At 41.9% G+C, this 120,791-nt stretch overlaps 5 protein-coding genes, 1 non-coding gene and 1 pseudogene across 14 annotated transcripts; 2 read left to right on the top strand and 5 right to left on the bottom strand.

The window, feature by feature from the left end:
- Window positions 1-10,003: 10,003 nt before the first annotated feature.
- Tep1 (telomerase associated protein 1) lies at window positions 10,004-49,027 on the bottom strand. Of its 2 annotated transcripts, none has more exons than XM_021720878.3 (55): window positions 48,764-49,027; window positions 43,590-44,108; window positions 42,293-42,472; window positions 41,915-42,049; window positions 41,047-41,208; window positions 40,458-40,619; window positions 40,099-40,176; window positions 38,847-38,971; window positions 38,483-38,640; window positions 35,007-35,116; window positions 34,388-34,478; window positions 33,992-34,178; window positions 31,205-31,373; window positions 30,554-30,712; window positions 29,861-29,938; window positions 28,845-28,975; window positions 28,458-28,517; window positions 27,604-27,762; window positions 26,737-26,913; window positions 26,170-26,290; window positions 25,219-25,343; window positions 24,831-24,944; window positions 24,620-24,737; window positions 24,258-24,452; window positions 23,966-24,141; window positions 23,732-23,888; window positions 23,416-23,595; window positions 22,880-22,972; window positions 22,486-22,618; window positions 22,177-22,327; window positions 21,843-21,976; window positions 21,575-21,663; window positions 21,195-21,309; window positions 20,497-20,737; window positions 20,191-20,314; window positions 19,339-19,463; window positions 19,120-19,219; window positions 18,788-18,943; window positions 18,434-18,646; window positions 18,033-18,186; window positions 17,720-17,932; window positions 16,886-17,046; window positions 16,540-16,653; window positions 15,530-15,637; window positions 15,022-15,154; window positions 14,854-14,930; window positions 14,601-14,733; window positions 14,326-14,462; window positions 14,040-14,164; window positions 12,737-12,883; window positions 12,493-12,589; window positions 11,242-11,347; window positions 10,930-11,147; window positions 10,712-10,816; window positions 10,004-10,445 (listed from the first exon to the last, which is right to left on the bottom strand). In XM_021720878.3, the coding sequence occupies exons 2-55, from the start codon at window positions 44,082-44,084 to the stop codon at window positions 10,323-10,325; spliced, it is 7,827 nt and encodes a 2,608-aa protein (XP_021576553.2). In that variant the 5' UTR covers window positions 44,085-44,108; window positions 48,764-49,027; the 3' UTR covers window positions 10,004-10,322. The 2 variants fall into 2 exon arrangements, with proteins under 2 accessions (XP_021576553.2, XP_013221194.2); XM_013365740.4 differs by having other exon boundaries at window positions 48,770-49,027.
- Window positions 49,028-52,525: 3,498 nt separating this feature from the next.
- On the top strand, window positions 52,526-53,275 carry LOC101969558 (ribosome maturation protein SBDS pseudogene; annotated as a pseudogene).
- A 1,894-nt stretch (window positions 53,276-55,169) lies between these two features.
- Window positions 55,170-55,276, bottom strand: LOC120886937 (U6 spliceosomal RNA). Its single transcript, XR_005730121.2, has one exon. It is a non-coding gene; the product is annotated as a U6 spliceosomal RNA (small nuclear RNA).
- A 9,619-nt stretch (window positions 55,277-64,895) lies between these two features.
- Window positions 64,896-93,250, bottom strand: Klhl33 (kelch like family member 33). 4 transcript variants are annotated; one of them, XM_078049902.1, is made up of 5 exons: window positions 86,207-93,250; window positions 73,059-78,181; window positions 68,666-69,590; window positions 68,372-68,539; window positions 64,896-68,274 (listed from the first exon to the last, which is right to left on the bottom strand). In XM_078049902.1, the coding sequence occupies exons 2-5, from the start codon at window positions 73,801-73,803 to the stop codon at window positions 67,722-67,724; spliced, it is 2,391 nt and encodes a 796-aa protein (XP_077906028.1). In that variant the 5' UTR covers window positions 73,804-78,181; window positions 86,207-93,250; the 3' UTR covers window positions 64,896-67,721. The 4 variants fall into 4 exon arrangements, with proteins under 4 accessions (XP_077906028.1, XP_077906027.1, XP_040130775.1 ...); XM_078049901.1 differs by lacking the exon at window positions 86,207-93,250 and having other exon boundaries at window positions 73,059-77,421; window positions 78,093-78,994; XM_040274841.2 differs by lacking the exon at window positions 86,207-93,250 and having other exon boundaries at window positions 73,459-73,564.
- Window positions 93,251-93,379: 129 nt separating this feature from the next.
- Window positions 93,380-100,721, bottom strand: Osgep (O-sialoglycoprotein endopeptidase). Its single transcript, XM_078049904.1, has 11 exons — window positions 100,102-100,721; window positions 98,924-99,043; window positions 98,580-98,755; window positions 97,095-97,190; window positions 96,586-96,635; window positions 96,353-96,431; window positions 94,825-94,890; window positions 94,240-94,330; window positions 93,936-94,011; window positions 93,744-93,842; window positions 93,380-93,611 (listed from the first exon to the last, which is right to left on the bottom strand). Exons 1-11 carry the CDS (start codon window positions 100,214-100,216, stop codon window positions 93,572-93,574), a joined length of 1,008 nt encoding a protein of 335 aa, XP_077906030.1. The 5' UTR covers window positions 100,217-100,721; the 3' UTR covers window positions 93,380-93,571.
- Window positions 100,684-103,514, top strand: Apex1 (apurinic/apyrimidinic endodeoxyribonuclease 1). Of its 2 annotated transcripts, none has more exons than XM_013365744.4 (5): window positions 100,684-100,780; window positions 101,092-101,217; window positions 101,428-101,615; window positions 102,438-102,630; window positions 102,755-103,514. In XM_013365744.4, exons 2-5 carry the CDS (start codon window positions 101,160-101,162, stop codon window positions 103,270-103,272), a joined length of 957 nt encoding a protein of 318 aa, XP_013221198.1. In that variant the 5' UTR covers window positions 100,684-100,780; window positions 101,092-101,159; the 3' UTR covers window positions 103,273-103,514. The 2 variants fall into 2 exon arrangements, with proteins under 2 accessions (XP_013221198.1, XP_005341462.2); XM_005341405.5 differs by having other exon boundaries at window positions 100,695-100,811.
- Window positions 103,515-103,594: 80 nt separating this feature from the next.
- On the bottom strand, window positions 103,595-107,221 carry Pip4p1 (phosphatidylinositol-4,5-bisphosphate 4-phosphatase 1). Of its 4 annotated transcripts, none has more exons than XM_005341406.5 (7): window positions 106,919-107,218; window positions 106,413-106,603; window positions 105,969-106,075; window positions 105,280-105,385; window positions 105,069-105,121; window positions 104,889-104,979; window positions 103,595-104,440 (listed from the first exon to the last, which is right to left on the bottom strand). In XM_005341406.5, the coding sequence occupies exons 1-7, from the start codon at window positions 107,079-107,081 to the stop codon at window positions 104,297-104,299; spliced, it is 855 nt and encodes a 284-aa protein (XP_005341463.1). In that variant the 5' UTR covers window positions 107,082-107,218; the 3' UTR covers window positions 103,595-104,296. The 4 variants fall into 4 exon arrangements, with proteins under 4 accessions (XP_005341463.1, XP_005341464.1, XP_021576554.1 ...); XM_005341407.5 differs by having other exon boundaries at window positions 106,940-107,218; XM_021720879.3 differs by lacking the exon at window positions 105,280-105,385 and having other exon boundaries at window positions 106,919-107,221.
- Window positions 107,222-120,791: the final 13,570 nt, after the last annotated feature.

Raw genomic sequence — 120,791 nt, 5'->3', positions numbered from 1 at the left:
CAATTTTTCTGCAATCTGGAGTTTGTTTAGAATTAGTGAAAGAAGAGTAGAGGTCCGAAAGGTTGAATTATTCCCCTTTTTCCCATCCATTTCTTCTTGATTACCTTTTTCTGTTCAGCAACTGCAGAACAGGCCTCCTATCATTTAACATCATAATCCATATCAGACGTCCAAATATTTGAGAAGCCCTGGGAGGACTGTCACTAAGCCATACATCTTGGGGAGAAAAGAGAGAATTAGGATGAGTTTACATAAACTGTTCCATCAAAGAAGTCCTGACAATCAGGTCAGACCAAGAACTTTCTGATAATTTTTAAACACATGCAACAGACATCTTAAATAATAATGAAGATTTTTTTATTTTTATTTCTTTGGTGCAAGAGATTGAACCCAAAGCCTTGAATTACACCCTCACTCTCTAATAAGGATTTAAATGAAGTCAATAACCTATAACTTTTTAGAAACTAGATTACCAGTATTGATCAAAATGTTAAGTTTTATTCTAAAACTTAACAGATGTTTTGTATAGATGATGTTATTGCAACATTTATGTACACGAAAAGATCCATAGTTAAGGAAGTTAGTTAAATATATCCATTCATTGAACTATTATGCCACTACTAAAACTGAAGTGAACGTTAGTTCGATGGTTAAGCACCCCTGGGTTCCATCCTTGGTATCAAAAAAAAGCAACATCTTTTCATGAACATCAAACTAGGAATGAGAGTTCCCTCAGCCTGATAAAGGGACATCTCTTGAGAAACTCACAGCTAACAAACATCGTACTTAATGGTGAAAGAAAGGAATAAGACTAGGATGTCTACTCTTACCACTTCCATTCAGCATTTTACTGGAGGTACTAGCCATGGTAGTTAGTCAAAGAAAAAAAAATTTTAAAGGTATACAGATTGAAAAGGAGGTAAGACTATAACTGAAATATACATGACCTTATATATAGAAATTTCTCAAGAATTTACACAAAATATTAGAGCAAAGTTCAACAACACTACCAGAGACAAGATCAACATATGAAATCACTTACATTTCTATATACTAATAATAATCTGAAAAGAAAATTAAGAATTCCATTAAACATCACAAAAATAATATGGGGGCCAGGCATGTAGCTTATTGGTAGTATGCTTGCCTAACATAGCAAGGCCTTGGTTTGATCCTCAGCTCCACAAAACAACAACAACAAAATTTTAATATACATAGGAATAGATTTAATGAAGAAAACACAAATCTTGTATACTGGATACTATAAAACATTTTTATAATATTTCAATGCAATAGTTTTTGTTTTCTGTTTTGGTACCAGGCATTGAACCTAGGGGCACTTAACCACTGAGCCACATGCCTAGTCCTTTTTTTATTTATTTTTTATTTCAAGACAGGGTCTCACTAAGCTGCTGAGGCTGGCCTTGAATTTACAATCCTGCCTCAGCCTCCTGAGTCACTGGGATTACAGGCATGCACCACCAGGCCTGGCGCAAAACTTTGTTGAAAGAAACTCAGACCTACACATAAATGGGAAGTCATCCTGTGTCCATCGATTGAAAGATTAATATTTTTTGTACAAGGGACAAGAAAACTTTACCTATAAATGGAATTGCAAAAGGATCCTGAATGGCCAAAACAGTCTTAAAGAGTAAATATAGAGGGCTTACACATTCTGATTTCAAAATTTATTGTGAAGCTATATAATAATCAAGACAATGTGGTGTTGGCATAGGGAAGACGGAGATCAATGGAACAGAACTGAGAATCCCAAAATAAATCCACTTGGTTTTCAATAATGGTGCCAAGACCATTCAATGAGAAAATAATACTATACTTCACTGCACAATTGTCACCACCACATAATAATCACCCTGTTTTTTTCAGTCCAAAAAATTAGTTTATAGCCCTTCATTATATAATTGTTGTATTGTATAATTCTGTTCATCACACCACTTAAAAAGTAAACGGCAGCAATGTATTCAGTGGCATATGGATGTGCATTTGTCTTCTCACATACTGCAAGCCATGAGCCTAGAATTCTCAGTGCACACAATGTCAGCATATTTCCAAAAGCTGACTTGTATGGTTTGTTAAAAGTGCTCCAGTATTAATGGTAAACACATCTTTCAGGAGTGGCACTGAGGACAATGTGTCAGAAAACAAGACCAATGAAAGCAGCATAGAATCTTTGGAAACAAAAAATTAAGTTTTTAAGTTCATACTTCACAAGACTGTAGTAAAAGTTCCCAAGTGTGATACCTCCACTTTGGTACACAAATCAATGACAACTAATGTGTTAACATTTTCCTTCAGACCAAAAAATGTTCTCAAAACTGTTATCAAAGGAAAACTATGTGTCAATTTGGACTACACAATTTTAATGGATATTCACAAGTATCCAGTGATGCATCCTAACCTTGCACCAAAGACAGCTTAGTAAAAAAATGATTTTAAAGTAATACCAGCAACAATTTTTTAGAAATTTATGCCGGGCACTGTGGTGCACACCTGTAATCACAGCAGCTCCAGAGGCTGAGGCAGGAGGATGGCAAGTTCAAAGCCAGCCTCAGCAATGACGAGGCGTTAAGCAACTCAGTGAGACCTGTCTCTAAATAAAACACAAAATAGGGCTGGAGATGTGGATCAGTGGTTGAGTGCCCTGAGTTTAATTCCTGGTACAAAAAAAAAACACTTTATATAGTAGTTGCACCTCACTCTAGCGCACACACACACACACACACCCAAAAAAAAACTTGGCATAAAATCTGCACCAATTATGTGGTGAAAAATGGTATTCTTTTCAACAATGGTGCTAAGACAACTTGAATTTCCGCCCATAAAATAATGAATTTGGAATGCTACCAAATTTTTCACAATATATGTAAAAATTAAGTCAAATATATCAAAATTAACTCTCAGAAAACATGGGGAAAATCTTTATGACCTTGGATTAAGTGACAGTTTCTTAGACAATACCAATAGCACAAGCAAACAAAAAATAAATTTCAAACTTGGCCCATCAAATGACACTATTAAGAAAGTGAAAAGAAGAGAAAATATTTGCAAATCATCTGATAAAGGCCTGTTTTCCAGAATGTATAAAGAACTCTTAAAATTTAATAGTGAAAAGACAACCCAACTAAAAACAAAGGATTTGAACAGACATTTGCCAAAGAAAAATCCAAATAACCACATAAAAAGATGCTTAGTATCATTATGCATTAAAGAAATCAAACTACAGTGAGATACTACTTTATACCAACCAGCACGACCATAATTAGACCAACAATTAACAAATGTTTGCAAAGATGTAGACAAATTACAACCCGTAAACACCTTGCTGGTGGGACTATAAAGTAGAGCTGCTGCTTTGAAAAACAGGCCATCCTTCAAATAGTTAAACAGAGTTAGCGTGAAACTACCAATTCCACTCCTACCTATATAACTAAGAGAATGGAAAAATGTTCACACAAAACTTATAAATGTTGGTAACAATATGAAGACTAACCAAGAAGCAGCAACAATTCAGTGATGAATAAATAGATGGAGAAGTAATAAGGTTCTTTGTAGATGAATTTCAATTAATAAATGTAGAAAGCTTAACAGAAATAGAAGATCACTATTAGAAAACCACAGTGGTAATTGTTGCAGTCATGATACATAGACAGGACATGGTGGCATACACCTGTAATCTCAGGTACTCAGGAGGTTTAGGCAGTACTATTGTAAGTTAGAGGCCAAGATAAAAAAAAAAAAAAGATTCATAGACAGGGCTGAGGTGTAGTGCAGTGATAGATAAGCACTTGCCCAGCATGTAAGAGGCCTTCTGACTCAATCCCCAGCACTATACACACACAAAGATTCATAAACAAATGGTAAAATTAGTTGGCAAAATAAGATGTTTGCACAAACTCAAAAAACCTATCTTGCCAACTATGGTGGCCCCTGCCAGCCTGTAATCTCAGCAACTTAACGGACAAGAAATTTTCAGGTAAACATTGGCTATTTAGTGAAAAACTGTCTCAAAACATTTTTAAAAAAACTTTTATTTATTTAAAAGTCTGGGATGTAGTTCAGTGTTACAGGACCACTGGTTGAATCTCCAGTACCTACAAAAAAAGAAAAAAACATATCTCAAAATTTATTATTATGATTTTTTAACATGTGACCACAAATTCTTTGTAATTTCTCCCTCTTAGAGGTTTAATTTGCTTCTTCTTGTGTGGAATAGACTTGGTCATTTGCTTCTAATAGAGTATAGTAAAGGTACAGTTTTTAAAAATAATGTTGGCTGAGGGTTTAGCTCAGTAGTAAAACACTTGGCTAGCATGGGCAAGACCCTGGGCTCAATCCCTAACACCATCAACCTCTCCCTGACCCCCCACCCCCCCCAAAAAAAAAGAAACAAAAAAAAACTGGCAACCACCTTAATCCAAGAAATGATCAAGGTTAACATCACCAGTAATAAGTGAAGTTGTTATTACTTGTCACCTGACAGGATGCAACAAAAACACGTAATCACTTGGATTCTCCCCTTAAATCCATAATCTCGTTAGTCTATTTGTGAGAAAACAGCAGAGAAAAATTAATTGAGGGACATTCTACAAAACACCCAATCGGTACTCTTCAAAAGTGCTGAAAATACAGAAAGAAAACCCATCACAATTGGAGGAAACTAAGGAGTCATGAAATAAATGAAATACGGTATCCAGGAACAAAATAAGGATATTAGTGAAAAATTGAAGAAGTCCCAAGTGACCGTATTTTAGTTAATATCGTAGACTTGGGCACAGTGGCACATGCCTTATAATCCCAGAAACTTGGGAGACTGAGGCAGGAGGATCATACATTCAAGGCCAGCCTGGGCAACTTAGCAAGACCCTGCCTCTAAATTAAAAATAAAAAGGAGTGGGGATGTAGGCAAAGCACCTCTGGATTCATCCGTAGTACCAAATTATAATACAATAGAAGTGTTTTAAATTTTGATAAATGTAGCATGGTTATGTAAGATGTTAACATTAGAGGAAGTGAGGTAAAGGGTATCCACAAACCATCTGTACCATCGTTGCAACTTTTTGATAAATGATTAAAGAGGAAAAACAAAGTGGAGATATAGTTCAGTGGTAAAGCACTTGTCTGATATACATAAGGCCCTGGGTTCAATCCCCCACACCACAAAAGATAATTTTTTTAAAAAAATTAAGAATCATCTAGTGAAAAAGTACCAATACAGATAAGTTCTGTAGGGGTATATTGTAGTTTGAATTTGGAATGTTCCAAATTCCAAATTTGGAACAGGTTTGGTTCCCTTTGCAGCAATATTCAGAGGTGGTACTTTTAAGGAAGTGATTGGATCATAAGAACTCTGATCATATCAACAGGTTAATATAAAGATGGATTAATAATTTAATGGACTATTGGGAGGTGATGGAATCTGAAGGAGGTAACACCTAGAGGAATTGGGTCACTGGGGACATATCCAAGGGTATATCTGGCCCCTCCTTCCTGTTTGCTGGCCACCATGAATAGCTCTGCTCCATCACATGTTCCCTGCCATGATGTTCTGTCTCACCACAAGCTCACAGTGATGGGGCCAAGTGATTATGCACTGAGCAAAAACAAATCTTTCCTCCTCTAGGTTGATCTTCCTGGGTTATTTTGTGATAGCAATGAAAAGGTGACTAACACGGGGTATATCTGTATTTGGTTCCTGGTTCTCTTTACAGATACATGGCTGAATTAAATTTCCCTTCCCCCTTGACATTAGTATAGCCATGAGACTTCTCTGTTAACATTTATGAAATCTGAGTGGGAGTGGTGTGTTTTATTTCCAGGTGGAAGATCTAAGTGCCAGCAGTTACTTGCTGCATGAAGCAAAGTCCCTAGTGTGGATTAGAGCCCCCTCACTGGACATATACCATGAATAAGAAATCAATCTTTACTATTTCAAGCTGTTGAGATTTGGGGGTTGTTACCACAGTATAACCTCAATACTTAACTGATATAGAGACACCCATCATCCGGATGGAAATATTAGATATTTGAAAGAATGTCAGTTTCACATGTATATTTTCTAAAAACTGAAAAATTGAATCCAGGTTTCATCTGATTGATTAAATACAAACTAGTAGCCATTTTTGTGAAAGAATAATGAGGTGATACTTGTACCACTGGAAAATAAAAAGAATAGTCAAGTTAGCACTTATTAAATACTTAACTTAGACCAAGTCAGTTTTTCACTACTCAGTTCCTTTAAAACTATTAAGAGCCCCATGAAGTAGATACCATTATTATGACCATTTTTTAGGTGGGGAAAGGGAGGCATGGAGATTGGAACTCAGTTTTGTTCCAGGTCCATGCATTTAGCCACTGTTACTCAGTCTCTCTAAGGAAGTATTTTTTAAGCCTTCTGTGATGAAGGACCAGTTGTTTGTTTTTTTGTTTTAATCTGACTTATCATGAAATAATACTTCAGTAAAATATAATTACTAGTAAAATGAAATAAAAAACAAAATGCAAGGCTATGTTTTTATTATTAAATTTGTCAGCTCTAAGATTACTTTTCAAATGTCTATATAGTTCTAAATGCTTATTCTCAACCTCTATATTTATCAAACTATTAATAACTTATGGGCTAGCACTAGTCTGTGAACCAAACTTTGAGGGTCTTTGCTCAAGATTTCCAAAACAGATATATATACCCAGTGCAGTGATGCATGCCTGTAATCCCAGCAGCTCAAGAGGCTGAGGCAGGAAGATTGCAAGTGCAAAGCCAGCCTCAGAAACTTAGTGAGGTCCTAAGCATCTTAGCAAGATGCTGTCTCAAAATAAAATATAACAAATGGGGGGGGGGGCTGGGGCTGGGGCTCAGAGGTAGAGCGCTCCCCTACAATGCATGAGGCACTGGGTTCGATCCTTAGCACCCCATAAAAATAAAATAAAGATATTGCATCCACCTATAGCTAAAAAAATAAATATTTAAAAAAATATATGTAATAAATGGCTGGGGATGTGGCTCAGTGGTTATGCACCCTCGGGTTCAATCCCTGGTGCCAAAAATAAATAAAAATAAAAACAGTTGGGGCTGGGGATGAGGCTCAAGCGGTAGTGCGCTCACCTGGCATGCGCAGGGCACTGGGTTCAATCTTAACACCACATAAAAATAAAATAAAGATATTGTGTCCACCTAAAACTAAAAAAAATATTTTAAAAAATAGTTGTATAAAAATTTAGTATATGAGAAAGATGCTTTTGTGGATGGGTAGGAGAGGATATGTCTTATGATCCCACAGTCTAGAGACTACAACTCTAGAACTTACCCAGGCACTGGGAGACACTCAAATTTTTCACTTAATAAGAAGAACCTAAAGGATAATTATGTTAAACATAACTGGATCTTCTCTTCAACTCCTCAGGTACATCCAGTGGTCCCTGTAATGCATGGGGGACATGTTCCAAGACTGCTAGTGGAAACATGATAACACAGATGATGATATTGTGCCCTATATATACTATGCCCTGTTTTCTTTTCTTTCTTTTTGGGAGGATACCAGGGATTGAACTCAGGGGCACTCAACCACTGAGCCACATCCCCAGCCTTATTTTGTATTTTATTTAGAGACAGGGTCTCACTGAGTTGCCTAATGCCTCATTTTGCTGAGACTGGTTTTAAACTATTGATCCTCCTGCCTTAGCATCTGGAGCTGCTGGGATTACAGGCACACACCACCAAGCTCAGTGTCTATGCCCTGTTTTGTTCAGACACATCTAGGATAATTTTATTTATAAATGGGACACCATAAAAGATTAGCCACAAGACTAATTGGATAATTATAACACTATACTGTAGCAAAAGTGAGGTGTTTGGTCTCTCTCTCTCTTTCAAACTATCTTGTGGTGTACTCAGCCTTCTTGCAGTGCCATGAGATAATACAAATCCTTTGAGATGAAATGAAGGGAGGCAAATGCTGTAGGGCATTGTAATGTGGTGTTGGGTCACTATGCGAGGGCTACCTGAACACGAGCCCTGTAATATCATTACAGTTGATCTAAGTAAATAAATGGGAAAAGAGATGATTTGTGTTCTGTGTGGGCTGGGTAGGACGGAGCAAGACATCATCATGCTACTCAGAATTGCATGCAATTTAAAACTAATGAATTGCTTATTTCTGCAATTTCCCATTTAATATTTTCAAGCTATGGTGGAAAATAGGTAACTGAAATCACAAAAAGTGAAACCATGGATAGGGTGAACAACTGCATTCATTCTTACTAAAGTCTGTTCTTGTCTTCTCACAGCAAATGTAATATGATCCCACAAATATACTATGACCTGGGTGTATATCTCCAAGATAAGAAGTGATCTATTGAACATATAAGCCTACGTTATTATCCATCTGATACTGCTAGCCTTAACAAGGGTGTTTTTGTAAAATTTTCAGGGAAATGGAAGACAGACAACTAGAGCTTCCTTCTGCCTATAACCCATAATTTTAGGAGAGAAAAAAATAAAATTAAAATTAGTCTCCCCCATTTTTTTTCCTAGGCAGTGTTGGGGGTTGCACCCAGGGCCTGGTGTATGCTAGGCAACCACTCAGCTACACTCCCAGCCCTTTAGTAACTTTTAGAATAATGCATAGTTCTCTGCAGGATTTCTGGGTAGGATTATAAATCATAAATTTCAAATTAACCTCAAGTAGATCTTCCAGTCACAAGGTAAATATGTAAGTTGTGATCCAAAAGGTATATTTAGAGCCTTTGCATGAGGCAAATATGAAAAGATAGAAGCATGACCTATAAAAACATCAGATGATATTCTTATCCTCTGGCTGAGAGGTCTTAGGACACTGGGTATAAAAGGTAAAGTCCCTCAGGTGACTTCTCCATGTAAAATCTGGAATTTGGGCAAAGTGACAGCAAATTACAGTACACCTAAACTCCCCAAATTCTTAAAATCCATTTGTATCCCACAGTTCAGTGGTATATCTATGAGAGAATCCTATTGACCAGAACAAAATCCCTGTCATATAGTCCTGGCTTGTATTATACATAAGTCCTTGAATTCTTGAAGAGTTTCCTTCTTCCTTAAGCTTTAGAAGGAGCCTAAAGGAATTACCTCATCCATAAGATAGAATTTTGGGAAAAAAAAAGGTTCTAGAGGGCTGGGGTTGTAGCTCAGTGGTAGAATGCTTGCCTCCCAGTGCTAGGTTCAATCCTCAGCACCACATAAAAATAAATAAATAAAATAAAGGTATTGTGTCCATCCATAACTGAAAAAAAAATATGTATTGAAGTAAGTATTTAAAAAGTTCTTGTTTTCCTATAGTAAGACCATATAAGTCCACAGTAAGTCCATGAATAAGAATATTTCACCTTCCAACATGTTTGAGGCTTTGTAAACCTCAATTTGAAAGAGACACAATTTTGTGATTTTTTTTTTCCAAGAATGTCAATTACTCTGGTGACTAATGTTTTCAAGTCATGTGGCAAGCCAAAGGAGACTGGGTCTGGTTTTAGTGCCTTGGCTTCTCACCTTTCATCTGGGCAGTTGGTTCTGAGAAGAGGGCTGTTTCTACGTGAGAAACCTAATGTTGTCCTACTTACATTCCAGTTTTGTTTTGTTTTGTTTTTCTTTTGCAGTGCTGGGGATTAAACCCATCGCCTCAGACAAATGAGGTGAGCACTGTGCTTCTCAACTACATTCCCAGCCCTATGCTAGTTCTTTCTAAATGCCCTGATGCTGTACTGACTCAGCCTTCCTTCCCTCACTAACTTTATCTTCCATCAAATGAGAGTTCTTTAGCTCTCTATTCAAACCAAGTGTTGGTAAACATTACTCTTTTGTTCCTCCTCCAGGAATCTAAAGCAGTTTCAAAGAGTACAGATGTGGCTCACTTTCTTGCAGTTCTAATAATACTTAATGTGAAATCAAAATAGAAACATATCAGAATATCCATATTCTTGATCTAAATGCACATGAGAACAAAAGCAGGACTGTACATAAGAGTTTCTGACACTTTATTTTTATAATCTTACTAAAAAAATAGCCCCTGGGAGCCAGAGACTGGAGAGGCTGAGGCAGGAGAATTACAAGTTCAAAGACAGCCTTAAGAACTTAGGGAGCACCTGTCTCAAAAATTAAAAAAGGGCTGAGAAAGTGGCTTAGTGGTTAAGTGTGCCTGAGTGCAATCCCCAATACCAAAAAGAAAAAGAAACAGAAAAAAAAAAAAAAGAAAGAAAGAAAGAAAATAGCCACTGGTATCTTCAGGCTTTGCATCTGTAGCACAAGTGGTATCATCCTTCCCATGAGTAGTGCACTTTCATTCCCAGCACAGAAAGTACACGTTGCCTTGTGTGTCTCCCACAGCAAGGTGCAAGGTAGAGTTGGGTCCCAGCCAAGGTTCCAAGCAGCTCACTGCTCCTTCACATCGGAACAGGCCCAGCTAAAAAAGGAATGAAAACAAGAGTAGGTGAGGGCTATAAGACTAGGATCTCCTTCCTAACTTATTTTTCACTCATGTCAGTGTCTTTTATTTAGAAACAGGTAAGTCAGCACAAGAGGGATTTAAGAAACAGATTTCTAAAAATCTTTTGCCCTTACCCTAAATTTGTTCTCTTGCAATATTCCATTAGCCCCTATTGGACATGTATACACACACACACACACACACACATACACACACACACACACACACACACACACACTTACCAGTTTCATACTGGGTCTCTCCCATAGCTTAACATCTCTATCCTTTGAAGCTGTCACCAGCAACTCAGGCAGCACATGAAGGGCTGTGACAGAGCCTGAGTGAATCTGAAGGGAATGGGACAGTGGCAAGGTGAGTCCTCAGTTAAGGAAGCATAGAAGCCTGCTATGTAGACCTAGAGCCTCCTCTACTACGTTTGTGACCCCTCCCTCAAACTCACCTTTCTATGCTGCCGTGTCTTTAGATGTGTGGTTGTCTGCCAGGATTCCATGTTGGTATCTAATTCACAGCACATAGATGAGTCTGTTTCTGGAGTCTGGGTTTTAGGCATTTTTACTTTTTTCTGCCAGAGATGACCTGTGGTCCATTCTCCTTCAGGGGTGCATGCAGCCAGGTTCCACAGCATCCCATCAGAGCTGGCACACAAAAATGAGGACTCTGCCATTTTAAAGGGATAGTTAGAGCCAGATCTCAGGCCCTAAAGGGACTGCGAGGTCCCCTAAACCATCTTAGGGATCCTATTCCCACTCACCAGATTCAGGTTTGGCCTGAGTTATTGTTATCTGGGTCCTACTAGGATTATCTAAATTCAAGTCAAAATCTGGGCTTTCTTCAAACTCTCCTGATTCCTTTTGTTTCTGTGAAAAGACAGGTAACTTTGTTTAGCTATCCATATCTGTTGGATGAAGCAAGAGTTTTCTGCTCTAGGATAGTCAGGATGCTTTTTTAAAAGTATAGTATAGGGCTGGGAATATTGCTCAGTTGATAAAGCACTTAACTAGCCTGTATAAGGACCTAGGTTGAATCCCTAGCACCACATGAAAAAAGATAAATATTGTAATGTAGATACAGAGAAGTACACAAATCTTAAATGTATATTGCAAGGAATTTTTATACATGCATCCATGCCACTACCCCCAGTTACCCTCTTGTCCCTTCCTAGTCAATTCCAGGCTATCCCCAGAGCCAACAACATTCTGACTTCTGTCACCACAAGTAATTTGCTTGTTCTGGAACTTCAACTAAGTGCAATTGTGTAGTACAGACTCCTCTGAGTCCAGCTTCCTTTGCCTAGAAAAATGCTTATGATATAAGTCTGTATTGTTTCATTCATCAACATTCAATATAACATTCTTTTTTATTGCCATGTAGCATTCCAATGTATAAATATTTGACAAATTATTTATCTTTTTCCTATAAATAAACTTTTAGGTTGTTTTGGTTATGAAAAATAAAGCTGCTATCATCATTCTTATACTTATCTTTTGAGAGAAGGTGCACTCATTTCTTTTAGGGATATGCTTAGAAGTGGAATCACTGGCTCATGGATAGGCTTTAATATGTAGCAGGTCAGGATTTAATAAACTTTCTGGAGACAAGGGGCTCATCCTTGAAGTAAACATCTAAGAAGTATCAGATGCCTACAAGGTAACTATCTGCTAAGCATGATGAGAGAGACAAGATGCAGTCCTTGCCTGCAAGATGCTAACATTCACAGCAGCAAGACAAGAGATGTGGGGTAAAAAATGCATTGAGAAAGCTCCTAGGTTTATAATTTCCCACAATGTTTAAGAAAGTAGAACTCTTTTTTGTACCAATGAAATATCACATGGAAACCCAATATCTAAAGCTCTAAAATAGTGTTGCTCCAGCTGAAGGAGGATAAGGAGATTGGAAGCCAAATGCATTTCCCTTCCCCATATCCTGCATGATGGGCCTCGTGGTTTAAAAACACTGGTCCTAGACAAATGTCAGTTTTAACACATACCCAGATAGGACTTACCCAGAAAGAAAGAAATCCAGGGTCTCCTGGCTGCAGGAAAAACACACCATACTCCTTGTGGGTGGACAATATCACAGGATGTTGTGCATACTTTTTCCTGGTTTATAAGAAAGTGAGAGGCTGAGCTAGGACCACTTTTCTTAAAGACCTCAGCGTTTGTTCTAAGTTGTACTCTACTTCAGGGTAACCACTATCCCACTTTTTCTTTCTCCAGCTTAGGAGAGAATAGCATTTCAGATCTTACCCTATTACAGAGGGAGCATCCCCTGGCTTCATGTGTAGTAATTCCAAATCTGCTTTGGCCAAGATGAGGGAACATCCATCAGGGGCCAGGCCCAGCCCTATCAGCACCCCCACATCTTGCAGAACTTGTTTCAGGTGAAGACTATAGCTAGAAAAATGTACATGGACAGACAAAGATCCTACTTTAGTTGACCTCCCTTAGTTCCCCATGAATTCTTCATGATTAAAGCACAAAGCAAAAGACACTAGTGCCCCCTCCAAACCCTGCTCCTCATTTTTCTGTTTGTTTTTGCAGGACTAGGGATCAAACCCAGGACCTTGAGCATGCGAGACAAATTCTCTACAACTGACTGATGTTCTCAGCCCATATTTTTCTTATATTCACCATCACTGTTCCTTTGCTTGCTCAAACTAGGAATTGCTAACATTTTTATTTTTCCCTCATATTCCTACCTGCAACTGATCAATAAGTCCTGTGGATTCTATCCACGACACATACTTAAATCTGTATCTTTTCTTCTCATCTCTACTGCCCATATCAGAGCTCACACTGTGTCTTCTCTTAGTATTTCTCCATCACGGTCCACCCTGTAGATTATCACTAGAGTTCTCTCTCTAAAGTTCAGATCATGGGGAATAGGGGTGTAGTTCAGTGGAACAGTGTGTGCTTAGTGTGTGTGTGCAACCTTGGGCTTGATCCTCAGCACCAAGAATATAAATAAGTAAATAAATGATAAATAAAATTCATATCATTATTCTACTCAAAATACTCAGCACTGTACTCTCTACAACCTAGCCCCAGTTTACCTTTTCAATCTAATCCTCCACCTACCCAGCTGCCTCTCCCTGCAAGAACCCAAGATCTTGGCTACACTCAGAACATTATGTACCCTCATGCCCTCAGAACTTCATTAATGCTATTTCTTTTTCCGGAAACACTAAAAGAAGGGAACTTCTTTTACTAGTCCAGAAAAGTCCTTTCCATTCTTTATGCCCAACCTCAAATGTCAACTCTTTCCTACAATTTCTCAAATTCTGCAGTCCCAGGAACAACTATAGGCTTCCTTAGTTAATAAAATTAATTTGTATCTGGTTCACACTGCCTAGCCCAGAGCTTGTCATCAAGTGGGCATTTGAGAATTATTCATTTAAATTGTCATGACCGGAAGCAGAAAACAATTGCCTGCACAACAACTAACAACCTATTGACCTTGTTCAGAAGCAGGAGTGGAGTTATTTGAATAAAATCCCTAGTACAGGGAAATGACCATTCCTACTACATTCGCCCAGCTGCTTTGTTTCACCTGAAATTTCTGGATGTTGAATCCTTCTGTAGTTCCACTTGCCACTCACTGATCTTTTCATCAGCACTGAGGACAAAGAAGGTGTGTGCTGAGTACCAGATCAGAGCACTGACACGGCCTGGAGCCTGGTGTATAAGACAAGTTTCATTCATTATTTCTGAGGACACAGGATTAACTTTCTTTCCCCTCCCAGACATATAAGCAACCTCTAGCCCTATCAAATACCAGGAAATACACAATCAGGGCAGAATTCACGTGGACAGAGAAATGAATTGCCTCAACTCACCTGTGCTGTGGCCACAGACTTAGCTTCCTGCCACAGAGTTAATTCCCCAACTTGATTGCCAGACACTGCCACAGAACCATCTGGTGCCCAAGCCACAGCAGTGATGGCTGCAGAACTCTTAGGTCTGTATGTTTCATCTGCAAAAGGCAGGAAGTGATTTGTTAGGAGCTAAGCTACTGCTGGGCTACAAGAAATGACAGCAGTTACCCTTGACCTTCTCTGTGTTGGTAACACAACCCTTTCTCATGCCTTGCCTCTGTCCATACTTCACTTACCTGTTTCTTTAGGTACCTGCCAGAGCCGCACAGAACCATCCTCTGAGGAGGTGAGCAGGAGGCCTGAGGTCTCTGAAACAGCAGCTGCACTGACTGGGCCACTGTGTCCCAGGAGGGTATATTTTTGGCACACCTAGGAGGAAGGGTTGCACATGGGCCATTGAGGGGTCTGACCCTACAGATGATTATCCCACGTACCTTCTACACCTTCCTCCACCTCATTTTTTTTTTTTTTTTTTTGCAGGGAACTCACCAAGAGAGGATGCCACAAACGTGTGGCCCCATCCAGTCCAACAGTCACCACTAGAAGCTCTGATCCAGGCTGTCCAGCTGATAAGAGACAGACCAGGTCAGAAGAAGGAGAGAAGCAAAGGAGCAGAAAAGAGGCAGGGAGGAAGGGAGATGGGTGACATGTCACTACCTGGGCAGGGTTCCAGGGCAGCTGCACAGTGGCTGATGGGTCCTGAGTGAGCAGGGATGCTGGTCAGCTCCACGCCCTGATGGTCCCACACCTTCAAGGCCCCATCCCGGCCCACAGACACCACATGTTCCTCCTGCCCCCAAGAGCACAGAATCAGAACAGGGTCATACTGAGAAGGTCATGAGAAGTAGGACTCCCTCTAAGAGCATCAGGGACTGGGAAGATGTCAAAGAATGAGGAGAACTCAGGAACAGTGGAGTTGGGTGGCTCAGGCCTACAATCCTGCCATAAAGTCATGATACTAGGATGCCATATTTTCATGTTTCCATCTCAATATATATTTTCCTCGCCTTCTCTCTTTCCTCATATCAACCCTCAGCCTCAACCCTATAATCCAGTCCCAAGTATCTCATTCTTTTCACTCCTAGATTAGGTACTCAATGCGTCCAGCCTCCCAAAGCCCCCTATCATTTCCAGAAACACCCAGAAAACTCTATTGCATTCTCACCACAGCCACTACAGCGCTCACGGCACTCTGATGGCCCCGGAACTGGCCAAGCTGCTGTCCCGAATCTGGGTCCCAGAGCCCCACAGAGCCATCCGTGGAGCAGGAGAGCTGCAGAAGCAGAAGTCAGAGGAGTGGGACTATTGGCATCTCTTCAGCATCTCTGTATGTTCACAATGTGGACTGGAGGGTAATAAGCCTTGTAATCAAGAGCATAGGCTATCCCGGGCTCAATCCCAGCTCGACTATTCACTGCTTTGTGATCTGGGGCAAGTTTATCTCTCTGAGCCTTGGGCTGCTCAACTATTCAAGAAACATAATGATAGTGCATCTCTTTTGAGACAGTGATTTGGGGGCCGGGTGCCTCTATATAAAGGACTTCACACTCTGCCTAGTACACAGAGCATAAAAATTATTATTCTTATGATTAATATTACGTCAATCAACAAATCCAGATAAAGGTGAAAAATCCACAATGCTAAGGAGAGCTCTGTCTGTCTAGAAGGCAGGGATAGGATAAACTATTCAACTGATATTCCCTCCTTTCTAATCTCTTCTCTACAGTGGGAAACTAGGCTTTACCAACACTGAGTGCAAAATTTGAGACTCAAGTTGTGCCTTAGAACCAAAGAAGTCATAGCAGTACCTTCAAGCTGCAGAACCAGGGCATCCCAAGCTCTAAAGAGACAGTATTGTCTTATTGTTAAGAACATGGGCTTTTCTATCAGAATGTTTATTGGCTTAGCTTTATAATTGACATGACTTTGGAAAATGTTCTTTATTCTATCTGAATCTGTAAAACAAAGATAAACAAGTAGGTACTTTACAGGGTACTATAAAGATTAAGTGTAACAATTTTATTCAAAGAGCTTCGAATGAGCCTGGCACTCAGTAAATGGCACTAAGTACTTTGTAAATGTTAGATATGATTATTATTAATAAGTGCTAAAAAAGGAGTGTTGTCTTTCCCCAGGAATACTGCTGGACTCTGCTGCCCCTATTCTGGCACTCACCAGAAGGTTGTCTTTGGTCCAGGAGCATCCAGTGACCCAGTCACGATGACAGGCAGGGAAAGAGCGAATCAGAAGAGGGGTTTGGGGCATCCTCACGTCCCAGCAGAGAAGATTCTGGATAGGTTCCAGGACAGCAGACAATCAGGATCATAGGAGGGAGATAGGAACACAAGGGCCATTTCAGGTAAAAAGTTTTCAGGAGAGAGAGCACAAGAGATGATAGAAAGATTTGCAGGAGACTTGGCAGAGCAAAAAGCAGGAGGAAGTGCTGGGAAATGGGCTGTTTAAGAAATCCCGGAACCCGAAGGGCTGCAGGGCCCTGGGGATATGTCCCTGTTCAGCTTACCCGATCCCTGCCCCCAGTGGCCAGTCTGCCTCCATCAGAGCTGAAGCTGCAGCAGTTTACAGGGCCCTGGTGTCCCAGGAGCTCAGTGTCACAGGGAAAGTCTTCTGCCTTAAGCGGCTGCATCAGCAACTGCCTCGACCACAGCCGCACCGTGAAATCCTCTGCATTGGAAACAGAATAGAAGGATTTCTGAAGGAAGGAGCAACATGGTCCTGGGAGGCCAGAGACAAAGGCAACCACGTGGGCTAAGGGTGATGTCTAAAGCTACAGCTTCAAGGGCGGGAGGCAGTGAGTCACTTGATGTGGAGAGGCCCTGGGCAAGGGTCACACAGAAATGCTCGGCAACTCCCAGCTCCAGCTCTGCAGCTTAGGCAAGGAGCGTGGCTCCACACCTCTCTCTAACTTCACAGGGCAGCTGCTCCAGGGCCCTCCCCTTCTCAAGGTTGCAGTGTCACTTTCAGCTTACTATCCGTGAACATCAAGCCTCTAACCACAGAGAGCCAAGCCCATTCTGCATTTTCACCTCACATCTCTCTCTCCTCCTGAAGGAAACCCACATGTTCACACTGTTATGTGTTTCTCTCACTGGGCAGAAACTCAAAGCATTACTAGGAGTTTAGAGTTCCCAAAATGAGGGTAGGGGAACAAGAAGAAACAGTCTACAATGATTATAGAAAGACAAATGCATTCAAAGTACCATGAAAGTTGTAAGCAAACAGACATTGCCCATGTGTATGTGTTCTCATACATACATGTATATAATTATAACTTGAAGGCAGGTATTAGCATATTTAAAGGAATGATTTGGTAATCCTGCCCACTGCTCAGTAGTACCTGAGGCAGCAGCCAAGAGTTCCTGGGAGGTGGCCAGTCCCAGCACAGGCTTCTGGGATCTGGACAGGAGCCAGAGGGACTGGAGGGAGTGTTCCTTGAGCACCCAGCCCTGCAGGGATCCGTCTTCTGCACCACTCACCAACACCCTGGAGCTTAGCCAGGCCAGTGCAGATACTGCTACATCTAGCACCTGACACTGAGCTCCCTGGGAACCTATGGAATGAGAGAAGAGAGTAAGACATTTGAAAAGGGGTGGAGCAAGACATATGCTCTTTCCAAAGGTACAAAAACCCATCCACTTTCCCTTTGGTACCTGGAGAGATTTTGTAGATCCTAATGCCATCTGCTCTGTACCCAACAGCCACCCGGTCACCATCTGGGCTGAGAGCCACAGAAAGGGCAGGAGAGACAGGAAGAGAGCCCAGGCATCCCCGGGGCTGTCCCAGAGACCCTGACCACACTTGAACCTGGGAACAGGGAAAAATGACTTAAGGATACTCCATCTCTACCACCCGGTACTTCCCACTAAAGGTACAGTCACCCCAGTAAAATCCTTCCATGAGAACTGCCCATGCATATACCACACCACTCTCCCTGTAGCTGCCACCATCTGTGACTCCAATCGCCTTGACAAAGCCCTCTGCCCTCACTCAAGTATTCCCTGTCTTTACTACTCCCTCCTAGAAACCCACCATGTGCCCTCTGTAACCTGACCTTGCCATCCTCTCCAGCTGTCAGCAACTGACACCTGGCATTCAGGAAAAGCACAGCAGCAACAAAGCCACAGTGGGCAGAGAAGGCAGCCAGTCGTGCTCCATCTTGCCAGGCCCATAGCTCCACTGTCCTGTCCAGCCGGCCGACAGCCACAACCCTTCCAGGAACATTGAAGGCCAATGTCCGGACAGAAGCTCCTGGGGCGCCCAATTCCTACACCAGGAGGCCAAATGGAAATGTCAGGGCCTACTCTTTGCATAAGCCCTAAATGATACAGAATGCAAATGTTCATCATTCCTTCCTTCCACTCCTGTCCTCAAGTGCTTCCTCCCCAGGGATTACACAGGACCTTACCTTGATGACTTGGAGGCCATCCACCCGGAAGAAGCTGACACTGCCACCCCAGCTGCCTGTGGCTACTACCTGCCCTTCAGGGTGGAAGGCAATGCAGTTCAGGGACTTAGGACAGGTGTGTTGAAAGGCCAGTTGCCCACGAACTGTGTCCCACAGCTAAAGAGAGAGAGAAGAAGCTTCAGGGTATGAATACAGATGCCAGAGTTTCTTAGTCCCAAAGCTCCAGAGGCTGCCTTGTCTAGTCCCCTACCTCAGCAGGTAGGACCTCCCTGCCATGTGGAGAGAACAAACTCACAAGGCTCACTCACAATTTAGGACCACTTTGTCATTACCTTTAGGCATCCTCCAAGGCACACAGTAGCCAGCAGCCTGCGGTCTGGGCTCAGGCAGCAGCCGGTGATTTGGTACTGGTGAGCCTTGGTCTGAAGCACCCTGTCCCAGGAAGACAAAGGTCTCTGGGGCTGCCTAGCCATAGGCTCCCTCCTCATTCCTTTTTCCCAAGGAAAGTAAAGGGAGTCCTCACTAGGAGACATGGGGAAAGAAACCCTTACCGACAACCATGCTGCAGGTCCCAGAGCTCCAGTAGCCCATCGAAGGCAGTAAGGAAAAGGGCACTCTCTGAGAGGAATGCACAAGAGGAGATTCCATCACAGCCACTCACCACAGACTTCTCCTCCTATGAGAGCAAGCAGGGAGGCATGGCTCGGCCACTCCCTCCACCCTCCATGTCCAACCACTCTAGGCCCCAACCAAAAATGAGACTAAGGCAAGAAGGGCTTAAGCCCTGAGCTCTCTGCATTCCCAGCTTTTACACAGCTTCTAGTGGGGCTCATGATCCAAGTATGGAGAAATCTTCACTCCAAACCTTATTCCTGTCCCCCAAGTCATGGGTTTTCATGGGTCTGAGGGAGTTATATAGGAGTTACAACAAGTGGTAGGAAGAGAAGAGGGAAGCTGTGGCTATGGGACTCCCCTCCCCAGCCTAATCTGCCATTACCTTCTGCTGAAATTGTTCCCAGAAATTTATAAGAAACATTTCCTGTGTGTTTTCTGAGGCACCTCACTCAACCCAGAAGGCCTGCCCTTCTCTATTCTGTGTCCCTCTTTCTATACAACTCACACAGCTCTTAATTATGGCAATAGCTGTTCTGGTTCCTTTCTAACCTTGTCTGTGTCACCTCCCAATATGGCTGATCACTTAGTAGACACAGACAATGTACCAAGACCAAGCTCCCTGCAATACTTAGTATTGACTTTCTGACCAAGTCCTTTGACCCAATGTGAAGGCAGTCAAGTTGCTAATCAAACAGGATGATAATGGGTGTGTCTGGCTTCTCCAGGGCTTCAGGGAAATCTATGAAGGTTTTCTGAAGGTAACTTCTGGCCTGCCTTGAGTGTCACACCTGCCAAGTTCTCAGGTCCAATAGGTAAACTGTCCCATTGGCAGTTCCCACAGCCGCTCTTTGCTCACTGGGGGAGAAGGCCACAGCAGTAGGAGATGAGGAAACTGCCAAAGACAAACTGGAGCTGGAGGAAAAATAGGAATAAAGAAAGAAACTGAATGGAAGAAAGCAAATGGGAATATATTTCATTTCTGTGCCTGAAATTCCCCTCCATGGTGATTCTGGTCTGTCCTTTCTTCTCCAGTTTCAAAAAGGGCTATAGCTGTTCTCTGTGGGCTTAGCAGGACTTGGCATCAAGGGTCTTACTTTTGCTGATCCCCCATGGTCTGGGGTTTATTAAGCCAATGTAGTGTACGCTGGAGGTGCCAGCGCTGGGACAGCAAAGGAGCCTGGCAGCAAAGAGGTGAGTCCAGAGGCTGGTTGGCTGCCTGCTGGTACAGGAGTAGTGGGTATTGGCTGAGGATTGGAGCCTGCTGCTGCAGGAAGGTGCGGAATACAGCAACATTAGCCTCAGGGACCATTTGTTCCTCTTCAGAGACTGAAGAAGCTATAAAAAAAAAAAAGTGAAGTGAGATAGAGTGCCACTGGGGAGCCAGGCTAGACCCCACTAACCTCAGTACCAAATAAAAACATACGGTGTGCCTCAAACAGTAAGTCTCAAAGTGTGGCCTTCCAGCCTCAGATCAGAAACACCTGTTCAAAGGATAAAGCTTTGGGCCCCACTCCAGAGCTAGAAAAGCAGTATCTGGACATCTCAGGAGCTGCAGTTCAAGCATGTTTCCTGGATAATTTTTTGTGCACTAAATAAAAGTCTGAGAACCCCTAATCTAAGAGATTTAAGCAAAAAATCTCCTGAGGCTCATTCACTCACCCTCTTGGTATTTTCAACTTGGAATGGAAATTTGGCTCTTTTTCCCATTATACCTCCCTCTGCACAGATACCTCATGATCACACTCAGGAGTCCCATGCCTTAGAGAAAAAAAGTCGCAGTGATACATCTTACCATAGAGAGCATGAGCCTCCAAGAGCCGAGGGATCAGACCTAATTCCAGGTGTGCGGCCACCACATGGAGACTAGTGAGGAACTCTGCAAGGAGGCCACGGTTCCCACTATGGAGCTGGGGAGGTCAGATTGAATTCATTAGGAATGTGAGAGGTCTCTAAGAAGGGACAATCTGCTCTTAGCCCTGCCTGTGCTGCCAAGACCTACACCCAGGTCAAAGGACCTGAAGAAGGAGGGCAGGAAAACTAAAAGGAGAGAGGCAAATGGAATGTGGAGGGCAGTAATGGCAGTGGTGATAGTAGTAGTGGTCAAGGGGAAGGGTCTAAGAATAGCCAAAGACATTATTTGGGAAAAGGTGACTATGGGGTCTGGGGACTAACCAGGTGGTAAGGCAGGTCTCCCAGAGCCTCAGGAGGGCAACTTTGGAAGGTGCTTAAGGCATCAGGACCACAGGTTTTCCAGAGCTGAGCTGTAACAGACATAAAAAAGGGCTCACTCAGCCCTGCAGTATCCCCAAGATCATATCTCCCATGCTACAGCAGAGTTATCTGCCTGCTAGAGTAGCAAGTCCAGCAGATAGGGAGTGCCAGCCAGTAGGTGGGCCTGGCCTCCAGGTCCAGTACCCAAGCTGATGCGGGTTACAGTCACCTGCAATGAGGATGTGTGCTGTGTTCTCCAGCCCTGGCCTCTTCCCATAGCGATGTTTAGCTGCTGTCCTCAGGGGCCCATCAGGAAGGCAAAGGCGGGCACCAGGGCGCTCCAGAGGGCCCTCTCCCAGCAAACTGTCCTCAAGAGAAGAGAGGAGAGGAGCAGAGGGGAATAAGGAGGAGATCTGTCATTGAGCAACCTGGCAGAGCAATGGGCTCCTGTTCTCACCCCAAACCATGGTAACTAGAGCAGCAGCTCCCTAAAGGCTTGGAAAGGAGGCATTGGGGCTATAGGAAAGGAAGTGTAGGATGAAGAAAGCTGGGGACACCTGTACCTGCGCAAACTCTGGATGAGGTAAGCGAAGGGGCCCATGGGATAGGGGTCTCCATTGTTAACAGCATCCACTGCTTCTTCCCAGCTCTGAGTCCTGCTGGGAAGAATCTGCCACGCACTCAGCACTGCATGCAGCTGGTCCATAGTCAGACCTGAAAACCCAAGTTCTCTGAGGCCCAAACCTAACCACACAGTGTACCCACCCCTATAGCACTTGATCCCTCCTTCACTACTGGCAGAGATCCCACCAGAACCAAATTTATCTGACCCCTAAACCCTCAGCCTTTCCGAGTCTTCCCCAACCACTAACCATTACGTGTGACTTCGAGAGTGGCCAAGGCTTGGGGGAGGACATCATGGCCATGCTCTTGCTCCAGAGTGCTCAGAATGAACTGCAGCAGCAGGGGGAGAGTTGCAGGCAGGGTCCGCAATCTCTCAGACACCTGGGAGAGGAAGGAGACTAGACTTTGTCATTGCAGGAGGCAGAAAGGTAACTTTTGTGGCAGAGTAAGAGAGAAGCAACAGAAAGAAGAGTGGGAAGGAATGAAAAAGTAAAAAGAAAAGTAAAAAGGTGGGAAAGAAGTGGTGGTAGGGTAAGGTGAGGATGGGAGTGGGTGATTACAGATGGCAAAGGATGACAGATTGGAGGTGAGATAAGAAGAATGTGAAGTGGGTCAAGACTTAGAGATTACGGAGCAACCAACCTGTTCATAGACTGTAAAGAGCCTCAGGTGATCAGTGACCAGGCGCAGGTAGAGTGGCAAACCCGACCCCCTCTTCACCAGCAGCAACCGCATCTGATGAGAACTCAGAAGATTCAGTGTAGGAACCAGGAAGCCGACCACAGCCTGCCTCTGCCCCCAGCACCAAGCTAAATGCAAGACAACTCCTCTTCTGAGAGTCCCATCAGGGGACAGGTCCATGGCATCACCTCAGGATACAATCATCCCTCCTACTTCCCAGCCAGCCTCTCTGTCAGGGAAACTTCCTTGGCTCAGCCTACCCTCCAGAACTACAGCTTTACTCAACCCTCACTCCAATAGACCACTCACCAGGGGAAAACATCTGGGTGATTTTACAAGGAATCATGTGTTATCATATTAACAACTTCCCCTGGTAGGGAGTTCTTGAGAAAACAAAACAGCTGTCTCTGTGAGGCAGCTGGCAGCCTCAGTACACTACAGCTTCATCACTTCCAGATCCACCCCACATACCCAGTCAACCCTGGCCTGGGTCCAACCTGGTTGTTAAAAGGTGACTCTTCCAGCCGCTTTCCGTACAGTACCAGCTCCTCTCTCACCAGCTGGGCCCGGGCAGATGGCTCCAGAGGCCCCAGGGCCACGACATGAGCACCTTGGCTCTGCTCAAGGGTCTCCCCAAGGCCTGAGTCACTAGACATGCTCAGCACAAGGTGTACCCACTGGGATAATCAGGCAAAGGACCAAAGAAGTAGGAAAAAGATGGGGAGAACAACATTAGCGAGGCCCCTCTCCTCCCAATACCATCCCTCCTTCTTTCCAACCTGTCTCCCACCCCCACTTCCATTTCATACTCACCCGGGGAAGGGACTTTGGGATCCAGTCTGAGATCTGATGCCCATTCTGGTCCACCAACCTGTCGGCCCCATCAATGATCATGACCAGGGACTGGTCAGGTTGCAGGCACTGAGCAGCCTTGGGCAGCAGCCTCTGATGCAGCTCCCACACTAGGCCTCTGCATGCAGAGGGGAAGCCAGGGTTAGTGGGAGACAGAGATATAGCAATGAGGCTGGGTGACCAGGGGATACGTACCGGTAAGTGCTGGGCAGGGCACTGGACTCTTGCAGTTTTCTGTGTAGATATGTACAGAGGCGTCTGAGCAAATTGAGGGCAAGACCCTGGTCAGGGCGGGCCCCTGAGAAATGGAAGAAGACTAAAGGGGCCACCTTGGCCCCATCAGGAGCCTGCATGGCTGACACAAGGGATGCCTGCATGGGAAAGGAACAGAAACACAATCACATTTTATTACATGCCCAAGCGCACCATGCCCCACCTCCTTAGCCCATACAGCTATCCCCCCTGCTTGGGCCTTTGAGACTCATACCAGGAAGGTCGTCTTTCCTTGTCCTGACTGCCCAGTCACCAGGCTCAGCCTCCCATGGGGCTGCATCAGCTGCCGCACTGTGTCTTGAAGGAGGCGCAGTCGGGCAGGACTTGGTGGGTTCCGCTGCTGCTGAAAGGTGGTCTGGACCAAGTCATCATCAGGGATGGGGACTGGCTGCTCCATCTGGGCCCCAGGCTGAAGGTATATGGGGTACAGGTATATAAGGCATATAGGTTCCATGTTTTCATGCTCCTCAAGACCCCCAGGCCTAAACAGAGCCCCTACCCTGATACTTCCCATGCAGGACTACCCAGACCACTTATACCCTCTCCTTTGCTCTGGCTATCAGCCCTCATGCTGACCTGTAGGTAAAGCTTCTGGATCATATTCCACACATCCTGGAGAACCAACTGCCCAAACTCCTCCAGTCCCCCAACATAGGGCCGGCCAGCTGCTATGCCCTCCCATTCACAGGAATATCTGCAGGGAAAACAAGCACAACCACAGTCAGAGTGGTCCTGGCTCCCCCACTATATCTCTATGTACAGGTGCTCTCTACCTCCCTCAGCTCACCTGCGGCAGGTAATCTCTTTCTGTCTGCTCAGGTAGTTCTTCAGTTCTGAGATGCGATGTGCAGCCTCTTTCGACTCAGAAATAAAGTCAGGTCTCCAGGCATCTGGCACAGAGCTGAGCATCAAAGACAACCCAAGAATAAGGCTAGACTCAGATCCTAGTCTTCCACCTCTAGCCATCAGATATGGGTGTGACTCCCTGAAACTCCTCAAATAGAGGTCTCCTGACTTCAGCTCCAAGGCTAATTTGGGGTCAAAAGCATGCTCTCGGAGTATTGTTTCTCCCTGAGTACTGTTTCAGAGAGTACCCCTGAATGTTGGGGAGAGAAGACTGAGCCTGTTTGGCCTCCTGGGGATGAAAAATTGGCACTGGAGGAAACAGAAGATACCTGAGGAAACTGGAATCCCGAAAGTAGATGAGAGCTTGGGCAGAGGGCTGCAAGCGTTGGTTCCGATTCAGAAACTGCATCACCTCCATCTCTGTCACAGAGCGCCCTGAAGGGTACTGTTGCACCTGCAGAGAGAGGGCATAGACACAGATTCAGTCTAAGGTCATACAAATCTCTCCCTTGAACTGCAAAGGCCCTAGGGCTCTCTTGTTATAGTAAAGACCTCCCTCCCTTCAGACACATTCAAGAAAAGATAGCTAACAGCTAAGATTATTGAATACTTGACATGCATTAAGCATTTTTAAGATGGATTTTTATACTGGGTGTGGTGTTGCATGCCTTTAATTCCAGCGACTCAGAAAGCTGAGGCAGGAAGATGGCAAGTTCAAGGCCAGCCTCAGCAACTTTGCAAAACCCTCAGCAACTTAGCAAGACCCTGTTCAAAATAAAAAATAAAATAAACACAATAAATAAATAAATAAATTAAATAATAAGAGAGCTGGGATGTAACTTAGTAGTAAAACACCCCTGAGTTCAACCCTCAATCCTAAAATATGTATATTTTTTTTAATTCTCATAATAACCCTACAATGTAGAAGTTGTAGTATCTCTTTAACAGGTAGGGAAACTGAAGATGAGTTAGAATACATTGCTTCCAACAAGGCTGCAACACCTATGCATGACAAATCGGAGATCAAAATCCAGATTTCTCTAATGGCAAAACCTAAACAGACCTCTTGCCTCTCACATCTCTTGGCCAATTCTAGAGAGATTTCTCAAAGGAATTTCTTCATGTAGGATCTGGTCAATCACAGGATCATCTGCCTGTGTTTCACCTCAAGCCTCAAGGACTTGCCTGTATACAGTCCCTGTATACAGGGTTCCTGACAAACTGTGACTTTTTCCCACCTGTTTCCTCCCCAACCCCTCTTCCAACCTTGTCTGCCTTACCCAGGAGAAGTGAGGATGATCAGGGAGGTTGTAGTTGGGGGGGATGTAGCCATAGCGAGAGCCCAGGATCCCCACAAACAGCTGCGAGTTCTCCACTTCTCCGAGGCACACTTCCAGTTGTCTGTGGGCATGGTTATAGGAACATGCAGGAGTCACGGGGCACAGTGTCAGGGAATAAATACAGCACAAGTACAGGGAAGATGGGGACCTAGCTCACACTGAGCAAAGTGAAGGCAGGCTACTCTTTTTTTAAAAAAATTTTTTTATTCTAATTTGTTATATATGACCAGGCTACTCTTGACGGCATCCAAAAGGCAACTAAGTCCCTGCCTTCAAGCTCATCCATTTTTTTCAAAAAATATATTTTTAGACGTTGATGGGACTTTATTTATATGCACTGCTGAGAATCAAATCCAGTGCCTCACACACGCTAGGCAAGTGCTCTACCACTGAGCCACAACCCCAGATCCGGCCTCATCCATTCTTGCAGCCCCCAGACTGCCCACTACTTAAGTTCCCACTCAAGCCCCTGGCTCTGATCAAGCCCCTTTCTCTTTGCCCCGGCACCTGTTCCTGTGGCTCTCCTCCTCGGTGATGCCCCAGCGCAGGTCTATGCCATGAAGGCTGATGCGGTGGGGGGCTGCTCGGGCCTGTAGTGCTGGCAGTACAGACCTCAAGAGCAGGTCACGCTCTCCATGCATGTCCCGGAAAGTGGATGAAATGAACAGCCGGATGCTGCGCCACCTGGAGGTAAGCAGAGGGCTGGGCTCAGTCTAGGGATCAGCCACCTCTCAAATCCATACAACACTGCTCCAATCACCCTTCAACACTGAGCAACAGCAAGGTATGACAGACAGCAGTAGGGTGCCCTACAGGCCTCCAAAATGCAGAGCCCTGGAAGTTAAGCTCCACGTGCCATTTTTCCTGCACCCCTCCTTTTCCAGCTAATGATTATTATGTACTTACTATATGCTCATGACAACACTGTGAAGTAAACATTGTCTATTTTACCAATCAAAAAGCCATAGCTTTAAGAAATTAAGCAACTAACCCAAAGTTCAAACTACCATTTGGCAAAGCCATGTTCCTAAGTCCTCTGCCTAAACCCTGGCTATATGGCTATAAGGCCTCCCAATAGAGAAAGGTACAAGTTCACAATCTGACAATTTCTGTTTTTAGAGAAGACAATAACATGCTTCCTCTTTCTCTATAGTGAGATGCAGCAGTTGTGGAGGAAGATGTGGGAGAGGGGAGAGTTTCACAGGGACTGAGCAGTACTCACAGAGACCCTCTGGACAGCCAAAGACAGTAGGTACTTTAGTGAATAAAACAAGTGCCATTCCCAAAAGCCAGAATGTAAGTCATGGAATTTCTCAAGGTCTTGACTGCAGCCCTCCCAGTTCACAAAGATTGTTCACGGAAAAACAGCCTGACCTATGCTGGGAAATAGGAGCCAAGGGACGCAGGGTATCCTCTTCTAGTGGCCGGAGGGTCAGGACCTGGCTCTTCCCTGGGGGTGGTGGAATCTTGAATATTTTGTCCATTTGGCCCACATGCTCCAGAAGACGGGAGGCCCCATGCTCTGCAATGAACCTAACAAATAGCAATAAAATAAATGAGAGTAGAATATTAGAATCTTAGAAAGTCTTCTAAGAATGAGAACAAAAATATGGCCAAGTTAGGCCACCCAGGTTAACTTGAGCTCCTTAAGAAAATGACCAGAAGCAATGAAGGCAAAAAAGAGGCAAACAGACTAGAAACCACTGATGATCTTGTGGTACTGGGGATTGAACCCAGGGTCACTCTACCAATGAGCTTTTCTTTTTTCTTTTTCTTTTTTTTTTTAATGTTTTTGTTAGTATATTTTATATGCTATTTTGACATAATCACACATGGATGGAATATAATTTGTTCTATTTTGGTCCCCACTGCCTCCCCCTCTCTCCCCTTCTCCCTGCCACATGGTTTTCCTCCTCCACTCCACTGGCCTTCCCCCTATTTATTTATTCTTTTATAAATTGGTACTTTATAGTATACAAAATTATACTATATGTAAAGTTGGAACTCACTGTGATACATTCACATATGCACACAGCATAATTTGGTCAATCTCATTCTGCTTTTTATTTTGAGATAGGGTCTCACTAAGTTGGCCAGGCTGGCCTTAAAAACGTCAATCCTCTTGGCTCCATCTCTCAAGTAGCTGGAATTACAGACATGCACCACCACACCTGGTGTCAGACAACCTCTTAAAGACATTTTAACTGCAGTGTCCAACTAGTACTCACTTTAGTATCCCATCAGTACAGCCTGCGAGTGTCACATCATTGGGATTCAAACTTGGTAATCTGGCAAAGGAAGAAGCAGTCATTAAGCATCAGAAACTGTGCCTGGGACACAGAGTCACTGTCACAATACCCTCAGATGTACATCCCACCTCTGCATTTTTAATAGGATTATGTGTCTAGAGGATGTGGATCAGTGCTAGAACACTTTCCTGGTATGTGTGAGGCCTGGGACTGAACCCCCCCGCCCCCCCCCACACACACACAGGGTTAGGTGCTAGGCTAGATAGAAGGTGCCAGACAAATGAAAGCTTCCAAGCTTTGGCAGGAGTAGAGTGGAAATATGGATCATTATCTTCTGACACTGGTAGGAAGTATAGGCAATCTTACATGTATTGTGTTTTTCTTAGGCAGACACCAACAAAGAGACACTTGGAATTCACATGCTCCCAGAAAAGCTGTTTGGCTGCATTTAACATTTCCTCATCCATCCTTTGGCCAAAGAGGATGACCCTGTCCACCTGTAAGATGAAAGGGAACAATTGAAGAGAAACATCAAGAAAAGAGAACTGCAAGGATTGGGGGATTAGGAGAACTCTGAAAAGGATGTTAATTGCCTCTTCTAAGAGTACTTAGTATGAGGGAAGTCGCTATCTCCAGAACTTGGGCACATTACAATGGAGATTGGGGTGTAGGCAGTGATGTGATGTGGCTAGCTCATTTCAGCTCATGAGAGCTAACTGATTAATTTCTAGGCATTTTTGAGCTAGTTATTAAATACTGACATTTTATCTTATTTTTTGATGCTATGGATTGAAACTTGGGCCTTGTGCATGCTAGGCTTGGACTCTACTGCTGAGCTACACCCTCAACCAATATGGCCATTTTAAACATTAAATTATATAAACTTGAAATTAAATTAATTAAGGGTTGGGGATGTATCTCAGTGACAGAGTGCTTGCCTAGTATGCACAAGGCCCTGAGTTCCACACTCAGCACTGCCAAAAAAATGAAAGAAAAAGAAAAATAGAAAAATTAATCACATTTAAGACAAAGGTAATAAATCCTCAAAACTTGTCACTTCCGAATTATCTTATTATCTACTCTTGAGCTTATTCACAACCCTATCAGTACTGTGGAATGTGACGAAGCAACATGATATCAGTAGCTTGAAGTCAGCCATGGTTGGACTGCTTATTATGGAAATAAGCAAGCACTATTAATCAAGATTTATTTCTCCAAACTGCTGGTTATTGAACATTCATCAGCACACTACTGGGTAGGAGGCTGCAGTAAACAGGGAGCTGAACACTGTAGATAGTGTGAAAAATTAGCTTTGAGGGGTTAAGAAATGAGATGCAGCAGTTGTGGGGGAGGGAGTTTCACAGGGACTGAGCAGTACTCACAGAGACCCTCTGGACAGCCAAAGACAGTAGGTACTTCCCAAAAGTATGTAGGGGCCACTCATCCTTTTCCTCTAACTCCTGAAGGAGAAATTCATGTTAGAGGTTCACATAAGATGATTCATGCTCTGGTGTGGATTTGGTTTGAATGTGTTCCCCCAAGCGTTCATGTGTTGAAATTCGATCCCCTTTGTGAGATATTAAAACTTAGTCAAACTATAGTATTAAGAGATGAGGCTCATTGGAAAGTGTTCAGGTCATTGGCAGAGTTGTTCTTAGAGGAGGCTAAGGTAACTCTCATGAGACCCCTGAGCTCTTGCAAGAAGCAAATTGTTACAAAAGCCTAAGCCTGGCCCATGAATTGCTCTGTACTTTCCCATTTCAGGATGACATCTCTTCCTCTTGCTCATGCTCTCCACCCTGAGTTGCTTAGCAGAGCCAATCTGATGTCAGTGCCATGTCCCTAAACATCTAGAACTGTGCATGACATAGACCTCTTTTCTTTATGAAGTTAGGCCTTCTCAGGTATTTTATCACAGCCATGAAAACCAAACTAATACAATCAATAAGCAAGAAACACCACAGTATATTTGGGAAAATCTTCAGAATGGTATATATCCATGCCTTTATTAATCATTTGGGCTGTTCCCAGGTCCCATATGTGTACTGTTTTGATGATGGGGGTGGGAATCTGACCTGGACGTGAGCCTGGAGCTTGATGGCAGTCTTCAGGATACCTTCTTCTGCCTTAAGCACTATAGTCTTCACTGTGCCTCTTCCACACAGCAAGAGATCCACGTGCTCTGCCCGAGCCATCATCATTCCAATCAGCAGCAGCACATAGTTCAGCGAGGGCTGAGGACAAGCATCTGGGTGAAATAAAGCTCCCCTATTTTGGAACCCACCCTTGACCACCTTCTCCTAGAGGCCAAACACTTTCACTGGTTTGGGGGAATGGGAAAGGGGACAAAATCTCCAGTTAGGATGGTCAATTTCAGTGGCCCTCAGGAAGAGCTGACAGGGAGAGGGAGTAGGGAGAAGCCAGGATCCCTGCCCAAATTCAATGCTAGGATATTATGAGGCAAGTGAGATCAATTTTTGGTGACAGAAATTTAAAAATATGAAACACCAGCCAAATGTGAAATGTTAGTATTATAATCCATACACCAGATTGAGATCACATCCTAGCACTTGTCACTAAGGAACCAAGGACAGATACTTGGAAGCAACCATGTCATTTATTTCAATCTGTATGCTTCCCTAGGAGAACCAGGTGCAGCATCAGGATACCTGTCAGGATCCCTAGCATCCTACCAACCCGGGGGAGGATGTTTTTTGGTTTTTTACCCCTTGTATGTTGCTCTTGGGACAGAGTTTGTCAGCATCAGCGTCTGTCAAGTAGACCAAGAGGGTGCGGCCTGGCAGCGGGGGCAGGCTGTGCTTCACAGAAAGGTTCACAGCTGCCTCCAGGGCCTGTCGATACTGGTCCAGAATCTCCAAGTCATAATTCCCTTGTCTGCAAAAAAAGACACAGACACAAGGGCTCAGGGGCTTATCTGCCTGCTATTTTGAGGCAGATGGGAAGACAAGGACTCGCTGCTCCAGTTTACCAAGTTCTCTTTCTCCTCAATCACAAGAGTTTCCCTTTGCCCCATTCTACAGGACTAGAACTCCATTCTTAGGACAGGATGGGGAAGTCACCTGGAGAGCCCCCTCAGAAATCGCTTGCCATACTTACCGCTGATCCATATTCACATATTTTTTTTTTAAGAGAGAGTGAGAGAGAGAGGGGGACAGAGAGGGAGAGAGAGAATTCTAACATTTATTTATTTTTTCTTAGTTCTTGGTGGACACAACATCTTCGTTTGTATGTGGTGCTGAGGATCGAACCCGGGCCGCACGCATGCCAGGCGAGCGCGCTACTGCTTGAGCCACATCCCCAGCCCAATATTCACATATTTTTAAATTGTATTTTAAAGAACAAATACTAACTCCTTACTCTAAAAACTTGCAATTAAAGGAGAAAAAGATTCATCCTACCTTTCCTATACGATCTCTATATCAAGGTAATTAAATAGCTTTAGCATATGAGGGAATTTGTTTGTTTGTTTGTTTTTGGATTTCCAGCTAATAAATATGAGAGAATGATGGAAAATTCCTATTCTGCAACTGTCAATGAAGTAATTGGTTCAGAAAAAGATCATAAATAGATGAGGCTATCAACTCCCTAAGAGCACTGATCAGACTCTTATCCCTTTTGATCTTTCTTATATTTTATCAAGAGGCCCAGGATGAGATCTCTTCCTCTTGCACATGCTCTCCACCCTGAGGCCAGCCTCAGCAACTCAGTAAGACCCTGTCTAAAAAAGGAAAAGGGGCAGGGATATAACTCAGTGAAAAAGTAGCCCTGAGTTCAACACCCAGTTCAGAAAGAAAGAAAGATTGATTCTTCAACACCAACAATAACAAAGGTAAATCTGAATGTACTTAGGCATTTAGAGTTAGTTCTTAGGGTATACAAAATAGAAAAACAAGTTAGAAGATACCATGAGGATGTAGACAAATCAAGAACATGGAACATTGTGGGGTCCCAGAGCCTGGCTTCCACAGCAAGTCAATAACATAAAAACAACTTAAAAGATTAAAAGTGATTTAAGAGATGGGAACAATCAAATGCAATGTGTAGACCTTGTTTGGATCTTGATTTGAATAAAACTGTGAGATAATACTTTTAGATAATTAGGAAATACGAATATGGACTAGATAATTAATGATAATTCCTAGGAATTGCTCTTAGTCTTATTAGTTGTTTTTTTAAAGAGGAGAAATTTACAGGGATAAAATAAAATGTGTCATATTATTTGGAATTTGTATTATAGTCATCTTCAAAAGAAAGAAACAGAAAAAGAGAAAAGGGAACAATAAAGAACATGTGATAAAATCTAGATTATCATTGAATCCAGCTAATAGTTTTTCACTACTGTTTTGAGTTTTGTTTTGCTTTGTTTGTTTAGTTTTTCAGTGTTGGCAATTGAACCCAGAGCCTCACGCATACTGGGTAAACACTCTACCATGGAGCTACATCCCCAGCTCTAGCTGACAGTATTAAAATAGTCTATTATCCTATTCTCATGTACATATTTAAATTTTTTCATTATACTTTTCAATCTAGACAATTCATTAGTCTTACCTACACTGTCCAGTAGAATTAAATCATAATTGATTAAATTAAAAGCACACACATAATTTAAGATCTAGAAGGCACATTTATATAAAGTAAAAAGAGCTTGGTATGTAACTCAGTGGTAGAGCATTTGCCTAGTATATCTGAGGCCTTGGCTTCAATTCCCAGCACTTTAAAAAATAAAGAAAGTAAAAAGAAACAGATGAAATTAATTTGTTATTCAATTTCATTTAACCTAACATATAAAAATTTCATACCAACATGCAATTAATACAAAAATTACAAGAGATATTTTACATTATTTTTTTAGACTGTCTTCAAAATCCAGCATATTTTAACACAGCTCAATGTCTCAACCCAGACCAGATACATTTTAATGGCCAAATAACCACCCATGGCTAGTGGCTACTACACTGGTCTGGATAGCCATACATGTTAGACTGGTATCAAGTTCAACCTCAGCAACTTATTAAGACCTATCTCAAAATAAAATCCAAAAAAGACTGATGATGTAGCTCAGTGGTAAAGCATCCCTGGATTCAATCCCCAGTATGAGGGGAAAAAAATACAAAAAGAAAAAAAAAAAAAAAAGACCAATCCACAGGTGTCACAGAGAAGAAAGAAGATCATAAACTAGAGCAGTGAGAGAAAAAACTAAAATAAAAAGGAGATGCTTCATAGACTCAGAATTATGGGAAGCCATGAAACAACTACTCATAACAAAGTGGAAGCTGGAGGCACAGCTTTTGTTTCAACATCTCTCTATGGAAAAATGCTAAAGACAAGATGTGCTATGCTAGAAATGAATGGGACCAAGCAGGTCTGAGTCATGGATGGCCAAGAAGCAGACCTTTACAAAAAAAGGGTTGGGGTTCCCAAGTGACTCCCATGTCCTGTCACCACCATGCCTCTTACTGTCCACTTAAGGCTCCCAGATGGTGCACACACACCTGGCCTTGTGTATTTTCAGCTTCTCCCTCTGGAGTTCCTCATATATCGCAGGTATTTTCATTGCTGCTCGAAGCTCCCGACGACTTAGCTTGCAAAGATGCTTCCACCTGGCAGGCCTCCTGACCTTTTTGGATTTTCTTATCATTATCCGCCTCATCAGGTTTATATTAGAAGGAAAGGGCAATGCTGTATGATGACAAGTAAATATCTGAATCAGGAAGCTTCTATTCCCTCATCTTGGCCCATCAGTGGTGTGTCCTGAGCCCTGATCCTTAGGGCTGTCAACTGTCCAACGTCTGCCCACCCCACACCCTGAGTCTTTAGGGCAAGAGGCTAAAAATATCAGAGGGGCTGTCTCATTTAGACATGAAGTAAGCAGGCGTTGTAAGAATTACCTCTATTTCTAAGTTGAGCCTCAAGGTTATCAATGGAATCATGGGCATTAAGGAATCTGAATGGAAACTGCCGACTGTTGATCACTGACTTCTGAAAAGCAAGAATGAGGACATGAGCAGAGGACGGGGAGGGTGGGGGCCACCAGGGCCTCAGGGATCAAGATGATGAAGTAACTACTTCATTAAATTTTGGGAAGGTGAGCAAGGGAGAAAATGAAAGAAATACAAAGAAGGGAGAAGAATAAAGGGGAAAAAAAGTTGTCATTTCAGAGTATGAGAAGAGGTAAAGATGAGGAAATAACAGGAGTCCCATTTCTTTCAAAACACACTCCCTCTGAAGTCAGTTAAATTACGGAAGGTCCTCTTTCTAATAAGTCAATGAGCTCAGAAAATAAAAATGCAAGTTCTTACACTGTAATTTCTCAAAGGACTGGCGGAATCCCCAGGCCCGTCTTTCCCAAACACGTCTATTTCCAAACCTATTTATAGCCCACATGAAAACAGACTGGTGGTGGCCATGGCCTTCCTCAGCCATCTGGGAAAAGTCTGGCTGCAGCAGCGGCACCTCCATACCCATGTCTCATCACTGGGCCTCAGTGGACCCCCTGCCCACATGTACCTCATGCTGGAGTCTCTGGAGAATGAGCCCATGGTGGCGGGCACTGATGCCAACCCGCAGCAGGTTGCACAGGTTCCGAAGCATGGCCATGAAAGGAAGCTTCCCATTGTCTGTGGAAGGTGGGACACCAGGTGAGGAAAGCAAAATGAGGGATGAGAGAGAGAGGTCAGAGGCCAGAACAAGTTCAGAGGCCATGTGGAAAGTTCAAAATAGAGGGAGTGAGGGACTAACATATGATCTATTCTACTCAAAATGTTTTAAAGGTCTGGAAAGACAGAACCAGGATTGGCCTAAAGTATGGAGCAAAACAACACTGTTTATACAATAGCTGTTTCAATAAACAACTTACACTATATCTGATGACTCTAGTCCTGAGATTGGGTTCAACTGACAGAATGTATTCTCTAGTTTAGGGCAGTGGTTTCCAAACTTCTTAGATAATTGAAGAGAAATTTCCTAGAGTAAGTTTGTTTGTTTATAAGTTATATGTATGTAGGACATTCATTAGTTATATTTCAAGGCATGATATATATATACACATAAGGTGTCACTATTTATAGTAACAAATATAAATCCATATTTCAAATATTCTTCCTAATTTTTTAAGTTCTTTGGGCCAACTTCTCATAAAATCCAATTGCTCATTATTTTTCATTTAAATATATGTGAAAAAGATTTGCATGGTTAGTACAACTTCATGTTTGTTGCTTTCTTATTGTTCACTTGTCCCTGTGATAATAGTATCTTTTAATAATAATCTTTTTAAGACTTAGGTTAATTTTAGAAGCTTAGTTTGGGTAATACTGAATATCATTCTAAATGCATCTTCAATTCAAAGGTAAGTTTCTTTAAGTCATATTATGCAAAAATCAGAACAGCAAAGGGTACCCCCATTGCTCTCAGGCAGAACACCTAACCTTCCCTCGGTAAACCTCAATTATTGTATGTACTACATTACCATATAATATTTGGACTAGGTGACTATATGGTTTCCATCTCTATGGAAACATTCTTTTCTTTTCTTCTCTTTCTTTCTGCTTTCTTTCCTTCCTTCCTTTCTTTCTTTCCTTTCAGTGCTGAGGATTGAACCCAGGACCTTGCGCATGCTAGGCAAGTGCTCTACTACTGAGCTACATCCCCAGCCTTCATTCTTTTCTTTTAAACCAAAGTGAATATAAATAGGAAGTATGAGCTTTCTTTCCTGAATACTCCCAGAGGTTCATTGAGACTACTTTAGACCCCAGGCCTACGAGCCCTCCACTCTAAGGACTCACCCTGAGTACTAGCCCATACCACCAGCAGCTTCCACCCAAAGGATGATGGTACCTTTTTATCTAAGTCTCACTGCAATTGTAGATAGAAGCTTTCAGCCTCTGGAAGTTCTATGATTCTCTAGTCATAATTCTTTTTTGGTGATGAGTATTGAACTCAGGGCTGCATGCACGCTAAGCCTGCATTCTACCACTGAGTTACACTCCTAGCAAACAAGTGCTTTTTTTTTTTTTTTGAGACAAAATCTTGCTATGCTGCTAGGCTGGTCTCAAACTTATAGGTTCACGAGTAAGCCCAGTTCCAGTCATAATTCTGATTCACAAACTGTATGGAAAATACTGTAGACATAATGTAAATGATGTCTGGTAAATAAAGCATGAATGCATCCATCATCATCTCAAGTTTTTCTCAACTGTTGCTCGAAAAACTATATGAAAGGTTTTCTAGATCATTTTTATAAGAAATAAAGTCACATTTATAACATTAGAAAATTAGACATTTTTCTTTCAGATTGAGAAATTCACTGATTTAATTCCAAAAAATTGTTCATTATTTATAAATGTTTGTTATTAATGAAACCTATGGTCTCCAAAAAAGGGTCTCTATACCTAACTACATTTTATCTTATATTTTTTACATTATACTTCGTGTGTGTGTGTGCTTCCAATTAGTTTCCTCTTTCATCTTTGAAAATTTAAAGTCAATTTCTCCTTGTTGAAAAACATCTAACTTTAGACTTATATATACTTATGGTTATATATGTTTTATATTTCCTTCTTTTATATTTATTTATGTGTGCATATAGATAATGTTTTTTCTTTTTTGCTGATACTTGGGATTGAACCCAGGGGCATTTTGCCACTGAGATACACCCTTTTAATTTTTTTTATTTTGCAACAGTATCTCAATAAGTTGACCAGGCCACCCTCAAACTTGCTGTTCTCCTGCCTCAGCCTCCCAAACAGCTGGGTTACAAGTCTGTATCACCATACTAGACTGGTTGTATATTTCTATTTATGCATTTCCTAGAGTATAAAATATATTAGTACAAGAAGATATTTTTTTTTTAATTTGGTTCTAAGGATTTTTTTTACTGCTGAGCCACATCCCAGCCCTTTTTATTTTTTATTTTGAGATGGGGTATCACTAAGTTTCTTAGGGCCTCACTAAATTACTGAGGCTGGCTTTGTTCTTGCAATCCTCCCGCCTCAGTTTCCTGAGTCATTGCGATTTCAGGTATGTGCCACCCACCATGCCCAACCAACACAGTTTAAATTTTCAGGGTCACTGGTTCTTAACCAGAGGGAGAAAGTGAAGACGGTACCCACAGGATCTTCTGCCTATACCTGCTGCCACCTAGGCTCCTTTATCCTACTATACCTTAACTTGTTTCAGTCAGGCAGGGTGTATGTAAATGTGTGTTTTAATTCCCAGGTGATTCTGAAATATACACCACCAGTAATACCTACACAGTGGGAAATAGTGACAAGCAGCTATGAAATTCAGGCTGCCTTGAGTACAATCTATGATAGGCAGTGCACAGATTAAAGAATCAAAGACATCTGGGCTTCTAAAGTTCCAAAATATGAAGTCTACAAAACTAGGTCAAAAGGTGTAAAGTTAGATGTTTTTCAATAAGGAGAAATTGACTTTAAATTTTCAAAGATGAAAGTAGAAACTAAATAGAAACAAGATATACAGAGAGAGGGTGGGGGAGCCTTCTATTGTTAAAAAAAAAAAAAAAAAAAAAAAAAACCTCAGAGAAAAAGAGGAACTTGGTTCTCGGAATTTTTTTTTTCTTTTTCAGAGTGGGCAAATTACCTAAAACTCCTATGTCCTAAATATGAGTTTCTGTAGAGATTCCAATATGCCAAAAGCCAGCCCTACCTTGTTTGAAATGAGTCAATGTTGATACAAGTACCGTCAGAGAAGAGGTACCACTTTTGTCACATGTTGATAAGACTTGTATACCACCAAATCACATCTGAAATAATGATCTAGTTAGTGATGCCAACACTACTTCAAAGCAAGCATCACTGTCCACTTCGGTGGAATCAATTGGATACTTTATAAATCAAATCATTTTCAAGATGTAGCTACCAGGCAAGAGAAAAACTGCATCATGCCACAGAAGTCAGGGGTTTAAAATGTAGTGGATTAAATGAGGAAGAGGACAAGGGAGCACAATGGCAAGGTCACCCTACCAATGAGTTCCTCCCAAACGGAAGCTTTGTTCCCCCGCAGGCTCAGCTCCCGTTCCCAGGTCTCTGGCCGAGAGAGCTTCATCCGCTTCCCAGCTCTGCTAGAATCCCATGGTCCAGGGAGGCCACTCCGAGAAAAGAGCTGTAGGTTGGAAGGGTACCTAGGACAAAGAAGAAAGAGTTTCTCATTTCAAAGTTAACAGGAAATGAAAAAGGCAAGATGAGTCAGCCAAAGACAGTCATGTTTACAGGTTGTTTGCCCAAACGCATGTTGCTGGGGTTGAGAACTCCCAGGATTGGGCCATGGATGTTGAACTGTGATGGAATTACCTTGATGGAATGTATGTTTGGGACGTAAGCTTCTTACCTATAGCCCAGCAGGGCTTGAACATGATGGGCAGGCTCATGGATATGCAGTCGCTGTACCAACTTCTTCAAGGTGAACCTCGGCTGATTCTTTTTCTCTGGTACTGCATTGTAGGTGGCCTCAAACTGTGGAAAAAGCCCCAAGTTCCAACAGAGTTTGCTTCACGAGAATCAGGGCCTTTCTTCAGAAAGCAGAACCTGAGACCATCCTATACCTATGAGAAAATTTCTTTCCCCCAAATAGACTTGGGCAAAGAATAGGAATAGAGGGTAAAAAGCAACAAGAGCTTCCATGACAAGAAAGATAACAGATTTTAAGATGGGCATAATGGTGTACCTGCACCTGAGATAAGAAGGTCACTTGTGCCCAAGAGTTTGAGGACAGCCTGAACAACACAGGCCCAATTTCAAAAAAAAAAAAAAAAAAGAAAAAGAAAAAAAAGCAGGTTTGGGGGTCTCTATTTTTCATTCACATAAGATTGAGTTATTAGTGGTTAACATGGGATGACTGGCTTAGAAAGACAGAAACAGAATGAACACAAAACATCCTTGCTCTCGGAGGGAAAAGGAAAAGCAGCTCTTGTTTAAGTCACAGAGCTCTGACCAAGTAAACGAAGGTGTTATGGTTTGAATGTGAGGTATCCCCCAAAAGCTCATGTGTGAGACAATGCAAGAACTTTCAGAGGTGAAATGATGGGTTATGACAGCCTTAATCAGTGAAATTAGTCCCCTAATGGGGATTAACTGAAGGCAAGAGGGCATGGCTGGAGGTGGTGGGTTTTGGGGTAAATATTTTGTATTTGGTGAGTGGAATCTCTCTCTGCTTTCTAATCTTCATGTGAGCTGCTTCCCTCTACCATACTCTTCCGCCATGATGTTCTGCCTCATCTCAAGCCCTAAGGAATAGAGCCAGCTGCCTATGGACCTCTGAAACTATGAGCCCCTAGATAAACTTTTTCTCCCCTAAAATTGTTCTTGTCAGGTCTTTTAGTCACAACAGAAAAAAACAAAACTGACTAAAACAGGAGGCATCAGCACAATGCAGCCTGTGAGGAGTTAAAAAGCTCAAAGAATCTTCTATGGCAAAAGAGTTGAGTTTAGGATATATTAATAGGATGAGGAAGAAAGAAGAGTTGACGAACTGGGAATGTGTCATTTTTTTGGTAATATCAATAAATATTTTCTTAATAATCTGTTTCAATAATGATGATGGTAATAACAGGACATATATCACCCCAGAACAAGGGACTCACCTCAAGCTGTTCTCTTTCAAGAGGCCAAAGGGACTTTGCAAAGTATCTCTTTTGCTCAGAAAATAGAGGCTCTGTCCTCTATAGGGAAAGGAGAAGCAGTTTCAAACAGGGAACTGGACATTATCCTTAGAAACAACCATTCCAATAGGCCTGAAAATCCCTCTCCACCAGAATGAAGCCAGCTGGGAAAGAGGCCCTCCCTGCTCTTTCACCCATCTCCTCTTAACCCCTCAGACTCCTTTAGTTCCTGGTGTAGAAACAGTCAGACTGAGTATAGACCCCGGGATCACCATGTTCCTTCTTTCCCACAAAAAAAGGGGCCTAGACTGTGAATGACCAGGGCAGAGGCAGGGACTTACTGGAGGGCGGGGCGGACGGTTGGGGCGTCTCTTGGCACGATGCTTTCGTGGATTATACTTAGCCAGCTGGTATTCATCAAACTGTGCAAATTTGTCTGTCATAGCAGCACGGAGGCAGGCAGGCAAGGGCACCAGCTTTGTCTGGTCTCCTTCAGCCAGGCTCTGTCAGAGAGAGGAGACCATCAGAAGAAAGACCCAACCACACCCTCCTAAACAAAACAAGGCTCTGGTGTTGAGTGTCCACCAAATAGGGAGCAAATTCCTAGCACCAGTTCTAAAATGATAATTTCAGTGATTGTGAGCAAGTCAGTAGTTTTCTCTGGTTTTTGTTTTCTTTTCTTTTCATTATAAACATAAGGTCCAGAATAAGATAGATTTTTTTTTTTCTGAAACTATAGTCCAACCCTTCTCAACAGTACTCTTCCTGTTAGGCAACCCAGTCTGGTACAGAGAAAAGCTACTATCTGGGCACCAAAGCTGAGGAATGCTGAGGCAAGGCAGAACTGTCTCAGAATTTTCTCTAGGGATGCAGTGAGCAAAAGAGAAGAAACACAGTGAGGGCCAAAGCTCAAGGAAGTGAATGCCATACCTGGTAGAACTCTGCTACCTGGATCCAATCAGAAGGCAGGTGAACAATGGCACAGAAATATCGTCGCAGGTGTGGGCGGCACACTGGCAAGAAGGCAGCAATGGCCACGACTTTATTGGCCAAATCCCGGATATTCAGCTGCTGCCTGGTGTACAAAGCTGCCTAGGGCACAGAGCTTGTTTATTGAATCTGCCTGCATAAAACCTTTCCAGAGCTCTCCATATTGCCTACGAAATATAAAAACAGAGCCTCTTGGCTTGGCATATTAAACCAGGTTAAGCCATACTCTAGCTCTTAATTTCGTTTCTAGCAGGTCTTCTTCCGAGTCCACTGGTTGCCTTCCAAGTCAACCAGCCTCTTCCCTCTTTGGAAGAGGGTTCAGATCAACATCCATCAAAAAACTTACCAAAGTTTCAAATTGGTGATTAAACCCACACTCTTTCAAAGCCTTACAGAAAATGTCTCCCACCCTTTTTCTGCTAAATAAGAAGTGCTAACTAATATTCTGAAATATTCACTTTCTACTACTACTCCACTTGCATTTATATGATACTTAGGGGAAGTGTTTCACTTTCCTAACAACACTATAAGTGCCTTAAGAGCCACAATCACATTTCATCATCTGCTGAGATAACCCTTGCAGCCTGGCATTGTGTACTTGCTAAACTAACCAACCCTGGTATTCTGTTTCCCAGGTTTATCTTTCTCCATTCTTCCCAGAACCCCAGGGACCAGGCCTCAGACTCACCCAGAGATTCTACATCCTTCCTAAGGGAAGTTTCTTCCACCCACAACAGAAGGCTAGTCACCACCTCCCGCAGAGGCCATAACCAAATTCCCCATTCCCACCCACTCCTTCAGACAATACCTTGAGGATGAACTCAGGCTCCAAGGGAGCAAGTTCAGTACAGACTTCAAGGATGGAAACCTGGGTAGGGTCATATGCATCCTTTACATTTACATTTGAGGCCAAAGTAGAGCACAGCAAACTCATGAGAGCCATCTAGGAATTGGGAAGAAGAGAGAAGGAAGGAGTAAGGTAATAAGCATCCATGCAGGACAATTTACAAAGAAAATGGACTCCAGGTTCAGGAAGACATCTGTCCAACTGAGGTTTGAACGGGGGATTAGGAAGTGATAAATAAGAGCTTGGTCATATTCCTCCTGGGGAAGGGCCCTAATCCAGGTCTCCATCGCAGCCTCCCTTCCACCAACACCATCCTCTCTCAATCTCTATAAGTTTCACCTTTTTTTCCTGAAGGACCTGGTCAGTGGGCTCCAGATGAGATTCAGAGTCCTCAGAGGTGAGTTTCAGGGCCAGTTCCTCTTCTTCCTCTCCCAAGCTTAGACAATATAAAGGCATTGGGGCTTCTGCCCCTTCCTTCTCCTCTGGCTTTTTCTCTTCTTCTGAATAGTACCAATGACCCTAGGGATAGTGGTAGTTTTAAATCACAGCATGTATCCATGGCCCCTCAAATAGACGGATCTTAAGGCAGCTCCCAGAGGTAAATAATGTCCACATCTCTTTCTAGCACCTATAAGTCCCCTTCTTCATCTCCCTGAATGGATAGGCATGGGTCTATCCTGTCTCTGACTTAGTGCTCTGTCACCCACACCTTTCCCAACTCAACCTTCGGAGCCTTTGCCCAGATGCTTTTAGGGCTTCCTCCCAGCTGTCATCTCTCTATTGATGTCATAGCCTGGGAGTCTAGGTCCCCTCACACCCTTCTAGAACAATATTAACATAGTTTTAGAGTCAGAAGAAAAGGAGCCAAATCCCATATGAATCCTTCAGAAACCCTGAATTGCTTAACTTCACCTTCCTCATTCACTACCACTTCCCTGATAGGGTCGTTAGGAAATTAAATGGAATAATGTATGTATGACTCTGCCAACTGCAAAGCCCTAAATCAGTGTATGATGGCAATAGTTATAATCCTGACAATAACCCTGTGAAGTATGTTTCTATTGACTTCATTTCAAAGGTGAGACAACTAAGGCTATTCTATTTTGAGTCTTGGCCAAGGTTGTCTACTTGTTGTCTATTAACAGATAATGTGGGGCTCAGGTTAGCTTTCCCTCAGCTCAAACCCCAAGTCCACACAGAAGCAATGTGTACTTGTCTATCAATTCTGACCTGTGCACTAAATGTGCTTACATAAGTGTGTTTGGTGAACATACCTATAAGAATACAGACAGAAAACTGAGCTCTGATAGAACAGATATACCTCATGCCTGATTTCAAAAGCACTGGACTGACTAGTATGCTAGAGTAATATCACACTGGTGCTCCTCATAAGCAGAGGCTTTCTAAGGACAAGAACTGTTTTTGATCTATTGTCTAGTCTCTGAAATAGATCTGTAGTAAGAATAAATATGCTAAAGAAGACAGCCCCAAAGTAATGAGCACCTCCGAAGAGGCTCTGAAGAGAGAAGATACCCAAACACAGAGCAGTACAAAGGGAAATTGAGGCACCAAACACTAGTGATAAGAGCATTTAACAGACATGACTGGAGTCAAGATGAGTGTCTGGAGGTATTACCTTTCTGAACTCTTTCTGTAGAGTTCCTTTCTGAACTCTTTCTGTAGCAGAGATGGATTTCAGGACCTTGGGGCAAGTCAGAAGGTCTAGTCCCTCAGAGAGACCCTGAGTACTCCAGCTGGGAGGCTCAGAGACCAGACGATTGCTGGTGTTCAGGCTGCACAAATCAGTTTGCATCATGTGAGGTATCTGGAGACACTGGAACAAGGGGCTGGCAGACACAGTACTCTTTACACTGGGGAGGGTAGCAAGACACCGGTTCTCTAAGGAGAGGATATCTGGGTGGGCAGACACATGCCTATGTGGTTTTTCCATGGTCTTCAGATCAAGAATTCTGACCAGGCACTGGCTTTTCAAGGAAAGGATGTCTGAGTGAGCAGACATACTTTCATGTGTTTTCTCCAAGGGCTGCAAGACGGGGAGCATGGCCAGGCACCGATTCTCCAATGAGAGGACGTCTGGGTGGGCAGAAACATGCCCACGGAGTTTCTCCATAGCTGGAGCCCAACTAGCATATGCCTAGAAAGAAAGAAAGATAAGTGATGAGATCTATCAAAAAGGGAATGTATTTGCCCTGGCAATATGTCTTCCCCATGTCCCTCCTGGTTATACTAGTGATCTTCAGATAGAAAACAACTAATAGCAGGCTGAAGCAGAAGCATCACAAGTTCAAGTCCAGCCTCAGCAACTTAGCAAGACCTTGTCTCAAAATAAACTTTCTAAAGGGGTCTGGGGATGGAGTTCAGTGGTAGAGTGTCCTGGGTTCAATCCCTGGTACTGCAGGGTGGGGGAGGGGAGAAAGAGAAAGAGATAGGAAAAAAATATATATATATATATATATATCTCCCCCAGGACCCCAGGACAGGATTCATCCTGTTTACCACCTAGGGAATATCCAAGGGAGAAGGGTAGGAAAGGGCAATGCAGAAATTTAAGAACAGGAAAATTTAAGGAGGAAAAAAGGAATAGCTGGAGGGGAGTGTTATAGTTTGGATCTGGAATGTTTCCCCCAAGGCTCAAGTGTTGAAGGGTTGGTCCTTAGCTGGCAGGAGGTGGTGCAAACTTTCTCAGAGGTGAGACCTAGTTGGAGGAAGTAGGTCACAGCAGTGCGGGGAGGAGCTTAAAGGATAAATCTCATACCCAGCCCCTTCCTCTTTCTTTCCCTTTGCTTCCCAGCTGCCATGAGATGAACAGCTTTGCTACACCCCATACTCTCTGCCATGAAGTTCAGCCTCACCTGAGGCCCAAAGCAATGAGGCCAAGAAACCATGGGCTGAAACCTCTGAAAACATGAGTTAAAAATAAACCTTTCTACCTTGAGTTGATTTGTCTCAAGTATTTTGTCAACAGCAACAGAAAGCTGACTAACACAAAAAGGGATATGTCTTCTCATGAGGAGGTAAAAGAGACCCCCATGACTATTAGTATGATTGAAACTTAGTAAAGGGATCTCACTTTTTTCTTCTTTATTTTCAGTACTGAGGATTAGACCCAGGGATGTTCTACTACAGAGGTCCATCCCCAGCCCTTTTTATTTGTTGAGACAGGGTCTTGCTAAGTTGCCCAGGTTGATCTTGAACTTGTAATCTTCCTGCCTCAGCCTCCTGAGCTGCTGGAATTACAGATGTGCACCACTGTATCCAGCTAAAGGACCTCACTTATAATGTCGACTCTAGAGTCAGAGCTGAAGAGAACATATATTTTGATCAAATTGTTTATGCCTACCATTAAAATTTCCTTGTCCTCTACTCACTCTTCAATCAGCTAAGTGGGATTCTGTCCCTATCAGTCTACCAAGACTGTCGTCTTAGTTATGAATAGACTTTTACCATAAATGCAAACACACATTTTGGCCCTCAAGTAGAATATGACCTGTTGAACTCTCTTTGTTTTCCACGATACTATTGTCCTGATCTCCTTTTTTTCTTACCACTATAGTTATATCTTTTATAAGGCTCTTTTTCTACCATTTCTTAACAGTGATGTTCCTTACAGTTCTATTCTAATCCTTCTGCATACTTTCCTGGGGTGGTCTCTCTGTATCTACCGTACAGTACCAAGTAACATTTCCATGCTGGCAACTCACAAATTTATTCCTTGACCTAGATCTTTCCTCTGAGCTCCATATTCACTTATCCATTTGCCTTTTGAATATCTCTACTCAGATGACTAAAGGTTCCTCAAATTCCACAGATCCCAAATGTATCATCTTTCCCTCCCTCCCACCTCTGTCCCAAATCGATTCTCTCTTTTTGTCACCTCTGTTCACAGGGTTTGGAGCGACACAGACCTGACATTGAATCCTGGCTTCCCTACCCTGGGACCTTGGACAAGTTACTTAAATTCTCTTCATCTTTGTTTTCTTATCTACAAAATTAAGAATAAAGCCTACCCCACAGAGTTGTGATAGGAATAAGCAAGAAAAAAAATTTAAGTAGCAATTAGTGGAGACTATTCTTGGTAATGGATACTATTCTTTGTTATTATTTTCTAGTATACTACCAAATCCTGTTGATTTTACTCCCTGAACATCTTTCAAATCTATCCAATTTTCTCCATTCCCCCTGTTACTATCTTTGTTGAAAGCCTCTAGCCGAGCCAAAAAAGCAATGCTGGAGGCATCACAATACCAACCTCAAATTATACTACAGACCTTTAATAAGAAAACTGTATGATTCTGTCATAAAAATAGACATATAGACTGATGGTACAGAAATTGAAGACAGAGACAAACCCACATAGATAAGGTCATCTGATCCTTGACAACAGTGTCAAAAACATACACTGGCAGGGCACAGTGGTGTACACCTGTAATCCCAGTGGCTCAGGAGGCCAAGGCAGGAGGATCATGAATTCAAAGCCAGTCTCAGCAACTTAGAAGGTCCTAAGCAATTCAGCAAGACCCTGCCTCTAAATAAAATATAAAAAAGGCCTGGAGATGTTGCTCAATTAGACACCCCTAGGTTCAATCCCCAATTTCAAAAAAAAAAAAAAAAAAAAGAAAACATGCACTGGAGAAAAAACAGCCTTTTTAACAAATGATACTGGGAAAACTGGTTATCCCTATGGAGGAGAATGAGACTAGATCCTTGTTTCTCACCATGAACAAAAGTCCTGAATTAAAGGCCTAGGATTTAGGCCAGAAACTATGCAACTCCTAGAAGAATATGTAGGGTCAATACACCAACATATAGGCGTAAGCAATGACTTTCTTAATAGGATGCCTAAAGCTCAAGAAATAATGTCAAGAGTTAACAAATGGGATGGTGTCAAATTAAAAGCTTCTGTACAGCAAAGGAAGCAATTAAATATGTGAAAAAAGAACCTACAGAATGGGATAAAATCTTTGCACCTACTATTCTGACAGAAAACTAATGTCCAGAACACATAAAGAACTTTTAAAAACATAACATCCAAAAGACAAATAGCCAAGTGTGGTGGTGCACACCTGTAATTCAAGTGACTCGGGATGCTGAGGAAGGAGGATCATAAATTCAAAGCCAACATCAACAATTTAGCAAAGACCTAAGCAATTTAATGAGACTCTGTCTCAAAAATAAATAAATAAATAAATGGATGGATGGGAATGTGGCTTAGTGGTTATCCGGATGCTAAAGCAGAAGGATCACAAGTTCAAACCAGCCTCAGCAGCTTAGTGAGGCCCTACGTAAGTTAGGGAGACCCTATCTCAATATAAAAAATAAAAAGGGCTGGTGATGTAGCTCGGTGGTTAAATGCCTCTGGGTTCAATGCCTGGTACCAAAAAAAAAAAAAAAAAAAAAAAAAGATTTTTGGAGACTGAGGTTGGAAGATTGCAAGTTTTACACCAGCCTTAGCAACTTAGCAAGACCCTGTCTCAAAATAAAGAATAAAAAGAACTGGGGACATAGCTCAGTGACAGAGTGCTCCTGGGCTCAATCCCCAATGGAGCAAAATGATAACAACAAAAAAAGGTCTCAGAAGAAAAATGAATAGAAAAATAAAACATGTAAAAAACATTTTGTTGTTGTTACACTAGAGTTTGTGAAGGGAGATTTACACAACTGAAAAGTTAAAAGTCCTTGTCCCATATCTAGTTCCCTTCCATAGATAACCATTGCTAATGTAACCAGGGACCATTTCATGCTTTGAGTTTAAAGCTTGCAGCTTGACTGCAGGTGGCTTACTGACTGCAGGGAGGTTGGGGACAGGACCAACACCTTTTTCCTTCCAGGCTAAGTAAGCTATCATATCCTTTACTTCCTGGAAGAGTGTCACTGCTCACAAGAATAAGGAAACTCCAAATCTAGGAATTGAAGTTATACCTTTCTGAAGGACACCAGTTGGACACAAATTAATTTTAATCTACTGATAATATTGGGTCCCGGCTCTTGTATTTCTCTTTTAAAAAGACTTGTGTTCCCCCTAGCAGAGAGAATCACAGCCTCCGGGACAGTAGTCTCCAGTATTTCCCCTTTTCAAGCAAATCAATAAACTTCTTTTTCCTTTTTCTCAAAATCTTGTTATAGCGTTGGAGTTGTAGCTCAGTGGTAGACAGCTTGTCTAGCACATGCGAGGCACTGGGTTTGATCCTCAGCAGCATATAAAATAAATAAAATAAAGATTGTGTCCATCTACAAATAAAATTTTTTAAAAATCTATTGATGGGCCGTGGAGACAAGGACAGAGTTGTTTTTTTTTTAAATTCATGAACTGCTTTATAGTGTTTCAAACAATTTATATGCCTATACAAATATATGTATATGACTCTTCTCCATCACCACCATCTCTTTTTCCTTTGCTTTACACAAACTGGACCGCACTTTAGACTCTATTCTGGAGTTAAAATCTTGAAGAGCTTGTCGCGTTAACACACTGATAGCCACCTCCCTATTAAGAGGCAGTATATAGCAGAGTTATGCATGCTCTAGGCTTCTGCTAATACAAAGCGCTCCGTTCGTGACAGCTACTTTCTCCTCCCAGGAGCGCAAAGGGCAGAAAAGACGACTCATTCCCCCTTGATCTCTTCCTCCCTCCTCTTCTGTACCCCTCTGTCCCCCATTCCTCCTTTTCTCCTCACCCTTCTCCTCCTTTCTCACTTTCCCTTTCACACACTGCACGCCCTCCCGGGGTTGCCTGGAGAAGATTTGTCCCCACCGGCCCCCGCCCAACCGGGGCCTCAGGTGGCTACTCACACTGACCCAGTCCCTTTCCACCGGCGCTCAGCTGCCGAGCCAGCGCCTGGACCCCAGGCCAGGGCAGGTTCCACCTGAGCTCGGACCCTCCTTGGAGCGACTGGGGGCTGAAGAAGTGGGTGAAGGTCGTGGAGATCCCGGTTCTTGGCAACTGGAAGCACAAGTCCGGCTCCCGGCTGTGCTCTGGGAGAGGTGGAAGTCGGAGGAGAAGCGAGGCGGAAAACCAGGGAGGGGACAGAGCCGCGCAGTCCCCGGAGACGCACGGGCCTGGGCGGGGCGCGGACGAGGGCGCGGCTGCTGGAGGGACTGCCCACAGGGAGCCGAGAGGCCAGCAAGGAATGCCTAGAGGATACCCGAAGCTTTTTCTGGCGTCTATGTTTTTCTTTTCTCCTTTTTCTTCCTTAGCCTTCTTTTCTGCTGTTACTCAGACTTTTCCAAGTTCCCCTTCTTGTTTTTCTTTTTCAGAGTAGAAATTAGAAGTTTATTAAAGTACTAAAGAAAAGACTTCTCCCAGAGGAAGAAGGAGACCCAAGAGATGGAATCCCCCCTCCTTGTTTGCTAATTTTCGTGTCCTTTTTTTCTATCTTCCAACACTCTTTCTTGGAAAGGACTGGCATGTTCGCTGCCTGTGTACCTTTTTTCCTGGTATCAAAGATAATTGGACTCTTAATTTATCCTAAAGTTTCTTTGGGTAAATAAGATTAAAAGGGGGTGGATTAAAAGGAGACTAAAGAAGGATTAAAAGGAGATTCAAGAAGTAGAGAATTAAAAGGCCAGCCTGTAAAGAAGTAGAGACATAAAAGGAAGCAGGATAAACTGAGAGCACGTCCCACTCCTGTCCCTTGGAAGGGAGATTCCTGGTTGACAAAACATCTATCTCAAGTCTTCTGAATGGCTAATGTGGAATCGTTTCCCCCCAAAATCGAAACAGGCTTGGAAAAAAGACAAGTCACCTGTTAGGGTGATAATGCTAGTGCTATGTTATAAAGATGAGGGCCAAACAAATAGAAGCAGAGAAACAAACTTTCCTCATGCAAAATAGATTAGCTGCCTTCTGGAAAATATTATTGCTTTCCTTAAGGAGTAGGTACCCTTGAGTCTCAGGTAACAACTGAACTTTGGTTCAGAATTGGTGGCATTCTGTTTTATCTATTAACTTGTCACAGGAGGTACCAGAGTTCCCAGAGAGGGGGACCTTGACTCAGAACAAGTGGGGTTCTTGGCATACTTGATGGAAAAGAATTCCAGCACCATCACTCAGAGACACGGACAAAGGTTTATGGCGAAGCAGATGTACATTCAAAGGAGAATGTGCGCTGTCTCCAGAGTGAGAAGTTTAGGGGCAAAACAAGGAATACACATTCGAGGGAAAAATGAAGGCCATCTCCAAAGGGAAAGACTGCAACCCCTTGGTGTGGGGTATTAATATTTGTAGAGGAATGGTGGCTAAGGGTTGGTCTGGAGGTGGAGTCGGTACAGTCACACAATTTTGTGCCAGTTTTCTCTGCACAAAAGCATTGCCCATGTACAGGCAAGGTATGGGTCAATAGCCTAGGCCAAGGCTGTGGGCTGGGTTGCTCAGAAATTTGTGAAGGTTCGTGACATTTCCAGCATTTCATTAGTTTGTAGACACTTCTCTTGAAACTCTTTCTTTTTTCTGTATCCCCAAATTCCTATCTCAAACTGATCCTGATCCCACCTTCCTTCCTTAGATACCTCCATTACAACTTATCCCATCATTTCCACATTCCCTATGGTGGACTGCATTTTCACACACACACACCCCACCGCAAGTTCAATATTAAAACACTAACCCCAGTGTGATAGTGTTTGAGTGGTGAGTCCTTTGGGAAGCAATTAAGTCAAGAGGGTGGAACCCTCACAAATGATACTCCTGGCCTCATAAGGAGAGGCCAGAGAGGAAGCTAGTTTGCTCTCTTTATTCCAAGTGAGAATACAATGAAAAGTCAATCATCTGCAACCTGGAGGATGGCTCTTGCCACACTGGCATCTGATCTCAGACTTCCAGCTTCTAGAACTATGAAAAGTAAGTGTTTGATGCTTAAGCCTCCCAGCCTATGGTAATTGTTATAGCAACCCATACTAAGACACTCTCCCTTTATAATAAATATATAAATATATCCTTATATTATCCTAAAATACAATTCATAAACAATATAACACATACACACACAATGTAAAAAATAGTAAAATGTGAGGCTGGAGATAGAGTTTAGTGGTAAATTGTGCACTTAGCCTGTGCAAGTCCCTGGGTTTGAGCCCCCTAATTAACAATAACAATAATAAAATGTCCTAAAAAGATATATAAGAATATCAGAAGAAAGGTGATTTGTAAGTAAATAATACATATATGTATGTGTGTGTGTGTGTGTGTGTGTATATATATATATATATAAATAAATGTTTGGGCATAGCTGGAGATACAACTCAGTTGGTACAATGCTTGCCTTGCATGCACGAGGCCCTGGGTTCAATCCCCAGCACCACAAATAAATACACAATACATACATACATAAAGCAATGAATGTTGGACATAATATTCAAGAGTATTCAAAATTTGGTAGTTAGATGCTTACATATTGTATAGAATTACCTTGAACATAACTACTACAAATGCAGAATGATACAAACATGTTATAATGGTGATACAGTTTGGATCCTAAAATATGCCCCAAAGGCTCATATACTAAAGGTATGGTCACCAGTCTGTAGTGCTACTGGGTACTGGTGGAACCTTTAGAATGTAGGGCCTACTACGTCACAAGGACATTTCCTCAAAGGGGATATTGAGACCTAGCCCCTTCTTTTCACTATTTTCCAACTATCCATCATTAATGTGATCAGTTTTCTCTTCTATGTACTCCCCACCATGATGTACTGCCATGCCACAGGCCCAAAGGCAAAAGGACAAAATGACTATGGACTGAAATCTCTGAAACCATGAGCCAAAATAAATCTTTCCGCCTTATAAGTTAATTATTTCAGGTATTTTGTCACAGCAACAGAAAACTGACTAAGACAAATTGTGATTCACATACCATGAACAGAGATACTAGTGTAGCACAGTTTTCCAAAATAATGAAAAACTTTTGGCAAATCTTTGAACCGGACAAGGCATGATCATATCATGATTTTTAGGGTAATTGCATTCCTGAAAAGTTTAATGTGTATTAAAGCTATGCATAAAATGCCTTGTGTTTATATTTTAAATAAAGTTAAATCCTAATTACAATGGATTTCAACAACATGAATGACTGGATAGGCATTCAACTTGGAAATGTAGGAATGTCCCACATTATATGGGAGTGCTTTGCACAATTGCTAAATGTCTAGCAAATCTTGAGTCCTACTCATCAAATGGCAAAAAAAAAAAATATTAATCATTGTGAGATTCAACAAATACCCGCAGCGTTACGCATTACAATCCTTCCCTCACTTTAAAAACCACCATTGAAACAGGCAAAGTGGCACATGCCTATAGTCCCAGTTACCAGGGAGGCTAAAGCAAGAGGATCACGATTTCAAGGCCAGCCCTAGGCAACTTAGCGAGACCCTGTATCAAAAACTTAAAGTAAATTAATTAATTTAAAAAAAATAAATTTAAAAAATGAAAAGAATTGGAGGGTGGCACGATCTGAGCAGTAGTTAGGGTTGTGCCTGCCTGGGGTCGTTGGAGGTGGGTGCCAGTGGTCATGAGGGGTAGAGCTCTTGTTCCCTGGCTACCATATGTAAGCTGTCTCCATGTCCATCTTCACCCCTAGCAACCAGATCCACCTGACAAAGTGGCAGCAGTTGGTATGAAGCACACGGGTAAGTGCTTTGAGATCACCTGTTACAAGAACAAGAGAAAGAGACCTTGATGAAGTCCTGCAAACCCACTCAGTGTTTGTAAATGTTTCTAAAGGTCGGGTTGCAAAGAAGGAAGATCTCATCAGTGCATTTGGAACAGATGACCAAACTGAAATCTGTAAGCAGATTTTGACTAACGGAGAAGTTCAGGTATCAGATAAAGAAAGGCACACACAGCTGGAGCAGATGTTTAGGGATATTACAACCATTGTGCAGACAAATGTGTCAACCAAGAAACAGAGACCATATACTGTGATCCTTATTGAGAGAGCCAGGAAGTACATCCACTATTCAGTCAAACCCACCAAGAGTATAAAGCAGCAGGCTTTAGAAGTGATAAAGCGGCTAAAGGAGAAAAATGAAGATCCATGTGCTCACATGAGGCTGGGTTCATTCTTCCAGTGAATGAAGAGAAGGAGCTGAAGGATAAGCTCAAGCCATTGATCAAGGTTATAGAAAGTGAAGACTACAGCCAGCAGCTAGAAATCGTGTCTTCTTGACCCAGGCTACTTCCAAGAAATTGATAGGCTAATTTAAAAAAAAGGAAACAAAGGCAAAGTTTCTTTGGAAGTACTTAATTTGAAAGCCATGGAAGAAGGAGATGAGAATTTGAATGACATTCATCAGTCTCTTTGGCTATAAAACACTAAAGCAAATGTTTCTGTTTCTGATACCACTGTTTTATTTCTGTGATTTGCCAAAAAAAAGCAAAACTTACTCAGTTTGACATTTCCGTCTTGTGTTAATGTGTACCTATAAAGATTTCCTACATGAGTATAATGTGGGAATAATTTTGTTTTAATTTTAAATTGGTGTTCTAAGCAAAAATGAAAACTCAAAAGTACCAGGTCCAGAGGGTCATTTTGCTGCTGTTTCATGTCTTAATAGCTTTCCAAAATGAAAGCTACTTGAGACAACTCTTAAGGCTAAAAAGTTAAGTTTTGACATTATATAAGTAAAATTATTTGGTGAATATGTCTTTATGATAAAAAGAAGTATCTACTAGAAAAGGAAATGTGTCTTGTTTCTATGTAATACAGTCTGAAGGGGTAACTATAGTGTCTGTAAAGCTTGGACGGTGACTTTCTGGTTATGTGAAAATAGGTATGTGATGATTGCAGGACTAAATAAGATCATTGAACATGTTGCTATAACTTGGATTATTCTTGATAAAATATAAAGTATATTTTACCATGTATTTATATTTATATTTTACATATTTATATTTTACCATATATTTACAATATATTTCTAATTTAAAAGTTATAATATATATTAATATAGTTAAAATTATGTGTAATTAATAAAACTACTATTTTTTTATTAAAGAAAAAGAATTGGAGATATAGCTAAGTAGTAGAACACTTGCCTACCATGTGTGAGGCCCTGGGTTCAAATCCCACTACCATAAAACCGTGTATACATACATACATACATACATAAAATAAATTTTAAAAAGGGGTCAGGGAGGTAGTTCAGTGGTAAAGCATTCCTGGCTCAATCTCCAGTATTGAAAAAAAAAAAAAACAGTGGGGGTGAGGGTGGTGGAGAACCACCATTGAAGATCTGTCTATGGAGAAAGGAGGATGTAAGGGTCCTGCGGAGCGTCAGAGAAAGAGACCACACAAGAGACTGGCTCCATGCAATTGGCAAAAGGGGATTTATTGGGGATCCATTCCAGCACGCTGGGGCCCCGTGCTCACTCAAGAAGGGAGAGCAGCCCGGAGCCCCAGCAGAGGTTCAAACAGAGCTTAAGTACACTTTTTGGGGAGGGCGGGAGGCTTTGCATACATCAGAACAAATCATAATGAGGCATGGGAAAATTGAACAACAACTCTAAGACGTGATTAGCATTGGCGGGAACCTGCCGGGCGGGGGTGATTGGTCACTCCTAAGCAGGGTACACATTGAAACTGATTGGTTCGGGCCCTGTGACAAACTGCACAGGGCTGTAGGCTAAATGGCCAGTAGGGCGTTGTCTTAACTATCTCAGGAATCTGGGTGTAACAGAGGAACTTAATAATACCTAATTTTAATTCAAGCTTTCCAGTTTAGAAACTTTACCCTTTCAGAGGATTCCTATAAGATCTAGGAAACATGAAAGCAGAAACTGACCAAGGTGACTTGAGGCTAAAAAGTTAAGTTTTGACATTATATAAGTAAAATTATTTGGTGAATATGTCTTTATGAGTGGAGGCATATCCAGAAAAAGGAAGCAAGAAGAGGCAGGACTCATGTAGGATATTTCTTCCTTTTGGGGTCTGTGGCAGGGCAGGGGCAAGTGCTGGTAATTGAACATAGGGTCTCAAGGCTAAGCAGATTGCAACCCCAACCCTTAGTTTGAAGATCTTTGTTGTTGTTGTTTTCATTTTTTAATTAATTTTTTAAATTTATATATGACAGCAGAATGCATTACAATTCATATTACACATAAAGAGCACAATTTTTTATATCTCTGGGTGTTTACAAAGTATATTCATACCAATTCATGTCTTCATACATGAACTTTACATAATGATGACCATCACATTCCACCAAAGATATGGAACACTTCACGGATCTGTATGTCATCCTTATGCAGGGGCCATGTTAATCTTCTGTATTTCGTTCCAATTTTAGTATATATGCTACTGAAGCGAGCACTAGTTTGAAGATCTTAATTCTCTTTGTGATTCTAGAATTGAGCAACACTTTATTTCATAGAATATAGTAAGTGTTCCTATGGGTTGAGCAGAAGAGTTTTGTTTTATAGGCAAAAAAATCTTTTGTTTCTAAAGAAAGAAGAAACAAAAGAACAAAAAGCAGATCGGTCATTTCAAAAGTTACTTTCTTCTACTAAACAGTGGCATGAGGAGTCAAAATCATAGAAAAATAATTGGTTAGTATCAGGTTATTTCAGGCTACTTCTTTTGTGTTAAGGATTAAAGCAGAGAAATCTTCATTATCCTGCTAATTGAAACTGGCCTCTTGGGAACTTTGGCAGGTATCTTTCTAATCTTGGTTTCTCAGAAAATCATATAAACAGCTTAGTTTTGGCTGGTGATATGTGAGTAAAAAACTTCATTTTTATCTGTTGCCTGGTCTGTTGGGGCCTAGTGTAGAAGTTTAGTTCAAAATGATGGCCTCTGATAGTTTTTATTTAACTAATTTAATAAGGAATGCACTTGCCACACCTGAATTGCATATATATAAATTAAAAATTTGAACCAGTTTCCAGAGATTCTATTTCCAATCAGACAGTAACCAATCCCTAATGACTATTTCAGTTGGGTTGGGGGGGGGCGGGAAACCAGATAAACTATCATTGCTTGAAACAGAGAAAATCTTTCAACTAATAAGATGTTCATGAAGTTCAAATTCAGCTTTTCTTTCCCATGAACAGTGTTAAATGCATTGCCAATATTTGCTGCTTTGAGGGTCCTGTTTTCCTAAACTAGTTACTCCCTTGAATCAAAGCAATATTTCCTCAGATTACAATCATTGATCAAATCAGGAGTTTTGCCAATCAAGAAAAAAATCCCAAAGCCAAGGAAACATTCTGCCATTTCCCAGTGGATTTAATTCATTGAATCCCCACAAAATTATCTTATTTTCCTTGTTTTTCAGATTCTAGGTTTCAGGACCACTTACTTTTTCCTACATATATGACTTACACTCTCTTTAGGGAAGAGTCCTACCACCTATTAAAATTGCTCACTTCTGGTCAGTTTCATGCACATTCATTGTGAAACATCTGCTAAGCACCTATCAAGTGCATAGTACCAATTCCTGTGTAAAATGTGTAAGTCATGCCTTCTTTTCAAGGACTCATGGTCCCCAAGACAGGCACATACAGAAGTCACAGAAACACATGGAAGATAATGAGAAGTGCTATATTAGACTAAGGAACAAACTATACGTGTTTATGTTGTGGGGAGGGATCTCAGAACACTTCCTGAAGGAGATGGACTTGGAACTGGGAAGGGCAGGCCTCTGATAAGAAGCTGAGAAGGGAGTGAGCTGGTGGAGAGTGGAAAAGTCATTGGTTTTACTTGATCCCCCAACCCCCTGCTCCTTTTTGAATAACTACCAATAGATTCACAGTATGTTTCTTTTTAATCAAATTTGGGGAAATAGAAAAGGAAAGGTAGACTGAGTCTCAAAAGAAATGCTCATGACTCATGACTTTACCTGCAAAATTTAACATTGTGCAAGAAAAATTTGCACAAAATTATATAACTCTGCTCTGACTCCACCTCTGGTCCAGTCCCTTGTGATAGTAAAAGCAAATATGACTCCATTCTGTAAAACAACCATGAGAAGTAGAATGGTCATGACTGGGGTAAGATGTTCTTTTCCTTTTGCTATAGAAACCTTTAAGAACCCAGAACTACCTAATGGGGCATTGTTTCTGTAACTAGGGTAACGGGGTTCTGTTTCTGTAATTGGGGTGATTGGGCTAACTGTGATTGGTTAGGCTTCCCACTTTGGTAACTTGGATTGCTTGCACTGGCTAGACTCCTGAACATCCCTTTTGTGGTTTTCAAGCTTATAAGGAGCACCCTTGCAATTGTTCGGGATGATCAAGGAAACAGCTTTACGTTCTGGTCAGTCACCACAGTGTGCTTCAATAAAGGCTTGATTTGATTATACATGAGCAGCCTGGAAGTCAGTTTATGAAACCCTGGGACAAAGCTTTAACTATAACACCCTAGCACTCATTCCTCTATAAATATTTACACCCTACACCAATGGGTTGCTGTCTTTCCCTCTGGAGATAGCCTGCATTCTCCCTTGAATGTGCTTTTGCTTCTCAAAATAAACCTTTGTCTGTGTCTCTCACTGGGTGTGTTGAAGTCCTTTTCTATCCAAAATGCCAAGAACCCCATTGTCCTGAACTGGGAACTCATTGAGAGACCTCCCTTCTCCAGAGGCATCTCTTCTCCTATGATATCACTACAACCAACTTTAAACCATCACAGAATCTGTGATATATGAACAAGCACTTACTTAATAGCCCTTGACACCCCAGATAAACCGCTCTGGGCCACTTGAAAGCAGCAGACACCAATCAGCAGATTAAAAGAACCTTGAGGTCATCTCCCTTCTGATTCCTTTGACTGAAAACGATCCTGCATTTGGTCTCTGGTCTGGTAACTGTTAACATCATCTTTCTTCATTTTCTTCTAAGGGATATTCCCCATTTACTAGACTCCCTTATCAGGTATGGTATATGAAAGGAAACCACATATTCTTTGCTTCTCCTTTCACTGAGAGTCTGATTCCTTACTTCTTCAATCTGGGCTGAACAAGTAACTTGCTTGACCAATATAACATGGCAGAAGTGACATTCCAGGACTTCAGGTCACATCAAAGGAAACTTCCACCTTCTACCCAAGACTCTGAAATATTTCCTTGGGAAGCCCTGAGTTGCCAAAAAGTCCAACTGCCTTGAGACTGTGTTGTTCAAGATGCCACTTCTGTTAACAGTCTCAACTGAGCTCAGTCTTCCAGCCACCCCCACCAAGGCCCCAGACATGGGAACAAAGCTGTCTTGAGCCCCCCAGATCAGCCCACCTACCAAATGAATGTCATCATATAATTTTTTTATCAGTGACACATGAAATAGAAGAATTATCTAATGGAACACTGCCCAAATGTAGTGAAACAAATAACACAAAACTGTGAGATACACAGCAGAACCCTTATTCATGATTTCACTTTCCATGATCAATAATGGTCAGGAAATATCAGATAGAAAATTCTAGAAATAAACAATTCATAAATTTTGCAGTCTATTGTTACAATTGTTCTATTTCATTATTAGTAATTAATCTCTTACTGTGCCTAATTTATAAATTAAACTGTACTCATTTACTTATTTATTTGGGGATTGAACCCAGGAGCGCTCTACCACTGAGATCCAGTGGTTTTTGCTTATTGGTTTTTGCTACTTGCCAAAGCTAGCCTTGAACCTGTGATTCTCCTACCTCAGCCTCCTTAGTTGCTGGAATTACAGGCATGTACCACCATGCCTGGCTATAAATTAAATTTTATTGCAGATATATATATATATATATATATATATATATATGAAATATGTATATATATGAAAAACCATGTATACATAAAATTTGTTCTGTTTGAGGTTTCACACATCCACTGGGGGTCCTGGAATGTACTACCAGAGATAAGGGAGGACCATTGAAATAAAATGATTGTTCTAAGTCATTAAATTTTATTTATTTATTTATTGGTAGTGAGGATTGAATCCAGGGGCACTTCATCACTAGTTTCATCCCCAGTCTTTTTTTTTTTTTAATTTTGAGAAAGGGTCTTGCTAAATTGCTTGCTGAGCTTGAATTTATGATACTCCTGTCTCAGCCCCCTGAGTCACTGTGATTATAAGCAAGTGCCACCATACCCAGTTTAAGTCATATAAATTTTGAGCATTGGTACAATTCAGACAAATGTTCCCCAAAGGCCCATGTGTTAAAGGCATGGTCAGCAGCATGTAATATTATTGGGATATGGTAGTGTAACTGATTTTGACCCCCAAACTAAAGGAAGATTGATTGATTTTTATTAATTATTATTAGGATTGAACCCAGGGTTGCTTTACCACTATGTCACATCCCCAGCTCTTTAATTTTTTATTTTGAGACAGGATCTCCTTAAGTTGCTCAGGGCCTCGCTACACTGCTGAGGCTGACCTGGAATCTGCAATCCTCTTTCCTCAGCCTCCAGAGTCACTGAGAATACAGGCATGTCACCACCACACCCAGCTAAGGAAGGTTTATTTTTAACCAAAAATAAGAGAAACAGGGAGAAAAGGTCACAGATCAGCTTCTCAACGCCTTGGGGGCTAGGACATTATAAATACAGGGTAAAAGAAAATGAGAGGAAGGGCTGGGGATATGGTTCAGTGGTCGAGTGTTTGCCTGGCATGTGTGAGGCCCTAGGTTCATACCCAGTACCACACCCAAATAATATGCTCTTCCCTCAAATAAAAACCTTGTTTGGGGACTGGGGTGGTGGTTCAGTGGTAGAGCACTTGCCTAGCATGTGTGAGGCACTGGGTTTGATTCTCAGCACCACATACAAATAAATAAAGTTCTATTAACAACTAAAAAAGTAAAATTAAAATAAAAAAACTTGGTTTGGAGGATAGGCTAATAAAGGAGAGGAATTTTCATGTCTTTTCTGAAAATAGTGGATATTTTTTGGGCATTCAGACATCACTTCTTTTTGATGCTTTTATGGTTCTTCCTGGTCATCATTATGGCAATTGTCATTGTCATGGCACGGGGGTAAAAGGAGCATCATTTAGCATGCAGATGGATTCTAATAAAATTGGAGGTTTTCTGGTGGTCATGCTGATAGCTACATAGATCCAACTGGTTTAAGCTAGCCCATCTGAAGAGGAACTACTGGCCTTCAGGCAACCTGTTTCCTCAAAAACAAGCAAGATTAGGGAAGGATAGAAATTTCACTAGTTACATAGGCAATACAAGAGTGGAGCAGGGTAATAGTAGAAGCTTTAAGGGGTCGAGGGACTTAGTGAGAGGAAGTTGGATCCCTGGGGGTGTGCCCTTAATGGAGATGTTAGGTCCCTCCTCTTCCTTCCTCTCTCTTTTGCTTCTCTGCTGCCATGAGATGAGCATGTTAAGTAGCAGGTAGACATGAGCAGTGGGAATGTGGAATTGAATGGGTTGATTTTGTAGACTGAGCCTACGTGCTAACTCTCACCTCCTCTTTCTTTGCAGCAGTTCACACAAGGCCATTCTGACCCAGCTGTGATTTAAAAAGATAGCAGTGCTTACAACCCTTAATAAGCTTGTTACTCTCAGGGAAATACTTCATTCTTAGGAATGAGGAATGTAGATCCAAAAATTCCTTCACTGATAACAAACAAGTTACCCTGATCCAGCTAGTCCTGAATGAAAGAGGGCCTTTGTGACTTTTACACAAACCAAAATGACCAAGAGTTGCCTTTTGGTAGAAATATGCATAATAAGGACTTTAAAAAATCTGACTTTAAAAAAGTCCTACTATCAGTCAAAAGTTAAGAGGTAATGCTTGGGCAGAATTCTCCAGAAACCTCCTTGTGAACCCTAATAATACTGAACACACAAAAAAGTGAGTTGTCACTCTCCTCTCCCCCTTGAGAGTATCTTTCCCCGATTTTTTCTCTTCTAATCAACTTTGCTGTTCTTTACTAAGTCTTATATCTTGCTTGAACTTCTCTCATGCAGGAGCACAGGAGCAGAGAATTCAATGTAATCTCTGCTAAGATCTTACCTCAGGTATCAACTTATCTCCATTATCAAGAGGCTTCCTATCTCATCATTACCACATGCTTCCACATGATGTACTGCCTCACCACAGGCACTAAAGGGACGGGGCTAAGTGATTAAGGACTGAAACCTCTTCAACCATGATCCAAAACAAATGTTTTGTCCTTATGAGATTATTTACCTCGAGTGTCTTTCTGTGTGTGTGCTCACACTTCAATGCTGAGGATTGGACCTAAGGCCTTAAGCAAGTGCTCTACCATTAGGCTACATCTCTTGCCCTTGCTTAGAAATTTCATTTTGATACAGGGACTTGCTAAATTGCTCCCGCTGATTTCAGATTTGCAATCTTCCAGCCTTAGTCCCCAGATAGCTGTGATTACAGGAGTGTACCACCTGGTTGTTATTTTGCTCTCCTGATTTCTTGAAACCCAAAGTTTCATTCTGGTTACATGAAACTTTAGTATGAATGGCTTCATTTTAATTTTTACTCTGGTTTGTTGGAGCCACCTGCAGGAGCTCAGTCCAAAACAATGGCCCTCTGTAACTTTTTAAAACACTTAATTCCTAACATGTTGGAACTGTGCAGAAGGTTCATTTAGTGGACTTGCTCATCTTGGATGGTAGATTAGCCATGATACATGCTAACCCATGTGGCAAGCTAATCTCCCTGGACAAGGAGATTCACTTCCACAGTTTGTTATGCTCCCTCATCATTCACCCAACAAACAATTATTAATTGGCATTTTCAAGTTACTCAACATCCAAACTATGCCCTGAAATATATGCAGTAATGTCACGTTTTTCCTAGTAGCTGTACAAACCTAGAGTTGGGGTCAACAAATCCAGGGAAACATTATGGTGATCCATAAAGCTTAGCACTTCTTTCCCTCCTCATGTAATCAGGGAAATGGGTATGTTTCTCAACCTACAGAGGTATTAGAAGAGGTCTTGTTATACGATAATGGAAAAATTTAGCGCATTATTTCCACATACATCTGCCTTTTGCATAAAAATTTAATAATCAACTTCCATACCATCTTGGGATACTTGTTTAGAAGATATGAAGGCTAAACTCTTGATGTCTAAACCCTGGCCAGGAAGTAACTTTAGAACTTGTTTCTTGCATATTAGCAAACAAATATTTGAACAGGCTAAATAAAAGGTCAGTGGCTATTTTGAGTAGCAATACTCTTCTTATTTATTCAGTGCTAGGAATTTAACCCAAGACCTCAAATACACTACACACACTCTACCACTGAGCTACACCCTACCCTGAGTGTGAATATTCTAGATTTGTAGCCACAATAAAACCTCACCAATTTAACCATAAAATTTGCTCTGACCAGCAATCTAGCCAGCTTCATTACCAGAATGTCAGCCCCTGACTTCTATTTCTTAGGCACACTCTGGGAGCTGTTGCGACACCTGCTGGAACTGTGTAGCCAGTTACATAAAGAGGGATTGACATTGTTACTTTAGCTTTTGGCAAATCCAAAAAGAGAAAAAGTGAAACTGGTCTAGAGAGGAGAGACTAGAACACATATTACAATCTGATAATCCCTGAGCACTGTCTCTTGGGGGATCCTGGGAAGAGGACTGACAATCCTAGAGATTGAACAGAACCCAAACAATCCTACTTGCAGCTTGCCAGCCACATTTTAGCAGTTGGTTAGAAACAGCTATCCTCACTTTCCTAACTACTCTCCTATTTCTCACTACATAGTTGGTTCAAATGGTGCAGAATGGCTTGCCCAAGTTTAAATAGCTGGTTGACACAGAGCTGACATTAGAATGCAAGTCCTCTGATTTTCAATCTGGTGTGTGGCCAGAGTAGCACCTGCTCCCTTTGGCATTTCTTCTGCTTTTTTTTTTGTTTGTTTGTTTTTGTTTCATGGTACTGGAGATTGAACCCAAGGCCTTGTACATGTCAGGCAAATGCTATACTACTGAACTACATCCCCAGCAATTTTTATCTTATTTTGAGTCAGGGTCTTAGTAAGTTTCCCAGCTGGCCTTAGACAGCAGTCCACAACTCTTGGAAGATGGGGCCTTCCAGAGGAGTACAGACTTACATCAAAAGAATAATCACATTAAAATGAGGATACCTGATTTCACATAGGATTTGAGTGCTACTCTTGAGTCAGGAGGGCATTTGGAAATCAAAATAATGGACTTGAGGGAATATTTTAATGTCATGTAGGAATAATGAAACTAACTATGAAATTTGTATTGTTAAAACAAAATTCTTGAGACTGAGGCATCTCTGAAAAAAAAGGGGGGGTGGTTATTGAGATATTGTAGATGCTAGCCAGAAAAGGATCAGGTCCTAGAACAAGTTTCCACAATTACCAGCACTAGGACTAGGTACTTATTAGGAGAATGTCCCTGGACCTCCAGTTAAAAGTATTTTAATAAACTTTGGGAAGGAAGGCAATGTTTACATTGAATGTTCATTGGGCTATAAATAGGAGGGGTGAAATAACACAAAGCAGGGAAAGTTTTGGGGTAGGAGAGAGCAGTCCACAAAGAGAGTTACTTGATGGAGAAGTACTTACTGCTTCTGGATTGCTTGGGATTAACAGTCCAGAAAGCTCATATGCAAAGAGGTAAGGGGTTCCTGGTGGTCTGCCATGAAGGCATTTAAGTCCTAAACAGTCTTTTTGTTGGTTTTATCTATAACTGTTAACTGATCAACTAAGTTTCCTAAGTTTTTCCTCTCTCCATCCTTTCATTCTCTGACTCTCATAATTATAAGGGTGGTAGTGTTGTCTTTCAGTGCTGTAGATGGAACCCAGGGCTTCATGCATGCCAGGTAAGCTCTCCACCACTGAGCTATATGGATCCTTGCAATTAAATTTATGACATCTTAGACTTTTTTAAAAAATCAGGTCTTAGGAGACATCTGGAATACTTGGTTATTACATTGGAATAATTCAAGATATGGGTGGAGACAATACAGTATATACTAAAATATGGTTATTTAAACATGCACTATGGAGTTCAACAGACCTGTGTTTAAAGTCCTCCTCTGTCACTGATTAGCACTGTGATTAAGGCTACAAAAGAAAACATGGTTAGGGGCTGGGGTGTAGCTCAGTGATAGAGTGCATGCTTAGCATATACATGGTCCTGAATTCAACCTCCAGCATTGCATATGGAAAAGAAAAGAAGGTCAATAATCTCATAACCCCTCTCAGTGGGACTAGAGGCTGATTTTTTTGGCAGAGGTGGGGGACAGATTCTGAGTGTTGGCCTCAAAATTGTGATTCCCCCTGCCTCAGCCTCCTGAGTCACTGGAATTACAAGTGTGCACCACCATGCCCCACTGGAGGCTGGTGCTTGAGTCTGCAGTACACAGAGCATGCTCATGTGGCAAAGGTGCAAGGGAGGCTCTATTGTCACTGGGTCCTTCTTTTAAAATCTCACCAGGTATATAATTTGCATAATAATACTTGCCCCAGCGTATCCTAATAAATGAAACAAACTGTTGGAAAGAAGAACCCACTACCTCTTGCTCTGCTTGAGCTCCTCTGAAATTTACAGCTACTATGTATTATAGAAATTGGATGTTAGATTCCTCAAGACCATACCTCTATGCCTCCAGTGCCACTTATACTGGCTACTTGCTTCTATTTGTAGAGTCCAAGTATGAATTTTATGAATAAAGCCTGCTGCTCAGTGGAGATGGATCTGCATTAGAGAAATGGCAGAACAGAGAAAGCAGGCTCTCAAATCCTTTCACCAGAGTTTAAATACCTACTCAACATTTACAGACTCTGAGGCTTCATGTGAGCTACTTAAGTCCTCTGAGCCTCAGTCATCTCAACTGTAAAATGAGGATGATAATAATAACACCTCTTTATGGGATATGTCTGCATTGGTTATAAGTGGTGGGAAAGTAGCTCAGAGGCAGAGCACTTGCCCTACATGCCTAAGGTCCTGAGTTTGAGCTCAGAACAACAAAAAGAAGCAAACTCAGACAAGAATGATTTAATCACTGCAAAATCTTTATTTAAGCCTCTGTTTAGGTACAAATCACAAAGAAAATGTTTACAGACGTTCACCCAACTCTTACAGTTTCTCATCCCCTCCAATTTCCTGCTTCCTTTTCTTCTTTAATTTCTTTTTTCTTTTATATATCCCACTTATTCTTTCTCATTCTCAACTATATTCCTTGTCTATTTTGTGTGTGTGTGTTTGTGTACGTGTGTGTGCGTGTGTGTGTGAGCGCGCACATGCGCACGGTACTGGGGACTGAATTGAGAGGTGCTTTACCACTGAGCTATATCCTCAGTCCTTTCTTAATTTTAATCTATTATCATTTTCATTATTATTTTGGAACCCCAGGGGCACTTAATCACTAAGTCACATTTCCAGCCTTTTTTATTTTTTGAGACAGGGTCTTGCTAAGTTGCTTAGGGCCTTGCTAAGTTGCTGGGGCTGGTCTGGAGCTTAAAATCCTCCTGCCTCAGCCTCCTGAGTTGTTAGGATTACAGGTGTGTGCAACCACCTGGCTTGACTATCTTAAACAGAGATATAGGGGGAAAAAAACCTTAGTAAAATAATAAAATCACAAAAATATATAAACACAGGTTAAGAACTTCTAGGGACAGAATGAAGAAAGGTACAAAGGAGATTCCATTATCACCTTTAGGAGTATGAAAATCTTAAACAATGATAATAGAAAACTGACCTATGGCAAAGAATTCATTTTTCTTTGCCCTGAGTAGCCCAGGGGGTAGAAATAAAAACACCAGAGAGGAAAGATTTAGGGGAACTGTGTGGGGAGTGAATATACAATTAAGTGAAAGGAATTGTCTTCAAAAAGGCTCCAAAGAAGAGGGCGCTAGAAACAACAGTAGAGTTCTCTGAAGAGTCTCTGGAATACCCACTTGTCCTTTGCTGAGAAGAAACAAGGCATAGAAGATCCTCCTTTCTTCATTCCACCTTCTCTGACAAGTTTCTGTATTTTTTAAATTATTTTATGCTATTTCTTCGCAGTGCTGGGGATCCAACCTAGGACCCTGTGAATGCTAGGCAAGCATTCTACCACTGAGCTACATCCCCATCCTCAAATGGTAAGTTTCTAGACAGCCTTCAAGATTCAGGTTGGCTGGGCACAATGGCGCACACCTGTAATCCCAGCCACTCTAATGACTCGGGAGGCTGAAGAGGATTGTAAATTTGAGGCCAGTCTTGGCAACTTAGCAAGTCCCTAAGCAAATTAGCAGGAGCCTGTCTCAAAGTAAAAAATAAAATAAAATAAAAAGGGCTGTGGGGTTGGAGCTTAGTGGTAAAGCACCCCTAGATTCAGTTCCTACTGCCAAAAAACAAAAAAAAAAAACAAAAATTCTAGTTCAGACTATACCTATTTGATGATGCCTTCCTCAATGGAAGCTTCCCTGAACAGAGTTCTCACTTCACGGTCTGGACTCCCACAGGACTTTGCTCAGACTTCTACATCCACCATGACACCCGTATTGCTTTACAAGTCTGTCCTCTGATCAGGAGCTCTCTGTGTTATGTATCCTTGGTGTTTCACACAGTGCCTGGCATATAACAGGCAATTAATAACTATGTGAGGGGAAAAAAAAAGAGGCAAAAAAACAAACAAGTCCACAAGGAAGAGAAGGCTGGAGGGAGAGAGAAAACATCTGACTCAACCTTGCCTGAAATAAACTTAAAACAACTCTGGGGACAGAGACTGACAAGGAGAAAGGGCTTTTCCGTCTTCTCTGCCTTGTGCTCTTCTTTCAGCTGTTCCCTTTCACACTACAACTGTCCCATTTCTGCTTCTGGCCCCTCAGTTTACCCAAAGGGAAGGAAAGAGGCCAGATAGGTCTCTAAATTCTTTAATCCCATCCCTTCAGACCACATCTCTTTTCCACGGTAGGCATCTCCTCCTGGGCCTCTTTATCTCCCCATAACACACACAATACTCTCACCTCATTGCCCTGGAGAGGTCATCAGGCATCTGGGTCACCTATGCTGTCCAGGTTCTGATGGGAGCTTCTGTCTCTCATGGAAACCAAAAGACTCTCATGGAAAGCCTAGTCTCTAGGCTGGAAACACTAGACTCAGCCTACAAAAATTGTCTAAGAAAGAATATTATGAAGAGGCATCCCAGGAATGGCAGTAGAAAGGAGCAAGTGCTAGGAAAAGGACAGCTGAACAGTTCCTCCCACACGCCTAAGCTCATGGATGGCCTTTTCCCATTTTCTCCTCAATCCATGGATTAGAATTTCTTTTCTAACTATCCTTCATGTATGTCTCCTATGCTTTGCTACTGGAGCTTTTGTTTTGGTTTGGTTTGGTTTGGCTTTATTTTGAGACAGAGTCTTGTTAAGTTGCATAGACTGGCCTCAAACTTACAATTTTCCTGCCTCAGCCTCCCGAGTAGCTGGGATTACAGGTATGTGCCACTGCATCAGGCTTTGATCTTTTCTTTTATTCTTTGGTGCTGGGGATGGAACCCGAGGCTTCATGAATGATATACCATTGAGCTACACCCGCAGTGTCTACTGAAGCTTCTTAACTCTTCCCAACCAGATGCACTTCCCCTACCAAGAATCCCTAAGCCTTGTGGAATTACTCCTGGGTTGCCTATTTTACCCAACTATTCAGCTGCCTGGGCTTCCCCAACACCCTTTCCTCAGTGGAGATCATATGTACAAAAGCAGTTTATGAGCTGTAAAATACTGAATGAGAATAAAATACTATCAAAAAGCCTTCTCTGTCTCTCCTCATAATCTCTGTCCTTTCCTTAAGATATTCCTTATCCCTTCCTCCCCTGATACACTGCTGCTCCCTCTTCACCCAGCAGGTTTAGTTTGGTGCAGGGTGGGAACCAATGCTATGTGCTGCACCGTGGGGAGTGTCAGGATGCAGGCAGGCATCTCAGCCCGAGGCCTTGGCAGAGTTCCCAGGCACAGCCATCGGCCCAGGCCAGGACAATAAGCATGGATAAGGTGGGAAAGGGCATAGGTACGGTGGCTGTAGCCTCCTAATACCAGTAGCTCCCCCTGGAGCACAGCACCTGCAGCACCCACATGGGGGGAAGGCAGGGGTGCCAGGCGAGTCCAGCTATCAGTTCTTGGCTCATAAGCCTCAAAGCTCAGCAAGTCCCCAGTCTCACCCAGTCCACCTGCCACATATAGTCGTCCTCCCAGAGCAGCCATGACATGGCCAGCCCGAGGTATGCCCATTGGGCTCAAAAATGTCCCTGGTTTCTCAAGTTTGGGGTCGTAGTGCAGCAATGAGCCCAGGTATTGACCAGTCCCATTACAGCCACCACTCACATACAACTGGCCCTCCAAGATGGCAGCTGCATGGGCAAAGCAGGGTGCCGGAAGTGCAGGTGCTGGCCTAAGGGAGAACAGGATATAAGATCAGGCAACCAGCATCTTCAACTCTGCTTCTACTCCAAGTCTAATTTCTCCCTGATGGCCCCCTGCCTGCTTACCTCCAGATATTGAGTTCAGGGTTATATGTTTCCACAGAGTTGAGAGCAACACCATTGTATCGTCCACCCAGGGCATAAAGTTGTCCATCCAATGCCATCAGGGGGAAAAAACTCCGAGCCTGGCATAAAGGTGCCACCTCCTCCCAGTCCTCTTGACTGGGGTCCCACCTGGGCACAGTGGGACAAGAGATGGAAAGAATGACTCTGGGAATCTATAGTTAGTTGGGTCATCAATTTCTCTCACCTGCCCACCTTGGGGCCTGCCACACCCTGCCCATTCTTAGAGGACCATACCTGAGAGTTGAAGCCAGAGTGTTGGAGTGGCTGTAGAAATCCTGTCCCCCACACACATAGAGTTCACTTCCTGCCACGCTTGCAGCCCCATGCCGGAAACGACCTGGGGCAGGCAGGGCAGGCAGCCGCCCCCACTCCACAGTTCGTACCAGTCCCATGCCACAGTGGAAGGCCCGGGCCCAACACACTTTTCGAGATGGCTGTCTTCGGGCCATATCAGGTCTGAGCTCGTCCCCACCAATCACCACCAGTGCCCGGTCAGGTTCCCTCCGCCTCTCTTGACCTGGAACCTCAGACTCCACCATCAGCTGGTGTAGCAGGTCTGGGGGCAGGGTTGGGGGTAGCCCAGCTGCCCGCACCTTCCTCAGCTCTCGGGTAGACATGCGGCCAAAGCGGACACATCGCAGCAGGGCCCTGGCCTCTGACTCCTGGGTCTCAGGGTTGGCAGCTAGCCAACACCGTGCAGCCACAAAGGCCTCAAACTCTTCTTGGACATGGAGCTCATCACTATCCAGGAGCTCAGCCAGGAAGGCAGCTGGTAAAGAAGGGAAAGCAGGGCACAAAGCCACAGCAGGCAGGTGGGTGAGGAGGTAGTGTCGGGCTTTGCTCCAGAGCCTCTCCAACCCGGGGGCTTCAGCCATGGGGAACAGGGCCAGGCATCGGGCAGGGCTGAGGTCTCGTGCCAAGGCTCTCTGACATAAAGCCAGGCAGGAAGAGCTTTGGTATTGCAGAGCAGCCTGGGCAGCTCTCAGCAGTCCTAGCCAACTTGCTCGAACAATTCCAGAGTAGGCAAAAGAGACAAGGAGTCGCAGGTCCTGGCTAGAGATGGTATGCAGAGACACCTCTGTGCCCTGGGATTCCCTCATCCCACTCAGGAGCATAGCCCCAAAGAACTCACTGCCACAGGCCAGGGCTGCTCGGTGCACTGCAGGAGAGAAGAAACAGAGGAAGACCCAGAGTGTTACAAGGCACAATCCTAAGTTGACAATCCCAAAGTGGGCCAACCACCCAAAGCCACAGGCCAAATTATGGTGTGCACTGGAATACCACAGAATGCCTGTTAAAATGCAGCCTTCAGTGCCCAACCCCAGGGATTCCGATTTAGCAGATCTGGTCAGATTTAATAGGAAAACAGATATGCTTTCAAGGGAGAATGCAGGATATCTTGGGGAGACACATCTTTTGGAGTAAAGTAAGAAATACATATTCAAGGGAGGATGCAGGCCATCTCCAGAGGGAGAGACAGCCAAGAATTTGAATTTTAACATTTTAAGCCTGGTATAATGGCACATGCCTATCATCCCAGCTACCCAGAAAGCTGGGACAGGAAAATGACAAGTTTGTGGCCAGCCTCAGCAACTTATCAAGACCCTGTCTCAAAATAAAAAATTAAAAAGGTTTGGGGATATAACTCAGTGATAAAGCACACCTAGGTTCAATCCCGAGTACCAAAAAAAAAAAAAAAAAACCCACAAAATATTTTTGAGCACCCTGCATGAGTCTCATATTCAGTTTGGCTTCAAGATGCTTTAGTTTTTTGGTTCCAGGTGAGTTAGAAAACAAATCCTGATGGATCAAGTTATGAAGACAACGTCATAGACAGTATTTTCTATAAGGGGGCACAAAATAAACTGAACAGACCAATGTGCAACTTATATAAGTCTCTCTATATTCACAGAATAAAGTTCTTTTCTTTACAAATGCAAGAGCCAGTGCCATAATCCATTCTGTTAGATTTTGCTGGAAAAGTGGTACAACTCAAGAATGGCTATAACACAACCCCATCTGATTGCCATCTTCTCTTGCCTAAGATTTAATGCTTAAGATTTCCCATGGGTCCCAACTTTCCTCTGTACTTCGCTCTGCTCATCTTGGTATAGTCCATGAAATCACAAGATTTGGAACATCAGTCTTCAAAATCATCTAATTCATTTACATGTTTTAAGAAAAGGAAACTGAATATTACAGAAAGGATGTGATTTATTTTCTATTTCCATCCAGTGGCTGTCTGGGCAGATCATTACCATCCATTGTCACTGACATTAACCTGCAACAAACAATCTTGTGTACCAGTATTTGGTTATCTGCATGGCCTTCATGACTATGAAATTGTCCTATTAACAAACATTGTCAAATATTTAACCTAAATCTCATTAAGCCTTTAAATCTAAAGTCAAGTTTGTAAGAAATTAAAAAACTAAAGGAACTAACAAAATAAAGCCATACGGGAAAATCAGGAAATAGAACATTTTATAGGATAACTAATCTTGTTTCTTCAATATACTAAGTCATAAAAATGTGGAGAGAACACTCAGCTAGATTAAATGAAATTTAAGAGACATATGACTAAATACTGTATAGCCCTTTATTGATTCTTGGGTTGAATAAACTAGCACATTTTTAGGATCTGGGAATATATAAATGTGGACTAAGTGATTTTTTTTTAAATATTTATTTTTTAGTTGTAGTTGGACACAATACCTTTACTTGTTTTTATGTGGTGCTGAGGATCGAACCCAGGGCCTCAGGCTTGCTAGGTGAGTATGCTACCACTGAGCCACAACGCCAGCCCCTAGGTGATATTATATTAAAGAATTATTGTTAATTTTATTGGGCATGATAAAGATATTGTAGATATATGAAAAGCAGTTTTGTTTTTTGTGGTGCTAGGGATTGATCTCAGAATGTAGTACATGCTAAGCATATGCTCTACCAGTGAGCCACATCCCAGCCCAAATGTCCTTCTTTTTTTTCACCCAACCATTTATGAGAAATATGTCATAAACTTCCTTTAAACTTTAGAAAAAAATAGAGATGAAATGAGTAATAAGATGTTATTTGTTAAGTCTGCATGAAAAGTATTTGACTTTTCATCTTAATATTCTCTTTACTCTTCTATATGCTTGAGATGCTTCATAATAAAAAGGGGGAAATGCTGCTAGAAGTCCTGACAAGTCACAGAGGAGCCAAACTCTTAGTGAGGTTTATTAACTCCATGCTGTTTTGGCCCAATATGATGTATGTGCCTCTCTCAAATGGTAACTGATGTTGATATGGCTTTCCATTGTCTTTTTAAGCACTAGGTAGTGGTCTAGCACTTCCCAATAACGTCAGTGATAGTTTTCCATTATATATTGTCAGAGAATATCTACATTCTAAGCCACTCAGCTTCGATATCATCAATCAACCTGTAGCTCAGATCCAACTATGAAAGGGCTTACAACCACTTGTACTTGCCACTGCCTCCTAACACTTTAAGTGAGGGGTTCCTAGACGGTGATAGGGATATATTTAAATTTCAAGCCCCAGTGAAATTTTTTTTGTGTGTGTGAAATTTTAAAGTCTCCTTCCATCAAGTGCTATCAGAAATGATAAAAAAAAGCTTTTGGGATAGTTTTCCTTCTGGGAGTTCCAGAAACACTCTGGTCCCCAGTCATTCCTGTACCGAGAAGTAACTATATGACTTTGGACATGTTTTGGGGTCTGGTTTCTTTGTCAGTAAAGTATAAGAGCTGAACTAGATAATTTTTAAACTAATTCCTTGTAACTTTGAACTTTTAAGTGTCACATCCATTTTCCAAGTCGTATGAATCTTGGTATAACTGCAGAGGAAGTAATGCAAGGCCTAGTGGAGGCTGACTGAACTAATAAGAGTGAGCTTGTATTCGTGTTTTCATCAGCTAAGAACTCTTGAGTTTAATGTTCCTTGTCTGCACCTAGGGGCAATGGTTTCTATCTCACTAGTTTTCAGTGAGAATTGAGAGAGATGTCATGTGTAAAAATTCCTGGTACCCTGTACTTCACTAAGTATTAGAAGAATCTGAATAATACTCAATTTATTCAACCCTACTTTACTTAGCTTTCCTAGTGACTAAAGTCAAAGTGCCATGGCCTGCTAGCCTTAAGATTCTGGAAAAAAAAAAAAAAACAGTACCAGACCTTGCTCATTAGCTGCAGAACCCTTAAGTCTGCCATGTTGTCAAGCACACTGTTGACACACTGTTTTCCACCCAATACCTCTGCCTTTTCCTGTGTACTACAGAAGATGCCAAGAAGGGCCTCTAGTTAATCTGTTTGAGTCAATCACTTTCTGCTTGTTCTACTGCCACGGATTGTACCCTTAAATCCAGCCAGCTGGCTGAAAATTCCTTGTTAGTGAGCAGGAAAAAACCCAGAGCCTGAAGGGTCATTTTAAACCTATCCGACGCCTTGGCAAAACAACTGTACTGCGCACGCGCAGTTCTCAGTGACTGGCTGAGCGCCACAAGTCACCCTAGAGAAATTCTGACAGCAGTACCAAAATCGCTGTGGTGGAGTTCAAACCACCTGCTGCTTACACACCATTTCGGTAGCATCTGCACCTGCAGCCATGTAATGCCCCACAGGCCCTCACCCCGCAACCTGTAGCCGTCTGCCTCCAGCTCCAGGTCACACCCGACGCCCTCTCGGTACAGAAGCTCTATGCTGCGCAGACTCTCCCTCAGCTCCTCTGCCTGGCTGAGCTTCTTTTCTTCTTCCCTGGCGTTTCCTGGTTCCTCGCATCTCCGCTGTGCCGCGGCCTTTACCCGGGGCGCCCCCAAGGCATGAGCCGCAGCCAGCACATCCCCCAATGAGGCGGGGCCCAGCACCCCTTCGTAGGCAAAGGTCAGCACGGCCTCCCAGCCCCCCGGGGCCACATCCAGGCTGAAGCCAAGCCGCGGCGCTACGCCGCTCAGCAGCCTGTCTCGGAAGAGGCTGCTGACTGCGGCCAAGATCACCCGGTGCACACCATACACCCGCCCCCTGACTGTCACCTCTTCGTCTAACAAGAGCCTGTGTTCCCGCAGCCTCTGGGCTTCTGCGAAGAACTGGCTCGGATGCTCCTCACTACACAGTCCCTCCAGCTTGGCTGTGTCTCCATCGTCCTCATTCTGTTCCTCTTCCTCTAGGAACAAAGCCGGGGAGGGAAGGTTCCCTGGGACCAGGGATCTGGGGCTATGCTCTTGCAGAGGAAAGGACAGTAAATCAGGATCCTCATCTGGGGAAGAAGGCCAGGAGTTTCTTTCAGTGGGCAAAGGGTGTCCAAAACCGTCCTTCTGGAGGGGAAGGGAGACGGGCTGCAGGTCCGAGAGATGATGTGCTGTGTCCAAGAGGCTCATGGCCTAGGTCTGATGGATTGCTGCAGGTGAGCAGGCAAGAGAGAAGGTCATCTTAGCTGTATCCAGAGTGACCAGAGGTACCATGTCTTCACCTCATGGAACTGTCAGTCCCTCCCCTGTTCCAATCTCCCACCCCCACCCTAAGATGACACTCAAGTCTAGAGTAGTGGGCTAACCACTGCCAAGCATGGGGTTTACCCAGTGTAAGGAGCATGCAAGAAATGTAAAGATCCAAGACCAGGGACCCAACCCCTCCCATCTTGCCCCCATCCTTTTAGTTCCCATTAGGAGACACCAGCCTTCTATTTGCTGTCTCACTTGAGCACTCTCTCTGCTTGGGACTGCTGTGTGCTCAGGGAACTGCTATGTGCTCACCCTTGTCCCAGTCAGTAGCCCCACCTGGCTAATTATAGCTGGTGCAAGAGGGCTAAAGGCTGGGTTCCCAGTGCCCAAACTCTGACACCCAATCTCCTGGGTTCTGTCCTGAGATGACTCCCCTACCCTTCCACCTGTAAGTCACTAGGAGGTGCTGAGTGAGGGGAATTTGGTGGCCAAGGAGCATGTGGGCATCTGGTAAAGTGAGCCAGGCCAGAGGGTTGTGGCCACCCAGTGGGCTGTGGAGTAGGAAGCTGAAGAGTCTGGACTACACTGAGTTGGACAAGAAGAGTGTTTTAAGTTAGTCTTCAGTGCATGATAAACTTGGGACCCTGGAGCAAACAATACTGATATGAAACGCAAACAGCCTGGCCTGGTCTGCACAGGGCAAAGGAGAAAGGGTTAGTGAAGTGATGGGGGTCAGTGTTACATGATTAGGTGCCTCACCTTGGCAGAGCAGAGCTTCTTCTGTATTCCAAGGTGAGATCCAAAAACCTAGCACTGTGTTTTTGGAAGACTCTAACCTGGACCACTGGGATGAGGACAAAACAAGAGGAATGTGTGGGGGACCAGTGTCCTGGGCTGGGTATACACAGGTATTCCCAGTGTTTGAGGTGGCACACCAACAGCTACTCCCTTCTTTCTCATCCTGAGATTGAATGCTTGGTTGAAAATCCTAAAACAGGATAATCACTTTGCAAGGTAGTTCTGGGTATCATTCTGGGGAAAGAATTTAGGAAGAGGACTGAAATGTATTTCCCTTCCCCTCTCTAGGGAGTTAGGATGGGCCAAAGGCTGCTAGAGGTGAATGACCTCATCTATAGAAGGGCTGGCCCAATCTTGATAGGCTGACCAAAGAAGCAGACTTATCAAGGGAAAGAAATTATTCAGGTGAGTGCGCTCTTATGGGGGTGGAATGGGAAGGTGATTTTACCAATACTGCATCCCCTCTGACTTCTGGAGTTGTCTCTGTTTCCCCATTTACAGCCCTCATACCCTGGTAACCAGGGGTAGCATTCCTTGGGTAAGCCTAATCCTCAGGCCACACTCCCCAAAATGGGTTGATTTAGAGAGGCAACTCTTGGTAACTAGGCTAGGGAAAGGGAAGATAATGACTAGTTTCTATACCCTTTTCCCCAGACCAGACATTCCAGACTACCTGTAGCAAAACAATGTGGCCAGCATCTTAAGCCATCATCAGTAAGTGGAGGAAATACATTTCAGAGACATATCTCTAGCTGCCCTCTGGTTGTCATCTGCCTCTAAGGACAGGGACTTTGGATCCAGCTATGAGCGGTATGACAATTCTACAGTCCCAGGGTATCTGTGCCACAACCAACAATTCCTGGAGGCTCTGTGTGGCTCCACCATGGTAAGAAAGACCCATGCCCCACAGAGAACTCTCAAAGATAGGAAAAAAATCTGCTGTCTGAGCCACCACTCATTTCCATTAAAGCCTGGGACTTCCCTCCTCCTCCAAATCCTTCCTGTCACCATGCTCCTGGTTGCAGAGCGGTCATGGCATTTCAGTCATGTCTGTACAGTCTCAGCCAGAGGACAGCATGACTTCCACCTCTGCAGAGAAGTCCTGTGCCAAGCCACACTCTTGAGAAGATGATCCAGATAATTTCCGGGCCAGGACCGGCAAGATGCCAGAACACTTTGGCTGGGTCATGAGGATCATGTTAAGACTAGAGCTCACGATTTCCAAAGTAGGGTATGTAGGTTGATGAGAGACTTTGTTCCAGAGAACATAGAGGATACTTCTGAGCAATGGAGAAGAGAGCTGGAGAATTAGCGTGCACTGGAATGACCTCCTCCCTCACTTCTTTGCTCCACAGATGTGCTATGTGCTCATCATCTGTGGTGTCATCTTCTATCTGCTGTTGCCTTGGATGACTGCTCAGGCAGACACAAGTATGAGCTCAGAGCTCTGGGAAGTAGGAAGGGATTTAGGGAACAAGGCCTGAATGAATGAATTCTCATTCCTACCCAGGGCTCACATGGCTCATCATCCTGCTCTTGGCCTCAGTCACTAAGATTAGCACCTTGCCTATCACAGGCATCTCAGCCAATGTCAAAGTGAAGGCTGGTGAGTCTGTTGTGACTGTTATCTCTCAGAGCCCCCAGTCCTGTTAGGAATCTCTGAGATCACAGACCAGCTCTTCCTTTCTCTTCTCCTAGGTGGCACATACTTCTTCATCTCATGTAGTCTGGGTCCAGAGCTTGGCATTTCCATGGGGATCATTTTTGCTTCTGCCAACACTGTAGCTGTGGCTAGGCACACTTTGGGATTTGGGTAGTGCTGATTCTTTCCCTCTTTGTATTCTGTCTCAAGTCTGTTGATACTGGAAGGTCTTACCTTGCACTGTGACTCCAGCTTGGGCAAATCTTTCAATCACATGAGGGGGCATCAACTCAGCCAATAAACACTCTGTGATGTGTGCATTCTGCCTTTCCAGAAACACTGGGCACAGCAGCTAAACATAGATTCAGAAGATGAGCTACTGGTGGTTAGTGTGATGACTGTAACTATTCTTCTGAGAGTGACACTGGCCTGTATGAGTGGGAATCTAAGGCAAGTGCCAGAGAATTGAGGTTGGTGAGGAGGCTGAGGGAATGACAGTGAGAATTGGATGGGGCTACGAGAGGCTAAGGAGCAATGGGGAAATATGTGGGATTGTATGTGGGGGGCAAAAGCAGCTGCAGCCTGAATAGGCCAAGCTAAATAAGGAGAAGAAGCTGGTGAAGCACATTCTCATGGACAGAGACCTGAAATTGGATGATTTTGCTGGGAGAGACTCTATATCACAGCTCCTCAAGGGGAAAGAAAAGAGGCCTTATTCTGAGGATGTGTTGGGATGAGTGTTGAACAAGAGTGAAGGTGGGGGGAGGACAGTAGATAAGAAATATTATTTACTATTCCCGTATGTTTACAATTTTAAGATCCACCCCTCTGGCATGGGGAGGGATAACTTGCAGTTTGAGGAAAAAAAAAAAAAAGGATGCCCATTTTGCCAGGACTCCTTTCTGGGAAAAGGTTGGTGGGAAAGGGAACTATAGGGTTGAGAGGAGCATTAAGCTAGGATGAGGAAAGTGAGGAGGGGGAGTAGCTATCCCTCCCCTTCCATTCACATTTTTGCCTTTCTTTTGTCAGGTCCAAATTATTTTCTTCTTCCTGATCCTCTTCTCATTCCTGGGGACACTCCTCTGCTGAGACCTCAGTCAACAAGCCACTAGCTTCTTTGGGTAGAAGGGTGAGACAATAGGAAGGTGGCTGAGAAATTAAAGGGAATGAATGCCTCAGAAAGTCACCTCCCCTTGGATCCCAGAAAAGACCCTTGACTTCCAATTATCTTTGTCACTTGCAAATTGATCATCAGACCAGTCAGAGTCATCTAAGTCCTTGGATGAGTTAGGAGGCAAAATTCCCTCCTTTCTAGCCTAACAACTCACTGACTCACTGGGAAGGAGATAATGAGGATCCTAGCTGAGTGAAGAGAAGTCAGTAACTCTCCTTGCTGTTCTTTCAAATAGGAAATATTTTCTTAGCAAATGTGGTCCCATAATGGCATGGTCCAGAGGGCAGTTTGAGGGGCACTTTGTCTAGATTCTTCCTTTAGCTTCTGGAGTCCTGGCTGGGGCCAGTCCTCTGGGAACCTCAAGGTAAGAGGCTATCCAGGATAGGGGTGCATTCCTTCTCATCCTTCACTCCACGAATGGTCCAACTTTTGTTCTTAGTACCCTGCTATGGTTATCCCCAAGGGAGCATAGTGTGAACCATATTCTTCAATTTGGGCATTTGTCACCATCAAGAAAGCCTTCTACCTGCCTTCTGTGCAGAATGATCTAGAGCCCTGGTTTCTACCTCCCCAGAGGACTAGGGTATAAGTGATTATGCACTCATCACTCACATTAAAAGTAGTGTACACATTTTCTTTTCAATCTTTTTGTAGGCTTTCTGTCCTGGATCTGGAGCCCAGGTTTCTGTGCTGTGCAGAATCTGAAAACAAATCACAGGGAGAACGCTGAGAACCCTGAAAGCCAGGAAATGGGACATGAATTACATTGTTTTAATGCAATTTGGATTTTGGATATTGAAGAGCATTTCATGCCATGTGTATAACCATGAAAATGCCACAGTGACTGTACACTTTATCCAGAATTGGGAACCATTGTTTATAGTTGAAAAGGAATTAACTCTGAATGGCTTCCTTGTGTGCTGTGTAGATTTGTCCACTTTAGACTTTCAGGAACCATTGACATTCAGGGACATGGTCATTGATTTCTCTGAAGAAGAGTGGAATTGCCTCGACCCAGCTCAGCAGACTTTATATGGTGATGTGATGTTAGAGGTCTATAGAAACCTGGTCTTTGTGGGTGAGCATAAACTTTCTTCAGAATTTTTAATTCACTGACAATGTTTAATTTTTTTTAATTTGTGGAATATGTTTTGGCAGTTTCTATTCTGCATGAAAAAAGTGTAAGGTTCTTGATTTTATGATGAAGATTGGGCATTTGTTTATGTAGATAAAAATGTTAAAGATTTTTCTTTTTATGTTTAACCTATCATTGCAAAGCAGTGCTCACAATCTGGAAACTGAAAATCATTCCAAGTATTTTGTCTTTCTTTTTTTTTTTATATTTATTTTTTAGTTCTCGGTGGACACAACATCTTTGTTGGTATGTGGTGCTGAGGATCGAACCCGGGCCACACGCATGCCAGGCTAGCGCGCTACCGCTTGAGCCACATCCCCAGCCCCAAGTATTTTGTCTTTCAAAATATTTTTTTGACAAGTATTTTGTCAAAAAAAATTAGAAAAATAATTGTATAGAATCTTCTATGATATCCTGTTTTTCTTTTTTTTTTTATAATGAGAATAGTATTACAAAACAGGCACAGTTACCCCAAAATAACAAAATGAGTCATATTTTATTTTTTAACAAACATGTCTTTCTGTCCCTAAGTAATCCTTGGTCATTTTTCTGTCCCCAGTGGAGTAACCTTGTAATTTCAAGAGAAATGTGATAGTAGCTATATATCCAAGTGTGTAGAAATCAATGAAGCAAAGAATAAGATGTCTAAATGTCAAAGAGGAAGTCACATTTTAAAATGTTAACTGAGAAGCTAAAATCCAGCAGAAATTATTTTTTCCAAACCTAGGTTTCTTTCTGTTGTATTTATTAAAGAGCATACCCTGCTCTGTGTCGACCCCATCTTTTAAGCTTCTTCTTGTTCTCCAGTGATCTCTCTATATTAAAGTTAAAAAAGTACTCCCTAATGCCTGTGAGGATTTGCATAATGATAGATGTTTATTGATCTTGGGGAACTCCCTAGAAAATCTACACAAATTTCTGAATATTTATAGGTTAAATCTTTGTAATATATCAATATCATAGAAGAGTTACTTTATTATACATATATATAACTTTATTGATTTTATTTTTTAAATACAAGACAGCAGAATGCATTACAATTTTTATTTCACATATAGAGCACAATTTTTCATATCTTTGTGTATAAAGTATATTTATGCCAGTTTATGTTTTTACAAATGTACTCTTTTATTTTGTATTACAATTCTTATTACACATATATACCACAATTTTTTCATATCTCTTATCTTCATACATGTACTTTGGATAATGATGTCCATCACATTCCACAATTTTTGCTACTTTAATATAATTTAAATATTTATTCACTCAAATTTTTTTATCAGAGCTTTTTATGAATACTTACAGATTCTCCATAAAATTTTTTTTGTGCCTTGTAATGAATAGCAATGATTCAAAATATCTGCTCCTAGTGACAATATAAGTATAGCTGATAAATGTAGTTTGAAGAAGGATTTATAAGGCTGAGAATGTAACTCAGTGACTGAAGTTCCCCCCAAACACACACACACAGGTTAGGCACTGGGTTTGATCTTTAGTACCACTTGTAAAAAAGCAAAGTAAATAATAGCATTCTGTCCATATATTACTACAAAAACTTCAAAAAGAAGAATTTCTAAAGTAATAGAGTTATTCAGAATTTTGAGGGTTATATTTTCTTTAATTCATGTCTCTTTTTGAGTTCCACTTAAATCATATTTCCCATATATATAACAGAGTAGCTTCAGTGTTGTTCAGTAGGTTTTCTCACATCAATGAATTTTTAAAAATTTTTATACCTATATGTTAAAACTCAAAAGAAAAATTTTCTGACTTTTTACTTGAGGATAATGTAAGTTGAAATTAAAACACATGTAAACCACGTGCCCATTTTTAACAAAGTCAAATATGCTTTTACTTACATGTGTAAATATTATCCCTGTTTTGTTTATGATTTGTATATAGTGTCATGGTTGTTTACTCTGTTTATGTAATTATTCATTTAATTTATCAAAATTTGTTTATATAAATATGTGCAGGCATATGTATTTATATTGGGGATTGAACTCAGTGGTGCTATAATACTGAACTACATCTCCAGCACATTTTGACTTTATTTTGAAACAGATTCTTGCCAAGTGGCTGAAGCTGAATTTGCATTTCCCCTGCTTCAAACTTCCATGTAGCTAGAATTACTAGCAAATTCACCATCTCTATATAGATAAATCTGTTCTTTAGTCTAGGAGTAAGACTTTAGCATTTAAATATAATGATTTTCACAATTTTGTATATTTTATACATTTTCAACTTTTAGTTGCCATCAAAACTATTAACTTACTTAAACTTACTGTCTTTATATTTTAAATGTTCTGCTTAGGAGTGTTGATTCAAACTGTTTTATAACATATTTCTATAAAGTTTGTATTACATAAAAGTAATTTTTTTCTCCACCAAAAAAAAAAAAAAAAGTAGTGTACAGCTGGGCATGTTGGCACAGTCAGTCTGTGATCCCAGAAACTCAGGAGGCTGAAGCAGGAGTATCACAAATTCAAGACCAGTCATAGCAACTTAGGGAGACCTTATCTCAAAATTTAAAAAAGGGGGGGCTGGGAATATAGTCAGTGGAAGAGCACTCTTGGGCTGTACCATTACTGGCCCACAAAGAAAAGAAAAAAGTGCACAGGCAGCTATCTTGTGGTACCGGCCCTTACCTCTTCTCCCTATGACTCTGTTAGTGAATTGTATGATGTTCTTTGATAATTAAATTTACTCCTGCTACCCCTAGGCATATACTTCTGTTCCCCCTTTTGATACTGGAGGTATCTACCTAACCAGACCTACTGCTTTGGGGTAGAGTTTTCTTCTTATAAAGGAATGTCTAATCTGAATCGCATTTTTCAAGCTTCCATATGATTTGAGATGCTTTAGGAAATAGGACTGACGTGGGTGTGTGGAATAGGAGCTGCCTGGGGCTGGAGTGCCCACATGGCTGGGATTTCAGCAGTTGTTAAGATCAAAGGTCCTGCCTCTACCAGAACAGTATTGCATGCCTATAATTCCAGCAGCTCTGAAGGCTGAGGTAGGAGGATTGCAAGTTTAAAGCCAGCCTCAGCAATTTAGCAAGACCCTAAGCAACTCAGAAACACCTTGTCTCTAAATAAAATATAAAAAGTGGCTGGGACTTTGGTTCAGTGGTTAGGTGCCCTGGTTTCAATTCCTGGTACCCCTCCCCACAACAAAACAAAACAAAAACAGAATGAAGTCTACAGCAATGAGGAAGGTGAGCAGATAGCCTAATGAAGGCTCCTCCTTCTTGTCATAGCTTTCCCCTCAAAAAAGTCAATGACTGAGTACAGTTTATCCTAGGGAGGGTCCCACATAGGAGAATAAGAGCCCATTACTCTAAAGAGTCAGGATAGTGGAAGCACAGAGGGAAGAGTTGAAGGAGCCTAGGTGTCTTAATAGGAAGAAAAGATAGAAGGGGTGAGGTGTGTAAGCCTCCTGGGAATGTGGGAAGAGAAAAGACTGTTGAGAGGCAGATAGAAGACTGGCACCATTTTCATATTTTGCCTTGATTTACAGGTAGACTTTAATTTTTTTTAATATTTATTTTTTAGTTTTCGGCGGACACAATATCTTTGTATGTGGTGCTGAGGATCGAACCCGGTCTGCAGGCATGCCAGGTGAGCATGCTACCGCTTGAGCCACATCCCCAGCCCTAGACTTTAAATTTTGCTGTTTGAACTTGGACCATCCCCAGAATACCAACCAGTCACTGTCATCTCCATTTTTTTAAGTCACTATCTAACTCCTTGGTACTGAGAAATGAGCCCACTTATGCTGTTCTTCCTCCCAAAATTATACTCTTGGGATGGCCCTGTCTACCACATTTTCTCCTTTCTCCTCTAAGCCTCTTACCAAGATACCAACTAACCTGGAAGACAGTGGGGACTGAAATAAAGCAGGAAAGGGCAGAGGACAGAGTGGCACTGAGGATTCCAGCTGACATTAGGAGGCTGAAGGCAGACTCCATGCTCATGGTCTGAGAAAAAGGGCATGAAATCAGTGCACTTTGGTACTGGGGATTGAACCTTCCAGCATGCCTAACCTGTGAGCCACATCCCCAGTCCCTTTTATTTTTTTATTTTGAGACAGGTTCTCCCTAAGTTGCTTAGGGTTTCACCAAGTTGCTGAGGCTGGCTTTGAACTTGTGATCCTTCTGCCTTAGCCTCCTGAGTTGTGGGGGTTATGAGTGTGCCACATTGTTCCACTAATTATAGATGTGCCCCTCCGTTTCATTCTTATTGGTGAGTGCCCTCTCCTCTCAACTCCCTCCCCACTCTACTCCGGACACTGTTAATTACCTTTTCTCTCATGACTCCCAGAGTCCTAACTCTGGTTTCTAGGGCCTAATGCTTAAGCCTCTTTTCTATTTCTCTAGTTCTCAAAATAAATGAAACTTGTCTCCTAACGTGGTAGTGGGTGTTGGTACATGTGTGCAAGGGAATGAGGAATTGAGAACAGGGAAAGGGAAACCAGAAGACAATGTCTTCAGCTCTCTAGATCTTGATCTCATGACACTAATTTGGAGGCTGACCTTTCGTCACTCTCAAAGCTGAGCTGAATGCCATTGCTCCCATCATCTCCAACTGTTTCCTCTACTCCTATGCCCTCATCAACTTCACTTCCCTTACCCAATTGCCTGGTTAATACGGACGGGTGTTAGGGTCAGGTCCAGGGCTGGCAGAACTGATGAACTTGGATCATCTCCAGATGTTCCTCTAGCACCTAACCACTGAAACAACGTCCCAGCCATTTTTTATATTTTATTTAGAGACAGGGTATTTCTGAGTTGCTTAGGGTCTTGCTAAATTGCTGAGGCTGGCTTTAAACTTGCAATCCTCCTACCTCAGCCTTCAGAGCTGCTGGAATTATAGGAGAGAATCCTTGGGTGCAAGAGCGGTACTGCAAGGGCTGATACCCTTCCTTCCACTGGTACAGTCCCTGGATTTCCCTACTGGGCTCTTTACCCTGCCTGCTCATCATGTTCCTCCTTACTTGGTGGGCTACACTCATTGTTGTGCTGTTTATCTTTTTGCCACTGCTCCATATGTTCTACAAGAAACCTGGTGAATGATTGGCAGGTGGTGAGTGAGGAAGTGAACTACAGCAGGAGGCTGACCCCAATAAGAAGCCCAGAGCTATCACCATTAAGTCTCTATTTCTGCTTCTACCTGACAAGCAATGCCTTACCTTTAATCCTTACTTACCACTCCTTCCTCTGTGCAGATGCGAACTGGAGCTCTTAAATCAGGTGGGCACCTATCACATGGCATTGTCCTATTCATGAGCCTGACCAATGTGCAGGGCCATCTTAAGAACTTCTGGTAAGGGAATCTCTAGGGCAGCGGTTGAAAACTGATGGTCTATGAACTGGGATCTGCAAATGAGGTTTGTTCAGAGGGCACAGCATTCACAATTTTCAAAATATATTGCCAACATTTAAGATCCAGGCTTGTTAATTCTGGGCCTCCAACCTACATGATGTACTTTGCCGAAACCAATAGCTGCTGTCCCTGGAGACAAGGCATGTACTTTTCAGTTTGCCACAGTTCCTATTTAATTCACATTATTCTTTATTATGTTACTGGTTCCTGTAGACTTTTGAGTTCTTAATCCTTGCTCTAAACATAAAGGAAATCAGCTTTCTAAATTCTGAGCAGGGCAGTAGAAGAAAAGAAAGGGAACAGAATTCTAGAGGAACAAAAAGGAGACAGAAGAGATGAGTTCTCTATGAAAGGATGGTTCCATGACAAGACAGAAGCCACAAGAGTGAGTTCCCAGCTTCCACTATCATGCCATGAGATGGAGAAGCATCTCTAAAGCCTTTCTTTTGCCCTAAAATTTTAAAATCCCTCAATGGGTGGAGAAGAGTCAAGCATTATTCTCAACATTATACCTTCCTTCCTTTCTATAGGCCTCAGGGCCTGGTGCTAACCCATCCCCCATGCCCATTGAATGTCCAGCACAGGTGAATTCTGTGAGAGCCTTACCAAGAACATGAGTCCCATGATTTGTGGGAATGTGCCTTCTGTAGACTAGAGAAACAAAAAGAGGTGGAGAGAATGACAAGGGAGTGAGAGAATATAAGAACTGTGAGAGGAGAGCAGAAGGGTACTTTAGAGACAGTGCAGTCCTCACCACATTTCTATTTCCCCTTATTAGGAACCCCATGCCATTCAAGAGTCTGAGAATCATGTCAACTGGCTGAATGTCTGGAAGATTCATTCTGCCTATACATCATATCCACCTGCAAGTTTCATTCTGGGACCCACAGTCTCTGCAAGTCATCTGGATTAACTGGATCATTTTTGGTCCTTCCTTTCCCTACCTCTCCCCCTTCTTTCCTCACTGCTCCTCCATTCAGGTCTCAGGTAGACTGAAACCCAACTTTCTGGTCTTTGGGTGTAAGCATAATTGGCAGAAGATGCCTGTATCTGCTGTGGAGTACTATGTAGGCATTCTATAGTAAGTGTGGGATAGAGAAGCAGAAGATGGACATAGAAAGGGTCAGAAATGAAAGAGAATGAAAAGGCATATAATCATGATGAGCTATGTTTTCCCTGGCTTACCAGCAGTGCCTGCATAGTACAGGAAAGGTACACCTACTCCAGCTCTTTCTCCTGTATTTGCTTTTATTTCACATACCTCCCTCCTCAAAAGTGATGCCTTTGACCACAACTGTGGTGTCTGCCTCTTAAGGATGCCAGGAAGGTTAAGTTTGGCTGTCCAATATTAATCTCAAGGTGAGTCAAAACAGGTGGGCCTAAGAGAAAGATTAGGTGTGGGAGTATAGAAACTGGCTTTCAAAAGCCAGTGTGAGAGGGCTGGGTGCAGTGGCACACACCAGTAATCCCAGCAACTTGGGAGGCTGAGGCAGGAGGATCATAAGTTAAAAGCCAGCCTCAGGGGTGGGAGGGGAAAGGAGCAGGCATGGGGTTAGAAATGATGGTGAAATGTGATGGACCTTACTATCCAAAGTACATGTATGAAGACACGTGAATATACTTTGTATACCAGAGATATGAAAAACTGTATTCTATATGTACTAAGAATTGTAATGCATTCCGCCATCATATATAAATTAAAAAATTAATTTAAAAAAAAGCCAGGCTCAGCAACTTAGTGAGACCCTATCTCAAAATTTAAAAAGGGCTGGGGATGTGGCTCAGTGGTTAAGCACCCTTGAGTTTCATTCCTGATACAAAACAAAAACAAAACAAAATCTGCAGTCTGGGAGGTAAGAGAACATATCTAGAGTTAATAAGACTGAAGAGATTTGGGAGCCAGGATATAAAAATGTGAAAGAAATGACTTTTCCTTTGAAGAGCCTACCAGTATGTTTAGTTCCCCTGAAACTTTAGGGTATGGGTAAGGTTTTAATGTTTATCTAAATTCAGGGGGGAGAAATTTGGATTAAAATATATAAAGTACCAGGATAACCTAGAGTGGTGATATCACCCAATTCTAGAGTAGGGTTTCTAACAGTTCCCCAATTCTAATAATACTGCATATCTTATTCTTGGAATGTCCTCACTGAATAGATGGATTCAAGCAAAGATACAAAAAGATAATTTTCTTTTTGTTTTACCTCAACATTTCCCAGTAAATCCAGGATATTTGGATGACAGAGGAAGAGACACTCAATAGTAACTCCTTCTAAAACAGGTTCTGTTTTAGGGAAAACAGAGTTGAAGAGTAGAGAAGAGAAGCAGGCACCTAGAAAAGTAAATAGAAAGGAGAATGTGGCTAGTCAATGGGACAAGAAGCCATATAACATTTCTCTGGGATAGCAACAATTCTAGTAAGGGAGGTATGATACTGAGTTAGGAGCACTTGTACAGCTGGATAAGAAAGTATTTTCATTCTTTTCTTCTCTTTTTGGGCAGCATCCTTACACCAGCAGCCTCAAACCACATTCCAGTCCAAGCAGGGCCAGTGGACAGAGGATGTGTCCTAGCTCAATGATAAGAGTAGGTAGGAGGTCTCTAGCTCCTGAAAAAACACCAACTCTCCAAATTCCAAAAAACAAGAAAGGGAAGTTAGCCATTTAAAAAGAGGAGGAAGTAAAGAAAAGCAAAATAAAGCAGAAAGGGCTAGAAAATACACTCTGCATTGACAAAACACACAATGTCTTCCTCCCACCCCTGAGGCCTTCATGCTCTACTGTCTTTTTCAGTCTCAAGAAAAGGTGCATACCTACAATCCTAGAGCCTTGGGAGACTGAGGCAGGAGGATCATAAATTCAAGGTCAGCCTGAGCAATTTAGCATTAAGCAACTTGGTGAAACCTTGTCTCAAAATAAAAAATAAAAAGAGGTTGGGGATGTGGCTCAGTGGTAATGCACTCCTGGGTTCAATCCCAGGTACAAATAAATAAATAAATAAAATTAAAATAATAAATAAGCAAGCAGGAAGGCTGCTTATCTCCTCTCCTCTTATCTTTATAGGGCTGACTCTGAAGATCCCCTATCTAGTGACATGCAAGGAAAACATAGACTCAGTGTCTTTTTTTTTTAATATTTATTTTTTAGTTGTAGTTGGACAAAATACCTTTGTTTTATTTATTTATTTTTATGTGGTGTTGAGGCTCGAACCCAGGGCCTTGCATGTGCTAGGCGAGCACTCTACCGCTGAGCCACAACCCCAGTCCCCTCGGTGTCTTTTAAGACTTTGTGAGCAGGCCCTCTGCGTAGCTGAGAAGAAATTCAAACAGTGAGCTGAACACAGAAACTCAAAGTTATGCTCAGGGGCTCATAGTGCAGAAGATAGCAGGGGAGGGAAGTGTATTGGGATACCTGCTGTTGATGGAAGTACAGGAAAGTATAAGGAAACTACTGGGAGACTAGGTAAAATATCCAGTTCCTGAGCTGGGGTTTGATCTCCAGCACCTAAAGAAAAAGTGAAAGTCCAGTTCCTGTCTTATCTTTGTCTAGGATATGTTCCTTCCTCAGAACCTGGGGTTATGTCCAGTGCCTAAAAAGTAAATAAATAAAAGTCCAGTTCCTATCTTGCCTTTGCCTAGGATATGTTCTTTCCGCAGAATATTTCAATGCATGGCTTCCAACGTGTGTTGATACTGCCTGAACTCATAGGCAAATCTTAAAAACAAAAGAAGAAAGAAAAGGTTAGCACTGAGCTCTATGCCCTATATACTTCTCTTCCCATCTTCCTCCTTTATAGCTAAGAGTCCAAAGAAGCAAGTGTCAGGTCAGACAATTTATAACTTAATTGAATATGTGATAAGCAAAAAAGGAAGAGGGAGGAGCTGAAATTTGATGAAAGAGGACTACTGTGAGGATATGGCTATGAGGAAACAGGAACATTAGCTTTTATCTGTATCTGAATGGGTTTATGGTTACCAGTTGGGAAGAAATGCAAGACTAGGCAGTAAAATAGAGAAAAACCTAAGTGAAAAAGTCCTATTGTTTCTCAATTCCCAAGGACAGAAATTTCAGATGACAAATACTCTTTGCTCCTTGCTATATCTAAGACTTCCTTTCTCTGCATCCAGAAGTTATTTGAAGACTTGGTGACCTTACATCAGCTGCAGGAGCTACCACCAAAGGGGGACTTGAACCTTCCTCTCTCAATACTCTTTCTTCAGGTTATATCTCAGAGCATGACCTGCAGAAGAATCAAATGAATGTATACAGGAATAGGGCCATTGTCCCAAAGTGGAACCTGACATTGACAGCTCTCCCTGTCCTTTGTTCATTCTTCCTAACCAAGTTGTTAGAGTGGAACATGTATCCTCGTGAAGTACTATGGCAATATTCCCAAAATGCTGTCCTAGTCATGAGAGTCTGGAAAAATTTCAAACTACAGGGGTAGAGATTCTAGCAACAGGTCTATCCCAATGACTGGACACACCGAGGGACAGGCTCCATGCCTCATGCTGCCTTTTGTACCAGGAGCCTACCTGTGATCTCTTGGATAGCCAGTCTTGGGGTCCTATATATGACCTGACCTGGCTGGAGATGCTGTTCAGGAGTCTGGAGTCCCCCATTAACTTCTTTCATTGAAAGTAGCAGGACCCTCTATCCTACACTGCTGGTAAAAGCCTCAAGAAAAGAACTGAGCTGGGAAGAGGACTCCCCAATTTAGGGCTAAGGAATCATGATTGTAGTTTCTTTTCCTTCCCTTCCTCCTTCCTTTACCCCTCTCTCTGTTTTTTTTTTTTTTTTCTATGATACTAGGGATAGAACCCAGACACCCACACCAGGCAAGTGCTTTACCACTGAACTATACCCCTAGCCTGATTTTATAGTTTCTTGGCTTCACAAATTGGAAAGAATTGAATGACACTGGCCAAATTATATTGTTTGTACATGTACAAATATATAACAACAAATTCTATTATTATGTGCTGCTATAATGCATCAATAAAAAACTGGAAAGAACTCCTCAATTAAACAATGTAAACTAGGGCAACAGTGTTGAAGAAGCTCTTCTTTTCAAGATCCATTCTACTGCCGCAGTCTGGCTGGGCACAATTCAGGAGCCACTTGTCAAAAGAAATGAACTTTATTTTTAGAACCACACAGGCCAAACAAAACAGCTCCTCAGGAAAAACCCTCAGAGCCCAACTGCCACCACCGGCTTCCCACAAGCCTCTCACACCAACACAAGCCTCACCACCTCCCACAATCCTCCTGCTCTTGAGGCCAATTGGCTGGGTCACGTGGGCGGAGACAAAAAAGTCCCCCAATGAGCAGCTCCGTGGTCTGAAAGGGCAGGGAAACAGCCCAACGAGCATCACGGCAGAGGAGCCAATCAGCTAGATGTTGCTGGGGCCGCTGTGAGCCAATCATCAGCTGGCAGTCTGAAAGGGCGGGGAAACAGCTCAATGAGCATCTCCAATGAGCATCACCACAGAGGAGCCAATCAGCTAGATGTTGCTGGGGCCTCTGTGAGCCAATCATCAGCCGGCAGCTGGAAGTTTGCTGGCAGCTGGAAGTTTGCTGGGGCCCCTTCGGCTGTGGCTCTCAACATTCCACCTCATAAAATTAATAAAACTTGGAAATTAATACCTGAGGTTAATGTGAAGTAATACAGTTGCTGCTCATTTATAAAATTAACTTCTCAAGCCTAAAGAGACAGAGATCACTCCTGTTCGTAAAGACATTCAAGAACTTAACTTCTATTTGTATCTATTTTCCACTCCAAAGTTTCTGATTTTAAATTTCTCTCAGTACATTTTCAACCAACTGCCTAATTTCTTGTAAATAAAAAAAAGTGCAGCCACTTTCTATACATAGAAATTTACCTTCTCCAACCTCATATGATTCTAATTCTTTTTATCATTGTTTGCAATACTGGGGCCTCACACATGCTGGGCAAGCACTTTGACACTGAGCTAAATCCCCAGCCCTCAATCTTTTTGTCTTTCTTTTGTAGTCATCTGATCAACCCTTTGGTTTACTTTTCCAACTTATTCATTCAGCAAAATGAATGGCATATATCTGATAGACCATATTCTAAGAGTTGGAAGATAGAGCAATAAATAAAACAAGATTAAAATATTCCACCACATTCCCAGTAGGGGACACTCACACAAAAAAAATGATTAAAGTGGGCATGTTAGCCCATGCCTGCAATTCCAGTGACTTGAGAGGCTGAGGTAGGTGAATTTCAAGTTCAAGGTCATCCTGGGCAATTTAATGATACTGTGTCTCAATATAAATACAAAAAAGACTGGGGAATGTAACTTAGTGGTAGAGCACCACAGGGTTCAATCCCTATTTTAAAAAAAAAAAAAAAAAAGAGCCCAAAACAGTGTAATCCATACCTGTAATCCCAGAGACTCAGGAGGCACAGGCAGAAGAATCACAAATTTAAGGCCAGTCTCAACCTCAGCAACTTAGTAAGGGCCTGCCTCAAAATACAAAAGGGCTAGGGATGTAGCTCAGTGGTAAAGTACTCCTGGGTTTAATCCCTAGTCCAAAAAAAGAAAAGATGATTGTATAGAATGAAAAAAAAGTAAAACAGAGAAGGGCTTAGGAAGTGCTGAAGGAAAGCAATTTTAAGGAGGGTTGTTGGGAAGGCTTCACTTGGTGGTGGTGGTGGGGAACTGAGCTGAGCAGACTTGGAAGACTATGATGGAGTGACCCTTCATCTGAGCGAAGATTTCCAGGAAAGTGTGAAGGTCTTAAGGGTCAGCATACCTGTAGTGCCTAATGAACAACAAAAGAGACAGTGCTGCTGAGACAGAGAAAGCATGGATTTGAGAAGAGGTCAAATTGGTAAGACTGCAGGAATAAACTGGCAAAGAGATATTTAATTTGGGATATGTTAAATTTGAAATGCACATTGAGTACCCAAGATGCTAATGGGCAACTAGATATATTTAGAAGAGAATTTCTTACTGAAACTATAAAATTAGGAATCACCCACATCAAAAATGGCTTTAATGCACAAGACTGGATGAAATCAGTGCAATACCTGTGAAAACAGAGCAGTCTGAGGACTGCACTCTACAAAGTCAGCAGAGTATGGCAAAAAACCATCAAAGGACATAGGGTGGTCAGCTAGGAAGCAGAGAATATGTTCTAAAGCCAGGTAAAGAAAATATTTCAAAGTAGTGTCAAATGCCACTAACATTCTATAAGATAAAGCAGAATGCATAATTAGACTTAGCTATGACCAAGTCATCAGTGACCACGGTAAGAACAGTTTTGATACAGATGGAATTTCTGGGGAAGAAAACTCTTGCTGTGAAGTGGAACAGAAAAATAGGAAGCAGTGGAAGGGGAAATGGGGCCCAAGAGGGCATTCTTTCTCAGGGGAAAAAGGGAATTACTGACTACAAAGAAGGAGGGAGAATTGCTGAGCTATGTGCTCAAAAACTAGAGAATAAGATCCACTGCACAAGTGTGTGGACAGGATCATGACCATTTGTAGCAGGATTTCTCAACCTTAACACCACTGATATTTTAGCACAGAGATTGTGGGATTTTTCTGTGCATTGGAGGATATTTTATAGTATAACTGGCTTTTCTCCAATAGCACTTACCTCCCAGTTTTGACAACCCAATGTCCTCTGAGGAACAAAATCAATTATGGTTGGTAACCACTTGTTTAAACAATGGAGGAAAAGTGAAGTATATGAATACAGGTGCTGGAAGGTAGTTAGATGTGGTGGTGGAAGCTGTAAATGTTCATGATATTTCTATTTTCTCACCAAAATAGGAACAAGTCAAGAATGAGACTATGGAGAAGGATATTAGTTATGAGGGTCAGTAGGTATCTAAGTTATCAGAGGGCAAGTAAAATGCCTAGGGAGATGGAATATGGCTGGATAACATATAGAACCCACTTTAGGTGATAAACTTAAGACAGATCTGCAGCATGGCTGTTTTTTGCTCACCCTCTTAGCTGCATGGATCTAGGTAAAGAGTAGGTTATGAGTTGAATAAGAGAAAAAATAAAACAATAGCAAAGGACAGGAAGTTTATTCAATATTTACTACTAGAATTCAGCTTGAGAAGAAGGGAAATGAAGATTCGAGAATAGAGTCAGTGGAAAGGAGTAAGATCAAAGGACTGTAGGTCCTGGTAAAGGGATGAATTGCTGTATTGAGCATACTAAAGGGAAAGATCTGGAAAGACAGAAAGTATTGGTATGAGAGTGGGATATTTGAGATAGACATATGGAAGAGATACAGGTCTAGAATGTGACCAGAGAAGGAGGATGACCTACATGAATACCGAAATCATCAGGATTATGACAAAAATGGTGTGGTGTGGTAGTCTAAATGCTTCAAAGGGATTTTGGGGATGAAGAAAAATGTTCTGAAAATAGTATGAGAAAGGAAGACACCTGAACCACCTCCATGCTCAATGGTACAATGAGTGCAGAAGAGAAATCATGACCACTACAAAGGCACTAGGAGAAACAGAGTCCTCACAAGAAATCGGGTTTCAAAATAAAAATAAAAAGAGCTAGGGATGTAGCTCAGTGATAGATCACCCCTGGGTTCAATCAGTTGTATAGGTAGAGTGTGGGAGTTGGAATGTGGTCCAGGCCTCAAAGGAAGAATGTGAAAGGAACAGAAGAGAGATGAGATATAAGATGTTTGTAAATGACTATTAGTTCCAGAGAGCACAGAAGAGTTTCAGGAATTGGAAGAGGGAAAGAGATGGGGAGGGGAAAAAAAAAAGAGGGAAAGAGGGGGGGGTAGAGAGATACATGGTTAAGAGGGTATAACTGATGAGGTAACTAAGATGGGATTAGTTCTGGTAGTTGTAGAAGAGAGGTGTGTTTTGGGCCCCCCTCAGGTCTGCTAGCAGGAGTGCAAATAGGAGTAGACGAGAAAGTGTACAGAGGGGTAAACTCTTGATTTATAAATTAGACCTACAAATTAGACCAGGCTATTTTGAGGAGAAGTCCTGAGTTTGCCACAGATGAGAGGTAAAGGTCCTTTCTCTTTCTTCTTTTTTTCTTCTCCCATTATTGTGGTTTTCTGCCCTTAATTACAAATTTGGAAGTTTAATTACTCAAAGAAATTAAATGAAATGACTGTAAGGCAGTCAGTACAAAGCCTAATACTAAAATACCTTGAATTGTGATGATATTATTGTTAAGAGGATGTTATGATAGTACCTATGATTTCCTCTCATGCTTTGCTATTGAGTGGCAGCCTCTGAAGCCAGCTGCAGTCAGCAAGGGTGATACCCTTGAGTCCTTATCCACTGACTCCATCAATAAGAATTCACCCAGTGTTAACTCTATATTGGTCCTAACAACACAAACCAAGACCAACATACAAAACCAAAAGCATTTTATTGCTGAGTCATCTAGAAGTTCCATATGAGACATCAAGCCTCACTTCAGAGTCCACAGCAAGGCCAGGTAAGAGCAGAGTCCATAGCATTGCCAAGATTCCCACATCAGGAGAGAGATTAAGGGCCAGGGTCCTTTGAGTTCTAACTAGGGAACTACCTACTCTTATCTTGTTAGTCCCTCCAGGTCACTTCTACTTCATCTGTACGATACCTGCAGAAAAATGAGGAAAATTGGTGAGGGACAAGCCTTTAATATTTTCTATCTTCTCTACCCTCATGTTTCTGGATTTTCTGCCTACCTCCCTTATCTAATTCTATCTATCCCCTCCAAGCAGTAAATCACCTCTGTGTAATCCCAGAGTCACTGATGGCCGTTCTATGTCCAGCCTGAAACATCTCCCAGCCAGCGTGGGCTATCATGGCTCCATTGTCAATGCAGAATCTATAAAGGAAAGAAAATATGAAACTTGTGATTAAGAGCAGAAAACCATAATAATGGGAGAAGAAAAAAAGACGAAAGGGAAAGGGTCTTTACCTCTCATCTGTGGCAAAAAGCTTAGCTCCCCGTTCCTGGCACATTGTCTCCATCATCTCCTGCAGCCGCAGATTACCTATGAAATAGTAAGGTTCAAGGCTAGCTTAGTTTCAGCCTCTCCATAGTCCAGTCATACACTTCATGTATACTTACTAGAATAAAGCAGGGGACTGGGGGCAAGAATTGGAATACACAGGGCAAAAGTGAAACTGATCATTTTCCCAAACCCATAGATTTAGAATATTAGGAGGAAGATACATAAAGCCAAGAATATGAACCAGGAACACCATTCAATGATACATACACCCCACACCTCCCACAATGAGGGCTTCCTGGGAACCACAATGCGCCATGGCTCGCTCTGTGATCTCTACCAGCATTGCAAACACAGTTTCCTATGGAGAACAGAGAATATGAAAATGTCAGAAAGACATCCCGGCTCATTTCTGCTCTACTGTATAAAATCTATCCTTTAGATTGGGTACAGTGGGGCAAGCCTATAATCTCAGGTATTTGGGAGGCTGTGGCAGGAGATTTCAAGTTGAGGCCAGCCTCAAAAACTTAGCAAAACCCTATGTCAAAATAAAAATAAAAAAGGATTTGCTGGGGTTGAAGCTCAGTTGGTAGAGCACTTGCCTAGCACGTGTGAAGCACTGGGTTTAATCCTCAGTGCCACATAAAATAAAATAAAGATATTGTGTCCATCTACTATGAAAATATTTTTAAAAACTAACTAAATAAATAAATAAAATAGACTAGGAATTTAGCTTAGTGGTAGAGTTACCCTGGGTTAAATCCCTAGTACCACCCTACCACACCCACTTTAAAAATTAAAAAAAAAAAAATCAGACTTTAGCCTCAACTTTTGTCCCATTTTTTCATTCATTACCTGCAAGGAGAAACATAGATCCTCAGGAGTACACTCGCCTGTGGCCAGCATCCGTTGGGCTACATCCTACAAATAAAGGGAAAACAAAAAATGAACAGTGTTTTGGAATGTAATGAGAGCAAAAATTAGCACAAAGGATCACCATGTTTCATCATACTTCAAAGTACCAGCATTCTGTAGCACACACTGCCCTTCCTCACCCAGCTATACAATGGGCAGCATTCATTTAAGATTCAATAATTAGGATTTGACTTGTCTTGAAGTATACTGAATTAATGCTATTGATTTTCCTGAGTAGGAGCCAGGGAACATACTATCAGGAAAGTTGCAAAAATATAAAGTCCTGGCAGTCTTTGCATTTCTAGAGTAAATTCAGATTTGGTGGGGTGGGGCTGCTGTGGGGAGGATTGAACTTCATGAATGCTAAGCACTTGCTTTACCACTTTGTTACATTCTAAGCCCTAATTTTTATGTTTTAGAAGCAAAGTCACATGACTGATTGATTTCACTAAACAAGAAAACCTCACTCCATTTCCTATCCCATCCCCATACCCAATTATAAGAGACTTCATCTACAGATCCAGACTATACTCTTCGAAGCACATCAGGGTCTTTGCTCTACATGTTCCTTTACCCCACATCTCAGGTATTCTCATTTGAGGGTGTAAAGTTAAGTTCAAAATAATCTTGTTTTTGTATATATCCTCGTACTTGTTTAGAAAATAGGGCAGTGGGACTTCCATTTATTTACATTCAATTTTTTTTTTTACATTTGTGTAAAGTTTTTTTGTTTTGTTTTGTTTTTTAAAATATCTTTATTTTGTTATTTTTATGTGGTGCTGAGGATTGAACCCAGTGCCTCACTTGTGCAAGGAAGCGCTCTGCCACTGAGCCACAATCCCAGCCCTGGAGCACAATTTTTCATTTCTCTGGTTGTACATGTTGTAGAGTCACACCATGCATGTAATCATACAAATTCTGTGTTTTAATGTTTATGTTTTGTATTTTAACATGAATATTAAAATAAGAGTTTGCCCCCCCCCGCAAAAAAAGATTCAATGATTATTTATTGAAAGGTTGTCCTGGCATCTCTCACCTCTTACTTACCCTGCCTATTTTTTCTCATAGTACTCATAATTATCTGACATGTTACATTTCATTATTCTCTCTCTCTCTCTCTTTTTTTTTTTTTGCTTAGCTGACTCTATTAGGATCTGAGCTTTATGTTGTCAGGGATATTATTATTATTTTTTTTTTTTCAGTGCTGGGGACTGAACCCAGGACCTTGCACATGCTAGGCAAGTGAACTACAGCCCCTAGGCACAGATTGTTTTGCTCCATGCCATGTTCCTATTATCTAGAACAGTGCTGGTACACAGAAGACATTCAATAAACATGTGCCAGGTGAACATATTCAGCATCTGATATGGAGCAGAACTATCTGCAGGAAATACAATGGTGAGCAGAATAGATATATTCCACTGAAAAAGTATGAAAGTGCCTCCACCTCCTTACCTCTCACACTCACCTCAATGAAAGACAGAATCCCTGAGAATGAGACATCCATTCCCTTTACAGTATATGGCAGCTCAACAAGCTTTTTGCCTCTATGTAGAAATGAGTAAAGGCATTAAGCATACATTCAGATGGCTGCTCTCCCTCCCAAAATCTTCCCAAACTTCATTACTATATATGCAGGGACAAAAGCATATATAATAATGGCCCCAACGGCCAGGCCTCTTCCATCATATGTTCTCTTACCTCTTTGCCATCTGTTCAATGTTGTAGCCTGGACTAGGATCATTGGAAATCTAGAAGAAAAAACAAAGTAGATGACTATACAAACATGCTTATTATAAAATACAGAAACATATTCTTGTACATATATGGATGTACTTGTCATTCTAGTGTGCCACTCTCCATACCAAGCTAAAGAAAACCTGTCTATTTTTTTGTGTATGTGTTTATGTGTATAATAAAACATTTACATATGTGCATATATTTATTTATTTTACGGAATCATGCCTTCATGTAGGTACAAACTAATGTTTGTAACAAAAAAATAACATACCGATATAACATACTTATTTATTATTAAACATTTAAGTGCTTATTATCTATCCATGTTAAAAAGAAAAAAAGTTAACGAAAGAGGATGAAGTCAGATGTGCAAAAAATATAAGAAGCTATTTATTTACTACTTCCTCCATTTCCATTGCTCCCCAGAAATTTGCCCATATCTTATATTATCTGCAGACTCAACAGCTTACCTTCAGCACTCGAGCAAAACGATCCAGACAATTACCAACAGCAATATCGATGGTTTCACCAAATATGCGGTAACGACGTTCTGAGTAGGCAATCACCTAAGGGCGATGAGGATGTCCATGAAACCTCAAGTCTGTAAAAGGGAGTATTTGGCTTTGGGGAAGAAAGCAGCAGAGTATCAACATGGCTGTTAGTTTCCAATGAGAAATGGAAAAAAAGTATTTTCCCAAACCCTGAGTGGGTAATTTCTATATGGTTCTTCTCTGATGAGAAGCCTAAAAACCCTAAGGATTCCTACAATAGATTCTTAAATCTATAGAAGATGACTTAGTAACCTATCACTATACTTTGGGCATACACAAAAAATGTCATTACAGAGACATTTTTCCAGTTTAGAGGTTCCTAGTATATCCCTCAAAAGCAGTCTTGAGGGTATAGAGTAGGAAATGTGTTTTCCTGCTTGGAGGCAGGGAACAAGAGTCATTCTAGGTAATTCTTACCAGTGCGGTAATATTTGGAAACAAGAAATCGAAGAATTAAAAAATCTCGTATGAGATTAGATACATGGCCTACCCAACATAGCAATGGCAATCCACTTATGTCCAATCTTCGTATGTGGCAAACTTTTATCATAAAGAATATTTATCACCATCTGCGCAAGGTGGCGCATGTTTATAATCCCAGCTCGGGAGGCTGAGGCAGAAGGATATCTTCTCCTTTGTTAACCAAAGCCAGCCTCAGCTACAATGAAATGCTAAGCAACTCAGTGAGATTGTCTCTGAATAAAATACAAAAAAGGACTGGGGATGTAGCTCAGTGGTTGTGTGCCCGAGTTCAATATCTAGTAAAAATAAATAAATAAATAAATAAAACCAGGTACAGGGTGCACACTTGTAATCCTAGAAACTCAGGAGGGTTAGGCAGGAGGACTGGAAGTTTGAAGCCAGTCTGGGCAACTTAATGAGATCATCTCCAAATAAAATTTTAAAAAATCAAACAGTAGGAAAGAGTGGCAGCTCAGCGTGGTTGTGCATGACTGTAAACTCAGCATCTTGGGAGGCTAAAACAGGAGGATTGCAAGTTTAAAGCAAGCCTTGGCAATTTAGTAAGGTATAAGCAACCTAGTGAGACCCTGTCTCATAATAGAAAATAAAAAGGGCTGGGATGTAGCTGAGTTAGAGCCCCTCTGGGTTCAATTCTCAGTACTACCAAAAAACCCCAAAACTTCAAGATAGTCAAAGTCTCCTTATCATTCTTTCCTTTTCTAAATTAGAAATTCCTTATTTTTATAATCACATATAGAAAAATTACATAATATTCTAATTATCTTGCCCAATTCTAAATCAAAACTGTTTTGAGTTTTCTACAATACCTAGGTTCAGATAAGCCCAGCTTTGTTTTTACAGTTCCTACAACTCAGGTACAGTAGGAAACTTTTAGGTCGACTGCCTCAGAAATTATTAAATTATAATAGGTACCATAAATACCTGCGTATTTCCTCCACTGACATACAACACAGTTGGGCTGGTGGCTCCAGTGATGAGACGGCCCATTTCAATGTGGCCTATACAGTGGTTCACACCTAGCAATGGTTTATTCCATAGTTGGGCCATAGTACGGGCCACAATGGCTACAGAAACCAATGGGGCACCCATGCCAGGACCTAGAGGCATAGAAATGGGAGTTAAAATCCTAGAGATTAGAAAGAGCAGGTGAAAACAGTAGACATGAGAGTACATGAGGAAGGATGATGGTGGCATAGGCAAGGGGTAGGCTGTTTTAACTATATTCCAGGTATTCTTCTCCTTTGTTACCCTTCTCCCAGTCATACCTTTGGTGTAAGCAATGCAGTCGATATCCTGGTAGGTTACTCTAGCTTCTGTTAGTGCCTCCTGCAGAATGTCTAGGATAACAGCCCGGTGATGCCTGGCAGTATCACCTGGAAGGAACCCTAAGAAATGGACACAGATGAAAGATCATAGTTTTCCCTTAGAAGATAAGTAGAAGTAAAAAACAAAACTGGAGGTTTTAGTAATGAAGGAAGAATTGTTTCATTCTACCAAATTTTTAGATAGTCTTTTTCCAACTTCTATACAATCTGTTCCTCTTTCAGAACTGCCCTTCTTTATATCCAATTTCTATTCAGCTTTTGGAATTCAATTAAAGTGATACCCATACTTTCTGGTGACCTTTTCTGTGACTCTAAAGAACCCTACATAAAATTACATTGCTGTAGATGACGAAGAAGAAATATAGCACTATAATTATCTATAGTTTCCCCAGTTTAACCATAAGTATCTCAGAGCATTAGCCATTTTATTTATATTTCCAGTATCCAAGTACTTAGAAGAGTTAATGGCAAACATAAACACATATTTCTAAGTAATAACCTGTTACAACAGCACTTGTTTCTAGAGTTTTCAGGTACATGCAGGTCTATAGATATTTGTCCTATCTATTTGTGCAGCTATTATAAGAGAGGCTAGCAAGATGCAATATCTTATAAGTAATATTAATTACAAATTATAATGTGTCTGGTAGTTTCATGTAGTCCTCAAGGCCCAGAGATACAGGTGTTACTTTTCCCACTTTAAGAGCAGAATACTGAATATGAATCTTACATACTTATCCAGTTCTGACACCAAAACTAATAAGACTTTCTGCTCTCCTCTCCCCCCTTATTCTAGAAAATTCTGACACATCTGCCCTAGGATCTGTTTACATTACAAGTCCGACTCTACCCCAGGCTCATAACTCCTATTTTTTAATGTTCAGCTCATAAAAGACGCTGAATAAAATCTGAACGAACCAAGAAGATACAGACTCAAATGCCTAGGACTCTTCTAGTCACCAGCCTTGTAACATTTGGCCACATAATAATCCCAACCAGACTCTTAGCTAATGCTGTACAAGTTGACAACGCGCACCCACTTCACTAGTGTTTAGGAAGATGGAAGGCGATGCTGTGCAGAGAAGCCAGCCGCAACTAGAAGTACCTTAATGACTCACCTGTGCCCGGAGGTGTGACATAAGTTCGTCGCGGGTTCGCCAGCACGTTGCCGTCACGCACCACTCCCACACCAATCTTGTTGGCACTGCCTTCAAAACCCAGCACCGTCGGCATGGTAGAGCCAGAGAAAAAACGCCGGCAGGCTACTAGAAACGGTGGAGCTACGGAGGCCCTCACGCTTCGGTGCTGGGCAGTAGATTCCGCAGCACCGAGGATGAAGTGGCAGCCACAAGTAGATAGCAAACGGCACACGGCCAAGCACAGAACTACGTCTAAGGGTGGCACGACCGCGCCGACCGCGCCGCAGCTGTTAAAGCCCCTTCAGGACCTGTCTTCTTAAATGCCAGGGGCGCGGGACGGGTCTCTGCGCCTAACATCCGTATCTGGTCCCCAACCTCTCTTCTGTGGTTCAGCCCAGCCCTCCCCATTGATTTCTTCCCTCTTTGCATAGCGTTAGGATCTTCGGTCTAGGTGGCAGGATAAGTCATAAATCTGGCAATAAGATAAACAGCGCTAAAATGGGGCCGTGGGGCCTTCAGTCCCCTGAGAAGAGGCAGAGAAGGGCGGGCACTTCTCTGTCACGTGGTTCCAAACAGACCAATCGCCCGCATGCGTGGATCACGTAACCACATCAGTCACCCACGTGGGCGCAAAGCGTGCTCCATTCTTTGTGTTCGGGTAAGGAGGTGCCACGCTCCGACCCAAGCAGGTCAGATTCAGGGTTGCTGTCCTACTAAATGACCGGCCAGCCCATTAGTGACTCATAATTAAGATCCTTACTTGGCCAGAGGGCAGGTTTTGCGAGGAGGTTACGACTCATTTTTAAATGATCTAATGTGGGTGAGGGGCTGAAGGACCTGTGATGCACTAAGGCGGGGAAAGAGTTCGGAGATAAGATAGTTTGAAAGGCGGGACTTGGTGTGTGGACGCCGTAGGGAGGAGTCTTCATCCTAGTCTTACATGATTCCACAATTTTCTTGCGAATGTAGGCAACACGGTAAAAGTACTGTTTCGGTGGGCGACGTGGTACTGGTTCCGAAGGGCGTTCGTTACAGGGATGCCAAAGCGTGGGAAAAAGGGAGCGGCGGCAGAAGATGGGGAAGAGCCCAAAACTGGTAAGAAAAAGAAATAAAATAAACCCCTCTCCCTCCAAGCTGCGGCACAGTGTTTATGGTTTCCTCGATGAACCATAAATGAGAAGCTGAATCATACTTTTACAGGAATTGGCAGAGAAGACAAGGCAACTATCGATTCTCGGTAGTCTATAGTAAACTATTGAGGTTGCAAATTGCCAATTTTATCATTATCTGTTATTCATTCTGTAGAGCCAGAGTCCAAGAAGAGTAAGGTAGGAGCAAAAAAAAAAGAAAAAGAGACAGCAGGAGAGGGCCCAGTCCTGTATGAAGACCCTCCAGATAAGAAAACCTCACCCAGTGGCAAATCTGCCACACTCAAGATCTGCTCTTGGAATGTTGATGGGCTTCGAGCCTGGATTAAGAAGAAAGGTTTAGATGTAAGTGGAATTCAGGGAGGGGAAGATATATTCCATAATCTTGAATGGTCTTGCAATTTAATCACCTTGTCTCATTGTTTAAACACCAGGATGTTATTTTTCTCTTGCCTAGAGTTGATTTTTGGGGGGAGGCAGGGGGTACTGGGAAATCCATGGGTGCTTTACCACGGAGCTACATCTCCATTCCTTTTTTTTTTTTTTTTGAGATAGGGTTCTGCTAATTTGCTGAAGGTCTCATTGAATATTAAGGGTGGCCTCAAACTTGATATTCTCCTGCCTCATCCTCTGGAATTGCTGAAATTACAAGTTGTGTGCCACCATATGTGGCACTTGTCTGTAGTTTTCTTGTGGGAAGTACAACTAGGGGCTTCATCAAGTCTTGCCTAAATGTCCATTCCATCAATTCCATTGCCATTTCTTGTTTCATGTCCTTGACTCTTCCCTAGAATGTTGTAAAAACCTCTATACTCGACTTCCTCTGTTTTATATCCACCATATTCTCCATCCTAGTAATTGCTGCTTCAAAATCTTAGCTGGCTATGCACTGCATATACCAAAAAAAAAAGTCCTTAGTACAATGGGTAAAATATTATTATCCCCCACCATTGGTGATTAGTGGTCAAGTTGTGTAATTTGTAATTACTGTTCTAACAGTCAAGAAGCATAACGTTTAAACAATAAATGTCTCTGGAGGGTTTGGAATGTGTTTTAAGTGTAGAATGCTTGTCTGTGAGGTCCTGGGTTCAGTCCCAAGTACTGCAAAATAAATGTTTGCTGAATTGACAATGTCTTTTCCATCTTTTTTCTTTTTTAAACTTCCAGTGGGTAAAGGAAGAAGCCCCAGATATCCTGTGCCTCCAAGAGACCAAATGTTCAGAGAATAAACTACCACCTGAACTTCAAGAGCTGCCTGGATTATCCCATCAGTACTGGGCAGCTCCTTCGGACAAGGAAGGATACAGTGGTGTGGGTCTACTTTCCCGCCAGTGCCCCATCAAAGTCTCTTATGGCATCGGTGAGACCCTATTGATTCCTAATGCCTGTGATGCTTCAACCAATTGTTACTACTTCTTTTTTTCCCCAGTGTCTTATTACCTTCGCTTATAGGCTTTTCATGCTGATTGTTTTCATTTTTATAGGTGAGGAGGAACATGATCAGGAAGGCCGGGTAATTGTGGCTGAATTTGACAAGTTTGTGCTGGTAACAGCCTATGTACCTAATGCTGGCCGGGGTCTGGTAAGGCTGGAGTACCGCCAGCGCTGGGATGAAGCCTTTCGCCAATTCCTGAAGGGCTTGGCTTCCCGCAAGCCCCTTGTGCTATGTGGGGACCTCAATGTGGCTCATGAAGAAATTGACCTTCGTAACCCCAAAGGAAACAAAAAAAATGCTGGCTTCACTCCACAGGAGCGCCAAGGCTTTGGAGAATTGCTGCAGGCTGTGCCACTGGCTGACAGTTTCCGCCACTTGTACCCCAACACTGAATATGCCTATACCTTTTGGACTTACATGATGAATGCTCGGTCCAAGAACGTTGGTTGGCGCCTTGATTACTTTTTGTTGTCCCACTCTCTTTTACCTGCATTGTGTGACAGCAAGATTCGCTCCAAGGCCCTTGGCAGTGATCACTGTCCCATCACCCTATACCTAGCACTGTGATACCCTCTTAGAATAATTTTGAGCCTTGGAAATAGCTTCCCTTACCCTCAATGTTCCTTCTTTAGTACCTTGCTAGAGAAATCTGCATTTTATTTCTCTTCTGTAAGAATGAATCCTTAAATGAAGCTATTGTTACTAAGGTTTCTTTTAAGCCCAAGTTTTTTGTTGTGTGCACACATGCCCCAGTTTTTTTTTTTTTTTTTAAAGACTTATCTGTAAAAATAAAAGGTCATAGTTTTGTCTTTGCTGTGTTTTGTGTTTTACCCTTTGTGGGGCTGTAGAATCCCTTCCTCATCTTTTTATACATACAAGTTAACAAAGGTTAGAGTCATGACCTTATTTATTTACAAGCACAGGATGAGTCCCTAACCTCCCCCAAGAGCAACCCTACCCAGCCCAGTTAAACACTGCAACTGGGGAGGCAAGGAAGGTTGTAAGGAGGAATTTCGGGAAATAACAGGACTGGGGGAACATACCCCACATTAAATAGTTATATACACATCAGTTCCTGTGGTTCTGTACAGAGCAGCGGCTGACCCCACCCCCACAGGACACGGAATGTGGGGAGAGAAGACTTGAGGGTACTCAGGCCAGAGTCAGCCCTGGTGAAGTGCAATAGCAGCAGCAAAGTCCTAATGGTGCACAAGAGGGAGGGGAACCCCCCAGGGCTACCCACCCCCACCCTGCCCTGGAATGTGTAAGGGACAGGAATGGCTCTCAGGGAGCGCATAGGAAGGACAAGGCTAGACCCATCTTCTGGACCCAGGATTAGGGGCAATATTTTGCCTACTTCACCCTATACACAGCAACCCTTGGAGGAAAGCAGATGGCCAGCAGTGGTCTTATCCACCCCTCCAAACCTAAGTGAGGGCCTGGTTCCTTCCTACCTCTCCCCAGGGAAAAGGAAGGCAGCTGCTTGGCTTCCTTACTTGAAGCCCAGGGAACCTTTTACCCCAGCTCCCTTTGTAGTGTCACTGTCCCCACCAGGGAGGGGCCAGACACAGTCTGTGGATCATCAAGGGGCTCAGGAGAAGTTCTGGACAGGGTGGCTGACCTTCATACAGGCCCAATATAGGGCCCGGCCCAAACACAGCACAGCCAACAAGATGACAAAAGCCCAGGCTGCATAGATACCTCCATATCTCCGTGCGTGCTTCCATGTACCAAACTGATGAAGAGGAGGAAAAAGAAAGATGAGGTTGCTGTTGAGGCCCTGCCACTTCCTAAAAGCCCTGGGAACAGTAAGAATTCAAGCTTTATGTGTAACTACCTTTAGGGACCTTCCTCCAAAAGGCTAGGTTGTTTAACTCCCATCCCCTAGGCAGGAAAATACTCATAATCATCCCAGCCATCTGTTAGTACTTCTTGTGTATAACAATGAAGATAGGCTTCCAAATAGTAACTCAAAACTCCCTCTCCATTGTCCTAACTCCTACACAGAAGACAGCTACTTTTCACTTAAGACTTATCGGTTACCTTCAACTTTGGCCCACTTATACCTTAAAACAATCTCCCTTGCCCCCAGTTTCTTTCATCTTTTTCTAGGATACCAATTTCCCAAAGCTTAGCCCATGATGAGACTGAAGAATGAAAAGGATTGGGTCAAGGTTACTCACAGCAAGGCCAGTGGCAGTGACTGCCAAGAGCAAGCCAAGCAAAAAGCAGCAGATACATCTTTTTCTCGGATATCTGCGCCCAATAGAAGATCTGCAGGGAGGCAAACGAATAGATACAATAGCCTTGTTGTTTTAACTCTATACATCACCCAATTACAAGCTCAATCACTAATCACTTACACTTTCCTGCAGTGAGGACAACGTGCCAAGGTTCGATCAGTGAATTCTGTCCACTATGGAGAAAGAAAAATTAATTATAGAAAATTAATTATAGAAAGAAACTTGAGGCAGAAGGAGGCTGGAAAATGGTGTCCCCCAGGACATACCTTTTCAGGATTCATAGTCATTACTCAAGCTTTTCCCCCCAGGCCTTCCCAATATCATTCCTTACCAGAAATGTATTCTTGCAATGTCCACAGATGACTCTGACACCCATTGGCTGTGGATCTGGACTTGAAGGTCCTGGGTGAACAGGCCCCAAGTTGATGATTCTTTTGCTTTATGGGAGAAAAAAAGACTGTGATTAAAAATTTTAATCCTAAGAATCCCCACACCGTTCCTCCTTTGCATTTCCCAGTCTCTATCAAGTTCTACTTCTCTGTACAAATCCTTCAACCCTTCCCCAGAGAATCCTGAGGAATAGCACTATTTAAACTTTAGGTCTCTAATGCCCTTTTAACCTCAAAAATATTCACCCAGCCCCCAACACTCCATTCTCCTAAAGAACACCATTTCCCTTTTTTTTTTTTTAGTTGCAGATGGACACAATACCTTTTTTCCCCCTATTTATTTATTTTATGTGGTGCTGAGGATTGAACCCAATGCTACCCATGTGCTAGGCAAGCACTCAACCACTGAGCTACAACTCCAGCTGCCAAGAACACCACTTCATCTCAAATCTTTTTATTGAAAAAAGAGGAAGCTGGCTATAATATTCCTTTGGCACAATGCTCTATAGCCCTTTCTCCTTCTAAACAAACATGAAGCTCTCTCACTTCTCTGTTCTTATAAACATTCATCCTTTTTTGGCTTTCCAATGTTCCCTATTTATGCCCTATTTTCCTTCCTTGTGCCTCTTACCAGTAGGGACGTGGGCAGGCAATCCGCTGGGAAGTCACTTTGCAGATAAGGAGACAGTTACAGGGGCATCGAACATATTTTTTCCCTGGGGGTGCATTCTTGATAGGCTAGAGAATAATGGGAACATCAGCAAGCAACCCAATCCCTTCCATTTCTCTGCAAAAACACTTTTTGATAAGAGATCAGACTGATAAGGTTCTACCCAGGAAGGAGACACACATATCATGACATTTGCAAATAAGAACTACACTTAAGTATTCAGGATAGGTGTGAGGATGAAGTACGTGAACATTAGGTTTGGTGAGTGGCTTCTGGGGAAATTGCTAAGTGATACTCGCGGAACTGAAACTAGGTTTTATGAAGATCCCTTGGCCAAAAAAACTGACTGAGATCAGAAAAAGGATCCAGAAAGCAGGGCCCATTTTATAGATTTGTATAACTCACGGTGGCTTCATTGCAGACACCACATTTGACTACATGCTGATGCATCTTGCCTTCCACGTTGATGAGAGACTGGCAGACTCGGCAGGTGATCATGGGGGCACTCCCACTGTCCGGGCTGGTCAGGGGTGAGTAGGGGGGCGGATCCTCCCCAGGCAACACGGCTGGATGCCCCTCAGGAAACGGGGGAAATGCTGAAGAGGAACCAGATAAAAAGAGGTGCTGGGTTTGCTTGCAGACATGCCCCACTGATGCTCCACGGGGGTAGGGAACTTTTTCTGATCTTCAACTCTTGTGACCAAACTCGGAGGACTCCTCATAATCGCCGCTTCCATCGTCTTCCTCAAAACCCAACTCCGTTCCCAGGCTCTGTCGAGATTGCAGAGGAAAGGAAGCCTCGCCCCGTTACAGGTGCAACAGTCCCGCACCTGGCGCTTGGGTCCCGCCTCTGCCCTCGGCCCCGCCCCTCCAAGTACCCTGGGGAACACCTCGGACCCGCCCCGGCTTACCCTGGGGCGGGGCATGTTTACCGGCTCCATACGGAGGTGCTGAGGGGGTCAGGCCTCCCCCGGGCCCAGCACCACTTCCGCCCGGCCCCACTAAACCGTTGCCCCCGGCGCCGCCGTCAATGGGCTCGGACAGCAGTGGGGAACGCTCTCCATCTGCCGCCATGGCCGCCACCGCCGCCTCCTGCCTGGATCAGTGATCCAGCTCCCTTCGTCGCCGCCGCCGCCGCCGCTGCTACCGGGTCCCCAGGGCGCCTGCGCGCCGCGCGCCCAGCTCACCCTGCAGCCAGTGGCCTGTCCCGCCCCGGTCTGTCCCGCAGCACGTGATAGGCTGTCCCCGCCCCCGCCATGCTATCATTCGTGGAGGTAAACCAATTCCCGGTCAGTGAAAGCAGCTCTCCTTTTCCACTGGGGAGAGTCGTGCCAACGTCACTGTCACATGACCTGCCGGGAGCGGCTGAGTTTGCAAAAATTGCACGTGACTGGAGGTTCTGCCAGCCATTGGAAGCGTGGCCCATCGCGCTACCTCCAGACCAGGAGGTGGGGCAGGGTTGCTTCTGTTCACTGCTCACGTGTTTCAGGAAACACCCACCCTCGGTTACGCGCCCCGTCTGCTTCTCATTGGTGCAAAGACTTCACCAAAGACTTTTCTTCACGTTATAATTAGCCTCTCATTGGCTGGTGGTTTCCTTTCCCTTGTCTTGTGATCCTTGAGGCACAACTTTATTGGCCCAAACTTAGCGCCAGAACATTTGAGGCGTGGCTTAAGCATTTTAAGAGGAGGAGCAGTAAAAGTGCCAGAAGCTTGTTTTTTTCTGAGCAGCGGATAGAAGGCGGGTAGATACTGGAGACAAAGTTAACTACTGCTCAAACAAACAACAACGAAGCCTTTTTAAAAAACAAGGAAAAAGGTGCAGTGGCCGAGGACTGTAATCCCAGCTACTGCAGAAACTGATGCAGGAGGATCGCAAATTAAAGGTCAGCCTGGACAATTTAGCAAGACCCTGTCTCAAAATAAAAAGAACTAGGGGTGTAGCTCAGTAATAAAGTGCTCACCTAGCACACGAGAGCTCAATCTGCAGTACCTGCCCCCCCCCAAAAAAAAAAAGAAGAAGAAAAAGAAAAGGTGTTGGGGTAACAATACAGTAAGAAAATAATTTTAAAATTAAAGGTCATCACGCAGTCCTTTCTTGCTGGAGTCACTTCTAGGACAAAACAGGAGACTGGATTCTTCAGGAAGCTGTCCTGCAGGATCTACCAACTCCTCTCTCTAATGGAATTATGAGGTGGGGAACTGGTTATGTAGTTCAGTGGTAGAGCAATTGTGTAGAATGTGCCAAAGCCCTGCGTTCGATTCCTAGCACTGGGAAAAACAAAAACAGATCATCTTTTTATAAGTGCTTCTATACTGAAATAAGAGCTCATCATTTTGCTCAATTTTTTTTATTTTGTGGTGCCAGGAATTGAACCCAGGAGCACTTAACTGCTGAGCTACATCTCCAGCCCTTTTTATTTTTGAGACAGAGTCTTGAACTTATTATCCTCCTGTCTCAGTCTCCTGAATTGCTGGGATTGAAATTCCATTGAAAATCCACTACCATTCCTGGCCGTTTTTCTCAGTTTTATGACCAGCAGTCCTTGGGCATGTGCATAATTGAGCAGAGGGTGGAAGAGTGGTAAATACCAGAAACAAAATTAACCACTGCTCAAACAAACAAAGAACAACAAAAACCCTTTAAAATATCAAGGTAGTAGTTGGGTGCAGTGGCCGAGGACTGTAATCCCAGCTACTGCAGAGGCTGATGCAGGAGGATCGAAAATTAGATAGAGGCCAGCCTGGGCAATTTAGGGAGACCCTATCTCAAAATAAAAAGAACTAGGGGTGTAGCTCAGTAATAAAGTGGTCACCTAGCATGCGGGAGCTCAATCCGAAGTACCCGGAAAACAACGAAAAGAAATAAAGAAAAGAGGTAAAATTGTTGATTGTATTAACCAATCAAATACAAGGATATTTTAGTCACCATATTAGGCAGGCGTGACAGTCTTTAAACTTGTCTTAACTTTGCCCTTAGCTACGGGATTGCTAATGGAGGTTATTTTAATAAGTGTTGAAGATGACCTTGAACTTCAGATATTTGAACATACCTACATATCTACCCTCTCCTGTTCATCCAAATTCATTCATCTCAGCTTTCTCAGTAGAGAAGTTAAGACCACTCTGCTATTTAAGTACAGTTTTTTTTCATCCCACTTTACACAGAAGCTAGTATTCTTCCACCAGTTAGGTCCCAAGTAAAAGCCACACTGTAATCCCAGTTGCCGGAAAGGCTGAGGCAGGAGGATCTGGAGTCCACTGCTCAATCCAACACACACTTAAATAAGATGCAAAATGGAGAGGGATTGTAGCTTTGCAGGGAGGACAGGACAGTCTGCTGCTCTTTCTTCTGTTTTTGGCACACAGATTTTCAAGCATTCACTCTGGGTTTGGAGTAGGTTTCATTATTTGCACCCTAGTTGATATACAATCCCAAAACATGGCTTTTGTGATTCCCCCATCCTCACCAAAGTTATATTTCATGTTAATTTAAATCTGGTTCTGCAACATGTAGTGGCACCTATTTGTAATCCTAACAGCTCTGAGGCTGAGGCAGGAGGATTACAAATTCAAATATAGCCTCAACAATTTAGTGAGACCCTAAGCAACTTAGTGAGACCCTGTCCCAAAATAAAAAATGAAAAGTTCTGGGGATGTGACTCAGTGGTTAAGCACCCCTGGGGTCAATCCCTGGCATTAAAAAAAATGTGGACAGTGTGCAGGGGGTGTAGCTCAGTGGTAGAGTGCTTGCACAGCATATGCATGGCCCTGTATTCCATCCCCAGCGCTGGAAAAAGAAAAAAGAAGAAGAAGAAAAGAAAGAAGAGAGCATTGGATACCATATAAAGGATATTTATTTACTTATTTTTTGTTGTTTAGGCGCTGAAGGGAAGGTATGATGGAACAATGCTTGAATACACCATGTTTTAGATCACTTTTAATCCTAGACTAACCTCTGCCCATACAGGTGTCAGGTAAGGGAAAGTACAGTGGCTCTCTAAGTGCTCTTATGATGAAACTATCTTATAATAAATCCCTCTAGGTCTTCAGTTCCAAAACTCCCTAAGTTGCTGTTATGTATTCTATGAATGGACGAATCACCTATAACCCACAGTTCTAGGCAGAGCCCTTTAGATGAATCTAAATTTAGTGTTACCCTCACACATTATAGTCTGGTAGTGGTTAGAAGATACATGCCCAGAAAACAAGGTAATCTGTGTGAAAAGGGCCATAAAAGATGAAGAAGAAAATGTTTACAGCTTAGAGGAATACCTCTTCTGGTTCTTGGTTATCTACTACTATGTGATGAACATAGTGATGTATTTTTTTTCTTATGACTCCTTGATGTTGACTGAGTGGTTCTTTTATTAATCTCACTTGAACTCATTTACACACATGCAACCAGAAGGTGATCAGATACAACTCAATGGCCCAAGATGGCCTCACTTACATATATGGTATTTGTATGTGCATATACAAATAGGCTGGCTTCTTTATAGCAAGGTGGTCCTTCAGGTGACCGACCAAGAGGAATAAAGGAGAGGCTGCTGTCATCTTAGGCATAGGCTTCAGCACTGTCACAACCACATTCTAGGCTAGGGATCGTCGCAAATCATAAGGCCTGATTATATATAATATACTCGATGTATGATATGTCAAAATACATTCAACTGTCATGTATAACTTATATAATATATATTCAAGGTGTAGGATCTTGAATATAAGGAGTCACAAAAATATTATAGCTTTCTTTCTTTTTTCCTTCTCCTTTATTCCCTCTTTCTTCCTTCCATTTTTTCCTTGCAGCATTGGGAATAGCTCCTCTGTCATTGTGCATGCTACACAAGCACTCAAAGCTATACTCCCCCAGTCTCAGGGGCCATGTTATCAATCTACCACAACTGAGAAGAATCTTAGCAATCAAGTCAAATACAAATATTTGTTAAATATCTACTATTTGTGAAAGACACTCCTTGAGAAACTCACACTCAGGATACAGAGAGATAATATAAATGTTGATAGTATAAAATGTCAACACTGATATCTCTTATTACATTAAAAAGAATTGATGCTAGAAACTCATCATACAGTACATGCTTCATAACAAATCAATTAAACAATGTAATTCAAATTCAAGAAATTAAGAGATCACTTCTATCTAGTCAGATTAGTCAGGGAAAACTTTAAAAATATAAAAATTATTATATTATTATGCAGGAATAATTTAAGTTTTTAGTTCTGTCTTGAGTAGGCCAATAGGCAGAGAAATACAAAAAGCAATGTTATTTATAATTTGCTCATAGTTAGCTCTTTTATATCTGTATTAATTTGATTTCAGAACCCTTTGTGAAATGAACAGGAAAGCTAAGACTTTCTTCATTTTACAGATGTGTAAACCAAGACTCTGTAATCTAGTCAGTTAAACTAAGTGACAGATTAAAATGACTAAAAGTACAAGTCTTCTGGCTTTCATTTTTTCCCATCAGTTTTTAAATTTTTTATTTGTTCTTTTTAGTTACACATGATAGTAAAATGTATTTTGACATATCATACATCGAGTATAACTTCCCATTTTTGTGGTTGTATAGGATCTGGTGTTATACTGGACATATATTCATATATAAATATAGCAATGTTATGTACCATTTTATTCTATTCTCTTTCCCACATCTATTCTTGTTTCCTTTTCTGTGAAGAAGCTTTTTAGTTTGATACCATCTTAGTTATTGATTCTTGATTTTATTTCTTGCACTTTAGGAGTCTTGTTGAGGAATTTGGTTCCTAGGCCAACATGATGAAGATTTGGGCCTACTTTTTCTTCTAGTAGGCCCTATTATGTTCTAATGCCTATGTTCTTGATCCACTTTGAGTTGATTTTTGTGCAGAGTGAGAGATAGGGGTCTAATTTAATTTTGTTACATATGGATTTCCAGTTTTCCCAGCACCATTTGTTGAAGAGGCTATCTTTTCTTCAATGTATGTTTATGGCACCTTTGTCTAGTATGTGATAATTGTGTTTATGTGAGTTTGTCTCTGTGTCTTCTATTCTGTACCATTGGTCTTCACATCTCTTTTGGTGCCAATACCATGCTGTTTTTGTTACTATAGCTCTGTAGTATAATTTAATATCTGGTATTGTGACGTTTCCTGCTTCACTTTTCTCACTAAGGATTGCTTAGGCTATTGTAGACCTGTTTCTTTTCCAAATGAATTTTTCCCATCAGTTTTGAAAAGCTATTTACAAAAAGTGTTATTCAACTACTACTACTTGATATATATATCAAGCATTTCTTGACTAGATATTTCATACAAGAACTTGTCCTCTATGCATACAGCACTGTTAAAGAAAATTGCACCTGTAGCAATGGTTATAATCTGAGGTAACTTCTAATATGATCATTTTGTCCTTGAATCTTTCCCTTCTCACTTCCTTCTACTTTCAGTCCAGGGGACAAGTATACAGGCATAGGTGATGTTTAATGATGGCTGAAAAATATCATATTCAAAAGTCATTTACAGAGGACAAGATTTCCTATGAATTTAAGCACAAAATGTGTAAAATGTGCTAATTTTATTAACTACTTGGTCATATATTGGCAATCTCTTTAGTGTGTTGAGATTAGGTGTTACAAAATTGGGATTCATTTGTCCATAACATACATTATATACACAGTAAAACAAAATGCATAAAACTTACAGAAAAATGATGTCTGAAAATGTCCACATATCAGTGCAATAACATTAGTTTTGCAATTGCTTCCCTCTCACTTCTTCCACATCACTGAAGAAGGACAGATGATACTATACTGCTCACAGAGGTGGTTTAATAATTCCATTCCTAATCGACAATATTTCATATGAATTTTAGCAAAAAAGATATTTACAAAATGTATTTTACTACCTTTATATTTAATATACGTCAGGCACTTCTAAACATGTAGACAGACTGATGTTTCAAGTAAAAGACTCAATTTGTCCACTGTGTATACAACAGTCTTGAATAAACTGTGCACATGTCACAATAGTTCTACTGTGAAAATGTCTTCAAAATATGAGCATTCTGGCTGTTCACCAATCCAGTGGGCCATCATGCTCAAATTTTCAGAAGACAAAATTTCCTAGGAATTTTAATACAAAACATAAAACATTTGCTTACTCTATTTTTGTCATACACTGGCAACCTCTTTTAATATCTAGAAAGACTAGATGTAAATTAGGACCCATCTGTCCTTTATATACACTCTATACTGGAAAAAGAAAACAAAAGCATGAACACAAGGAACAATGGTTACTCTTGTTTCATTATAAGCACACTGGCACAGGTGCTCAGGAGAACCTCAGAGCATAATGTGCTACTCAACAGGGGGTTTGTCTATTCTGCCCACAAAACATTTCATAAGAATTTTTTTTTTTTTTTTGGTAGTGCTGGGGATTGAATCCAGGGCCCTGTGCATTGGAGGCAAGCACTCTACCAAGTGAGCTAAATCCCCAGCCCTCTTAACAATTTTAACAAAAAGAAATTTACAAAATGTGTTATATTTTACTATTTGTACTTTTAACATATAGCAGACACTTTAGAACATCTGTCAAGACTAGCTACTTCAAAAAATTACAAGCATTGTCAACTATATGTAAAGTAATGAGTAATGCACACACAAAACAATGGTTATACATGGCATCCTTTCCTTCCTTCTCAGTCTTCTGCTCCACGCCTAACCTGTGCACAAATGTGGATTAGTGTCCCTCCTTGTGTTGTTATTTCTTTTTCTTTTATATATATTATATATGTGTGTGTGTGTGTGTATTTAACTTGTAGATGAACACAATATATTTTATTTTTCTGTGGTGCTGCCGATCGAACCCAGTGCCTCATACATTCTAGGTGAGCACTCTACCACTGAGCCCCAACCCCAGCCCCTAACAACTCTATTTCAAAGTCACTTCCAGAAGTCATTTCTTTCTGATTTTTAAAAACAGATGTATATTTATAAGACACGTTATTTTCTAACTCTAGTTTATCATCCGTGGGCAACCTTTTTACATCTAGAATGTCTGGATGTAGCAAAACTTTTCTTTTAAAAGCTTAGGGGATAGCAGTTTTTTCATATCATACACACAGGCCTTCTACAAACGGCCAGTGACTCTATTTCTCTTTGGTAGGTCAAAGACCACTGCCCGGTGGTTGCTGAACGATACACTCACCGTGGCCCGGGCTTCCTCACCTCTAGGGCGTTAAGGCGAAGCCCCATGTCTAATGCATGGTGGAGCTCTGGGTCATCTGTTGCCTTCTGGGACCCCCGAGTGTCTTTGAGGCTGCCATTCCTCTCACCTAGCCAGGTCCTCAGCTGTGGCTTACCCTGGGCGGGACAGGACTGGGATGTGAGACCTGCCAGCCCACTATGTCTGGGCTTCTTCACAGCCTGAGCCAGGGGCCAGTGGGCAGCGGGGCTCAGGGCATCTGCAACTCCTGGAACAGGCTGGGCTTGTTGCTCAAGAGGTGGTCTAACAACTATTTCTTCACGTTGTCTCTGACGGAACTCCCTTCTGGCTTTGTTTGTTTGCAGTACTGGGGATTGAACCCAGGCGTTCTGTACCACAGAGCTATATCCCCAGCACTTTTTATTTATAGACAGGATTTTGCTAAATTGAGGCTGTCCTTGAATTTACCATCTTCTTGATTCAGTCTCCTCAGTAACTGGGAATGCAATTGAGTTCCACCATACCCCACCTGATTTATGGTTTAATGTTTCACACTCACATAATCTGTTAGCAGATTGGAAAGGATAGAAGCTGGTTGTGATGATGCACACCGCAGTCCCAGCCACTTAGAAGTGGAGACAAGAGGTTTGCTTGAGCCCAAAAGTCTGAGGTCTAGCTTGGGGAACACATGAAAACCCCGTCTCTAAGAAGAGAGTAAGAGGAGGCCTTATCTTCACATACAATCACATTGGGGTGGGATTCAGTATATACGTTTTTGGGAAAACACAATGTAGTTCATAACCAGAAGGCATAAAGAAACTGCCAGGTGTTGTGGCACTCACCAGAAATCCCAGCAACTTGGGTGGCTGACACAGGAGAAATCCAAGTTTGAGGCCAGCTCCAACAAATTAGCCAGGTCCTAAACAACTTAGTGAGAACCTTTTCTTAAAATAAAAAAAAGGACTGAGAATGTGGCTCTTTGGTTAAGTAGTCCTGTGTTCAATCCCCAGTACCCAGTACTAAAAAAAAAAAAAAAGAGAGAGAGAGAGAGAGAGAGAGAGAGAGAGAAAGAAAGAAACTAGGTTTATAAGCATTTTTTTTTTCTTCAGCCTTTCAACCAAGTAGTAACTAGTTTGCATGGAGAGTGGTTGGCTTCTGTGACCCAAAGTGTCCCAATTTGATTTCTCTTTTTCCATGTATTCCACATACCCTATTTCTTTTTTCTCTCCCCTAAGTTGGTAGTTTACCACCTGTGTGAAAACAACACAAACCTTTACTCCAGTTTCAGGGCAAAGAGGTTTCTGTTAATATGCAGAGTGAGCCAAAATGTGGAGGTTTGGATAGGGTGGGGTAGGGTGTGTTCTGGTTTAAGGGATTCATTTATGTTGAGTATACTGGGCTTGTTTTGTCTTACGGTCTAGAGAGAATGAGAGATCTCAGTTGAGGAAATTAAACAGGCTCCCACCTAAAGAATCCTAAGAGTCTTCCATAAAAATTCTTATAGCATTATAGAAGCCGAGCCTCCTCCTATAATCGTTGATGTGGGGAGTCACTTTCTAGAGACACTGCCCCATTCTCTAAGGCAATACCCAATGCCTTAGAACCTGTCCCTGCCACTTTTTCAGACTTTTTCTATCTTCTATTGTTAAGACTTCTTGATCTTGAGGGTGGAAAATGGGTATGTTACTCAATATGTGCTGGACACAGGATTCCCTCTGAAGATAAAAAGGATAAGAAGACTGAAGAAAGAATAATAAGCCCATCATAAACTATAATCACCCTATGATTGTTTAGTTCCTTACAATAGAAGCTCTAAAAGTACTTACATTTTACCATAAGAATAAAGAATAAAACACTTGTAGCTTTTGTATGTTGATACAGGGTAGCAGTGACTAAAACAGATAAAGGGAGTACTCTACATTAGAACTTTCTGAGGTGATAGATATGTTTCTATGCTAGGGAATGTGGTAGGCACTAGCTAGATATGGCCACTGAGCAGTTGAAATGGAGTTAGTATGATTAGAAAATTACAATTTTATTTTTATATAATCTTAATTTTATTAAATTTAAATCATTTAGTAGCTATTTAAGCTTAATAGCTTTTGTTAAGCAAAATTGCTATTCAAATAGTGTGGTATTCCATTTAGTGTTGATAGGCTTACTGTACCTCTAGTTTTATTTTTTAAATCCAATTTATGGTTAGGAGAACCTAGAAAGGTCAAATAGAAAAAGACAATGAGGAATAATAAGCATAGCCAACATTTACTGTTTTTTTTTTTTTTTCTTCAGCCTTTCAACCAAGTAGCAACTAGCTTGCATGGAGAGCATGGAAAGTGGGTTGAAAGACACGTGTCTGGCTTCTGTGACCCAAAGTGTCCCAATTTAATTTCTCTTTTTGCATGTATTCCACATATCCTATTTTTTTTCTCTCTCTTGTCATAATGCCAGGCACTTATCTAAACATTTAAAAGGTATTTTATGTGGTCCTTGCAAAAATAGTAAGTACTATTATTGTAAGTACTATTATTATTGCTATTTTACAGATGAGAAAACTGAGGCATAGTAGAACTTTTACTTGCCTCATCTACACCACATGAATTCAAGAATGAGGTGGCAATGGAGTCACTGGGGCCATGGTTTCCAAACTCTGTACCAAGGTGCAAACTTGTAGCGGCACTATAGGGTATCTTTATTTGTTTATTTTGTCAAAACCAGGATCTTGCTATGTTGTCTGAGCTGGTATCAAACTCCTGGGCTCAAGTGATCTTCCCACCTCAGCCTCTGGTCTGGAGTAGTTGGAACTATAGACCTACACACCACACCTACATACATGCATATGTGTGTAGGTCTGTATGTGAGAGAGAGAAAGAGAAAGCGGGTTGGGGGGGGGGAAGCAAGGTCTTGTAAATTATACAGGCTGTCCGTGAATTTACAATCCTCCTGCCTCCACCTCCTCAATTGCTGGGATTACAGGAGTGTACCACTGCACCAAGCTATTTGGTACTTCTTGCACACTGAATAATTATCTTGAGGTCATTCATAGTTTGAACATTAGATTGTGCTACATTGCTTTTTGTGATAAAATATATTAGTTTTAGGAGATCTTTCTGATAAAAAAGTTTGAGAAGTTGTACAGTACCCAGCAGGAGCACATATCCTGTTAGTAACTATTTATGGTTATTTTAGAAAAAAAAGAAAAATATATTTTCTTTCAAGTTGTACTGTTTTTCAAATGGCTACCAAACTGTTATGAATCAACTACTCAAAACCAAACCTAGAGGGAGAAAAAAGGCAAAGAAAGATATTAGGTGTTTCTTTTGATCTAGAAGTGCTATGAAAAAGTTGTTGAGATACTGAAGTGTGCTATGAACTGAGAAATTGGAAACTTTGGACTTAATTGTTGGAAACAGATCAAAATAGTCATAAAGTAGGAGTATGGACATTTGGTTTGAGATGGCTTAATGGGTAATAATAGATATTTAATAGGTAGTTCATGTATATGGCCATCCAGTGTTTATGTTCACGGTACAACAAATCCATAAATGTACAAAATACCCAAATCTGTACCCTTCAGTGGTTAAAAACCTCTGAGGAAAACAATAAGAGAAGTAAAGATGATTTGACAAGGACAGGGACAGGACAGGACTTCAGACAGGATTTAAGCAATCCAAAGCCTGAAGATGTGATCTAAGGCCTGCTAGGCCTCATAGGGCAAACTCTTCTCAGGGTCATGGGTTAATCCAGGATTAAAAAAAAAAAAATAGGGTCCAAATGATTATGTAGGTGTTTGGTTGCTGAACCTGAATCAGAGTAAAGTGTAGAAGTAGAGATGTAGCTCAGAGAGTATACATCTACTGTTTTTGAGACTCTGGGTTCCATCTCCAGCGTGGTGAAAGAAAGGAAAACAATAACAACAACAACAAACAAACAGAGTAAAGTGTGTTAAGGTCTGAAGATTATGTTACTCCGACCAAGATATTGTCTGGTAAACAATCTTTGCCTACCACATAAAGGTGCATTTTTTTTTTTCTTTTGCAGTTCTGGGATCAAACCCAGGTCCTCACAAATGCTAGACAAGTATTCTGCCATAGTGCTACACACTCAGCCCTTTTTTGTTTTATTGTGGGGCAGAGTCTCACTAAGTTGCTCAGGCTAGCCTCAAAATTGTGATCTTCCTGCTTCTTTCTCCTGAGTAGCTGGGATTATAGTTGTGCATCAATGTTTTGGTAATAACATTATATCTCTGTAGTAAGACGTAAATCAAACTGTTCCTCACAGAAAGTTGGAGAAACACTACAGAAAGTTGAACTTGTTCCTCAGTTTTCCTTTTGTAGATAAATATGGCAGATCATATTTTTGTGACTTTTTTAACTTTGATTTTTTGTGATAACTGGGTTCAATCACCGAGCTACATCCCTGCCAACACCCCCTGCTTTTTTTTTTTTAATTTATTTTTACTTTGAGACATAGTTTCTTTAAATTGTCCAGGCTGACCTCAAACTTTTGATCCTTCTACTTCAGTCTCTGGAGTAACTGAGATTACAGGTGTATTCAGGGCATTAGGCTTTGTGATTTTAATACACTTAATTTCTGGGTTGTGGTGTTGCACACCTATAATCCCAATGATTTGGGAGGCTGAGGAAGAAGGATTGCAAGTTTGAAGCAGCCTCAGTAATACAGAGAGGCCCTAAGCAATTTAGTGAAACCCTGTCTCAAAATTAAAAAAAAAAAAAAAAAAAAAAAAAAAGGTGGTGGTGATGGTGGTGGCTCTAAGGATATAGTTCAGTGATTAAGCCCTACTGGGTTTAATCCCCAGTACAAAAAAAATAAAAATAAATACACTTCCTTTAGGCAAGAGTTCATTAAAATTAATTGATTAGCTTTGAACTTCCTTAGGCATAATTATGTTCTAATCATATCTTCTATGTAAATTGGATTAGATTTGGGGAATTTAAAAAACTGTTCAGCAATCAAATATTGATAGATATTTCCTTGGACTGATTTTTTACTTATGACTGGTCTCCATTATCTTAAATAATGCTTTCAATATTCCACTGAGACACAGTATGATTTGAAAGAAAGTGTTTGCTTTTGAAGTGAGACAAATCATGCTGCTGTTATTATTGCTAAAATTACTAGATAGTAATAAAAATTACTAGGATAGTAACAATAGCACTAATAATGCAATAACAATAATTGCCAGGTACATTGGTGCGTGCCTGTAATCCCAGTGACTCAGGAGGGTCATAAATTGGGGCCCAGTTTAGACAACAAAGTGAGATTGTGTCTCAAATTTTACAATTTTATAAAAGGACTGAGCAGGGCCTGGGCTGGCAGCTCAGTGGTAGAGTGCTAGCATGCATGAGGCACCACATAAAACAAACTAATGTATCCACCTAAAACTAAAGATACATAAATAAATAAATATTAAAAAAAAAAAAAAAGACTGAGCAGGGCATGGTGATGCACACCTATAATCCCAGCAGTGGGAGGCTAAGGCAGGAAGACTGAAAGTACAAAGACAGGGCAGTGATTGTGGCTCATGGTACATCACTCACCTAGCACGTGCAAGGCCCTGGGTTTGATCCTCAGCACCACATAAAAATAAGTAAATAAAATAAAGGTATTGTGTCCAACTACAACTAAAAAAAAAAAAAAAAAAGAAAGAAAAGAAAAGAAAAAAAATCAGAAAGTTCAAAGCCCTTGAAAATTCAAAGAAAGTTATCGAGGCCCTAAGCAATTTAGCAAGACACCCCACCCCGGGTTCAATCCTTGGTATCATAAATAAACAAAAGAACTGAGGATGTATCTCAATGGTAACAGACCTCTGGGTTCAATATCTAGTACTCAAATAATAACAGTTAATATTACTATTGTAATTAATTGCCACTAGTAATTAATATAATAATTATGATGATGATAGAATAAACCACTTATTTAGCATTGGGCCCAGTTCTTTACATATACCGGTTTTTCTTTACAGATATTATTTTCACTCTTGTGTTCACAGCACTGGGACTGTTCTGGTGCATGGTTGATGTTCATTATTTGCATAATGAATGAGGAAAACAGGATTAGAAAACAGTGACTTGAGCAATGGTGGTGGGTAAAATGGCAAAGAAAGGTTAGAGATAGGAGAGAGAAAAAGTAGAGGATTCCAATAGCTAAGCAAGGGCTGTTGAGATATAATTTGATGTGAGGTTTGTTAAACTTGTAAGAGTGGGAGAAGAAATAGCTTAATTCTTACAAAGATGTTCTACTGTGTTGTTCTTTTGCAGGAATTTTCATCGCGGGATAATTCCTTGTCTTGTTATCCTAATTGCCTGGATCCAATAACATGAACCCAACCACACTTTGGCCATCCATCCTGTCTGGGTCTAGGATCCTAGAATTCTTGCCATAGAAGTTTTTCTTCTTCGAATCTAGGCCTGGATGTATTTCTGCAACCTCTGCAACCTCCAAGTCAGCATTGTTATACCCGGCTTCCCTTGTCCAGGGGACAAGGCTCCCTTCATTTTTATTCCGCGGTTTCACAATCTAAGGTTTAAATTTTTCTCTTTTTAAATCTCTCACGGCTTGCTG

Source organism: Ictidomys tridecemlineatus, chromosome 5, assembly GCF_052094955.1.
Source record: "Ictidomys tridecemlineatus isolate mIctTri1 chromosome 5, mIctTri1.hap1, whole genome shotgun sequence".
NCBI classification, from domain to species: domain Eukaryota; kingdom Metazoa; phylum Chordata; class Mammalia; order Rodentia; family Sciuridae; genus Ictidomys; species Ictidomys tridecemlineatus.
Note: the sequence above shows the minus strand (reverse complement) of the source record. Positions and strands in the feature narration are given on the sequence as shown.

Bases quoted from the DNA above. Each gene is read 5' to 3' on its own strand.
- Klhl33 (XM_078049902.1), bottom strand. From the start codon at position 73,803: ATGAGCCTCTTGGACACAGCACATCATCTCTCGGACCTGCAGCCCGTC. The intron at 69,591-73,058 runs GTGAGGGCCTGT...TCTCTCCTGCAG, and splicing joins AGACGGCTACAGGTTGCGGG to TGCACCGAGCAGCCCTGGCC. The intron at 68,540-68,665 runs GTATGGTCCTCT...CACTGTGCCCAG, and splicing joins ACTCTGGCTTCAACTCTCAG to GTGGGACCCCAGTCAAGAGG.
- Pip4p1 (XM_005341406.5), bottom strand. From the start codon at position 107,081: ATGGCGGCAGATGGAGAGCGTTCCCCACTGCTGTCCGAGCCCATTGAC. The intron at 106,076-106,412 runs GTGAGTTATACA...ATTATTCTCTAG, and splicing joins GTGTCTGCAATGAAGCCACC to CCTATCAAGAATGCACCCCC. The intron at 104,441-104,888 runs GTGAGTAACCTT...CCTCTTCATCAG, and splicing joins TCACTGCCACTGGCCTTGCT to TTTGGTACATGGAAGCACGC.
- Tep1 (XM_021720878.3), bottom strand. From the start codon at position 44,084: ATGGAGAAACTCCGTGGGCATGTTTCTGCCCACCCAGACGTCCTCTCA. The intron at 25,344-26,169 runs GTAAGGCAGACA...CTCTCTCTGCAG, and splicing joins ATCATCCTCACTTCTCCTGG to GTGCAACAGTACCCTTCAGG. The intron at 14,931-15,021 runs GTAGTGACATGT...GTCTCTTATCAG, and splicing joins TGCCCTGGAACCCTGCCCAG to CTGGACAGCCTGGATCAGAG.
- Apex1 (XM_005341405.5), top strand. From the start codon at position 100,712: ATGCGTGGATCACGTAACCACATCAGTCACCCACGTGGGCGCAAAGCG. The intron at 100,812-101,091 runs GTCAGATTCAGG...TTGCGAATGTAG, and splicing joins CCACGCTCCGACCCAAGCAG to GCAACACGGTAAAAGTACTG. The intron at 101,616-102,437 runs GTAAGTGGAATT...TTAAACTTCCAG, and splicing joins TTAAGAAGAAAGGTTTAGAT to TGGGTAAAGGAAGAAGCCCC.
- Osgep (XM_078049904.1), bottom strand. From the start codon at position 100,216: ATGCCGACGGTGCTGGGTTTTGAAGGCAGTGCCAACAAGATTGGTGTG. The intron at 97,191-98,579 runs GTATTTATGGTA...CATCGCCCTTAG, and splicing joins TCAGTGGAGGAAATACGCAG to GTGATTGCCTACTCAGAACG. The intron at 93,843-93,935 runs GTAAAGACCCTT...TTTCCTTTATAG, and splicing joins CTTTTTGCCACAGATGAGAG to ATTCTGCATTGACAATGGAG.